Below are 137016 nucleotides of genomic sequence, written 5' to 3'. Positions count from 1 at the left end.
AATGGTCTGAAGTAAATAGGATGAAATTCAATAAGGACAAATTCAAAGTACTCGACTTAGGGAGGAACAATCAGTTCCACTCATACAAAATGGGCAATGACTGCCTAGGAAGGAGTGCTGTGGAAAGGGATATGGGGGTTATAGTGGACCACAAACTAAATATGAGCCAACAGTGTAACACTGCTGCAAAAAACCCAAACATCATTCTGGGATGTATTAGTAGGAGCGTTGTAAGCAAGGCTTTGGCTACACTTGCACGTTATACCACAATAAAGCGTCCCAGAGCGCTCTACCTTCCTCCCCGTCCACACTGGCAAGGCACGTAGAGCGCTCTGACTCCCTGGCTGGAGCGCTCCTGGTACTCCACCTCCCCGAGAGGATTAACAGCTGATGTGCATTGGTGTAGACGCTCCAGCATAAATGGGGAGTAATGTTATTATGCACGGATTGACTTCTGGAAATTCCCCATAACCCTTTTACCCGAAGCGTCCTCTCTTGTTTGGTTGTGGACTCCGGACGGGGCAGTGCCGTGTCAAAGCTCCGTTTTAGGGGCTGCTTATCTGGTCTATGAGAAAAGAAGAAAGAGCTGCCATTTGCTTTCAATGAGTGAGAGAAGGGCGGAGGAGGGAGGGGGGCCTGTACTTACAAGACAGCTCGCTGACACACTCAGCACCCCAAAAACCCGCTCTCCCCCCCCCACGCTCCCTGTCAAGCTCCACCCCCCCACCCCCCACTCGAAAAGCAGGTTGCAGCCACTTGAATGCTGGGATAACTGCCCGTAATGGGCCGCTCCCAACGCAGCTGCAAATGCTGCGAATGTGGCCACGACAGTGCGCTGGCAGCTGACAGTGCGGACAGACTGCAGCGCTTTCCCTACTCAGCTGTATGAAGGCGGGTTTAACTCACGGTGCTGTACATCTGTAAGTGTAGCCAAGGCCCAAGACGCGAGCAGTAATTCTTCTGCTCTACTCCATGCTGATTAGGCCTCAACTGGAGTATGGTGTCCAGTTCTGGGCGCCACATTTCAGGAAAGATGTGGACAAATTGGAGAAAGTCCAGAGAAAAGCAACAAAAATGATTAAAGGTCCAGAAAACATGACCTATGAGGGAAGACTGAAAAAATTGGGTTTGTTTAGTCTGGAGAAGAGAAGACTGAGAGGGGACATGATAGCAGTTTTCAAGTACATAAAATGTTGTTATAAGGAGGAGGGAGAAAAATTGTTCTCCTTAACCTCTGAGGATAGGACAAGAAGCAATGGGCTTAAATTGCAGCCAGGGTGGTTTAGGTTGAACTGTCAGAGTGGTTAAGACCTGGAATAAATTGCCTAGGGAGGTTGTGGAATCTCCATCATTGGGGATTTTTAAGAGCAGGTTGGACAAACACCTGTCAGGGATGGTCTAGATAATCCTTAGTCCTGCCACGAGTGCAGGGGACTGAACTATATGACCTCTCAAAGTCCTTTCCAGTCCTATGAGTCTATGATCATATAGCTTATTTTCCAGCCCCTGGATCGTTTTGTGACCCACCCTCACCCTCCTGAACTCTCTCCATTATTTCCACATCCTGCGCGAAGCAAGGACACCAGACTTGGACACCGTGTTTTAGAAGTGGGGTTTTACAGTGCTGAGCACAGAGCCAGGATCCCTTCCCTGATTCTGCTTGATGTTCCCCTTTTGAGACATCCAAGAATGGCAGCAGCCCTTTTTGACAGAGCATTGCACGGAGGCCTCATGTTGCAGTGGTTATCCAGGATGACCCTTAAGTCCTTCTCTGAGTCACTGCTTGCTAAGAGAGTCTCCCATCCTGTAGATATAGCCCTCATTCCTGGTTCCCAGGTGTATTACCTTGCACTTAGCTATATTAAAATACACTTATAGAATCATAGAATATCAGGGTTGGAAGGGACCTCTGGAGGTCATCTAGTCCAACCCCCTGCTCAAAGCAGGACCAATCCCCAACTAAATCATCCCAGCCAGGGCTTTGTCAAGCCTGACCTTAAAAACTTTTAAGGAAGGAGATTCCACCACCTCCCTAGGTAACGCATTCCAGTGTTTCACCACCCTCCTAGTGAAAAAGTTTTTCCTAATATCCAACCTAAATCTCCCCCACTGCAACTTGAGACCATTACTCCTTGTTCTGTCATCTGCTACCACTGAGAACCGTCTAGATCCAGCCTCTTTGGAACCCCCTTTCAGGTAGTTGAAAGCAGCTATCAAATCCCCCCTCATTCTTCTCTTTCGTAGACTAAACAATCCCAGTTCCCTCAGCCTCTCCTCATAACTCATGTATTCCAGCCTCCTAATCATTTTTGTTGCCTTCCGCTGGACGCTTTCCAATTTTTCCACATCCTTCTTGTAGTGTGGGGCCCAAAACTGGACACAGTACTCCAGATGAGGCCTCACCAATGTCGAGTAGAGGGGAACGATCACATCCCTCGATCTGCTGGCAATGCCCCTACTTATACATCCCAAAATGCCACTGGCCTTCTTGGCAACAAGGGCACACTGTTGACTCATATCCAGCTTCTCGTCCACTGTAACCCCTAGGTCCTTTTCTGCAGAACTGCTGCCGAGCCATTCGGTCCCTAGTCTGTAGCGGTACAAGGGATTCTTCTGTCCTAAGTGCAGGACTCTGCACTTGTCCTTGTTGAACCTCATCAGATTTCTTTTGGCCCAATCCTCTAATTTGTCTAGGGCCCTCTGTATCCTATCCCTACCCTCCAGCGTATCTACCTCTCCCCCAAGCTTAGTGTCATCTGCAAATTTGCTGAGGGTGCAATCCACACCATGTTCCAGATCATTTATGAAGATATTGAACAAAACCGGCCCCAGGACCGACCCCTGGGGCACTCCGCTAGATACCGGCTGCCAACTAGACATGGAGCCATTGATCGCTACCCGTTGAGCCCGACAATCTAGCCAACTTTCTACCCACCTTATAGTGCATTCATCCAGCCCATACTATTTTAACTTGCTGGCAAGAATACTGTGGGAGACCGTGTCAAAAGCTTTGTTAAAGTCAAGGAACAACATGTCCACTGCTTTCCCTTCATTCACAGAGCCAGTTATCTCGTCATCGAAGGCAATTAGATTAGTCAGACATGACTTGCCCTTGGTGAATCCATGCTGACTGTTCCTGATCACTTTCCTCTCCTCTAAGTGCTTCAGAATTGATTCCTTGAGGACCTGCTCCATGATTTTTCCAGGGACTGAGGTGAGGCTGACTGGCCTGTAGTTCCCAGGATCCTCCTTCTTCCCTTTTTTAAAGATTGGCACTACATTAGCCTTTTTCCAGTTGTCCGGGACCTCCCCTGATCACCATGAGTTTTCAAAGATAATGGCCAATGGCTCTGCAATCACATCCGCCAACTCCTTTAGCACTCTCGGATGGAGCGCTATGCTCTTACCAGACTGCAGGCAGGCAAGTACATTTGTGTGTGCAGTCAGAGACAGTCCCATGCTCAGGTGTACAGATATTGTCTCAGGGAGACTGCAGCAAGCTTACCCTGAAAGGCCCATGGAATTTAATGGACAGGACACCAATAAGATTGCAAAGAAATTAAGTAGGATGCTACAGAAGCTATTCCAAGCACCTAGAGAATTCTCTCCTTTCTACAGAATGTTTAAATGAACCCATAGAACTGAACAGAGAACAGCATTGCCCTGCAGAATTAGAGGCTGGTTTAAAAATTTAATAGAAAGACTCATTCCATTAAACCCTACAAAGAGTCAGAAAGGCACAGACATTTCCTTGGAGGAGAGAGTTGGATGTGAGCAGCTCTCACTTTAAAATCAACCAGCCCCATGGCCTTGTGCTCGTCCAGCTTTTCTAAATAGTCTTGAACCACTTCTTTCTCCACAGAGGGCTGGTCGCCTCCTCCCCATTCTGTGCTGCTCAGTGCAGCAGTCTGGGAGCTGACCTTGTTCGTGAAGACAGAGGCAAAAAAAGCACTGAGTACATTAGCTTTTTCCACATCCTCTGTCACTAGGTTGCCTCCCTCATTCAGTAAGTGGCCCACACTTTCCTTGACTTTCTTCTTGTTGCTAACACACCTGAAGAAATCCTTCTTGTTACTCTTAACATCTCTTGCTAGCTGCAACTCCAAGTGTGATTTGGCCTTCCTGGTTTCACTCCTGCATGCCCGAGCAATATTTTTATATTCCTCCCTGGTCATTTGTCCAATCTTCCACTTTTTATAAGCTTTTTTGTGTTTGGTTTGGTGGATTGTGACTATTTAACCAAGTGATTTAGATCACTCAACAACAGTTATCTGTCCAGCTCATCTATTACTTCATCAATCTTTGTGCCATCTGCAAACATTACCCACAAAGATTTTATATCATCTAAATCGTTGGTAAAAATATTTAATCGCATTGAACCAAGAACACTAATTCTTGGGGGACCCAACTCAACACACCCCTGGTCTTTAATATTTCCTCATTAATAAATACAGTTTGAGATCTGCCACTAAGCCATTTGTTAATCCATCTAATGTGTGACCTGTTAGTTCCAATTAGTGCAAGGTTTATTTATGTCCCTTAGTACTAAGACAAATACCTTGGAGAAATTTAAGTATATTATATCAACACAGTTGCCACTATCAACCTGATCTGTCATCTTATCAAAAGACAGGTCTGACAAGGCCTACTTTCCATGTAATTGTGCTATCTCACCTTAATCAGACTTGTAGCCTCTAATTCTTTGTTGACAGTCTCTCAAATTGACCGTTCCATTATTTTCCCTAAGAGCAGCCTCAGGCTGAGTGATCTATAGTTCCATGAGTCATCCCTTTTACCTTTGCTAAACACTGGAACTGCACTGGCACTCCTTCCAAGCCTTTGGAGTTTCCCTAGTTTTTCAAGATTTATTCAATATTAAACAGTGGTTCAAAGAGCTGCTTAGCTAGTCCTCTCAGTGCTCTTGGGTGTAAGTGATCCAGGGCTGTTGATGTGAAAATGTGTAATTTTATCAGATGCTTCTTGCATCCTCCTTTGCTACAGAAGCTAAACTTTCATTTAACCCTCTGCGCTCCTCACCCAAAGCACTTACACACATTGTGCTGATTTGGCTGCCATTTAAGCAGGCATAGTGGTGCAGTGGACACGCCCGTTGTTTCAGAACTGACAAGGCAGCTGGGAACCTTGGGGATTTTCCCCCCTGGAATGTGTCTTTCAATTGCCAGTTGAAGGATGAAGTAAATGACAGACCATAAGCCCCAGACACGCTTCCATTTCAGAACAGGGAGAGGGCAGTGCTATACGCAGAAGGCACATGCTCTTCCCAGACTGCAGGCAGGCAAGTACATTTGTGTGTGCAGTCAGAGACAGTCCCATGCTCAGGTGTACAGATATTGTCTCAGAGAGACTGCAGCAAGCTTACCCTGAAAGGCCCATGGAATTTAATGGACAGGACACCAATAAGATTGCAAAGAAATTAAGTAGGATGCTACAGAAACTATTCCAAGCACCTAGAGAATTCTCTCCTTTCTGCAGAATGTTTAAATGAACCCATAGAACTGAACAGAGAACAGCATTGCCCTGCAGAATTAGAGGCTGGTTTAAAAATTTAATAGAAAGACTCATTCCATTAAACCCTACAAAGAGTCAGAAAGGCACAGACATTTCCTTGGAGGAGAGAGTTGGATGTGAGCAGCTCTCACTTTAAAATCAACCAGCTTCCGTGAGCGAGCATGGGAGAGAAAGGCAATCGAGCCCTCTGGCTCTGGAAGCTTGACATCACAGAACTCCCCTCTAAGTCCAGTACCGCTGTAGGAAAGTCATTGCAAGCCCTCAGAGCCACTGACGCCGACTTGAATGCAAGTCCCTCTTCCTGTGAGCTCTGCCCGCCCAGATTTGGACACAAAACAGAACGACTCTTCATTCTGCTCTGGGTTTACCTCAATCTTCCTGTAATTTTCTTTCGTCTGTCTAAACTTAAAGGCTCATCTCTTTAGCCCACAAAGTCAAACAAAGGAAGGTGTTGGATCATATTAAAGAAGTTCTGTATTAAAATCACAAATGAGTTTGATTCCCCATAGTTTAAATTCCAGGGTATTACTAATTAAGAGGTCTCTTGGGTTTTGGTACTGTTTCTCTCCCTCTATGTGTGAAACTTGCAAGCTGCTAATTGTGTTAGTACATTCTAAGACAGAATCTGTTCTCAAAGCAATTCACAGAGACTCAAAGCAATACTCTAACAACAGAAACAGCACCCAGAGACTCCCCGCCCTTTTGTTGTATTAACAATTGTGATTAAAATAGAGATAGAGGATGTATGTGGACGGATGCTTGGTGTGGATAACAACTGAATGATCAGGGAGGTGCCAGCCTAAGAATCCAGTGTCCATCGGCTGAAGAAGGCGTCAAGTGGAAATAACTAGAGAACCCCCGGAGGGCAGACTGGAATCCACCCAACAGCCTCAAGAATGGGAGAACCAAAGAACAAGATAACTTCTTGGAGCCGTCAGGAATGTGCTATCTGCTGATTGATTCAGCAACAGCATGATGAAGCAATTCCCATAGACTGGCATAGGAAGAAATTCCTATAAAAATAGACTCTTAAAAAGTGAGAACTTTGGGGTCTGATTCTGCAAACCAACTTCCAGGAGCATCAGATGAGCATCTGACAAGGCCCTGCTCCCTCCTCATGTCCAGGCCACCTGGCCAGTGGCTTGGCATGAGCAACTCTAAGGCTGGTAACTATGATGACAACCTTGCAGAACCTGTGTGTGTGTGTGTGTGTGTGAGTGAATGTGTGAATGTGTGAATAAATATGAGATTGAATGGAATGTTATAGCTATAACTAACTGCTTACTATGATAACAACCTTGCAGAACCTGTGTGTGTGTGTGTGTGTGTGTTTGTATGAATGAATGAGTGAATAAAGATGAGATTGAATGGAATGTTACAGCTGTAATTAACTGCTTACTATGATTCTTTCTGTATTCACAATAAATGTGGTATTTTGCCTTTTTCCCTTTAATAAGATCCTGCTGGTTTTTAATTTATTGGTACAACAAAGGGACATTAAATACTTAAAACTCCTGACTGTACTGCAGGGTGAGATTCACAATCTCCACCTGCGTAACAAGTGCAGGCTAAGCAATCTTCGCACACTCCCTGATTTCATTGCCACTGAGCTTAAAGATGACACCCTCCTGCACCGACTGATTTATTCACCTTGCTGAGAAGATACTGTTATCAGTCTTGATTAGTATAAGTAATGAAGTACTAGACAAGGATGGTCTACAGTGGCAGGATGGTCTCTGATTAATGCACTGGGCTGGGACTCAGGAGATCTGGGTCTAGTTCCCTGCTCTGTCACAAGTTCCCTGTATTATCCTGGCTCTCTCTGAATCCCTCTGGGACTCAATTCTCCATCTGTAAAATGGAGATAATGGTTCTGCCTTACCACCACCCTTTGTTGATTTGGAACATAAGCTGTTTGGGGTAGGGACTGTCTCTTAGCACGTGTTTGCATAACCTCCACAACTGGGCCCTGATCGTGGCTGGAGCCGATAGAACTGGGTGAAGAATGAATTTCAGGTCTGCTGGCAATTCAGAAGGGAAACAAATCATTCCAGGCTGTAACAAAAACAAAGTTTTTTTTTAAATTCTCAGCAAATCAAAAAGTTGAAAAATTCATTTTGGATCAAACAAAACAGTTCTTTCCCCCAAAATGAAATGTTTCATTTCTATTTTGACAAATTTTAAATTTGATTTTTTAAAATAATTTTGAAACAAAATCAAAACTTTTTAGAAAAAAATGTGACCCAACATTTTGATTTTTTCTCTAACAAAAACAGTTTGGCAAACTGGCGTGACTTCCCAAAACATGCATTTTTTTCTGAAAAAAATAATTTGGTTGAAAAGCGTTGCCAAGCTTATCGCATAGCTGCTATTACAATGTACATAATCAGTGCTGTGCAGTTCCAGCCATTCAAACCTGCTCCTGCTCCCACTGTGTTCATGGGGGTCTTGCCATTGATCTCACAGGAGTGGGATTAGCAGGAGATCTCGGTGTCTTCTGTCTGCCATGCTGACCCAGCAGTTCCCTTTTATTAACAGCTACCACAGGGAAAATGGCAAATCCAGTTCCATATTGCACAAACCGCCTCATCGCCTGAGCTACAGCCATCCGAGATCAAAGCCAGCCCCTCATCTGACCCCATGTGCTCTTTCTTGGGGCTCAGGTATAAGGTCAAAAAGAACAGCATTTCTAGACACGGGCAAATTCACCATGGCCATGTTCCCAATACTGTGCTTGGCTCTCGGAGGCACAAACTATGGGACAAATCCTGCCACCCTTAATCAGGCAAAAATCCTATTGACCTCAACAGAAGTCAAAGGATTGAAAGATTTGAACAAAACCTATGAAGGTGTTTCAAAGAAAACCTCCTTTGGGGTTGGTGAATAGTAATTCCCTTTGGAAATTCTCAGACCTAATTAATTTGACAGCGTCCTTTTAACGAGACTAACAGTGACACACACAAGTCTGTATTTACGACTGGCAAACCAAAGCTGGATTTAAACAAATCTAGCTAGGCTCTACTAATTGTATTCAAGCAATTATTTAGGTCTCCCTATGCACTGAAAAAGCATCTTCCTATGGTACATTATGAATGTCCACAAAGGCATTTCAGAGTAGTCAGAACTCGTCTTTCAATGGATAAGAGACAACAGTGTGTAAAAGATTTTAGAGGAAAGATAAATAATAATACTCATTCTTTCCTAAACTTCAAACACTGTCACACGCTGAGTGAGGAGGGGTTGTTTTTAGTCATGTGAACACTGCTACCATTAAAAAGAAAAAAGCTTTCAAATGAGTATTGAAATACTGGCACCAGATACACCTGTATAGTTACCTGAACAATTAATCTCAGTATTAAGAATACCAAGCAAAATAAATTGTGAAATAAGAGACAACTTACCTTAACCTCATCCCAGTTTGATATAACATCACACGCCTGCAACAGAGATGGCATAGCTGAACTTGATTTAGTTGGGGATTGGTCCTGCTTTGAGCAGGGGGTTGGACTAGATGGCCTCCTGAGGTCCCTTCCAGCCCTGAGATTCTATGAACTTTGGCACTGACAATATAGTTATGGCTCACCACCAACTCATGTGCCAAGAACTGTGCAGAATGAAAATAATAACGGATTTTTAAAAGAAAAATCAGATGGTAAAAGAAACAAATCACACACGTACTCCCGTTCTAGAGCACAAGGAGGAAGCTGCATTTCAACAGCCTGAATGTACTGGAAAGTGTTCTGAAACCACATTTATACCTTCAAGAAACAAAGGAGAAAGCAAACAAGTACTCATTGTCTAAGAAGCCACAGCTGGCTTGAAGTCTCTCCTAGTTATTTAAGGAGTACACACTAAAAAAACAGCCTCAGCACCACACACTTCCCTCCCACTGTAGAGAAACTCAGCTGATCGTTATAACTGGCCAAGTGCAGTTAATTGAAGTAGGCCTGCTACGCACAAGTGATGCTGATTGGAAACCATGTATTTTTCATCCCATGCAGCCTGCAAGTCAGGACTGAATACCTTTCCTGATGATCTGCTCTATCCCAGAACGTGTTGGGCTTGATGCAGAAATTGCTGGTGGAATTCTCTGGCCTGTGTTACCCAGGTGGTCAGACTAGATGATCACAATGATCCCTTCTGGCCAAAATATATCGCAGGATCTCTGGCTCCCTGACTTATGGAGATGTTATTTATCGGTACGGTGACTTGAGTTCTTGGAAATGTTTTGTCCATCCAGAGAGACACGGGTCTTGTCTACACTTGAAATCCCGCAGTGGCACAGCCGCGCTGCTGCACTGCTTCAGCATAGACACCATCCGTGCCGTTGGCGCAGGTAACCCCCCTCTACCAGCGGCAGTAGCTCGGTCAAAGGAAGAATTCTTCCATCACCTTAGTGCTGTCTACACGGGGACATAGGTCAGCTTAGCTACCCTGCTCAGGGGTGTGGATTTTTCACACCCGAGTGACATAGCTGGGGCAACCTGATGTTTTCGTGTAGGCCAGGCATGTACTGGAAGAGGAACTAAGGGTTTGTCTTCACAAACTTTTTTTGTGCCAAGCTGGGCTGTGAATCTGCCCTATTCTAGCTTGCCTCAGACTAACAGTAAACGTGGAGCCTGCTGATGTGCACGAATAATGTTTTGATGTGCTTTGATCTACCCTGCTTTGCAAGGGGAGCAGATTAAAGTGTCCTAACACACTATTAGCGCACATCAGCTGTGTCCATGCGGACCGTTGATTTATGGCCCGCTAATGGAGGGTACTTGCTGTAAACCGTTCATGTAGACAAGCACTACCCTGGTTTAGAAATGGATTTAGTTCAATCCATGGAACCACAATCATGTTGACATTTTTGCACACATCAGTGCCAGGGCAGAAAGGTGTGTTTGAGGAAAAGCTGTTCCATCCTTTGTTTTCAAGGACATGCTGTAGCCCTTATGCTGTGCAGCACTAGGACTATTCAGGCTTTAAGGTCATTGTTAACCGTGAGGTCCCTGAAGCCGGCACTGGGGAGTTGAACTGCTGCTCTGTTCTCGTGCAAAGGACACTGGCTATTCCACTCACTCACCAGGATGTCAGGGGAAGGCACAAGAAAATTCCCCCTCCGTACTGGAGGCCTCGGACCATTAGTTTCACCTCCCTTTGGGCTAGACAGAAAGGCAGATTTCCCATCTTTAAAACTGTCTTTTGCTACATCAAAAAAGTAGAGTGAAAATGGCCAACTTCGGCTCAGGCTGTTCCATGGATGTCGGGTAACAAAGTTTTGCCTGATTAATTATCAACAGTTTTCAGAGTTCTCTACAAGTGCTTAGTACCTTCTCCAGCCTAGCCCAGTGGTATTTCTGCTCAGTGATCTTCCAGTAGCCTTGGGATAACTCAGGAATTTTCAGCCAGCAACAGCAACAGGCTCAAGTGATGAGTGGGGATGGTGTCCTTATAGACAAAGCCCTGCAAAGCCATGGTGGGGCTTGTCACAGCGCTTGGCCTTGGCCTGCCTGCTCCCCCCGGTGTCAGTTTTCCTTTGATTTCAATGGGTGCACAAGGAGGGTGGTGCTTTGGGAACCGGCTAAGGCAGAACAAGCTATCCCTTGACGGAACAGCAGACTGGGGCCCAGCACAGTCATCCACTGTAGGATGTCTGCTTGGAGCCAAAGTGTAAAATAAAGGCAAAAACCCTTTGCCTAAAACAATTTGCTGCAGATGAAATGAGAATTAATTCAAAGGAAAAAAGGAAGTGCAGAGCCAAATGCCACGGTCATGAATGAGGACTAGTTGCCAAGTGAATGGGAGGATAAACTTAGATTCCATCTGAGAGCAATATAGTAATTCATTTCTTCAGTTCTCTTCCGCTGCACGACTGTGAAGGTCTACTAGCCAAAGAAACACACTCATCTCCACTCAAAAGCCCCTATAATGTCTTGGACTGACCCCGCTCGAGAACCCTCTCCTTGGGCTTGGCTTTTGAGATCAGAGGGTGAAGAAATCAGCCTTCTGTTGTATTTCTGAGGCTGTGACTCTGTAAGTGAAGCAGGCTGTCCTGAAGCACTCTGTTCAGTGGACTGTCCCTTAAATGCCTCCCCCCCGTACTTCTCACTCTGGGTGAGAACTGGGGAAATGGAGCACTGGAAACATGCCAAACCCAGGTATGCTCGAGTGTCCCAAACTGAACTAAAAACCAAATCACAAAACTTGGTCTGACTCTTTTTTGCAATGCTCTGAAGTTCAGGGTTTGCATCCAGGGTTTTGGCTGGGGTTCACCTGCTCTCCAGACGCAGCTAGTTTGCTCTGGAGAGGACTTCATTCTACATTGTGCCCTTTGGGACAAAGCCTGGACACTGGCCTGCTCTGGTGTGTTGCAATGATTAGATGTTAAATCACCATGTCAGTACATGCTGAGCATGTGGCCCAAGTTTGATCTGACAGGGCACGTGAGGGAGGTTGAAGGCTTGTTCCTGGAGGTAGCAGATGCTGCTTTCCTGCACTGGTTTATTGGCTGAGTTAATTCGTTATTTGTATCTAATTAAATGTTCCATCCTGGGCGGGGGGGGGGGGGGGGGAGAGGTGTCAGCATTTGCAATTGTATGTCTGACTAACCATTAGGGCATCGACAGCTTACTGTATGGTCACGTCTAACATTTATTTAAATTTAAAAACCGAATACAAATCATCCATTCAGCGCAGTCCACTCACAAAGCCCTGCGCTCCTGGACCCTAGTTACAATTTGAAATTTTGACAAAAAAAGCATGCCACAGCTCTCTAGCCCATTCTAGTCTGCGCCCTTCACTGTGCTCTCCCATTCCCTTGCAACACAAGGAGCATGAACACTCCATGCATCGTGTAGGCAGAGACCCAGTTTTATGTCCCTCGTCCCCAACCAGAGGCAGCTAGGATTAGTCTTTTCTGCCTTGTTCCCCTTGGAAAGGAACAGACCTGGATATGCAGATGGCTTTGACAGCTCAGTTCTGATGGGGGGAAAAAGTGCCTCTCCTTTCTCTAAATGCGCATCTTCATTGTAAGGCACCTCTCTCAGGATGCCGGCCTGGTCCCTCTCAACTTGGCCCTCCAGTACCTTGAACGGTACATTTCAGATGAATCCCAGCTAGAACTGAAAATAAGCAAACACTCTCCAGTGGAAAGAATTGCATTTATAATTAACTAGCTCTTGGGGATAATGTTCTGTAAACCCATCTGAAAAAAGGACCAGAAAAAAATCCCAATTTAGATTAAGTTTTTTCACTTTTGTCAAAATTTCAAAATCAGTAACAATTAGAAGACACTGCCGCAGCAACAAGAGTAAACTGTTAGAAACATGGTCTTTGAAATAAGCTCTTTCCTAGAATATCTGTGTTATATTATTGGGAGATTTGAGATCCTGGGTGGTTTGTGTCTGACATCTGGTCTGGTAAGCGCTGTATTCAAGCTGCAGCACTTAGATATAGTTTGAGTGAAGTAATGCAAGTAAAGGATTTCAACAGGCTTTTAAATATATATAAACAATTTACAATTTGTCAATGTGGTAATTAAGTGTCCATGGCTGGAGGGATTTTTATAGCTCTCAGCTGGTTTGCGTTATTGTGGCAGTGTCCCTGGGGTGCAACCTGCAGTGTGGAACACTGAGCCCTCTGTCCCTCCGACCTCAGTTGCCTCTCACACTGTGATGCCAATGTCAAGCCACAAACCTCTGGCAGGCACTGCACTTACACACAGACAGACATCCACAGGCAGGGACACATCCAACTTTGTTACATGAATGATCTCCCAGCCACTCATGAATCATCAATAGGGAGGCTCCAGCCAATTATCCCCAGCTCCCCAACCTTGCTCCTCAGAATTCTACCATCTCACACTGGTCGGAAGCCCGGGCAGTGTAAATTTGTTACCCAGTCTTCCCTCCCCCCTCAATGTGGAGAGGAGACACACTAGCCTTTGTAGCCTGAGCTGAGACTTCCCAAGATTTCCCACTATTTTAGGTAAAATATAAAACAGATTTATTAACTACAGAAAGATAAATTTTATGTGATTATAAGTAGCAGGCATAGAGATCAAAGTTGGCTACTTAAGAAATAGAAATAAATTCACAATCTGAGTTCTACAAACTAAACAGGATTTGAATCAAACTGTGTCCCACCCTGATAGATGGTATAAACAGGTTACAGATCTTCAGTACACAGGCTGGAATTCTCCTCCAGCCTGGGACCACGCTCCCCAGTTCAAAGTCTTTGTCCTCTAGATGGGTTTCCAGATGTCCAGACGCAGGGATCGGGCAATCCCCATTGGTCAGGCAGTCTCCATTGTATACATACTCTCTCTGAGATGGCTGTTGGGAGAGTGGATTCCCTTTAATGGGCCATCAGCACATCTGGCTCCTCTATTGTTGTACCTGAAAGGCTGGTTATGGGTGTTCCCAACCTCACAGCGTATTTCAGTAACATACACATGGCAAAACTTCATCACTTTCCATAGAATGAGAGCACACACAATGTTCAACAGATCAAGACTTTTAAAATGATATCTCACAAGGCAGACTTTGTACAAAACATATCATAATTGTATGCCAATGGTGAATAAGGAGGTGCCAGGGTGGCACTCTGAGGTCAGGAGTGTCACAGTTATCTTGCCTTAATTTGGGGGAAGAAAAAAAACTGCTTTTTTAAAACTTGAAAGACTGCCTCCTTTTGCAAATCCACCCCTTTAAAGTTAAAGATGCAGTAACCCAAATTCCTGCACACGTGAGATTTATAACATACTAAGTGCGATGGAAGTTTGGTTGTTCCTTATGCCCTGGTTGGAAGGTGTCTGTAATGTTACACTACTTTTAATATAAACGTAACACATATGAATGCCTCCTCCTTCAGAAACGCCTCCGTCAGTCACAAACTATTTCCTAGCAAGCCTGTGTGTATATGCAGAATGTACACACACGTGTACACACTAAAGCACTTTCTGAATGAGGCTAATTCCCATTAAATTCCTCTAGATGGAAACCTACAGTGTACAGTCTCAGACTACATCTATGTTGCAACATGCTTCATTAGGGGAAAGCTAACTCAGAACCTAATTTTAATGAGTCATGGGATTTTAAGACCAAGCCATTGAGAATTAGACACATGCACACCAAATGCATAGAAGTTCTGCTTACTAATAGCCTCCTGCTACAGAATACTGCCTTCTCTAGTCCCAGAAGATTCAGAGAAATGAAATATCATAAAAAGATTAAATTGATGAAGAGCAACCACGTTTACACTGGAAGATTTTTTCAAAGCTCATGAAACTTGGCTGCCTCGAGCTTGCTTCCAGGAACACTATCAGAGAACACAAGTTAGTCCCAGGGCAAAGGCTACAAGAAAGATAAACAAATATTTTTCCTTCCACGTATGTGGCAGGAGCCTACAACCATTGTTCAAAGTATTTCACAGTGGAAATTGCCACCCATCAGTAGTGATACTGAGGAACTGGATGATGCAAAGGTCCAAGTGCCTGTGGGAAGGTAAAGGAAGGTTACTTCCCATTGTAAGCGGAGTTCTTTGAGAGGCGTAATTGAGATGGGTTCCACCTGGGGTGTGCACTTACCCCTTGCACTGGAGATTGGGCACTTTAGCTAGCAGGGACTGCTGGTTGCACCTGCCCCCCTGCTAGGTATCAAAAAGGTGGAGTGACCAACTGACCCTCAGTTCCTTTCAGCCACTCCTGGCTGTGAGACGGCCCCAGCTGGTAACAAGCCCTCATCGCTCTGAAATCCAAGAATTGTAACAAAACTGTGCATCTAATGTATCAATTTAATGGATTTATTTTACTGCTTTTCTTGGCAGCTGAGTTGGCCAAAATGAAACAGGCAGAGCAGGGACATTCAATCAAACCCCAAACAAACTAGACGACCCTGTGCTTGCTGCCCCATACTGCTACACTCCAGCTCCTCCAGGAAGACGGACCTAATGCCAAATCTCAGCTGAGAAAATCCTGCCTCACATGTTCATCCTCAGAAGGTGCCAGCATGCGCCTTCCATGTGGTCCTCACTGCCATGACACACTACCTCTTTCCTGATCAGACACCCAGCTCCTAGACCGGTCAGGCTGTTAAATATCTTCGCTTGCACCTTGGAGTGAATGGGAAGCCACTGAAGAGACTAGCTGCATTCTGCACTTACCGGAGACAGCCACGAGTTGGATTCATGTAGTTAAATCAAGCATGGAGGAGACAGTGGCGTGGCTCACCCTTCTAAAGTTCACATTAGACGCAAGAGTCTGCGTGCTCCTGGCCATATGCAGGCCATCAGGTAGCTACTGCTGCTACCGTGGGACCCAGGAGCAGCAATAGGTTGCAAACCATTTAGGGATGGAGACAGCACCTCTGCCCGTTTTTGTAACTGCTTCCCCGGGCCACAAGCATCATTTCAGTCTGTCCCAGCTTGAATCTCGACCAGTTGGGTCCCATCCAGGTGGCTCCGGACTTGTCAGACACTGAAAGATGAATGGGACGGCAGGACCTGGGTGTGAGGAAAAGGTTATGGGGAGCCGAGCGGGAGATGCAGAATGGTACTGCACTCAGTCTCACACGCTGCCCACTAACACTGAATAGGAGCTGCGACAGGATGGAAACCTGCAGGGTCCCACAAGGGAGGTGCTTCGAGGGAGACGAGTAATCTCCCACCAACAGCCTTGGATATAGAAATGCAGCAGCAAAGTCACCGAAGGGCCACACTTTGTCCATTCCTACAAGACCCAGTGGGTGAACTACCAATGCCACATAGTTAATGGCACCAAAAGCTGCTGAGAGGTGTAAATGAAACAAGATGGGCACCTTACCTGTGTCCATTGCTAAGCCAGCCACCAAAGATACCAGTGCAGACCCAGGTGCAGACGGATAAAGATAAAAGTGTAAAATCCCAGTTTAGCTGGATATTGTTTTCCACCTTACCAGTTATCCTCCTGTCTGAAAGCTCACCGTCTATTGAAGGCAACTGGAGAGTTTGTTGTCTTCCAGAGATTTTTTGAGGAAGGGCCTAGCCACCCCTTGTTTGTGTGTGATGTCAGCTTGCTTTCCAGAAGACAGCAAAACTGTACATTCAACTTTTCCAAAATACCTGGTCTGAAATTCCGTATTTTGGTTTGGTTAGAACCTGAAATGCAGCTATAAAACGGTAAAAATAATGCTTAAAAAGTAACATCTTGCATTTTTATACACCACCTTTCATTTGAAAAGATCCTTCTCTGCTGTACAGAGAAACACATCTGATAACTATCAGGTGAACCATTTCATTCACTATGGTGTAGACAAAAAAGGATTTAAAAAACTGATACAATTCAGTTTTGCACAACGTCTAATTAACCTGTGGAATTCATTGTCACATGGTATAATTGAGGCCAAAAGCTTGGTCATAAACAACAAAAAGGCAAATGTTATTAATAGGAATGTTTATAGTTACATTAGATAGGATTATTATTTTTGAAGGACAGTATAAACCCTCATTCTTAAGGAGTTAAGGCAAACACTATCTGCTGTTTGGAAGAAAACTGATTCTCGACTGTATGGACAACTGGTCTGCATTATCATCAAAAATCTTGTATTTCCATCTAAATGAAACTGTAGAGAGAACACAGGTCAGCAGAATATTAACAGCAATGGAGTTGGATGGGATCAGCACATGGATATTATAGAAAAAAATATAGTCATGTATTATTTGACAATACAATAACTGTTATTCAAGGGATATTCCTTGGAAATTAAGTGTTTAGATTACGTGACCCAAAGTCATAGACCAAGCAGTTATTGGCAGTGGCACTTCTATTGCATCACTGGACAAATATTTTGCCCGCGGGGAAAAGCACAAAGTTAATCTGCTGTTTCAGTACTGTCACAGGCCCCGGGCCAAATTCTGATGCATCAATTTGCACAACAAAGAGTAGCAAAAAGTCTGGGCACCAGAGCACTGTCTACTGAGACAGAATGTTCTTTATCTTATCAAAGGCTCCCTCACGCTCCCAGACCGCGTTCAGTGCTGATGCCTTTGAGACGTCTGTCAAAGATGCACCCAGGGTTGCAAAGGAAGGTATGAAGCAAGAGTAATAATTTGCTAATCCAAGCAATGCCCACACTTCGCCTTTGGCATTAGGGATCAGAGCTTTTTTAAGGGCTTCTGTCTTGTCCCAAAGGGGCTGGATTTAGCTGTTTCCCAAGAGACAGCAAAGATATCTTGTTTCTTGCATGCCAAACTTGCATTTCTGGGGGTTTACTGTGAGCACAGCCTCCCCCAGCAATTGTAGGATGGAAGCCACATGGACCGAATGTGACCACCAGTCTGGACTCACCACAGCTCTAAAATGGATTTCCATGAGGTCCCTGCCCTTTTCTCTTTCTTGGATAGAGGATCTCATAGTCCATCTGCCCAGCTCACCAGATGACTTCATCTGGACTCTGTCATTTGGCCCAGAGTTTGCTTTGTGTGCTAAGGAGCAGTAGCAGCCCACAATCCTGGGCTGATATGCTGTCTTCCTAACCCCTTTGTGGTAGCTGTGATGTTCCTCTCTGGTGTTATCCAGACCGGTGATCTGTGAGGTCACTCCAATCATTGGCTCTTGGATCCAGCCTTACCCTGCTTTGCTGTGAGACCCCCCCACTCCCGGGCTGTTCACGCACAGCCTCTGGCATGTAAACTGCTCCCAGCTATGTGAGTGAGCACTTTTGGCCAGCCGCTGCTTGGATTGTGCAACCGAATGACACTAGCCAATATCTCCGGTCCCAGACACAACCCTAGGAACCTCCGTCTTGCAGTGTCCAGTAAGCTTGTATGAGTTTGTCAATTTAACAAAGAAATTGATATATACCAGGCTTGTTATCCCAAGGGGAGCCTCTGACATGCTTCAAACCAAACACACTGCTTCAGGTCGAATAAACAAATTTGTTAACTACAAAAGATAGATTTTAAGTGATTATAAGTCAAAGCACAACAAGTCAGATTTGGTCAAATGAAATAAAAGCAAATCACATTCTAAGCTGATCGTAACACTCAGTGCTCTTACAAACTTAGATGCTTCTCACCACAGGCTGGCTGGTTGCCTTTCAGCCAGGCTCTCCCCTTTGATCAGCGCTTCAGTCCCGTGGTGGTGTCTGTAGATGGAGGTGGAAGAGAGAGGAAGAGCATGGCAAACGTTTCTCCCTTTTATCATGTTTTCTTCCCTCTTGGCTTTGCCCCCCCCCTTCAGAGTCAGGTGAGCATTACCTCATCTTAGTCCCAAACCAACCAAGGGAAGGGGGGGGCGGTGACTCACTCGAGAGTCCAACAGATCCTTTGTTGCTGTCTAGGCCAGTGTCTTTTGTTCCTGTGAAGCTGGGCTGGGCTTGTCCCATACTTGCCCTGATGAGGTGTGAACTTCCCCTCTGCTCCTGGAGAGTTTTACCTGAGCTTGTTTTAAGCCATGAGGACACATTTTTAGCCTCATAAGTATATATATGAAATTACAACCTATAACATTACTATAACAATGCTCAGTGCATCACGAGCCTTCCGAAGACACCCGACATGGCAAACTTTTCATTGGATACCACACAATCATATTATAAGGATGAACATGGGGGTGCAGGATATTCCCCCGAGATACAGAGCATCACAGTAGCATCAGGCCTTGGTCTGCTGGGCTTGTAGAACATTTTCTCAGACAAATTGTCCCACAAGTTCCCACATCTGCAGAACGTATGGTAGTACATTGTGGGAGCAGGATTGTTGTTCTTCCCAGGCCTCCTTAAAGAGATCAAGGATTCTCTGGCGTGGTCAGCTATACAATAATTCAAAGGGGGGGACCTTTGTCAATGCTTGTGGCACCTCCTACACTGCAAAGAGAATTAATGATAGAAGCTGGTCCTAAGCTTTGGGATTTGATTTACCAAAAAAACCGAAACCAAACCAAAACAAAATTAATGTGTTCTTTAGGGTCTGGTTAAATCTTTCCACAAACCCATCTATCTGGGGGCAACAGACTGAGATTTGACTCTTAAGGAGTTACCAGATCTCCTGTAGTAAATAGGCAATGAATTGGTTTCCTTGGTCAGTGAAGACCTTGGTGGGCAAACCTACCTGGGAAAAGGCCTGTACTAGTTTCTTTGCAATCGTTTGGGCGGTCATGGGGCATAAAAAAATAGTCTCTGGGTAGCGGGTGGCACAGTCTATCACAACTAGGACATTCTAGTGTTCCCTTGCACTTTTTTCCCAGGGTACCTGGGTGGCCTCTTTGGGTACCACTTGCTTGTATTTGGGGCAGGAAGCACAAGTTATCTGTCTCTTTGTGGATACCTGTCCAGCAATCTCAGGGTTTTGTCCTTTCCCAGGTGGCCGGAGGAGGGTACTGAGTGAGTCAGTCGTAGGACTTCCCTCTGAGCTCCACATGGCACCAAGAACTGGAGGTGCACTTCCCCTGTCTGCCAGTCCTGTTTGACTCCACACAGCAAGCCATGTTGTATCTCAAAGCTGGGGAACTGGGAGGCCTGTGGGTGATGGTACCATTGATTACCACCACCTGGGCATAAGGCTTTCCCAGGGGGTCTCCTTCCCTCTGTCCATGCATTAGATTGGAGACAGCCAACAGTGTCAAGTCCAGGTTGAATGGTGGGTCATCTTGGTCAGGGGGTTTGGAGAACTCCTATGGGGTGAGAGCGCATTCCTCAGATTCAGTCTTTTCTACAAGACCACCTTGTAACCAACCTTCCAGGGTTCCCATCATTGCTTCTGGCTTTTCTAGGTCAAAAGCCCTTCCGAAAAGTACAAAGTTTGCAATTGGAAAGAGGACGCCCAATTGGTCGGGTATGGACTCAGGGCTACACAGAAGGCCTGAGTGAGGAGGCAGTAGAGAGGGGAAATGCTGCCAGTCCGTCTCAGTTATCACTTTCCCGGGTAAAAAACTCTTCACACCTGCTAATCTGGGTCCTCCCCTACTCAGCAGTACCTGGGCGGTGGGACAGAAGCGGACATCCCCATGGATGCCAGTAACATGCACTAGGTCATCACAGTGGAGGACTATGGGGTCCAGTAAGATTGCCATAACTAGCATGTGAAAACACCCTGAATCCAAACACTCCTAGAGTGTTTCCCCCCGAGTTTCACTGAGCTATGTATGCCTGGTAACAGATGTCAGGTCTGGGATGAGAGGTGGCAGAGTTCTATGACCCCTTGCCTCATGTAACTGCATTTAATAAGAGGGCAGCACTAACTAATATGTCCTGGCTTCTCACAATGAGAACGTACTATGTAGCTGCTAGGTGAACCCACATTATCAGCTTTTGGTCATACCTTTGGGTAGTCCTCTTAGTGCCTGGGTAGGTCTCTCCTGTTTATCTATCTGTCTCAGGTCACCTTGTAGGGTCCAGGGGATGGCTGTCCCTTGCTCTTGGGGTTTTGAGAGCTTCATGGGCTCTCACTGGTTGGCCAAGGTGGCTCCTCTGATGTCTGGGCCTGTGGGCTATTTGTCCTGGGCCAATCAACCTTATTAGGCTAACCTACAGCCAGAGAGTTCTTGGCTGTTTGGATGGCAGCCACCAGTGAGCTGGGGTTATGTTGTCAAACCCAATATGAATACCAGCTGAAATATGTCCAACTCTTGTCCTAATACCATAGAATATAACGTCCATCACACTGTGGGATGGAATTTTTCTGACATTGGGTAACAGCCTGTGGTGTGATCTGGGAGCAAAAGGCTCCATCTGGAATTGGTTGCAATAGGCCTCTTGAGATACCTCTGTCACCTCAAGGATAGCAGTCTTCAGATTGTCATAGTCTTTGGCCACCTCATTGTCTAAGGCCCGGTAAGTGGCCTGGACTTCCTTGGCCAGGAAAGGTACAAGCTGTGTGGTCTAAGTTTCCTTAGCCTACTGCGCCGTACAGCTACCCACTCAAACCTCAGCAGGTATGCCTTTGGGTCATCAGCTGGCTCCAGCTTGGAAAGGGCCAGGCCAGAACCTTGTGCTCCACAGACAGATTAAGTGACAATCCACTGGAGCACCACCTCTTGAAATGGAAACTTTTGCTACTGGGTGTGTTGCCACTGTTGAATCAGCTCCAGAGATACAGCCTGCTGCTGCCAGGCAGCCCATTGGGCCTCTCCCTTGCTCCTCCAGGACCAGCCGAAAGGTTTCAGCCAAGGCCTGCTCTTGTGTCAGAAATCCCACTTCCAGAACCTGTTACCACAGGTTTGCTTGAGTCAGTGGAGTGTCTCGTGAAGTGAGCTGCCTTAATTTTACAGCAAACAATATTTAACTCAAGATGGCCACACCTGGGCTTTACATTCCATAGCCTAGAACAGCATTCCTTTGGTGGCCTAATTAAAAAGGTGCAGTCACAGTTTGGCCACTGTCCAGGCTGGGTTTCTTGGATAAAGACAGAAGAAATCCTTCCTCCCCTGCCACAGCTTCACCCAGAAATGGCTTCTGCCCATTTCCAGCCCTTCTAGTTGCTAGAGGAGGATCAATTCTTGTTGGTTCTGCCAGTAGCTGATCCTGGGTGCCCTCCCCTGCAGGTCTGAACTTGCTACTCTCTCTCTTTGTTGGGGTGTGTTGGGCGGGAGGGAGAGCTCAGGGGTTTGAGCATTGGCCTGCTAAACCCAGGGTTGTGAGTTCAATCCTTGAGGGGGCCATTTAGGGATCTGGGGCAAAAATTGGTGATTGGTCCTGCTTTGAGCAGGGGGTGGGACTAGATGACCTCCTGTGGTCCCTTCCAACCCTGATATTCTATGATTCTAAGGTGGCAGGGCTTCCAGTCCGGGGCAGTAACTGCCTGTTACACCCCCACACAACAACTGCCTGTTACACCCCCGCACAAGTACACAACAGCAAATACTAGCAATGTGCATCAGCCATTTAATATTTTATGCTGGGCATAAAAGCTACTTTAAAATGCATTTTTATAACTTTTTGTCACTAACTGGAACTGGTGAATATTACTAAAACTTTCAAAATGTTTTCATCGATAGAATCACGAGGTTTATTTTGTTGTTACTTCTTTAAAAACTGTTCACAAATCAAAGATGTTTATCCAAACGTTTGCCAGAAAGTGTGTTATTTCCTTTTCCTTGGCTTGGCATTACTCTCGGATTATGACAAAAACAGTAATGTGAGACTTAAGTGACCAAGAATACACACCCCAAAGATCAAATATTTGAAGAGAACAGTTTGTCACTAGCCTGTAAACTGACAGTAGTTCATCCACTGACTATTTGGTGAATTCTTACAAAGAACACGCACCTTAATAAAAATCAAGATCAGCTTCAAAATGATTCACATGAACAGAAAAAGGATTCAAGTCACAAAAACATTTATAAAGGATTCATTTGACCAGCTTAATTTCAATATGAAAATTAGAAAACAAAATCCACTTACCTCTGGGAGCCTGGAAACTAGGAAATCCAAACAGCTGTAAACTAAAAGCCAAGCCAACGTGAGGTACAAATGTTATCGTTACACATTAGCATCCATAATTTGGAAGATAAAAGTAGTGTGACCAAGGCCCTAGCAGCATGCAGTTCGGAAAGTTTGGGCAACGGGTAGTACAGAACTGGTAGGTGGCTGCAGAGGCTTTGTTGGTGTGAACCTCCTCCATGCTCATTGGAACGCCCAGCTATGAGGACCCACAGGCGGTCAACCTCTCCGACAAGCTATTTTTTCTAATTGTGTTGGGGAGGAGCATCTCCTATGTGTGCGGCGGGGGGGAGGGAAGGGTGTCTAGCCAGTAGAGTGACCCATTCTCATCTCTCTCACACCACCTCCACAAGAAGCTCCCTCGGGAAGTGGCTGCAGTGATAATGGGCTGCTAAAGTCAGCAACGGCACTCTGCTGAGCTGTTCGGCTGGCTAGCATGGAGCTGGCACGACAAGATGGCAGTGACACCTTGGCTGCTGGAGATGCAAATGAGGAGTCATCTCTGCTCCTGTGGCCAGCTTCTCAGGTCAGCCTGAGCATTCAGCAGGCCCAGACAGGTTATGTGAAGCAGAGGAGAAGACCCATGGAGCCTAGAGTCTCATGCCATATGAGTAGTACAGGCTGGGAGCACTTCTTGTGAATGGATTCAATCCAGAGTTGCAGTCGGCTAATACACGAGGTTACCGTTCACTTTTAAGTCTTACTCCCCTGCAGGACTCTGCTACTTTTCATGACATTATGACAATCTTAGAAGTAACTGGAAATTAAAGGAATATACAAATAGATATATTACAAAAACAGAGCTAAGCAAAACCCGCTTCAGCATCTTGATGCATTCAAACTCCAAGTAATTCCTATGGTTTCCTTGGTGTATTGTTCCGGGCGAAGCAGTGATGTGGGAGCCTCTGCATTATCTCAAGGGAACTTACCTTGATTATGAAATTGGATATTTTCATCTCTTAAATGACTAGTAGAAAAATTATTTCTTTACAGGGCTATATTCTGATTGCTGGAGAGTTAAAAAGGGCCATAAAAAGTTATGTCCACTCCATGAATAACGACAACATCCCAACCTCATGCTGATAAAACCTTTATGGGACACTAACATATATTCCATTTTATGTGTGTACAAATACATGTCATTTTTGTTATACTAAAGAGATAACCATTTTATAATAAACCCAATGTTAAAATCCTGGAAGGACAGATGTTTACTGAGCAGTTGAAAAATACAAATATTCAAATCATTTTATAAATTCATCACATTTTAAAATATCAGTTGAAAAGGTTAAGGAATTACTACATACAGGCTGGTAATTGTAACATTTTCCTATTAAAATACAAATGAGGTTATAATAATACACATTTAAATCTTTAACGTAGTTCTGAAGTTCACAGGTAATTAATGTTTTCTAATTCTTTTTACACTGTACTAGTTATTACCTGCAAGTTATCGTTGTGCTCCCCTACAGAGATGTTTATTGTTCAGTTACAAAGGCAAACGTGTTGAAATGACTTTGTAAATTAGGATATAAATCAATTTTCTCCTTAGCTGTCAGATCAGAACATTTATTACTATGAGATTTCCATCCTGACAGAGCCCTCATTTGGAAATAAAGCAAACAAATTATTACATATGTGTTTTGGGAATAGCTTTGACATGCTGAAATAGCTGAAATAGCAAGCAACCTTTTTTAAAAAAAGAACAGAAATCACTTCAAACTTTTTAATAGCTATCTGAAATGCTAAATGTGTAGCAAATTATAATACCTTGATCGATATTTCAATTTCATATAGTCTCACAAACATGATATGTTGAAGGTTGGTTTTTTGTTTTGTTTTTTACATTTTATGGTGATTCCACAAGCAAAAGGTACTGGAATGTTGCGGTTTAAATAGGGACTGTAGTATGTTCATTATTGCCAACTGTGCACAAAAATCCTCTTTCTGCAGCTTCCACAAACTCTTGCCCCTGCACACAATTAGAGGGGGAAATTTTTCAAATGCCAAGGTCAGAATAAAGAATCTCAATCGAACAATCACAGCACGATGGTTGGAAGCTGAGAGACATCAGCTGCTTGTCATGTGGCCACTGAAAGAAGGTTTAAAAAACCAGACTTTATGTGAATGAGAATGTGTGTTGCATGACTGGTTAAAAGATCACCTTGAGAAGCGCTAGAGACTTCAAAACACAAATGGAGAGTTAAGCTCTTCTTTGCAATAGTCAAGGATGTGTGATGAAGGAATTGTACACAGAATGAGTCATGAATAGTCCACAGGAAAGAAAAACAGACAGGTATTGCACAAGAACCACATGAAAACAAAGATTCCTGTGTCACTGCCCAGGCTAGTGAGATGTGAATAGAAAGGTTGCATAAGTACACAAACGATGTTTGCATAAATGATGGCTGCATTACCAGCTAAGAGGGAAAAGGTATTGTTGCAATATTCTCTAGAAAACACACGCAGTGCTATAAAGTCCTCTTCATCAACAGTATTGCCAAGAGTGTCTGCCTTTTGTACTGCCTTTAACAGAGGTGGTGAATAGAAAAACAGTACGCACTGCCCTGGTCTGAGCTATGTAGCCAGCAGGTGGTACCCTAAAAGCAAGAATAATAGGGTCCCCTTGGCCTAATAAATTAACCCTCTCCTCACACCTCTCTCTTGAGAGCCCCCTGGATGCTCAGTTTCTCTAGAAACACCTCCACCTGGAGATTGCAGATTTTTAGATTATTAAATCTCCTTTATACAGTACTGACCTGTCTCCGTGACTGTGTGGAAACTGAGTATCAGACTTAACCAAAGAACATTTTATGTTTAAACCTTAAAAACCTTGAATTTTTGCTACAAAAGAACTCTTTTAATACCTGCTTACAAGCTTTCCCCAAGGGATTTGATCCACTTTCTTTGTCATGCTTTTTCTCAATTTCTACTTCATAATTTCGCAAATTGGGCTTCATAATAGCAGAACGGAAGACTAGGCTCTGCTGCAAGATACCAAATCTTACATAATGAACTCCCCCCCCCCTCCAAAACAAAAACAAACAAACCAAAAACAAAACAACCCCTATGCAAAAGGGAAGCTTTCATGCTTTTAGTGTTCAGGAAAGCTACGGCCAAGGAAATCTCAGTATAAAAAAAAGAAAAAACTAAAAGCTAAAAACAGGCAACAGAGAAGAGAGTGCCATCAGCATTGAAGTCTTGTATCTTAGATTATGATTTTACTATCAGAGCAACTAACGTTAGAAGGATCCAGAAAACACATAGATGAGCTGGTCCTCAAATATACAACCTACAGGACATTTGTTGGTCTTACGTAATATAAATTAGGAATGATTCCACATCAAAAAGTCCTCACTAGAAGTGAGCATCTCTTTGTCTTCACAGGTTATGCACTGTTGGTCAAACAAGACATCACAAACTCTCCTACCCATAAGAAGGTCTTTCTATACACAAAGTATTGTGGCAGAAAAAAGTATGTTAATTGTTAAGAGAACAAAACCTGTGATGCAAAAAGTCTTCATTGTTGCCTCTTAAACATGAGCACTGGCCTTTAAAAGAGGCTATAACTAAACAATAGGTAAATCAGAATTTGATAAGTTATATACCATAAGATATAAAAGATTAAAATGAATAACTTGACGACATGGAAATTATGAAACAGTCTGTATTTTATACATAGAATATGTACACTGGTTTTGGACATGTGGGTTTTATCCATGCAAATTCAATACAAAACTATTTACAAAAAATAACAGTAGGATTGTTTTTCAAAGAAACATGTACATGTTGGAAGCTCCAGCAATAATGGAAGTCCTGAAAAAAGACGTAAAATCCAGTATTGTACACACAGGTGAACTTAAAACTGAGGAAAAGGGTTTACAGAACATGAAATGCAGAACGAATTAAAAGGCAGTATCAAATAGTTGTATTATAACTCCACAATTTAAGCATTTGCTGCTACTTATATGATCACTTTCCAGATATCTGTCTCAGAATTACTTTGTAAATTTTGCGTACATTACATGTTGCTGATTTGGTTACATTGTGTTTTCTGAGTTTTATAATCACGAAAAAGTTTCAAAAAACAAAATATATGAATACTGACCAAGTGATAATTTAACATGGTTTTTAAGCAATCACATTTTCTTGGTTCTACAGATTACACAATAGTTAAAAGTTAATTCACATTAATCCCACACTATTCACCAAACAATCCCTTTACAATGTTTGTGTAATTACTACACAAACAGGACAAACATATGCATATACTGTAGATGCAACACAGAACAGTGGCAACTTGGAAATTCCCACTCTTGTGGCAATGCCCTATCAATGCTTACTACAGTACATGGGTTCAGTAAACAAAACTGTACTAATACTTACAAATAAAGGCTTGATCCTGCATGTGCTCTACCAACAGAACTCCCATTGCTCAGTGTTAATTCCATGTGCGCAGCAACATGGTCAGGCCCAAAGTAAGCACTGCCATTCTGGGCAGATTTTACTGATTTAAAAGAAAAAAACAAAAAAAACCCACACTTTTGTGGTTACCTCCACATATTTGATCTGTCTGGCTTTATGATGGTACTACACTTCCACTAGGGGGAAAGCCTTAACTTTGCTTTAAGCACCAACAGATTGTTTTAAATGGGTTGCTATGTAGCTCAGTTATAAACACACAGGGGAAAGCCTAGTTTCCCTGAAGTCAAGGAGAGTTTTCTCATTGATTTCAATGGGGCTAGAATTTCACCCATTGGGATTTAATTTGTATTCGAATTAATCAATTCCTCTATTTTAAGACTTGTTAGAAAAGTGAGGGAGATGTTTTGTAAAACTTTTCAAGGACTGGCATTCTGATGCATGGAACAGAAGGAAGTTATACTTAAAGAACCCTTGTTTAAAAAAACATTAATTTACTTTAAAAGCAATTAGAATATCATTCAGAGTGACTGATGCCATCATGGTTGTTACTGTTTTCTCCTACCAGCCTTAAAAATTATCTTTAGGTGGCTTTATAAACTAAAGCACGTTTTAAAAAAATTATAAGAAATAAAGAAAATGAGAGTGAAACACAGCGTAGTATAAAACTACAATTTAAGACTTAACAGAAACGCCCTAGACAGGTTTCAGAGCAACAGCCGTGTTAGTCTGTATTCGCAAAAAGAAAAGGAGTACTTGTGGCGCCTTAGAGACTAACTAATTTATTTGAGCATGAGCTTTCGCCGATGAAGTGAGCTGTAGCTCATGAAAGCTCATGCTCAAATAAATTGGTTAGTCTCTAAGGTGCCACAAGTACTCCTTTTCTTTTTGCCCTATAGACAATATCTTTTAAAATCAGTCAATACAAAGCTCTAGTCTATGAAGTAAAAATTAAAACCATTGTCAGAGATTAAACTGAGAAGGAAGCTTCTCTATTTTAACCACAGGGCCAATGTAGAGAAAACAATTTTCATGTTAGAAATAAAAGTGTAATGTTTTCTTTTCACATTTCTATCACCAAAATAACTGCACATAAAACTTATTGTGCTTTTAAAAAAAAAACAAACCTGTGCATTTTATATACACATTTTGCCCACAGGTTTGTAGAGACCTCTATAAACGCATTGTGTGTATATTATGCTTCACTGTGTGTTGCACATGTAATGGCCAAGAGTGTTAATACTATTTCTTTTCATACGGTTACAACTATTGTATAGTAGCTCACAAACTAGAGTCAAGAAGCAATCTTAACTCCAGGGAAATTTCTTCTAGTTTGAAGCACTGCACACTCCCCTAACAAGCATTCCTTTCAGGAGTCCAATGTACCAGTATTTTTTGAGTGAAAATTATTGGAAAATGCCCACTCATGCCTCACTTTCCCCAAATAATTATTCTGGTCTTTCTTGACTAAGATATTCTGCTCTCTAGGCAGAGAGGGTACTGCCCCTTCAGATGCTCCACAAAAGAGGATTTGGGTTTTCACAGCCACAAAACCCTAGCCCCCTTATCTGTATACAGCAATTGTGTTTGCAGAAATGATCTTAGAGAAGGCACTGGTTCTATCCCCTGCCCAGTGCTCTAGGGAGAGTGGATGTGCACAGAAGGATGGGAAGGGAGCGTTCTTTCCTTGAGGACTGTCAGAAAGGGAATACATTTAAAGGACTTTTTGTGACCTGAATGCCTCCCACCTTGTTTCTGAGCTCTGAAATGGAGCTGTCAGTCAGTGAGATGAAGAGGAGGCCAGCGGATGCTACTCTCCATCATCCCACAAGCACGGGCACACGGGGAGGGGAAGGGGCAACTGGAAGGGACTCTTGACAGACCTAAAGTGAGAGAGCCAGGACCTTCCTGCAGGACTAGGATAGAGGAACAGAGTCCTTAGCCTTAGGGAAACTGAGGAAGCCAATTCTATACCTACTATAGCCTGTACAGAGAGATGTGGGTCCAGAATTAGGAGGTGATCCTTTCCCCCCTAAAACTATACTGTAATTCCAAACCATCTTTCTTCCCCCCATTCGCTTCACCAGGCTAACCTGTCTTCTGAATAATCTGGTCTGGGATACAGCCAGCATACACCCCGCTGGAAATTCTATACCACACAAAAATTGCACATATCCTCTTGTATATGGACCATTAGAATTTTCCTTTACAATTTCAGATCAGAGTGGTGTTCCTTTATTTTCATGTGACTTTTTAAAACATCAGGCATTTCATTTTCAGCTGGAAATTGCTGGACATGACAGACCAGTGTTTCAAAATGCTCATTTAAAGAAAGGATGCACCCCTTGGTCTAAGCTGGTGCACAAAACGGTAAAGGGAGGTTGCTTAACTGTAACTAGAAGTTCTTCGAGATGCGTGGTCCCTATCTGTGTTTCATACATGGGTAAGCATATGCACCATGTACAAGTCCAGAGATTTTTAGTAAGCAATGTCCGTTGGTCCGCATGTGCACAGTTGCTCTCCTCATGCTCTGAACGGAGCGTATGAAGGCAGTGCAGGATGATGCCTCTCCAGTTTGTTCTCTTACCATGAATCCAGTCATCAGCCACCAAAGAGGGGATGGAGAGTGGGTAGTGAAATACAGCTAGGGTCCATACATCTCAAAGAACCTCCAGTAACAGGTAACCTACCTCCATTTCTTCGAGTGATGGTTCCTAGGTGTACTCCACACATGGGAGATTAGTAAGCAGTAGTCAAACAGGAGGTGGGAGCAAGGATGAAGACGGTATGCAAGTCTGTAGTACTGCCATTCCCACAGCTATATCTGCAACACAGGTATGGACCAATGCAGAACGTCTGAAGGCACTGTAGTGCTCCAGGCAGCCGCCCTGCTTGTATCGTGTAGATCACATCTCAGAGATGCTACAGAGGTGGTATTGGCTCCAGTGGAGCAGGCTCTCACCCCTTCAGGACGTGAGAGATAAACATGTTAGCTAGTAGCAAAGATTCAGCTCGAGATCCTTTTAGAGAGTCTGTGCATAGAGAATGCTTGAGTCGTTGATGGCTCTGCTAAGGCGCTAAATAGTCTCGGTGGTTTCCTATTTGCTTTCATTCTCTCCACATAGAACACCAGTGCCTGTCGGACATCTGGAGAGTGAAGCCTACTCTCCTCATCAGAAGCATTGAGGTTTTGGGGAAAAAAATGCCAATAAGTTAATGGTTTGTTTTATGTGAAACTCAAATTATTTTAGGGATGAATTCTAGGTAGAGGCAGAGAGGTCTCTTTATGAAAAGTGGTATACAGAGAATTTGCCTTGAACTTAAGTGTGGCCATACGGGCCATGTAGCTCAACATGCTGTCTGAGAGTGGCCAGTGCCAGATACTTTAGAGAAAATAAACAGAACAGGGGAATTTTGAGTAATCCATCCCATCCCAGCTTCTGGCAGCTGGAGCTTTAAGAACACCCAGAGCATGGGGCTGCATCCCTGATCATCCTGGCTAATAGCCATCGATGGACCTATCCTCCATGAACGTGGGCTCAAAAAAGAACTAGATACTCTTGACCTTCACAACATTCTCTGGCAACAAGTTCCACAGGTTTACTGTGCATTGTGTGAAGTACTTCCTTTTGTTTTAAACCTGCTGCCTATTAATTTCATCATGTGACCCCTGGTTCTTGTGTTATGTGAACGGGTAAATAACACTTCCCTATTCACTTTCTCCACACCCGTCCTGATTTTACAGACCTCCATCACACCCTCATTTAGTTATCTCTTTTTTTAAGCTGATCAGTCCCAGTCTTTTAAAATCTCTCCTCAGATGGATGCTGTTCCATACCCCTAATTATTTTTGTTGTCCTTCTCTGCACCTTTTCCAATGCTAATGTATCTTTTTTTTAGACGGAGTGACAAAATGGCATCAGTATTCCAGGAGTAGGCATATAATGGATTTATAAAGTAACATGATATTTTCTGTCTTATCTGTCCCTTTCCTAATGGTTTCAAACTTTGTTAGCTTTTTGGCTGGCACTGCACATTGAACAGATGTTTTCAGAGAACTATCCACATGTACTCCAAGAGCTCTTTCACACACACTTAATCATTTTATATCCTGTCATTTTTGTATCCCATTGATTATCCTCATCTCACCAAGTTTCTTGGACACCTGCTACATCAATATCCTCATTTAATGCCAGGCAATTTAGTTCACCCATGCTGCTATTCAGACTCCTAGCATTTTTATATCAGCACTTACAACATTTGTCAACATTCAGTTGTTTGCCTTCATGTATTATATTTAAATGGGATTCTAATGTTTTACTGTTCCTCACTAGCTCCAATCTGTACTTTACGTAACTTCCTTCCTAACCTCCTATCCTATCTGGGCCACCATTACCCTGTATCTAATGTGAACAGAAGGACTCTGACTTGATAAAGATCTTGCCCAAGAAAGAACCTGAGAAACTTTATGAGGTACGGGTGAATGCCTAAGTGAAAAGCAAGCATCTTTCATGTCAAGATCTGTGAACCATTTTGCCCTCTTCCTGACAGGGGATTATTGATACCAACGTGACCATGCTGAATTTTAATTTTCAGATGAAGACATTTAGTTGGTGTAGGTCAAGAATTAGTCTCTATTCTCTGTCCTTTTTGGGAACTAAGAAAACTGGGCAATAGAATCCCTTCCCTTGATGATGAGGTGGCACTCATTCTATGGCTCCTTGCTGGAGAAGATTTGCATCATGTACGATTGCCTCATGAGCTCAGGGGCTGAGAAGCAGGTTTGTGGGTAGGACGTAAACTCAATTGTATAGCCTGAGTGAATAATTTCCAGCACCCACTTGTCTGTTATTGCCCTCCAATTGGGGATGCAATGAATAAAGTGGCCATCAAATACTTGGGGGCAGGGTCAGAATAATGAGGCATCAACACAGCAATGCAGATGTTGCATGTCTTGTCAAAAGAAACTCTTGGGTAGGAGGTTGGAATCAGCTGTGGTAGATCCTCAGGAAGCTGTGTACCTTGGTCTCTATACCCTTGGTCGCTCTTGTGGTGGTTCGTGAGGGGGATATCTTGGCCTGTACGCTTGTTTGTGGTGCTTCCTGTGGGACAAGGGTATTGATGTCCAGAGAGCAGTGTTGTTCTCAAGTCCTCAACACAGGGAAGAGACTCAGTCTTTTAATTAAATAAGTTAACTTCATCAAAGTGCAGATCTTCAATGGTACTTTGCACTTCCCAAAGAAAACGTGAGGACCGTAACCAGGATTCTCTCCTCATAACTAAAGTAGCCATTTTTTGGAAGCAATATCAGCAGCATCTACTGCATCCTGAAGAAATGTTTTGGCCACAAAGTTCACCCTCACCAATTAGGTTCTGGAATTGGGCTCTATTCTGCTGAGGGAGTTTGTCCTTGAAGTCAAAATACTCGCCTTAATTGGTGAAATCATATTTTGCTAAGAGGACCAGGTTGTCAGCAATTTGAAATTGAAGGCTTGTTGAAGAGAAAACTTCTCCCTCTCCCTAGGAGATTGAGGCATTTTGCACCCTCGTCCAAAGGTGTCATCTTGGGGTGTTGCAGCCCGGATCTCAGTGGCTGCTGAAGTTGGGTGCTGAATGTGAGAACAAAACCTGCTTCTTTAAGTGGAATGAAGTAGTGCTTTTCAGCCTTTTTTGGGGGTGGGAGTGCATGAGGCAGGAGCATACCACACTACCCTGGCTGGATCCATAATGACTGTTGACTGGGAGGCCTCTTGACTTGGACCTGAGGGTTGCAAGATATTCAACAGCTGTGCTGAGACTCCTGAACCTGCTTGAGCTGCACCTGGCATTAAGACAACACTTTTTGTGAGAGCTCCTGATATTGTCTATGATCATCAGCAATTGGGGCGACTGCTTAATCTAGGTAGGATGATGTGAGATGCCACCAGAACCACTGGAAGAGTCAGATCTGGCTCAACTTTCTCCCCCTCACACTCCAATGGAGCTGTTTGGTGTTGGGTAGGAGAGCATAGATAAGGTTCATTTGTGGATCAGGGTGCCAAGAGTAAGAGAGTCTCTTAGGGCCCCAGTAATGCCATTGAGAGAGGACAACTGGTTGGGGGGGTGGGGTGGACACCATGGCATTAGGAACCATCAGTCCCTTGGAAAGTCATACTTTGACAGAGGACTGAACCCTGATTTCCTGGAAATTCTGTCCATACTTGCCTCCCTTTGTAGATGTAGATGTTCAAATGTAGCCCCTGACCAATCTGATGTCTAGTTTGGTTCCTGATTAACCATTGGAACTGTTGATACCGATGGATGGGTACTCAGGTTCGTATATGAGAAAGGAGATTAACTCTATGCCCTCAAGATGGTTTCCTCCTCCAGTACGACGCTCTCTCTAAATAAGTTTGGACGTAAGAGGGGAGGGGACTGAGGACACAAGAGTGAAAATATCCCCTGGGGAGACATAGGTCTCAGACCGCCACATAGTGTAGGGTGTTTTGGTGGTCAGGGCCACTGGATCAGACACTTCCCTGGTTACAGTGGACATCGGATTTTTCTGAAACTGTGTTGGTGCAGAGTATGATCTGGATGCTGAAGGTAGTGGATGCCTGTCTTTTGGTTTCTATGTCAGCACCAAGATCAGTATCAACAGATCTGTACTCCTGCATGCCACATTCTCCTGTAGAAGAGGTTTACTTGGGCCTAAATCCTTAGGATCTGTATGCAAGGACTCACCCAACGTGGATGGAGTTGGGGAGGGATCTCTTCAGGTCAGATTCTGAAGAGGATCTTCGCCCCTGTGCTTGTGAGAGTGCCCCATACTCTCACGAGAGCCCTTTGATTCTTTAGCCTCGCAGGTTGTAGCCTCAGCGCCTGACCTTGTGCTCAGAGGGGGATGCTGCCTGTTGATTGAGACCAGTGTACAGAAGGGGTGTCCCCAGCCCGCATGCAACTGGGGTCTCATGTTTTTTCCCCATGAGGTTCTCTCTCAGTCTGAGTGCTCAACCCTCATGAATTTGGGGAAGGAGTAGCAGATACTGCACATAGCAGGGATATGAGCCTTGCCAAGACAGTAAAGTCAGCATTGATGTTGGTCACTCACTGAGAAGGAGCGGGGGGCAGGAAACAGTTCTTAAACCCTGAGGCTGTGGGCAGAGTCCTCACCCTCGGAGGAGAACTTCTCCAAAGTGGGGAAAAAACTAACTAAACTACACTATACTAAATACTACAACTCGAAAATAGTAAATAGATAGTGCAAATACTAAAAACTATCGGGGGAGGGACACACACAGATTGAAAAAAACAATGGAAGCAGCTGTGGATGCAGAAGATTCCACCTCAGGCCATGTGGAAGGAATTGGAGAGGCGTCAGTCCGCTCTGCCTCATACGTCCTCGGTGCAGACTCGAGAAGAGAAACTGTGTATGTGGACAAACATACACTGCTCACTAAAAATCTCCAGACTCTGATGCATGGTGCACACATGTACTATCACTCGAAGAAGTAGTATGTCTAACCAGTGCAAAATAATTTTTAACAGGAAGAAGTGCTAAAAATCTTGTACAAATTACCAGTGAAAATATAAACTAGAACCTACTAAACTGAGAGAAAAGTTAATTAGATTGTACTGTGGTAAAAGTAGACCTTTTAATGAAAGCGAAGCCTTGACATTTTGTCATTTACCAAACTATGGAAAACATGTTGGGAAAGTTGGAATTTGGTAAAGATGCATTTCATTTCAATAAGTGTTTTATTGTCTCTGTGTTGGAATCCAGACTTATTTTGAAAAAGCCAGACAAAATGCAGCCCTATGTTTGGCATTTAAGCCCTTTGGCATTTAAGAAAATATCAAAAGGAAACAACGTCAGAGCTTAAGTGATCCTTTACTTCATTTTCACATGCTCTGCCTGTGAAAATGAACACCAGTAGTTTTGAAAATATATTTAAAACGATCATTTCCTGAAATACTAGTGAGAAACGTGGAACTTCTGAGGTGTAGTGAAGACAATCACTATCTTGTCAAAAATGATCAAAACTGAAAATATTTATGGAATACATCTTCACATGGCTTGAATCTGGCAATAGATTTTAATGCCAATTTTTTTTTTTTTTGGAAGAGAATTGCCTCCAAGTCACCAAACACTTAAAAAAGAAAAATGCAGTTTTCACTATAGTGAAACAACTGCTGATAGTCCCCACCTCCACAATTGAGGCTATTTAGCTTCTTGTGGTATAAAAGTTGTGCTCCTGAGGAATTCTCTCAGTACTGCACATGACAAAATACAGTACTTTACTATATAAATGTATTAAATCTATATATTTTAGAGCTTTCTGTGGCTTACCACAGAACTGAAAAGAGGTGAATCGTTGACTGCTTTTAAAAGTACCCTAAAATTTACAGTGGCATTATCTAAAAAACCGCTGCTAGAGACCTCCACACCCAAACCTCTGCTCAGGCTCATTAACTCTTATAAAACCTTCTCCTGATCTTTATTTTGTTTTCAAAATACTGTAGGCTTTCAGTTTCCATAAGATCAGAGGGCGAAATCTTGGTCCCATTGAAGTCACTAGCAAAACTCCCAATGACTTCAATGGACCCAGGATTTTACTTGGAATCCTTACTATTCATGTCACAGTTAAAAAATTATTACTATTTCCTTTCTTAATTTGTTCCTTTATACAGTACATTATTTAGGACCCTGCTTATGTTATGGAAGGGCTTTAGAAATGTGGACACAGCTGAGGCTTTTTGATTGTCTGTCAATGACTTGCACTCCTGTGTGCCATGACAATCAAAGTCACAGATCTAATCAGTCCAGCCTTTAATTATTTATATGTAAACTATTGGGACACTTTAGTAAGTGTATTTCTGAGACAGTTCGAAGTCATTCAGCCACCCTGAACTAAGCACTTTAATGCCACTACTTTAAACATGCTATAATCACTTAGAAATGCCTTAGCTGAGATATCTTATTCCTTAAAAGGACAAACATTCTTACATGACACATTGGAGCCATCCAAATATCCTGCCAATCTTTGGGGGAACAGAAGAAACATATGGGGCCAAAGAAAACATTTTGATATGTTCAGACAAATAATAAAAATGAATATTATAGTTTTATATTATCTTGGGGTAACTTGAAATTGAATGCTCAATAAGCAGCACGTGAATAACTCCTATGACAGTTTACTCGTCAAAAGGTAATGAGTGAGATTTCCTAAAGCTCTTACTGTTGGCATAACTCTATTCCTATTCAAGTCAAGCCAATGCTGAGTGCTCTGAAGCCCCCACCAAATAGGGCCCAATCTGAGTAGCCAGAGAAGGTCCTACACAAAGTGGAAACACAGTGTTTCAAATGTGCAGGATGTTGGGATCTCTTCACTCCATTTGATGCCCCAGTGCAGAGCAGAGGCAGTTTCCCACATGGAAAAGTCAGGAGGAGACAGGCTACTGGGGGCATGAGAGGGTGAAGTTAGTGGATCTGTAAGCAGATGTGGCTAGAAATAGATAATAAATAAAAGGATTGATGATGGCTTCTTATGATTAAAGACATTTAGAAGCAATCTAAACATGCAATATTACAGTTAATTCCATCAGCTAGGAGCATCCTTCTACAGGCTGCTCTCCCCTTGTTATATGTGGAAGGAGGGTAGGGACTGCTACTTCCACCAAGTGGGCTGGGCTAACCCAAGGGAATGGCCAGGCCCAGCCACACTGCATCCTGATCAGAACCCTGATTTCTGCATGGAAATCTAGAATTCATTCAATATCAACCTAAGGAACCTTGCCCTCCAAAGCTGCAGTTGTGGGGTTTATTTTGAATTCTGAGGTGAGGGGAAAAGATGCGCTGTAGACACCAATGCCTCCCCCATTTTCAGATTGGAGGTATTGTTTTTTCATTCCTTAAAACATGGAGCTGTATTAACTCCTTTTGCAGTCTCTTCTGCAGCTGCTACTACTCCTGGGGGAATTCTGCACCATTGCGCAACGCAGAATTTGTGCAGAATTAATGTTCTGGGCAGAATTTCCTTTCTCCCTGCAGAATTGGCGCTGCAGAGCTGCTGGCTGCCAGTAGGGACCAGCAAAGTCCGTCTCTCCAATACACTGCTGGAGAGAGAGGGAGGGTTCGGGCAGCTGCGGTTCCCAGCACGCCCTGAAGAAAGGAGGTGGCAGCACGCAGAAAACGCCGTACAAGCCTGGGACCCAGCATCAGGCTGTTTTTCCTTTCTGGATCCCTGCGCAGGAGGAGATGCTTCCGTGGGTAAAAAAACCCACTTCTTCAGATGCATGGAGTCATGCATCTGAAGAAGTGGGGTTTTTACCCACGAAAGCTTATGCCCAAATAAATCTGTCAAATTATTTTAAGCTACTTAGGGACAACTGTGCTAACTTTTATTTATTTATTTATTTTTAAGTGAAACTAGTGTACTACACTGACAGCTAGACTTCTTAATGTTAAAATTTTAAGTCAGAATGTAATCTTCTCTTGACATACTGCAATACTCCACAAGGGATCAACAAAAACTAAGCGACTAGAAGTGGTCTTAAGTGAGGCTTGCACTGTATTCAGAAAACTTTACAGAGGAAACTTAATTCCATCAGGAAAACTGAAGTTTCATTCAGGATTGGTGAATGTATTTAAACAGTCCAACAAACACCTGCATTATCCAATTTAGATGATCGTTAGACAAGCCTGAAACTTAACTTAATGTCTTTGTCACCAGCAAGTCTGTGGTTAACACTACTGAAACAGGGATTGCTATTTTTGTAGTCAAGAGGGTATGTATAAAAAACTGCAAGATAGTACAGTTCTTAATATGGAACATTTTTTCCTCTCTTTGAATGATCAGGTAATTCTTCAGCTATTAAAATACAGCAAAAGTAACCAACACCAATCTGCTTGCTGAACTAAATTTCCTCGTTCACTGTCATCTCAGCTACATTTATTTTTCCCCCGATATTGTATTTATGTGAAATGAGAATACATTGACCCATTCTTTTTTAAAATGGACCTCTCCTATGAATATGAATTAAGATAAACAATAAAAAAGGATAATTCAGAAGAAAGATAAATGAAACTACTTATTTTAATGGCCGAACATTATATTGAGCCAATTACAGTTTCTGCATGAGTACCTGTTTAAATGATATTTTAATTTACACGATTTTGTAAAGGAGGGTATGGCTTTTTTTAAATGAGCTGTACTTGAGAATGCACTCTATAAACAATAGCATATGTTAACAAGAGCCCATGAATTACTTTTATTTCAATGACAGGTTTCAGAGTAGCAGCCGTGTTAGTCTGTATTCGCAAAAAGAAAAGGAGTACTTGTGGCACCTTAGAGACGAACAAATTTATTTGAGCATAAGCTTTCGTGAGCTACATGCTCAAATAAATTTGTTAATCTCTAAGGTGCCACAAGTCCTCCTGTTCTTTTTATTTCAATGGAGTTTAGTTAAAGAACATTAAAATAATTTTATCTTCTAAATCTTTCAGCCATCGGGATTTTTATTTTCTTCTCAACTGGGCTTTGATGCTTCAATTAAAGCGAGTAAGGAAGAAATAAAGCAATATTTTCTTCCTCATTCCTTAGCAAAATGAAATGAAATAGGTTAGGTCAATTGGCACAAGAGTACAACTTCGTTTTTTTACACCATCTGGCACACAAGGTTTTACCCCTTGGTCTAAAGCAACAGTGTAAAAATACAACAGTGACATACCCAGAGCCCAACATTTTTGAGCGAGTCACATATTTACTAAGAAGGTAAACTTGTTTGTTTGGGAGGAAGGGGAAGAGACAGAAAGAAAGGGAGTCAACTGTCCATCGTTCTGAAAGTTCTCAGAACACCATGGGAAAAATCAGTCAGAAAAGGTGTAGAATCAAACAAGTACTTAAACCCAGAAGTTCAAGAAAGCTTCTGTTGTGTGGATTTAATTTTTTTTTTTTTTAAACATTTGTTCCCAAGAGTTTGATACTCTCAGCACAGAATTAACTGTTGATAATTGGTGACACTAGTGAAAATGAGAAGCATTGGTGCAAAAGTGTGATGATGCAAGTGGTTATTTCCAAAATTAGTCCCTCTCAACAAACCTGTAAACACTGAAAAATATAAAGATTCCCAGCTTGAATTTTTTTAAAATCTAACTTGTGGTGATTTCTGTTATTGTAAAAAACTAAAGCAAAATCAGGAACAACATGATGCAAAATCCTGAAAGTCACAGCATAAACCTGAGATTTTGGAGGCTTTATCAAAACATCCTTAATGATTATTATGTATGCGTCACTAGTCCATATATTTCTTATTTAACTATGGACGTCATGGTTTGTCCCAAACAAGGAAAATAACTCTCAGTGACAATTTTTGTTAATACATTAAAACAGAAGTGATTGGGTATTATCAAATTAAATAGCATAAATAAAATGTATTTACATTATTTTCCAATCATTAGACAACATAATCAATTGTGCAACTTAAAACACCTAACACCAAAAACGTGAAGCATCATTTAAATCTTCACATATTACTGACCTTACAAAAAACTATTAAAATATTTTAAAATTCCCATTGTATCTATGTCAGACAAAGAAACTGCAAAAACGTTTAAGACTATGAAGAGTCATCAATTACACAGGCACTTCACATGTAAACAATCTACCATACAACTGAAAAAATAGTTTGGCACAAACTTAGAAGATTGGAAAATACACCTTTCCCCTCTATAATGTTTTGTGTAATTACCATACATCCAACTAAATACTGGAGATGTTAGAAGGATAAAATTACAGTCAGAAATGCAAGAAATAAAGAACTCAAATATAGAGCTATATGAAACAAAAATGGATTAAATGTGACCTGTCACTCAGATTTTCACGATCATATTGTAGCTGGTTTTTGTTTTATCTTTACATTTAATCCAAATGATTGACACACTTTTTATAGTAGGGCTTTGTTTGGTGTGTGCATGTGTGTGTTACCCTGTATAAAACAAAACTAAACAACATTTTCAATGTAGTAAAAAAAAAAATCTAGCTTTTAAAAATAATGTCATGAAACATTAATGGGAAACTTGGAACTTATATTACCTGGACAGAGAATCTGATGTTGTTAAAATCTCTCGTGCATCCAAGTTTTAAAACATCAGTATAACTGTATATTTAGGTAACAGTCAGTTTGAAATCAAAGTTTTGTGTGTCCCTTCAAAGTAAGGCTCTGTCTAAAGTGTCTGGGCAGAAACTACTTCTGATGGCTTGGATGTTCCCATTCAGGAAGCTGAACTGCTTGGCAGCAATCTAAATCAATAGATCAATGATAAGTTGTCTGGTTTCCAAAAGTCAGGTTACACAGAGGAAAGCTGGGATGCTTTAGATGAAGGTAGTTCAAGCAGAGCCTGAACTGTAAGACCAACTTTCACTAGACCCCTTTCCTCCAAAATGTGATGAGGCAGGCAAAGCCTTTCCTGAAAAATAAAATGGTACATGCATCATATGTCAATCATTCTGCACAGCTTGGGTAAAAAGTGTACTTTTAAAAGACTTCAACACTCAAATACCTCACTATGACTAATTAGAGATCCATGTAGAAATCTTCTCTGGTCAATAAGTTTGCATATGCATCTATCGCTACAGCAAGATTTTAAGTGTGACAAGGTGCTCAGAAGTTAATTATATCTCACATAAGATCTGATAATTGCAGTGTGAAAAAATCACACACAAATTAGTAAATTAGAGCAAAACAAAAACTAAAGACTGTTTCATTAAAATGTTAAACTAAGAAGAAATAAACACTATTTCTTAGAAGGTTCTGACAGTTTTAGTTTATTGACTATTTAGGGCCAGAGACTCCCATCTGCTTTCATAAACAGAGGGAGCAAAACGGAGTGAGGGTGGGGTAGTGCTGGTCAGTGTCAGACTTCCTCCTTCCTGGTCCTTGCAGAAGCTCCACTACAACTTGGCTGTAAGGAGGGTTACAATCTGCCAGAACTCAAGAATGAATCAGCTCCCACCTAAACCCATAGGAATTCTCTTATAAGCATTACATTCAACATGAACCCTTTTTCTCTACAGCCAGTAGGAGAGTCATTGGGAACACGACTTCTGCAGGAGTTGTGCTGATATGAAGAGTGGGAGCAGAAGCACAGGGCTATAGCTAAGGAACTGTGGTTTTCAGGGTTAAACCACTTTCCTGGCCTATTGAGGTGGAGTTAAACAGCCACTGGCAGACCAGTCATGTGGCTACTGCAAATACAGACTCATGGAGTTTCCTCTCCCCTAATGCACAGAAGAAAATGTGGCCCTTAATTTTTCCCTTCATGGAGGAGGTGGAAGAAGGAGCGTGGGTAAAATGAAAGTGAGGGACTAGTAACAAGGATTAGAGATGAGCTAGTACAGTTAAGAGCCATGCAAGCTTCTTCTATGTAGCTCTGCCAATGCACCTTGTGATCTGCAAAATTCCTTTCATTCTAGTCCAAGATCTTTTCTAGGCAGATATTGCTATTTATGTCACAATGTGCCACTAAACTAAGGGTTTCTCATAAACACACACACAGCTCTTCTATAGCACTTTTCATCAGTAGATCTCAAAGCACTTCATAAAGAAGGTCACTATCGTTATCCCCTGAAACTGAGGCACAGGGAAGTGACCTGGCCAAGGTCACCCAGCAAGCCAGTTGCAGAGCCAGGAATGGAACACAGGTCTCCCAACTCCTATTTCACTGCTCTAACTACTAGGCTTTCTAGATAACCCAAAAAGTAAATGCTGACATATCTTGTCTGTGATTATTAATAAGTATATTAATCAATAAAGTGATTAGTATACCTGTGGCACGCCCAATTTTTTACAAGCATCTAGAAAGTTTTCAACATTTCTTCTGCACTTTGCCATACTGAGTTTAGGCTGTAAAGATAGGATGTTAGATCTTTGTTACGCATTTATAAAAGGACTTTATAATTATGATGCAAATTCAGTAACAGTTGTATTAGAAACAAGCAAAGTTAGAAAACTAATTTAAGGACATAGTACATAACAGACTGCTAAACCCTTGAGCCTTAATGTAGCACCAAATACTTGTTTATTGCATCCTGAAATAAAATGAAAATTGATACTATAACCATTTAAAACAGCGAAGATAATTCACAGTTTTCTAGTGCTGAATTCCAACAGTTTGCTTTCACTTCGGATAGAATAAAAAGGATGTAGAGCTGACTCACCACTGCTGGTGATGGTACATGAATACTTGCAACAGAGCGTGGCCTTATGTGATTGGCTAAATGGCAAAGAACAACCCCATCCATCAATGCTGCTCCAATGTCATCTGGCAAAATGACTTTTAACCTCGATTCAAGATTCTGTAAAACAGAAGAAGAGCCCATAGTACATGCTATTCTTCTTCTACTCTGGGGGTCATACCCACACAGACACACCCAGAGATGGTTGGAGTGAAAACATATTTTGCAGAGGTGGGGTGTCAGCCATCCGACAAGTGATAATTGAGTGGTGAGGGATGGAAGTACCTACGCTTGTGTAGCAAGAGAGTTGGAGGAAGGAAGAAGTGCTGTTCACCACACAAATTACAAGCCTTCATGGAAAAAGGGGCAGGAAGCACACTAGATTAATCATCTTAGGAGCTGTGCTTCTCCTAAACAGCTTAACTGGACATGAGCAAATTGCTACTACAGCAGGAGATGGAGCTGCTATCATGGTATTATATAGGATATGGATTCAGTGTTTAAGTGACATCTCTGTACATTATGTGCCCTTTACATGTGTGCAGCCTCTGATGACGTGCAGCTGGGAATCTGAGGATGAATTAAAAAATATAACTAACACATCATCAAGAAGAACTGACTGTTCTAAGTTTGTTATTTAACCATTATTTAGTAGCTGCATAAAAAAAGTTAACCTTTTTTAAATAATTAAGAATGTAACTTACAAAATGATTTTCAGAATAGAGGCATATAGGAAAACATTTCTTCAAAACACTGAAATTTAAATCCAACATGGCATTATTCACACTCTTTTCAGCTAAGGTCCTTCCCCCAAAGCATGTCTGATGATTCAGGGATGATGATTCAAAACCCAGGGCCAACTCTTCAGGTACATGCCAGAATGCACAGCTCACTAGTCAAGAGGTGGGCACCATTCTCTTTGTGCCATGTTACAGTAGCATTTGGCTCTCAAGGGTCAAACGTATGGCCCAGATTGACATGGTGTAGGGGTATTCCAGCTGCACCCCCTTTCCTACCCTGGTAGGAGAGATGTGTTACATACAACCTTCTAAAGTGGAGTTACAATACTGCAGTTATCACCCTTGCACTGCCCGGGCCACGTAGACAGGTTTTATAACAAGTACATGCTGTTGGTGCAAAGAAAAGCAAGCACACAAGGGTGTGGCCCCACCAGTTTGAGCCTAAACAGCAAGTCATGGGCACGTACATTGCGAAGATGTCTTATTTGTTCCCTTTCTTCCCTTAAATGCTCCATTTTCCTCCTCATTGTAAATCCAGGGTCCACTACCCCATAGTCCTGGCGAGAGGAACGGCTGAAAGCTGTGATAAAACAGACAGCTGTCAATATTTGGAACACCCCCACTATGGGAAAAAAAATCCATCAGTAAAGATAAAAGAAGAAGATCATAGTTATTGAAATGTTAAGCAGAACAAGTATGTTTCAATGCTATAAAGTGACTACAATAGCATGAGGCTCAATGGGCTAGCAGCAACATGTAGTCTCTAGGTGTTAAAGGGAAGCACATTGGCTCTTCCTTCAAATGTCTGCATTTGTGCCTGGAAATTAGGTAAGTAGCAAATCTGTCTGGGTACACAACTATGCTTTCGTTTTTGACAGGTTATACCATACTGGTTTTAGAAAATATCTATTCTTACAGCTTTTTACTGTAGCCCAGCATAAAACTGTTGTGGAAGGAACTCCCCTGAATTTTTTAAAAACCATAAATTATTAAAATAAATATTTAAAAGTAGGTCATGGGAGAAAGTTTATGAACCCACAAGTTACGAGTATGAATTTTCTTATTGACCAAACCTTCATAATGCTGCACTGCTGCAATGGAAAGGACAACGTTAAGCATTCTAGTTTGCATTTGGTTTATCACTCTCCACTATCAAAAACCTTTGCAGGTGACTATTTTATTATTTGATTATCCTCATACTTGCAAATACCAATATCTTTGCAGTGTTTAACTTGGAAGAATTTTCATAATATTTAGAAATATTGTAACTTATTACACTTTTAAGTTTAATTCTTGTGAAAACACATTGAAAGAGGAAAGAATCTAGACATCCCCAATAGTGAGTATTTTATGTAACTTGTTCCTAATGCCAACACTGCATGCTACACATAAAAAATGTGTATTCTCGTCTTAATCACTGAGTCTATGGAAATACCCAAAGCATAAACTTCTTAAAAGGTGGAACTCTTTTTATAACACACTGTACATGAGAGTGAACTGTCCACAGAGATACAATAAATGACCAACTGCAGAATGCATTTTGATACTGAGTGCTTACAAGCTAGTCTAAACAAGAACAAATTTGTTAAGATAGCAAAAGATTGACCTGATGCATACTGTACAGAGGTACAGCAAGTTTTTCCTAATGAGCTCAGAAACTCCCACATGTTCAAGTGAAATTCCTCATTGTTTGGCCAAGGCGGTATTTCTTAACTATACTTTAAATAGTTAATATAGAACATGCATATGACTGATGCAAATCTCAGAAAATAACACTAACTAAAAATGTGTAGCCTTGCTTCCTAGTCTTCAGAAAATTAAGGTCTGCTTTAAATAACAATCTTTTACGAGGAGTTAGCAGCTCTCTGGAAGTGGCAAGGGTATGGCAGCCTCAGTGTGCTGAGCTTAATGATGTTTGGCAAACTCTGAAACCCCACATATTATTTCAATGGACAAGAGCCTGCCCCTCTGTGAAACTCCCAACCATTGATTGCCAAAGGCAGTTCTGCATTGTTCCCCCCCCCCAACCCAGAGGATGGCCAAAGACACAAAAGAGAAATAAACAGAGCCCTGCAAATCCGCAGATATTTGCTTTATATCCCCGGATATCTGCATCTGCGGATATTCGGACCATTTTTGCTGATCTGCGCAGGGCTCTAGAAATCAATGTAGCAAATAACTGCAATTTCAGGACAGTGCAGTTATGAGCTTGTCAGAGCATCTAGCCACGCCTCTTCCAACTGTGCATTTGCCAGAAGTCAATCATGGGCACTGTACTATGCAGTGGCCCCTCCCCTTCTATTTGTTCCAAAGAGTCCCAGTATCACATCTCTGCTGTCCTAATCTTCAGCTCCAATGTGGGAAGCAAGATGTGCTGTGGCATACTGTATTAGAAAGCACCACCTTACCTGATCTCGGTTTGAGACCAAACGGACCGTGAGAGTTACTGTCTGTCCTTTCATAGTCCTGTTAAAGAGAGAGAATGTATCAAGTTTTCTGCAATTTTCTCCAATTCTTGATGAAAAATTAAAAAAAAAAAGTTTTCACGCCCTAAACTTTTCTTTCCATGATGACAATGTTTATTTTGATCATATTTACAGAACATGAGAACCTGCTTTAACTTAGTTGAAAAGCTATAACGATGGGGAAGACATTAAAATAAGAAAGCAGCGAATGAAGACTCACCATCCGCAGATGAGAGAAAGACATAAGCCTCTTCTAGGCACAAAAGTGGCACAAGTTTAACTCAAATCTGTTTTTAAATCAACTTAAACTAGTGCAAGCCTCTGCGTGGACACATTTATAAGCTAGCTGTGAACACTAAGTGTGATCCCAGCCTTTGTGTGGATAATGTAACTAAATCTCTGTAAAAGCCAATGCTAGTTAACTTGGTGCTACTTGTGTGTGCAAGCAAGGCCAGAACCACTTACAGAACAATGGGAAATGACAGCATGGGTAGGTTATTGTACAATGAGCAGCTTGCAGGTAGACAGCCACTAATCCAAGGCTGTCTCTCCTCTGCTGGGACAGTACAAACCAAGATCTGGTATGGACACCCTTTGCAGCTCAAATGGGGCGGGGGGTAGGGGGAAATAGACCCAGGAGGGATTATCTTTCTGTTTTCAAGAAGAAATTACTTTCAGCAGCTGGGACAGTGGCCTTTCCCATCCCAAAAGGTGGCGAACGGAAACTAACTCCTCAGTCTCCTGATGTGCTTCAGATCCCTGATGTGCTTGGAATCCTCTCCCAGCCCCCTCCGCTGTATACAGGAGACTTTTCCTCATGCCACACCCTTGTGATCCCCATCTGACAGTGGGTGGAAACCTTCAGCTTCATTGGGTGTCTTTTTTCTTGGGTCAGTACTGTAATGCAGCTGACAGCCAGGGAAACAACATGGGCAGGCCACAAAGCGTTTTCCTTCCTAACCTTCAAACAGCCAGAGAACCACACTGCCCAGGTAAAAGATGCATAAGGGAGTCACGACTGTGGGGATGAAACCCCTTAAACTAGAGGGGGGCCCTTCACAATTCTGGCTCCTCTAGGTCCTAAACCATAACTTGTTTTTAAAACTCTCTGAAATGTTACACATGGAGGTAGCTAACACTCTGTCTCTGTTCAATATGATAGCTATGATTTCTCTCTTCCAAAGTAGCTATTTTCACCAGCTACAATAAGAGAGGCAGAAAACAAATGCTGCTTTCTTATACACCAACCTTTAAAAAAAAAAAAAAAATCAGAGGGAGTGAGAGATTTGATGGTAGTGGAGGCAGGACAAGTTAAGGAAGTTAACAAGGAATCTGTCCTTGATTCCTACTTATTTCTGCTTTTAAATGATTTCACAACTGCACAATATTTCAATTCCTCTTTCAAAGCAAAGCCTATTGATGAACATTTTCTGATTTGTCCAAGAGTTACATGTTTTTGCACAGTGAACCACAATGAAAACAAATTAGCACACACAGAAAATGTTCACTGAAAGAAAAAAAAACCACAAACTTGTACCTCAGATGATACAGGAGACTGTGGGGACACATTAGTATTATCACTGTCTTGCTAAAAAGAAATCAAAGAGATGAAATTATAAAATGAAAATTATGATTTTGAATAGGTATAATATGAAATTATGAAAATGCATACGAAAGACATGACACATGCAACATTTCTTCCTCAAGTGTCAGGCAAAGTGGTAGTGACTACATCAAAAAAATTGCAAATCAACTAAATACACATGTACAACAGCCATAATTTGACAAAGGGTATTTCCTGTTGTAAAACATCTTTATCTTGAACACCTCAATACACGGTAAAATGTTTTAAGTCTATTATTCATTAAATACATTTCAATTTGATATATTTCATTTTCAAGCTAATGTTATTTTAAAATATAGTCCTTTCATTTAGTTGTAAAATGTTTAAATCACAGAGCAGACCTTTATCTATAAACATTATTTCGGAAAAGACTGGAACTAGTTACTGCAGTTTTCCTTTAAAGACGGTCACAAAAATAGAATGCAAGTTGTCACTGGATCTTTCTTTGAGATCCAGCTTTTTCTACACTATAGAACAAATTTTCTCCAGATTTTAACTTTAGATGCATCTACTAATTCACACTTGAGTAACTATAGCAGTTGAACTGGTAACTGCGAATAATCCAAAGGATTGCTTTTGGTGTTTCCACATTGTTAAAGGACAAAAAAAGGTAAAGAAAGAATATTTCAGCCACCCTGACCTTGCAAATGGACAGGTAACGGACAACATTATGGTTTGCCAGTGGTTTCGCTTTAAATATTTCCAACAAGGAACGAAAAACAAGACAAAAAAAATGAGGGTAAAAAAAATGAATTTCAAAAATAACATTAACTCTACCGTTACAATATTCCAGACTTTCAAATGCTAAGCATGAATGAATATGGTATTAGCTAGAGCCGTCAATTAAATCACAGTTAACTCACATGATTAAGTAAAAAAAATTAATGGCGATTAATCGCAATTTTAATCGCACTGTTAAACAATAGAATACCAATTTATTAAATATTTTGGATGTTTTTCTACATATTCAAATATATTGATTTCTATTACAACTCAATACAAAGTGCACAGTGCTCACTTCATATTATTTTTATTATAAATATTTGCACTGTAAAAATGATAAAAACAGTATTTTTCAATTCACCTCATACAAGTACTCTCTATATCGTGAAAGTGCAACTTACAAATGTAGATTTTTTTTTTTTTTGGTTACATAAAACTCCACTCGAAAACAAAACCGTGTAAAACTTTAGAGCCCACAAGTCCACTCAGTCCTACTTCTTGTTCAAGCAATCACTAAGAAAAACAAGTTTGTTTACATTTACAGGAGATAATGCTGCCCACTTCTTATTTACAATGCCACCTGAAAGTGAGAACAGGCATTTGCATGGCACTTTTGTAGCCGGCATTGCAAGGTATCTATGTGCCAGATATGCTAAACATTCATATGCCCCTTCATGCTTTGGCCACCATTTCAGAGGACTTGCTTCCATGCTGATGACACTCGTTAAAAAAATGCGTTAATTAAATTTGTGACTGAACTCCATGGGGGAGAATTGTACATCTCCTGCCCTGTTTTACATGCATTCTGCCATATATTTCATGTTCTAGCAGTCTTGGATGATGACCCAGTACATTGTTTTAAGAACACTTTCACGGCAGATTTGACAAAATGCAAAGAAGGTACCAATGTGAGATTTCTAAAGATAGCTATAGCACTCGACCGAAGGTTTAAAAATCTGAAGTGCCTTTCAAATCTAAGAGGGATGAGATGTGGAGCATACTTTCAGAAGTCTTAAAAGAGCAACACTCTGATGTGGAAACTGCACAACCCGAACAACCAAAAAAGAAAATCAACCTTCTCCTGGTGGCATCTGACTCAGATAATGAAAATGGACATGCGTTGGTCTGCACTGCTTTGGATCATTACTGAGCAGAACCTGTCATCAGCATGGACGCATGTCTTCTGGAAGGGTAGTTGAAGCATCAAGGGACATATGAATCTTTAGTGCATCTGGCACGTAAATATCTTGCAACGCCGGCTACAACAGCGCCATGCGAACGCCTGTTCTCACTTTCAGGTGACACTGTAAACAAGAAGTAGGCAGCATTATCTCCTGCAAATGTAAACAAACTTGTCTGTGCGATTGGCTGAACAAGAAATAGGGCTGAGTGGACTTGCAGGCTCTAAAGTTTTACATTGTTTTGTTTTTGAATGCAGTTTTTTTGTACATAATTCTACATTTGTAAGTTCAAAGTTTCATGATAAAGAGATTGCACTACAGTACTTGTAGTAGGTGAATTGAAAAATACTATTTTTTGTTTTTTATGGTGCAAATATTTGTAATAAAAAATATAAAGTGAGCACTGCACACTTTATAATTGAAATCAATACTTGAAAATGTAGAAAACATCCAAAAATATTTAAATAAATGGCATTTATTATTAACAGCGTGATTAATCGTGTGATTAATCACGATTAATTTTTTTAATCTCGACAGCCCTAGTATTAGCATTTCATGCTGATGGATGCTATGGAAATAATATGGTGCAAAAAGCATAAGGAAATATTAACAGGCTTTTTGTGGAAGAGTCACTTCATCTGAAGTACCTAAGATTGTGTACAGTATATATATAGCAGTGTATATATTGCCTTTGTTCAATTTAATATCTGAACTATTACTAGTTCGGTACTATACTGGTACTAAAGTGTAAAAATCCCCCACAGGCTTCATTGTCTCATTGTTTCCTTGTGTTCCCATCTGTCTGTATGCAACTGTTGTCTCTTGCTTTATACTTAGATTGTAAGGTCTTTGGGGGCATGGACAGTCTCCTTGTTATGTTTCTACAGCACCTAGCACAGCATGATCCTGGTCCCTGACTAGGTTCCTAGGTGCTACAGTAATACAAACAAAACGAATTTTCTGAAGTATTTTTTACCACTATCATGTCTCACCTCATCATTTTCATTTCCACTTGAACTCTTTCTGGAAGACTTATACTGCAAAACAGAAACAAGTTTTGTTTTTTAAACAGGAAACATGGGTTTCATTTGTAACAAATGGAATCTCTATCAGTCAAATTGCCAGATAGGCATCATTCAGTAAACGTTTTTAAATAGTGAAGGGCTCGGGGCTGGGAGTTAGCACTTTCTAGTCCTGACTGTCACTGACTCCTGACGTGATCCCAAGCAGGTCACGTTACTTACCTTTGTCCATCCACATTACTTACCTATGTAACAGGGCTGCTGCCAAGCTCGCAGTGCTGCAGAAGTAAAAACAAAAGATTACTCACCTTGTGAAATAACAGTTGTTCTTTGAGAGGCATGTCCCTATGGGTGCTTCACATCAGGTGCACATGCACCTCTCCAGCCCTTGATCAGAGATTTTCCATTAGCAGTGTCCATTTGGCCCGCTCATGCCCTCTATACAACCTCGTGCCACACTCTGAGGACCTATAGGGCTATACGGGCAAACTGCCCTCAATTCTTCTGTATCTGAATGACTAACAAGAACAGTTTGAAGCAGAGAGGAAGGAAGGCAGTAGTGAAGCACCCATAGGGACACGCATCTTGAACTACAGTTACTGCATAATTACTTCTTTGAGTAGTGTCCTTATGGGTGCTCCACTTCAGGTGACACCCAAGCAGTATGCTTACTAGGAGGGAGCGAGCTTCGGAATCAAGTCCAAGACTGAAGACAGGACAGCAGAACCAAGTGCTGCATCAGATCTGATGGCGTGGACTAATGCATAGAGTTGAGAAAGGTATGCACTGAAGCCCATGCAGCAGCTCTGCAGATCTCAGATGCTGGAATATTTTTGAGTAATACTGTGGAAGTTGCTTGTGATCTTGTAGAGTGTGCTACAGTCCTTTGGGGAGGCAAAGCACCAGCTGCATCATACCAAGCACTAATACAGCCAGAAATCCATCTCAGTAGTCTCCATGAAGAGATTATGTACTTCTTTGACCTTTCAGCAATGGAGATAGAGAGTCTAGGTGATTTCCGAAATTGTTTAGTCTTATCCATATAAAAGGCCAATGTACATCATACAAACAACATTTGAAGGGAAAGCTCCTGCTGAGATTTATGTGGTTTAGGAAAAAACACTGGTTAAGACGGAAATTCGACAGCATCTCAGGTAAGAACTTTGGGTGCAGTCACAGAGACCTTGTCCTGGAAAAATATTGTGTGGGGGTCTACCATCAAGGCTCCAATTTCTCCAACCCTGAGAGCTGACGTGATATCTACTAGAAAGGCCATCTTCATAGATAAGTGAAGCAAGGAGCAGGTCGCCATAGATTAAAACGGAGGTCCCATAAGGTATCTGAGTACCCAGTTGAGATTTGAAGTCTGAGCAGGATCCTTAACCTGTGGGTGAAGATTACCCAGACCTTAATAAATCTCGATGACATTGGGTGCACAAAAACAGAAAATCCCTCGAGAGGGAAATGAACAGCTGATACTGCAGTGAGATGAACTTTAATAGAGCTAAGTGATAGGCCTGATTTGTTAAATCCAGCAGATAATCGAACATGGCTGATGGAGGAGACGTTTCAGGCAGCGATGGTGACACCAGCTGTTGAACCTCTTCCATTTCTGAAGGTAAATAATTAGACTTAACTCCCTTTTACTGTTTAATAATATTTGTACTCCTGTCAAGAAGGTGGATTCTAATCCCATGAACCAACTAGGAGCCATGCCTGGAGATGGAGGACCTGTAGGTGGAGGTGAAGCACATGATCTGCATCCTGGGAGAGGAGTTGAGGGACCATTGGAAGCTTGCGCACCAGTTGGATACACAGGTGAAGCAGGTAAAGATACCAAACTTGTGTCGGTCAGGTCGGTACTACAAGGATAACCCTGGTCTTGTTTTGCCTGATCTTGTTCATCACTCTTAGCATTAGTAGTGTTGGAGTGAATGTGTAGAACAGGTCCTCTGTCCAAGGAAGCAGAAAGGTGTCTCCCAAAGAGAGGCGACTTAGACCTCCTCTTCAGCAGAATAAGGGAAACTTCCTGTTGGTGGATGTGGTGAACAGATCCATCTGTGGAAGTCCCCATCTCTGAAATATTCCATGAAGGATTTGAGAGTCCAACTCCCATTCGTAGTCCTGGGAGGAGCGCCTGCTGAGCAACAGGCTTTGACATTTTGGACTCCAGGAAAGCAGCTGATATCTGAATCCGATTGGCTATACAGCAGTTCCATAATTTTATAGCTTCGGGGTACTGGGAAGGGGATATTGCTCCTTCCTGTTTGCTGATATAGAACCACATTATCTGTAAGTGATTCTGATGGATTTACCCTTGATAAGGCATCAGAACTCTAGAGGAATATCTTGGACTTCTTTACATTTAGCTGGAGACCCAATTCTGGAAGAGGGAGAGAGCTGTCTGGGTGGAAATTAGCACTCCTTTGTAAGAAAGACTAAAACTGCTTCTTACTGAAGATAAGCAACCACCACCACTTGTAGTAGAAAGAAAGCCTGAGACAAGAGGCCTTGTATCAGAAGCCCAATATGAGGCCTAAGACTTCAACAAAAATAGTGGTCAAGCCTTGCTAATATAAAGCAAAGTTAGCGGAAGTCAGGCTCTGCCTGTGTGCAGCCTCACAGAACCTGGCAAGAACAGGGCTGGTATTGCAGAAACATGTACACTCCTAAGTGCTAAGCACAGGACACTCATGCAAGCACATCCCAGAAGGGTGGTACCAGAACACCCCAACACCATGTATGGTAGGAACACACTCCCCGAAGATGTTGCAAGGATACACTGACCTCCTCTTAGAGATAAGGTCAGGATGACAGTGTGATGAACAGAGATGTTTTGATCAAACCAACCTGTACAAGGTAATGGGTGGTAAACCACATCAGGGAGCAGTAACTAACGACGTCTGAGGGGCATCACGCAACTTGTCTGTACTGGTGTATAAAGATTGATCTTTAGAGGGAGCGTCTTTCTCTGGCTTAGGGGGCAGTGGAAAGTCCCACCACTGATTGAGCTGGTCCATTGTCATGGGCATCCAGGTGCTAGTGTAACTGCAGACATTGATCCGGGGACCTAGGACCATGATTCGTTGGCAATAAACCTGGCCATGTGCCTTCGCTACTAAACCAAGTCTTGTGGTCTTATTGAGCAGTTCTATCTAGGTCTGCTGTGTCCACTATCTGCGCAGAGCTGGGACAGCACCCTGAAAGAACACACACATGCAGCCAAGATCTGACAACACCACTAAAAGCTTTAAGAACACCTTTGGGGCTGAAGAGAGGTCAAAAGGAAGTACTCGATATTGAAAATGATCCTGGCCCATGACACCGGAGTGCAGGTATTTCCTGTGTATGGGATGTATCACTGTTTGAACCAGTGCTTGCCAATACTAACAATGTCTCCACAGGTGAACAGGAAGAAGGACTGAAGGGTAACAGTGAGGGAATTCCTGCTGCCCCTGTGGTGCATGATGAAGGATGCAAGTAGTGTGCCATGTGAAAGGGAGGATTAAATACTAATAGGGCCAGTCGACTAATCCTAGATAGCTTAAAGGATCTGCCACACTCTGTATCCACGGCATTGGATATAACAAAATACCTGGGTTAACAATTCACCAGCCTGTTAAGGGTACCAAAAATAAAGGAACTGAAGAAAAGTTGTTGGAGAGCAGGGCCAGCACTGGCCATTACCACATAGGGAACTGTCTCCTAGATGGCCGGATCCACCCAGCCCTTATGGAAGTCGTGGGACCCCATCTCACCATTACTCCTTCATAAGAATGGGGAAACAAAGAATCAATGAGAGTCCAAAGACTGGCTCGGACAGGTCATAGCATAATGTTCAGTTTCCTTGTGCCTCTGGGAATCCCTCACTCACAACGAGCTAGAATGGTGACCTCCCTGCCAGTATGGAGGAGAGGTCATGTTACTAAAATAAAAGGTATTGCATATTCCGAGGTCGCTGGGAAAGCGTTGTACCCTAGTGAATGTTGCACCCACTCTAATAAGGAAAGTCTACGTATATGCTCTTATAATGTTCTGACAAATCTGTCTAGGTTCAAAGTGGCCGTCACAGAGCAACTAGGCATCCTGCAGGTCAAACGCCAAAAACCATTAAATTATTAAGGGCAGAATTCAATTGCCTTAATTATGAAACCATTCTTTCTGCAATCTTCTGCCTCACTCACTACACACCTCTAAACTTCTGGAACAAATGAAGCCTGGGACTACAGACAATAGCTTCCTTTACTAGACAATCCTGGTTCATCCCCATGGGGACCATCCTATGCACTGAATGAGGAACGGGTCATATGAGGAAACAGAAGACTGCATCCCTGTTCTTAGCTCAGGCACTCAGACCTAGACCCAGCACAGTCTGCAGCAACCCATAACTGCAATTGCAGGGAAACTCCTGCTCAGCCCTGGGCTGGAGCATGCCCAGTGCAGAGATCACCTTTGGAGCTTCTCGCTGCTAAAACTTAAGATGTCTCTACTGAGCATGTGTGAACTGCAATTTTTCAAAGGCTTATAATTTGGCCAAATTTGGGTAGATTTTCATGGGAACAGCAAAAGGCACATCCTGGACACAAAGGCCACCATCCTGTCAAATGTCAAGTCTCTATTCCAAAGCAGGAGCACTAGAGATTTTTTAAAGAAAGGGTCACCAGAATTTTATAACATGGGCAAAGCAACGTTCTTTGAAATGATAAACATTTTAGTTACAATTAAAAAAAACAAACAAACACCACTCCCCCCCCAAACCACACCAGTTTACGGAAGACACCCGGCATGGAAAATTACAGCCTGACCGTTAAAAATTTGGCCCAAGTTATAAGCTACTGAAAACAGGGTCTTATAATAGCAATGGTAGAGCAACCTTAATAACAGCTTTTCCAGCCCCACCCAAGAGCTATAGCAATTTGAGCTGAAGTTTTTCCATGTTAGGTGTCTACCTCAGTCTGATATATACTAATATTAAATTTCAGCTATAAATGGTTCTAATTTGCAGAAGTGTTCAGCACGCACAGCTGCAACTGAAGTCAACTGGAACTATGCTTTGAACATATATAGTCCCATCAAAGTACAAAGTATGCTGAAAAATCAGAACCTCGGTGTTTTAAGTTGGGCGTCCAAAATTAGAGGAGATGACAATTTTGGCTTTAATCTCTCTATGCTTAAATCCCCCAACCGTAAAATTAGAATAATAATATCACCTAATCTCTCAGGCATATTGTGAAGCTAAATTCATTAAAGTTTGAGAAGCACTCAGATACTATGACGACAGAATCACAGGAAACACCCAATAGAAAATTAATTTTGTATTGGACCTGGGTTTGAATGGTGTACATTAAATGAGATCTGAGGCCACACTGAATGCACAAAACAAAAAGAAATATTGACTAACTATTCACTGTATGTTTTATTCTATTAAAAATTTTTCTCAGTACAATTTTTGCAATTTTGCTGGTCATTTCAGCTAAGGGCCATACAAACGGTTAAACCTGCCAAAAAGCAAATGTGAATGGAAAGCAAAAAAGAAAAAGAAATAATCCTACAATTACAAAATACCAAAACTAGGAAGTACTGTGTGCAACTAGTGCCTTGAGAAAGCCAGACTCCATTCACATAGGTAGCCGACCACACAGAAAGAAGATGAGTAAGATCAATGAGGTATCTCCACAACACCATCTACTCAGAGAGATGGTGTTCAGTAGCCATATACTACTACAGTCATCGTAGTTTTCACAGCCGCAATCACTTTACAGATGACACCACACTGGCTGAGCAAATAAAAATCTTTTCTGAGGAAGCCACTGATTTAACCATGCAAAGAATTCTATCCAGAATGACAATGTGATGGTTAGTTACGAAATGCAGAAATGTATAGCCAGGATGTGTTGCAGTGAGAAAGAAAAGCCCTTTTCACTCGACAGTAATGCCAACATGAGATCTCATATGAGACATATGACGGAAAGCACATCCGTATGTGCAGTGATGTAAACCAAAGCACTACGAGGCTCTACTCAGGTAACATATTGCACAGCAGCCCACCAGTACAAAACAATTCAGAACGCTGAACTCCAAAGTTCAATAAGTATCGACAAGCATATAGACATAGAATCATAGAATATCAGGGCTGGAAGGGACCTCAGGAGGTCATCTAGTCCAACCCCCTGCTCAAAGCAGGACCAATCCCCAATTAAATCATCCCAGCCAGGGCTTTGTCAAGCCTGACCTTAAAACCTTCTAAGGAAGGAGATTCTACCACCTCCCTAGGTAACACATTCCAGTGTTTCACCACCCTCTTGGTGAAAAAGTTTTTCCTAATATCCAACCTAAACCTCCCCCACATAGCTGTCACCTACCATACTCTCATTCTTTAGAGCACACACACACTGAAATAATGTAAAAAGACATCAGGAAATCAAGCATACAGAACGGAATCAACTACATGTGCACAGAAGAACAGGACAAAATGGGCACAGACCACTGTATGAAAGTATGATGCTATATAAGTTAAGCACAAATTCAAAGGTGACACACACATACATGGCTGTCCTAGCTTTTTCTGGTACAACGGGATAAGACAGGGTGGATTAACAGACTACATATCACTGGAACTAGGGTAGACACCGTTACAGCATTAAAAAAGTGCTTTTGCTGGTATAGTTTACTTTGTTCACCAAACTGATATAAGCTATACTGGCAAAAGCCCTTTTTGGCCAGTATAACTGCGTCTGCACTGGGAAGGTTTTGCTGATATAGCTATATTGACAAGGCTTTTAGGTGTAGACAAGGCTTTAGTCTAAACACCACAAGGAGATGAGTTCTGATTCTCAGACAGTTCCCTACCCTTATTGTTCTCAATGTATTATGTGAGGGTAATGGGGGGTGTGTGTGTGCGCGCGCGCGCGTGCACACTGCCGTTAGTTTGGGTACATTTTTCATACTCTGTGATGTGTCCTACTGCAAACTGATATGCCCTTCCAGCTTGACTGTGAATAACTAGTCTCTGGAAATGATTTTCCAACCAGTTATGAACCTTATAATAGCTCCATCAAGACTGTATTTCCCTAGTTTATGTATATTATTTTTTTAAATTTTTTTTATATTTCCCTAGTTTGTGTGCATTTCCCTAGCATGGCTTCATTTACTGGGAGAGCAACCCAACCAGAGCCTGCCGACTGGGGGATACTCAGGAACATATGCTGAAAATCCTGGACTTCTTCTAAGGAGATTCTGAGCTGTTCTACCTCTCTCCTTAACAGCTCCTGGAACAGTCTATGATTGTCCAATGGAGAGGGAGAGGCTGGGGCATCCACCTCATCAAGAGCAAAGGACAATATCCCTGTCAGAACCAGTGGTATCGATGGATCCTGCTTATCTTCCCCTTCTTCCACGGACAGGGGTGGGGAGGGATCTCCCCTCCTAGAAGGTCTAGGAGAGGATCTACTTTTATGTTTGAGTGCACCCCTTACTCTCATCAGGGGGCCCAGCCAAAGAGTCCTTACCTGTCCCCCTCTCTGCTCCAGAGTCACATATAGTACTAGGGGACACACTCCTTGCCAATTCTGGATGATGTACCGAGAGGTCTCCCCAGCCTGGGCCTGACTGGAGCCCTGCTGTACTCCATAAGGTGCTTCCGAAGCCAAAGATATCGCAGAAAAGCACAGCAGATATTGCATTTAATGGAGATATGAGCTTCTCCGAGGCAGTAGAGGCAGTAATGGTTATCGTCGCTGGCCAAAAAAGGAGCAAGGGGAGGAGACATGGTTTTTGAAACCTGGTATCCTAGACATAATCTAAGTCCCATGCTGGGAGATTGGAAAGATTATAACGAAGTATCAGCTCTGGACATTGGAGGATTCTGCCTCAGGCCATGCGGTGCTAAGAAAGAGGCAGTCTGTCAGCCTCACCCCTTATATCCTCAGTGTGGAGCACAGGGGCACAGGTGTGGACTGACGGACACGATTTGCAATAATTCTCCGGTTTCAGGAGGATGGAGCATATATGTATTCACAGTTGACTATACAGAGGCACCGGCACTCAAAGAAGAAATGTGCTATTGGATTCAGTTTATTTAGACCTGCTGTCACACTGGTAAAGCGGTCACACCTTTACAGCTAGTAGGGCTAATCTGAAACTTCTCAAAAAACACCACAACTATCTCCAGAAGTTGGGGGGAAAAACTGACGCCTGCTCTGTTGCCTGTGATCTTGTGCCTGTTTTGCATCATGCAGAGACTGACATCTTGTGACCGTTCGTGCACATTGCAAACAAAGGGAAACAATTTCAGAGTATTTCCTCTCTCTCACCCTCACGTTAGAGCAGTAAGACAGTTACTAAATCAACCAGGTAAGGGTGATATTAGCATACTGTACTAGGATATGGCAACTGATTTAAGATGTACTATACATCTTTCTCAGACTCTGCAAAAATACCAAATTGAGCATAAACATTTGTTTAAAATAGTTTTGAATATTTTTTTGTGGTTTTAAGCCTGAGGCGTGGGGAAGAGGAGAAGAAATGATGGATGTTTGGAAGGATTCTAGGTTAGGTTTTATTCTCTGCCTTCAGAACACAGCTTTAAGTTTACATTTTCTATTGAAGATAAGAGGAATAATAAGCATTTCCTCACTCAGCCAAATGTTTCCAGTTTTCCTGCACTCTCAAATTGTCCTGGAAGCATATGTATTAATCTAACAGGATTGAACCAAACACAGAATATAGCTCACATGCAAGTTAGAAGAGAAAGCCCCTTCATTTAGTTACCCAAGAAACCCACCTGTGTATCTTGCAAACGAGAAATAAAGTCCATAGTATTTTAATATTTCATGCTAAAACACAGTATTTCAAAATAGTGTTTGTTAATATGTATTTAATTAGATGATACACACACATTTACTTCTATAAATTGCAGCAGACCGTGAACCAGAAGATAAATTTATCAGTTTGTATCACACCAGTCTGGTGACAATTAAGCTAAATACATTGTCTTTGAAGAACTAATGTTTCTAGGAAGAGCAAAAAGAGCAGCAAATGAAAAAATAAGTATATAATACCTTGAAATATTCCTTTCTAACTTGTTTGCTCCTTCTCCTCTCTTCATTCTGCCAGATAACAGGCTGTGTTTCTGGCCAGTGCTGCTCATCTGTCGGATCCTTTTGATTTTCTAGTGGCTGCAAATTTCAACAACGGTTTTAGACAGCAAGGATTTAAACATTAAACATTAGCATGGATTATGAGGACACTGAAATTATATTACAGAGGTAAATTTGAACAGAAAAGTTGGTTTAACTAAAAATACTATTTATCTTGGGCCTTGTTTGCCTCTGTTACACTTCAGTTTTGCAGCACTGTAATTTCACCAATCTCTGGTACAGGTCACTTCTACAAACAGCACTTCTTACATTTCAAGATTCTAAAATAAGTTATATATGGGAGAGGGTATAAGTTTAACGATGGCCTTACATTGTTACTTAACCATTTTTTAAATCACAGCTTTCTTCATTATCCATGCTGGGCCTGATTTTCACAAATTAGACGTGCTGAAATTGTATACACTTATCACTAATAGGCATGCAAACAGAAAGGTAGATTTGTGACCAGCTATTCATGTGTGATTACCGTATTTGAGCACGCAGTGAGTCACTGTGCATGCAAATGGATGTGTGCGTAATTTTACACATCAGGTCAGTTATCCACTGATATTCTTTTTTTAAAAAGCATTTTCTTGGGACTTTGACCTACAGTGAAATTTATGCAATAGATGGCACTATACAAATATCCATCTTTACAACAAGTAAATTAATATAATAATTTGATGGAGACAATAAAAGGCTTATTCATAAAAGATCAGTGAATTTAAATAATTAAATGTTTTCATATCCACTAAATATACAGGAAGATGATTCAAAAGGAAATATTTACCTACAAGGACAATGTATATAAATCAATCTACATTTCTAAAGCTGTTTTCGTATTACCACCTAAGGGCACCATAAAATGAACGTAAAACAAACACTGAATTAAAATCTACAACCAAACATTTTGAGTTTGATCACAAACATTTCACAGCACTTTGATGTGTTTCCTACTTAGGCATAAAAACAACAAGAGATCTATAACAGGGGTGGCCAACCTGAGCCTGAGAAGGAGCCAGAATTTACCAGTGTACATTGCCAAAGAGCCACAGTAATATGTCAGCAGCCCCCCTCAGCCCCTCCCCCCCCCAGCGCCACCCACCCACCGGCAGCCCTCCCCACACCTCCCAATCAGCTGTTTCATGGCATGCAGGAGGCTGGGGGGGGGAGGTGGGGAGGAGCAAGGGCATGGCAGGCTCAGGGAAGGGGTGGAGTGGGGGCAGGGTCTGTGGCAGAGCCAGATTTTGAGCAGTGAGCACCCCCTGGCACATTGGAAAGTTGGCATCTGTAGCTCCAGCCCCGGAGTCAGTGCCTATACAAGGAGCCGCATTTTAACTTCTGAAGAGCCGCATGTGGCTCCAGAGCCAGAGGTTAGCCACCCCTGATCTGCAACATAAGGACTATTTAAAAACTGAGAAAACAGAAAATCTGATACACACAACACAAAGAAATTATAGAAGAATAAAGTAGGGCAAAATTAAGACCCATAATGCCTTAGAAGCAGTACAAAGATCTTAAATTAATATAAGTGTTATTTGGAGAAAAAAAATGAAGTCTGAATTAAGAGGGACATTTTTAGATTACCTTTACATTTGCAACCACAATTATGTACATACATTTACTGGTATCTGCAAACAAATACATATGTGAACACAAACACGATGCAAGTTATGCTACACCAGTGGTACATCCGTGGATAAAGTGATTATCAAGGGCTAATAAGGGTTCTACAGTTTTACATGCACATATTTACCTGCCATCTGTAAGGAGACACTGGAGAATTTATTTCATCTGTTGAGACACTTAAAAAAACACCACTATTTGAATATGTATTTTCTTGGTTTTACTATGTTACTACTTTTTACACATTAATAGCAAGACTTCCAAAATATTTTATACTAATATAGAAATTTGATATTTTAAGAGGATTTGTTGAGGTCAGAATGCAGTGTTAAAAATACACATTGTTATCAACACTGTTTTGATGTTTTGTGTGTTGCCTAACAATTTTATAACCAATACTGTCAAAAGTAATTTTATGAGCATTTGATTAAAATATAATGAAATCTGAGATTTTTGCTTCCAGATCCATTTCAAGCTCCTTTATAGTTTTAGCATGCTATGCTTACCATTTTCAAAGTTTATTTCCAATACATACGATAACTGAATAACATTTATCTTTAAAATATTACTTGTGGAATTCCGTTACTTCCTTTCTTCAAGAACCAGACACACACTTTATTGAAAATTAACAGTAAAAATAAAGTCTGTTCTAATGCCATTTTAAAAGGGCACTTTCAGTTTAAGCACACACGTGTTTTTTGTTTGGTTTTTTACATTGAATATTAAGTACATCTAAGATTACTACAACTGAAAGTTCAGAGTAACAATTTCTCTATCGTTTCCAGAGTTTTTACTTTGTGACTGCACCAGCCCTGTATATAGCCAGTTTCACTGTTTGCCCTGTATGGTCAGTTTTCGTGTGTGTGTGTGTGTGGGTCCTTCACACAGCAACAGGGCAGAGAAACATTTTAGAAGAGAGGAAAATTAAATTGTAGAACCTCAAAAGTTCACAGGGGCACTAACGGGTGGATATAGTACTTGAAACGACTTGTATTATTCAATTTCAAAAAATGAGCTTAAAGTTGGTATCTTTTTAAATTCTTTGAACAAAATCCTCCTTCCAAGTTGCTACTTAAAACTCACTGTTTCAGTAATGCTTATCAGAACCATTTTGGCTGACACTGGAGACTGAACCAGGGACCTCCAGAGCTGAACGCATGAGTCCCATCTTGAGCTGAAGAACCAGACACAGTAGCTGTGGGCTGTAAGAGATCCTCTCTTTTGAGGACTGTGCACAGGGTGGGATACATAGCACTCACCGAACAGTGGGCTACACTTACAGTCATCTACAACCTGGTAACAGCTAGATGGGTAGCAACTTGTGATTTCTGCTCCTACTACGTAAGAGCTGTGCATAGCCTGTTATTTTGTTTCTGTCTTCCTCAAGCTATTGTAGTACTGCCCTCCTGAACCTGGCATCTTACATAAGACGTGGTGTTTGACAAAGGTCAGTAGACTACTCAAAGTTGTTACCTTACAGATGTAGCCAAGAATAAAAGATATCAAGTAGAATTCCCCTCTGTACCCTAAATATAAGTATTAATTTATGTAGTGACTCAGGCCTGTAAGATGTTCAGCACACTCACACAAGGCCTTAGGCCTGAACAGGCTGGTATATAAATTCCCAGGGGCTGTAGTGTGGCTCAGAAGTGGACAACTGGATTATGATGTTGCGTCATACAATACGACATCACTGAATACAACACAATAGAAAGTGAAGGATAAAAGAGCAGCAAATCATTTCTGATGACAAGGGGCTGTTTCTGAAATAACTGCAGTAGCTACAAAGTTGCTATATGCTCTGCCAAGACTTTTAGCAGGTAGATTTAAAAATAGACATGAGATATATGATCTTTCTACAGTACTGTTCCGGGGAGCAAAACTATAAATGTCGCAGGGAAATGCAAGTTGCAATTTGGGAAACAGGCTGCAAAATTTCTGCTGTGGGCCATTATAGGTTCAGTTAAAATCCTAATTTTTAGGATAATTGCATTAGAAAATCTGAGTAAAAACAGTAATGCACACAAACAATGAACCAGAAACAACCCTGTGATGGAGTGTTCACCCAATGAAAGGCCTGGGAGGGTTAAGATGGCTAAGTGAGCCAATTAAGTGCCCAGGCTGCACCTGGAGGAGACAGGGAGCTCAGCTGGGCAGGAACAGGTGGGGCCTATATAATCCAGGAAGCTGGCAACAGAGGGGACTGCATGGAAGTAGTCTGTAGTGACTCCCTGCATGAAGGGAGGTGTGGTTTGGACTATAGAGGATAGTCCAAAGTCACTCCCTGGGAAGAGGGAATTGGGAGGCTGACAAACCTGGGGGGGGGGGGGGGGGGGCAGGGGGAGGATCTTGGAAGGTAGGACAAGGCTCGGGAGAAAGCAGCAAGGTATGGGATAGGTCAAACCTCGGCTGCCGATGACAGGGCCCCTGAGCCAGGACCCGGAGTAAAGAGCACACCCAGGTCCCCCTACCAGCCACTGATGAAGTGGCACCAGCAGGGCATTGAGCAAGAAAACTGCCTGAACCCATTTGTCAAGAGGGACTTTGATAACCCAGAAGCGGGGGAAAATCAAGTATGGTCAGCTGGCCGGAGGGGCCGAGTCATGAAGAGGCAGCTGCGGTTCCTGGAGTGAGAGGGGTCCACAGGGTGAGAGGACAAAGGAAGAGACACCACCAGGGGAGGGAACAAGGCCTGGCTGGACCTAATTCCCAGGATGGCAAGCCGGTGACTGAACCCTGTAAGAACTCATTTTTGGTTTATACAAGGATAATGTACCTTTTTCAAAAGGTACAATATACGTTAAGATGCTTGGAACCAGTCCTGTGTGAGATATATCATACACAGTTTTTAAATCACTTAGATATGTATTTATCATTTATAGACCTATTCACCAAGGAAATCCAATCTGAATAGAAAGCACTGAAAAACAATTATATTTAGAGAAAATTTTACTGGTATAGCTATTTCCTTTCTGCCTTTCCATTTATCACTGCAAACATTTAATAGGAAACAAAGATCCTGTTTTTAAGTTCCATCTACTTGCATTGATTATTCCTTCCTTGAAGTAAACCCTGTTAGTTACAGACTAGGTTACTGAGGAGAGGGTTATGTTTTCACAGACTCTGGGGCTCCAATTTTCCTGTTAAAAACTGTTCCCTCTGACATTACAAGGGAAGTTTGTCTCTGACAAATTTGTTTGTTAGAAATAGCATATCTATTGGTCCTCTGCCTAGGACTGGTTCAAACACAGACAAAAAGATGCTAGTTAAAATCTACCTTATGAAGAGGGCCTTCCCCCCATGATTGCTCCTGAATATACCACGTAATTGTGCTCTATCCTGCCCAGTAACTGGGTTTAGGATTTGGCATTATTCACTGATATGATCTGCAGAGTAGCTTTTCCACTCCTGATGCTTCTGACTATTTACAGTTGGGAAATGTATATTAGCAACTGCAAACAGCAAAAACCTCCATTAAAGAACACTAGCAAACCAACAGTATCCCTAGAAAAAACAAACAAAATTTAGGATTAAAAAAAGGCTTGCTTTCAGTTTACTGCTCAACGTTAATTCCTAAATAACTTGGAAATGCACTGTTTACACCATCTAGAAATGTTTTTAACTTAAACTGTTAGTAATTTTAAACACCAAAACTAATTTTTCAAGTTCTACTTAAATGTTCAAAGTGAGAAATTCCACACCTACCCCCAAGTTATTCCCACTGTAGATAAGAAACTAACCTGACTATATTTCAAAGAATAAAAATGGTAAATTAAACTCAATGGCTGTGAGAGCTTTCCATTAGGGACATGCCAAAATTAAACAAAACTGACATCCAAGGGACACGGTCAACTTGCATTCTTTTAAAATTGGCAAATTAAAATGAATTCTTTTGATAGGGCACCCTTTCAAAGAGAGCATTCTGAGTTTTTTCTTTAAAATGCCTTATAAACATTTTACCTATTATCTGTTCCTCTCAACCTGAAAGAAACTGATGAACTGACTAAAAAGGGCAGTGAAACTGACTACACACACAGCCTGACAAATGTGCCAAGAAAACAAAGCGTTAAAGCTATTTTCACTGACTTCTGTCAGAATAATCTTGGATGTTACTACAAAATATAGGAGGCACATACCATTCACAGGAAGAAAAAGTGAAAAATAAATATGCAGTTCATTCCCCAGTATTTCAAACATGCATTATCTGAGGAACTGGTGTAAGCTTTTAGTTATATAGAACAAAATTCTTCAGTTTATAACTGAACTTCAGCCACGGAATCTGAGCAACCCAAACCATATGAATGTTAGATACTTCGGTAAGATACTAGAATTCAATTCAGCTCCAATGGTGCAGGGAAGTGCAAACCAAGGGACCAAGAGGAGAGAAAAATCAAGCCTGGGAACAGCAGGCCTCTCTGCTAGCTGCTGAACCCCCAAGTTTTCCATTGGATCAGCTCCTCAACCAGACTCTCAGCTGTGAGAACCTTACTCTGCACAATCCCTCACCCCCCTTGTATTGGTTTTCTGCTGCTGGGGACTGAGAGTCAGATGGTGGTATTAGCAGACACCAAGAAAATCTGGCCTTTGTTTCCTAAAAAAAACACACCCCTTTATCAACACTGGTATAAGTAAAGTTTGGGTCTCTCATCACAAAAGGCAGATAAGGTCACCCAGTAGAGTAGTGATACAGCAAAGGGCACACAGCCATCCAGAGTACTTATCATTTTATGAACTCATGGCTGAAAGAATAAGAACTTTCTGATAATCATGTTCAACAGTGTGAAAAAAACAGACCTACAGCAAAATACATTGCTGTAAAATGTCTTAATGATCACGTTATACCAGAATTAAACAAAAAATAATTTCTTGAAGGAGAACAACAAAACCCCAGCACAGCTAAAAAGTACTCTGGTATTATTCCAACAGTTTTCTTTCACATCCAAATTCTGTCACTGGAAGGAGTGTGAGGCTCCCACAAAAGTCAACAAGAGTTATTCACAAACATTCAAGGGCAGAATTCAGTCCTCATTGTTCACTGATCCTTCATCCCTACCCTGTATAAAATGACCACCACAAAAAAACATCTTATTTCAGTACTATGAAAGAAAGCAATAAAAATTTCTTAATACCTTTTTTCAGATTCCACGGTCTGCTTTGGCCTGTTTCTTGTGTTTACTGAGGTCGAATGATTAAGAAGCCTACAAAGAAAACACACACTTATCTGACAGCTCTCTTGTTAGCAACCTCTTTAAAGCATACAGCACCTTCTCCATTAAACGCTTCCCTACAAAATAAACACTCTGAATATTTAAGTGGCATATTTTACATAGAAACTGAATGTGCTTATATAAAGAAAACCCAGAGCCCAGTCATACTTCCACTGAAGTCAACAGCAGAGTTTCCAACTTCTATGCTCTCTCAAGTCTTGCAATAGTAGGTATTTCTTTAAAAAACAAAACCAAACCAAAACCCAACTCTTTACGATCTCAGAAAAAGCTAGGTCTCCTTCCTCATTTTTTACACAAGAGGCCACCACATCAACTGTTCTCATTGGGTTTAAAGCCAGCCAGCCTTCAGCTTCGAGGCCCAGTCACTATTCACCCAAAGTGGCAAAGACAGGAGACAGTGGGACATGGAAATGAAGAGTGGGAGCGGTCAGGAAGAACGTACAGATGGCTAGTGAGGCACAGCATGGAGAGCAGGGGAAATGTAAAAACAAACGGGAGACTGGCAGTGGGGTTTTGAGCAGGAGACTGCGGGAAAGGCTGAGAGAATTGTGGGGAGGGCAGGAGAGTCAGAACAATGATGGGGAGAATGGTGATGAATAAAATGGCGATTACCCTCCTCAATCCTGGAATGGGCAACTGGAGTCACCCTCAAAACAGCTGGTGGTCTATGCCTGCGTGTGCATTTAGGGGCGGATTATTACCCTGAAACAATCACACACAGGGTAGAAGGAGATGGGGCTGCCCCCCTTAAAGGATTAAAAAGACAGAAAGCAAGCCAATAAACAGAGCAATTTTTTTTAACTCAACGATTTTCAAGCAAGTCTCATGCTATTTTGGGGTTGGACTCGGGATTTTTGAATTCTTAGAACAGAAAATATTGCACTGTAATACTCCATCGATTTCATGGTGAGCAGGATTGAGAACAAAGCGTACTCTTAAATTACACAATAACCTAGAACTCAGTCATAATGATGATTATGATAATAATAATAAAAACAACTATGTACAAGAAGGATAAACAGTAAAATTGGAAAAGTGAAACAGACACCTACATTTTAAGTCACAGATCAATCATTCTCTTACAACTGTCTTTAGTAGCAGTGAATTAATTTTAACTGACTTGTATCACAGGCTTTCATTCACCCTCATCATAGGTGGCTCAGCTTAATGGTACTACAAATACTTTTCAATGACAGGGTAAGTGTTGCATTGTGTTGTGACTATGCAAATCTCATTTAACTCGATAAAGTCATGCAGACTGAACTCAAACTGGAAAATTTACTCCCTCCAGTCCACATTCCCGATATTCAATCTTTAAGGACTGAATATTTTGGGGTGTTTTGAGATAGGAAAAAGAAATTCTAATTCTCCAGAACAAATACTTACATAAGGATGCAATGTTTGTGCTATGTGATATAGCAAATACTGTAAAATAATGAAACCATTTTAGGATCATTAGTTTTCAGGAAATTATTCCACTGAAGTCAGTGGACAATTTAGAGGATACTGATGGCAAGATAAGACCCTTGGAATAAAATGAAAGATTAAAAAAAAGGAATAATTTGAATCACTTAATAACTTTGATGCCACGACTGAAACTGTCACTGTAGATAAAATGATTTCATGTAAGACAGACATGCAGTTTTAGAAATAAGCCATTTGACATATTAAATACTAACGATGTGCGCATTTTTGCTGGTTGAAGCTATTTCCATTAATGATATAAGTCACTGATGCTTCCAATTATTAAAAACCAAGACATTTATATGGATGTTCAAATATATTTTGAATACTCTACTTCCTAAAAATAAATTCAGATCTCTTTTTCTAGTATTGAAAATAGTCTGGAACAGTATACTCAAAAATGAACTCTTAGAGTAAATGTACTGGTAAGTAATAGCAAGTTCAGTATCTCTCAGATTAGTGGTTGGATGTTTGACTAGTCAGGGCCTTTTGAATTTCCTGTGAGACTGAATGACAGAGCTAAATGGATTTTTGCAGGTTCACTGGGAAAATGTTGTCTACAGCCCGTTTATAAAACTGCATGGAAGTTAATCAATCTATATTTACTAAGTTTCCAAACCCAACAGTTCAAGGTAAAATTCTCTGAACTGGAGAAAGTCATTCATTCATTCATTCCAAACATTGCTGCCCTGCCCCCCCGAGATCATTATATTTTTCTCAAAAAACAAACCAGCCACCAGACAATAGAAAGCTTTGTAACTCCAAAACTAAGATTCCAGTTTATAAAAAAAAGCCAACAAACTGCAGGGCGTATGCAAAATGAATGCGTCAAGTCACTCACAAATTCTTAACTCATGTTATTCTCAGAGTGATGCTACCAGGACAGATTCCACCATTTCCATCCACATCACATCTCTTCACACTAAACCCTCGCTCTTTATAATACATAACAATCAGTAGTTGAAGGGAATCTGGCCTTATTTATCACTAGAAGAGTACTTCAGTATTTCTTTGCAAGACATATAGCACGAGTACCATCGTTTTCTCCTGTTTAAAAAGATCTCATGTCCTGAGAATTACACAAATTTTGCTGTACACCGAATTAGTGTATACAATGTCCACCTGACCAACATCGTGAACTTTAGTTATTGCATGGTAAATGAAAATCACTCAGATTTTCAGTCTCCCATTGACAGACATTACAAGTACAGCATCTTCTCCAAACTTCAGATTGGAAGGGATGATGGGGGCCTGACGTTACCTGTGCTCACTTCCCAAAGTTTAATAGGTTTTGTTTTTAAATAATGTGGAATCTTCACTTGGAATTAGTAGGCTCTCTAATACATTACATTCTTAAGAGTTCAAGAGTTTTCCAAGTCAAATGAAACCTTAACTGGATGTTAAAAGATTATTGCCTGGAAGTCCCCTTAGATTAAAATACTCAAAAATTGCTCAGTGACAGGAGTCACTGCAGAATATGCCAGGTGTACAGGAACTTGGTGGGCCTTGCAAGTGGGGTAAGGAATTCAGATGGACTCAAAAATCAATAGGCAGAAGGACCCCATTCCTCTGAAGGCAGTATCTCATCTTTACATATGGCTCTTCCTTTCATATCCAAATACTGAAATTCTTGTACCCCACGTGGCTTTTACTGGTTGCCCACTCCCTCCATCTTGAACTTTGTAGAAAATTGTTATCTAGGGCAAGATATAATACTTGATATTTCAGGTTGCTTGATTAGGTCTGGTGAAGTCAGTTGTGGTGACTGGAAAAAAAAAAGTCAAACTTATAATTGGAAGTTACCTCTGCATAGCTAATGTTAAACTACCTAATGTTCTGAAATACAAACACACTTCCTCTTGAAGAAAGAAAAGGAGTACTTGTGGCACCTTAGAGACTAACAAATTTATTTGAGCATAAGCTTTTGTGAGCTACAGCTCACTTCATCGGATGCATTCCTCTTGGACAATATTGAATGTGTTCATAATTTAGTTTGTGATCAATTTTTTGGCCATTAAATATCCTATACTAATTCACTCAGTTACTTTGTTCTATTTTCCATAAGCCAAGTCTTGATAATGTTGCTCTTGTCTAACATGTGATCTTCAGAGTTTTAAGCTCCACAAACACTAGATACCTGGATGCACGTCCTGCAGCCCTCGTCCTCTGGAAGAGTTTTTCACTGAATGAAGTTCTATAGCTTAATGGTCTCCGTCTGTATTCACATTTCATGTACACCAAACCCAGAGATGGAAGAAGGAAACAGGAGAAGTTGATGGGAGAGGACAGGGAAGTCATTAGTATAGCAAGCAGAAAAGAAAAAAAGAGGATAGATTTCACAGGATTAAAAGAAAACATGCTAAATGATCAGAGTTAAGGTTAATAAGAAATTATTAGGATGCACAAATTTTAGAGGAGTCCTTGTGATCAGGTCAAAATTGCACAATGTAAACATTTACAAAGTTGTAGATTCAAAAGCAGAAATATTTCAACTGTTAATCTCTAATTCTAATTCTTATTGCTGTCACTACAAGGAATTATACATTCACAAAAAATTATGGGCCAAAATCAGGGCTGACTTACATCTTGCTATATTTTGCTGATAGCATATAGTTTAAATCAGTACTGAGTTTGTCTCCACATTTTAAAAAATTTACACAAATATTAAATACAAGTGCCACAGATATAGCAGTAAAGCTTAGCAAATCAATAGGTTCATACAAGTAGAAACATTGCACTGCCAACCAAAGCAGAATTTAGAGTTCTCAGCTAAATTACTAAATGCAACACAGTAATGGCTATGCTTAACAAAAGTAATTTAAAGCAGCACTAGGTTAGAAGTCTGGTCTTCAGAGGAAACGTTTTGGTGTAACAAATGATGACACAAGGAGATTTACAACATTTTTCCAATATAATTATCCCCGTTAAAAACCAAACAAACATGACAGTGTTTTTAAACCACTGTTTACTATAATTTTTAAATATTGTTTATATTTTATAGTACAGTAAAAATTCAAAATATTTTCTTATATTTTCTTATTATAGTTTTTGCCAGTTGCCAGCTAACCAGGACTAAACATTACTGTTTCCTACTTATCTCCCTTTCTTAATTGTATATCCCTTCCCTATGGACACCTCCCCATTCCTGAATACTTGAAATAGAATTACAAGTAATTAAAGCTATAGAAACACTCATTTTATCTGCTCATACTGTTAATATTAAATTCAGCTAACACCAATTCATGAGTTGCAATATAATAATTACACAAGGGGGATACACTCTGGCCAATTTCTAAAGCTTGACAATATGCAGCTGCAATATCAGGATATTTTAGGGTTTGATATCTTTCACAATGTTTTAAGAAAAACAGATGCGTAGCATCTCATTGCAAGGCTGAAATTTAAGACACTAATGAAAACTGTATTCATCTGATTATGGAATGTGTCATCTTGCTACATTGCTGCCACACTCTCTCTGCTTCCTTCAGTCTTGCTCCTGCACAGCTGAGCACATTTTTGGGAAATCCTATGACCATGCAGACTCCCCTCCTATGAATACTCTTTAACCCCTCTTAATTCTGCCATGTTCCTTATAAAACACCACTTCTTCACCATCGCTGAATGCCACATCCAGAAACCATCTGCCAATGTGCCATTGATTCTCCCAAGTAATGCTCTCAGAGCCCCCATTCAGGGTTGCACTGATTCCATTCCATTCCCCCCAACATCAAATACAAGCTTCTGGTCCTTATCGTTAACTTAGCCCTTCCCTACTTGCCCTCTCTTGTAACTTCTCATATTGCCTTCTTTCCCCTTCTCACTCCACAGCAGCCAGCCTCCATCACCTGTTTTTCCACTTCCACAAGCACCTTTTCATTTTTTAACTTGTCACGCCTATACGTAGAATACCCTGCCTAAATGAGTCCATAAAGCCACTCTCCTGTCTCACTCCAAATCCCTTCTCAAGAGCCCCCTTCTCTGCAATGCCCATTGGAAACTGCTAGCTGATAACTGCTAACTAGATGGCCAGGATGGACTACTGATATTCAGCTTGTTTGTGTGTTTTATTGTTTGAAAGACGCATGCTTGAACAAGGGTCCTCTCTCCTCATCCTTTAGCAAAATGTTACAACTTGGCAGTCTGAATGGAGGAGTTACCCTCTAAAATCTGGTAACCTACATTCCCTGAAATCTTCATATTCTGTAAAAATAACCAGCCACATAGAAGCAGCACATGGTGCTGAATAGTCATTTATAATCTACGCTTAGAGCATTTTAGTGCATCAGCAATAATGCCCAGAATTTGCCATTACTAATTTCCATCATTTTTACATAGGAGTGTTTCACTTTGAAAAGTGCCAGTGTTAAACACCTGATCAGATAATCAAGGACTAGCTTAACATTATGAAACATAAAATATTCACATCAAATGGATTTCCTGCTCTCCTTTCCACTGGATGAGCAATGACAAAAATAATCATTAATTGCTATCTATCACAATATACAGGTTACATCTGGACATTGTTGCTTCTCTGTCTAGCAATTTTATGAAAACAGACATGAGACACACACCTAAAAAGTCTGTATGAATTTGTTTGACTGTTTAATGTCTTCAGTTGCACAAATCTATTCTCAAAGCTGTAAAATAGAAAAGAGTTTTAAGCAGACAACTTAAACGGGAAAACAAATTAGATTCGGCACACACCTCGCCTAAACTATTACTGTATTTGGATTTTGTATTACCGGTTTTTCTGCTCTTGTTGCAGTAGCTGAGCTGCTATTTTTCTCAAGTCAGTCACTTCTTTCAGCTCGTCGTCTTCCTCTGCCAACAGCTGTTCTTTCTGAAGCCTGAAAGATTAACTTAGCTGAAATGTTTGGTTTCCAGTAGGTTATGGAAAGGCATGCATGTTTGGGGGCTTGTTTTTTTAAGCAAATGATTGTGTTCCTTGATAGCAATTGGAAAAAAAACCTTCCTAAAAGTTGATCTGCCCAGCCACAGGTGCTTGTACCCACTATCGCAGAACTATGCTCTGGAAATACTGACTTCCAAAGGGATGTTTATGAAGGCCTACCTTTTTTCATCTCCCCACTCATCATTCCCTTCTATTTTCTGCGATTTCTCAGGGCGTTTTCCTCGTTCCTTATACAGAAAGAAAAAAATGAAGAGTTTAGACATTAATGACCAAGATGTGTCATCTAATTTTTTCTACTTATGAAGTTACCTTACCTTAACATAAGAGACAAATGGTTCCATTTGTACATCTCCTTGCTCAGGAATAGCTGCATCTTCTGTGTTAGGATCAATGTAATCATACACCTCCTGGTCTAGGGATGATTGATCAAGTTTGAAAAAAAGAAAATATTAAACAGTTCTCTCAACCTAACGTTATTCCTAAAAGGTACTTGTGACAGCCAAATATAACTAATACAGTGAGCTCTTGCTATATCTAGACAAAATTTTCATGAGACGGTTTTTTCATTATTGCATATTTGTTGATCTTGTATTTATAATTTTATTACAATGTTGTCTGAAGTGTAAATGCACAGATCTAATACACCATCATATAATCTTGTGCGATGCTTAACGGAAATTATCTGCACCTGAAACAGTGTGTTTCTGTGTACTAAAAAGACTAGGCATTACCTTTATGTGAGTCAAATTTACTTCCTATTAAATGATTGTCATTCCTTAAAGTCTGTTCCCTCGTCGATTCTGATACCTGAGAGTGAAGGCTAATTGTGTCGTCATCAGATGGCTGCAAAGAATAATCAGAATTAAAACATGACTGGCATATTAATTATTCAGTTTACTGATAAGCCACAGTGTCGTTAAAGAGCCTACTATGAGGGAAGATTTAGGTGAAACACTTATATGAATGCAAAGTGTGGTCAAGACATGTTTTGTTTCATCTGAAAGACAGTACTTTTTATTTACAGTGCCCTGCAGCAAAATTTTGGGGCCACTCGTCTCTTAACTGAGTAAAGCGTGCCACCTACAGAATCAACACTTTCTGAAGCACATAAATATTTCTCCACTCAACCAATTACCAAGCACAACCCCACTTAATTAAAGGAACTGTGATTCTGTCCATTAAGTTTGTGTGGCCACTTTACTTCTGATCAGTCTGACCTTTGACATAATCCTGAAATACTCCTCCACTTTACAATTTCTTACGAACAACCTTCAGATGAATTTGCAAGTACATTTTTTAACCTAGACTTAAATCTTCCCTTAGTCCCAGTTTTATAATTTTACCATATTCAGTTTTAGTACTACTGTTACTCAAACTGTAGTTGATTACACATAGATTCATACAACTACATAAGCAAGCTATTGGAAAAATAGGATAAATTCCCTTATAGTTTTTAAATGTTGCTGATAATATGTCTAACATGTCAACCAATAGTCCCCATTAATAAACAGCCAATGCAAAGAAAAATACATTACACCTCAGCTTATATTAATTAAAACAGAAATTATTAGAAAAACAAAAGCAACTCTCAAATTAATTAATTAAGATCAAAAAATGATCTTGTATTTTATATCTGAAAATGGCCAAACAAGCCACAACTGATTTGGTTCAATTTTAAAAAAGCTTGGAGTGGGGTGACAGAACACCATGCAACTAATTTGGGCTAAATATTCAGAGGGACGTATAAATAATTTAAATATTTAGTATCATCATTCTATGCTTTACAGCAAGTTTCACCAACAGAATTTGGTCCAATAAAAGATGACACCTCACCCACCTCGTCTCTCTCATATCCTGGGACCAACACAGCTACAACTACGCTGTTTACAGTAAGTTTGTCACACATTTTACTGAGTTCATTTAACTGCAGTATGTATCACATTAAAGCTTTCCCTAGTTATACAAAGCATATCTGAATGACAAAGAAATAAGCAATTTAGTGCAGCAAAATTATGCACAAGCTGAATGATAAACTGCTTCTGTAAATGAAGAAAAATACTGTCCTTTCAGCCCTCTTTTATCAACACAAAAATAAAAATATACAGTGAATAATAAAAACCCACTCACTTCAGTTGCAGACAGTCTTTTATCCCCATTATCACTGCCAATGCCAGAGTCAGGACCATGATTTTTATTGGGATAAAAGTCTTCCATACTATAACAAAGAGAAGGCATTGAACATAATATAAGACAAAATATCACTTTTCTAAATGGTAAGTGAAAGGAAGACACCATTTTCAAGATGTTTCCCACCCCTCTATGGTTGTTGGGACAAAGGGTTTCTTGGTTTTATTTTACACCCATCTGTGACACAAGACCCACTATAGAAATGTTTAGTGTGCTGAGAGGCTATTTTAAAGAAGGATATCAGATAGAAATTTTAAGACTGAGAAGATCAATTAGGTTATCTCGTCCAACTTCCCAAAAAATTCAGGAGTGTTTCCCTAAGTCCATTCAAGTGCTGTGTGAATTTCAAGTGCAATATTCTGCACTAACTCCCCTCCACGGACACTCATTCTACACTAAGAGTTCCTTCTCGCAGTTTGGCTTAATCCACTCTAAGTGCAGAATAAGAGTCCACATGGGAAGCTAGTTTAAAACAGCTATTCCAGGCTATTTCCCAGTGTAGACAAGCCCTTAGGTGTGGTATTCTGACTGGTATCCAGCCTACATTCACATTTGTACATTTTCATCCCATTATACTTTGTTAAGCCTCCCTGGATAACTAACTAGTTCTTCTCTTACAGAAGTTGTATGTTTCAGAGATCCCTGCCACAGCAAACAGCTCTTCTGTTTTATTCAGCACCAAAAGTCAACAAATACTGACACAGGTTGTGGATGAAATTTTAAGTATGTTGGCAAGGATAAAATCTTGTTCTGTAGGTAATACAGTTTTCTAAAACAAGACAGGTTAAAGACTGTTGATATCAGACAGTTCTGAAACAGTTAATAGAAGTATCTTAATTGAGAAAGTCCAGCTGTATACATTGCACTGTTTAGTTCATTTGGACTTTTCAGTTTGATTTCTCTTGTTTTTCTGAGACTTTATAAGGTATTGCTCAATTTAGAATTCCTTATAAATGTATACAGCTGGATCAATATTGGAAGGCAGGCTTTCCATCTAGCAATACAGTTCTATTTTGAGCAAGCTCAGAGGAATATAACTTCAATGCTCTACTGTACTATAGCAGTATGAAAAAGAAAAGCTGCTCATTTCAAAAAACAAATTCAAACCCATCTTTAGTCTAATTTCTGGTGTACCCTACTGCCGAAAATTTGACAAAGTACAATTACTATTTGCTTTGTAGCAAGAGATTAAAAGAATGAAGAGATATAATGTAATTGATATAATTCTTCTTTAAATCAGTTAATCAATTAACTTGTAATAATGATGCCTTAAAAGTAAATACAACTATTAACATTACATGACCTCACTGTGAGAGTAGTTCTCCATTATCCTAAACACTTATTTCATAGCAAACATTAAGTAGTTCTAAAGAAGAAAAGTAATACCTGTCTGTGAGTGGCTGGGATGGGATTCTTTTACACAGTGATGGAAGATCTAAGGAATCTGGTTTTTTATCTATTCGGAGGCATTCTTGAATACTGAGGAATTTAAATATGTGAACTTTACCCTTTAAACATATCTGTTAAACACATGAAAAAATTAATTTAGATGCATGATATATTTATATCATACACTTTCTGCATTTAAGAGTTATTTTTATTAACTTTCTACTATACAAGAATTTAGTCTTCCCACTCTCAAATGAAAAAAAAATAGAGAGTTTCAGTACTTTAGCAGTCAGGGCTGGAAAAAAAAAAAAATCAGATTGTCCAGAAGCCCAAGACAAGCAGACCTGCTCTTTAGGCACATAAAAGTGCCAGGTCTGCCTGCCTGCAGAGTAAGGACAGCAGAGAAGGCTGCCCACGGTCTGAATGACATCAGGCACAGAGACAAGGTGGGTGCTATGACGTGTCATATTGGACCAACTTCTCTTGGTGAGACACAAACTTTTGAGGTGTGTAAGCTCGAAAGCTTGTGTCTCTCACCAACAGAAGCTGGTCCAATAAGAGACATTACCTCAACCACTTTGTCACTCTAATATTCTAGGAGCAACATGGCTACAACAACACTGCATACATCAAACACAGAAGCATTTGAATACCAATCAGAGGGAAAGGTATCAGGGTGCCTGAAGCCGCAACAAAGGTAAATAAGACATCTCCGGGATCAGGGAGGAAAGGAGCTGAGTTTGGACATTTCTGATACATGCTGTATGAAACTTATAATACATATTATCAAACTAAGCCAGTATAAAGGTTATAAACAAACAAGATTAAACTCCAACATTAATTTTCTTATGTCAAAGATGTTTCTAATAAGTACAACTGTATTAAAGTAAATTTAATGATTACTTTCAAATTTCAATAAGGAGGAAAAAAGTACGATATAATACCCAGGTAAAGGTTGTGTACGTATCAGTAATTTAAGGTTTAAAAAAAAGTTACAGGAACGTAGTAATTATCTCCAAAACAAGCATCACAAGCCCAGGAATATCAGAATTAAACTTAAGAAATCCAAAAATGTTAAGGTATGGAAATGCAAAGGTATGGTTGTTTGGGTGCCTTTAATCTACCCTGTAATGATGTTATTCAATAACTAATACAGTTACCATGCAATTATGACTACTACATATTGTTTGTAGTTTCAGATTAGATTAAACTGATTTTTAAGACCATTTTTGGGGGTGGGCCTTGCTCATTATGTCTCTATAGGGCTGGGTTGAGGAAAAGATCAGCAACAGAAAGCAGATGGAAAGAACAAGCAGAAACATGGATGCAGAGAAAGAAAGATGGCTGTGTGTGGGAGAAAGGAGACTAACCCTAATAGTCACACCTACAATTTTTCTCCTGGGTTAAATCTTTGGATGTTCACGACAATTTATCAGACTACCACATAGTATAATCAACATCAGCCTGATTTTCGGGGGTATATTCATAGGTTTGTGGGTTTGTTTGTTTGTTTTTTAAAGGACAGAATGGACTACTACAATTATCTATTCTGGCCTCCACATTAACTAAGGTAAAGGGTGGGATGAATGATTAAACTATAAAATAATGTTTTGAGCAAAGGATTATGGGTCAAGAAATGCCCTTATATTTCCTTGTGCCACTGGCAGTTGGTTGGTAATTAACCTAACACATCTCACCCTTTCTTAAAATGCTGGGAAAGTTGAGAAAATGCAAGTTTTTTATACTAACCTGTGCCGGTGGCATCTGCATTGGATTGTTATCCAAAATTATTACTTGTAAATGACGTAATTTCCTGTAACAAATTGGGATCTCTGTAATTTTATTACAAGAAAAATCCAGCTTTACCAAGGGAAGGTCTCCCAATTCTGTTAAGGGGGAAAGAAAACAAAATCAGACATCCTAATATTTTGTGTAATTTACCTATTTCAACACGAGGATGGTGAGCAGCTTACCATCTGGCAACACATGGAGATTATTTCTTCTAATGTTCAATTCTCTAAGTGACTGAAGTTTTCCTATTTGCTGGGGAAGGACCTGAATCTCATTGCAGCTGATATCCTAAGTAAAAGATAATGAGTCAATGAGCTGAATAGCTTGACTGAAATTAAACAAAGGAAAAAATTTCAGTGAAAGCTATTACAAAAACACGTTTTAAAGAACAATATCCTCATTCCTTCCCCCTCCCCCTTTCTTACCAAATTGAGAGCTGCTATAACTCAGCTCTAAGGAGAGCCTTTCCAATCTGCAGCAATATTTGGTAGTGTGGGAGCCCAATCAAGGAGTCTAATCCAATGGACAAGGAAAGACCACCTTGAGATTTGCACTGGACCCAATCAAGAGATCTGGATTTGATTCCCAACTCTGTCTTTTGTGTGATTGCAGACAGCTCACCTACATTCTGTACCTCTGCAAAATGGTGATAACAACTTTTCTTCTTCCCTATGTTACACAATCACCTGAGACCACTGGATCTAAAATGATGAGCCTCTACTGTAACGGTTCCAAAACTGTGGGTTGAAACACCAAATGGGGTCACACCATCAGCAGAGGGGATGACGACAATCCCTAGTGTGTGGCAAATTCCATGTTGTGCCACACAGCGTAACCTTGCATATACAGTGTGCGCAAAGTCATGATGCATAGAGGACACCATTTCACTCTACAAAATGGCATCCTCTGCATAGCGTGACCTCATACACACCATACATACAAGGTCACACTTTGCAGACGGTGTCATTTTGTAGAGCAAAATGGCATCCTCCATGTGGCATGACTTCACACATACGGAGCATGCAAGGTCATGCGTGCAGAGGACACCATTTTGCTCTATAAAATGGCATCCTCCATGCTGTCTGTGGTCGCAGCAGGAAATACTTCATTAAGAAAGGGTTGTGCGAGCAAAAAGTTTGGGAACCTGATGCTCTACTGCCTCAGAAAAAATATATCAGCCTAGTCTCACAAAGACTACTGCAGACTCATTACACCTCAAAGTGGTTCAGCCACAGGGAATAAGCATGGTTTACACCTACTTCACACAGGTGTTGCAAGACTAAATTAATTAACGTTTGTTTAGGCATTCATGTAAGCGTGGGAAGGTACCTCTCAACAAGGTGGACAACACCATAAGGCATGTGGTGAAGAAGTGGATGTACCTTCCCCAGCTGGCCAGTAATGAACTGGTGGTCATTTTGCATAGGCAGGATGGTGCCAACATCCCTTGAATAGGTGATCTATGCCACACTGCGGTGATCACTCACGCATTCCGTCTTTTGACATACCAGGACGCTATGGTGAGGAGCATTGCAGCAAGTGCTGTGTGTGATGTCAGCAGGAAGCGAATAGCGAGGACCCCTTCCAGCCAAGATGTCGCCATGTACTTGAGTGGCTCCCTGGAAGGCCAATTTGGAACAGACTGGGGAGACTTTGCTTCACTTTAGACTTGTGCCCACAATGCTACACGACGGCTGCAGCAGCTTACTGGCTGCCTCTGGACATGGTATGAGGAACGTCAGGAGCTGGGAGTCCTGGTGCCACAGGACAAGAACATTGCGTACGCAGTCATTACTCTGACAGCAAGGACCATACTCAAGGAGGATACTGAAGGATGCCATCCATTGGCAGTAAGTAGAAAACCTGAGACGGAAGTCACATCAGGGCAAGGCTTTTGAGGTGACATGCAAGTGGGATGCCAGCAATCACTTCCTCCCCAGGGACAGCTTCACCTGATTTGACAACTGGAAATTCAGCAACAGGGCTTGGCTCAATTGCATCCCGCTGAACGGAGCCATTGGGACAATCGATGCAGAAAGTTTGGCTATTCTAACGAGACGTTATCCCACATCTTGTGCAGCTGCAAACCCAACTCTAAAACCTGCCAGCTATGCCACACCACTATCCAAGACCGCCTAGAGTCAAGGCCATCCTGCCAACCATGGGAAAGGTTGCCATGAACTCTGTTCCTGAAATGGAGAATCAACTGTGACTGAACATAGTCATTACTAATGAGGAACAGAAGGTGGTCGTCATGGTGGATGTCATAGTTCCTTTTGAGAACAGAACCCTGGCCTTTTGCGGTGCCAGAGCTCAAAAGCCGGAGAAATACACCCCCGTGGCTGATGCTTTGAGTGCCAGGGGTTACAAGGTTCAAGCACATTACTGACTGTGGGAGCCTGGGGCACCTGGGATCCTGGTAACAAGCGAGTGCTACTGGAATGTGGAATCGGTCAGCGCAGTGCCCGGCTAAAGTAGTGACTCATGGTGTCAGACACCATCAGGTGGTCAAGGGGCATTTATTTAGACTAGAATATATCACCAGACATTGGCAATACCAGGAGAAATGAGCTACAGTGCCAATGAGAAGCAAAGACAGGTAAGTAGCTGAAATTCTTCTCTGGTGGACTATATTTATTCATGGACAACCTACTTTAAAATTTCAATTATTGAGGGACAATCTACACTCATTACTATATTTTCCACAAGCTACTCTTAGTATAACTTTCCATGAGTGATGTATTTGAGTATTTGGATACGGATATTTAACATGTACTGTTAAATTTATTAACCCTAATTTGAGATATTGCAGATTATGTATTATATCCATTTTATGACTTTTTAAACCAAACTTGCTACTTTTGGATAATTTAACATTATACTTGGATGAACAGCAACTTCTTTATTAACCAGTGTTTTAGATAATTTCAGCATATGCTTTAATAAAATATGGAGAAGACCTAAAAACTTATTTCCAACCTGGCTGAACACTGGTTCAACAAGAGAGACCTATAGTTCCAGTTTTCCAGGTGGGATTCATGTGTGCAATGATAACACTTAGATGTCACACCCAATGCTACAGATGAAAAACTGGAGGTTGATTTTAAAGGGTAGGTCTTTAGAAATAAATCCAGCTTTTTTCTCCGTGCAGCTCCCCTGCTCAGGCGGTGGGACAGGTGAATCCACTCCTGCATACATGTGCCCATTCTTTCTCTTCTGCCTGCTTACTTTAGGACAGAATTCCTTCCCAACATCTCTCTCCAGCATCCATTTGGCTACTTGGGTTGCCTACCAGTTTTAAAAAGTTCATCGTGGATTGTTAAACTATTTTTAAGTGTACTGAAAACTGGTTAACAGTCTTCTATTTCAAGTCCATGGGGTAATTTAGGAAGGGTGATAAAAACATTCAAAAGTTACACTTCAGTTTTATTTGTAGCGACAAACGCTTTTTAATTTTCTAGATAATTATAACACAGAGTGGTGAAGTACATAAAATGAAAGGTTTTTGGTTTTTTTTAAAGGGACAAAAATAGAGCTAGGACGGTTTTTATAAATACTCCATCTCAATATTCGTGGTTGGCAACTGTTGCTTTGAGTCTTTAGAATAGAGAGCATGCCTACTTGACGGGCTAGAGAGCTCTAATGCAGATATCAAACAATAGTGGAAATGATTTAATTGGGGATCAGCACTGCTTTGAGCAGGGGGTTGGACTAGATGACCTCCTGAGGTCCCTTCTAACCCTGATATTCTATGATTCTACAGACATAAAGAGTATTTAAGCACCAGGATTAAAAATACCTTCATGTTGTGTACAGCTGGCAGTGTGCTTGAAAACCACTATAATAAAGGCAGCAGAGCAAAAACCCACATACGGGAGCTATATTTAATATTCAAGATTGCATTATACACCTTGTGGTGGATTTTTTATTTCTGGCAATATTTTACATGCGCATATACAGAGCACTGCAGGTCTAGATTTCTGTCAGGAAGTGATCCCATGGATCTGTAATTTTAAAAAGCCAGAATTTTCAAGTTCTACATATATACAGTATAAGAAAGAACATTTTAAACGTTGCAGAAGTGCCTAAAACAGTGTACACAATTATATTACTGAAGGCATTGAGTCTGAATTGCTACAGAAATGGGGGGCAGGCTGTTTGCAATGTGCAGTGAGATAAAAGTGCACCTCAACACTGACAAGTCACCACACATAGCCCAGGTCCTCATTGTTCTATCAAGTTATTATACAGCCATTAGTACACTCAGACTCCATTCTGGGTGAAACTGTAGACAGACTGCAAAAAACTAATCTTTACTTCATATAAGATTGCCTCCTCACATGCAATTAATTCTCACTTGGCTTTTGAAGATTAACTGTATGAAACCCCTGTAAAATCCCCAATAGTAAAAACATTTATCCCGTTTTCAACTGGTAAAGATGTCAGGGCTTTAAACAGTGAGTAAACACATTTTAAAAATATGAAAGAAACCTTGAAAATGTACTTTCAAATACACTAACTAGTTAATCGAAATGTAGTATTCTCAATTCCCCCCCCAATAAAAATGTTTCTTTACCCCCACAGAAGGTATAGTACATGAGAAAGAATAGGATAAATAATGGGCATTCATTTCACTAATATATTTCACAAAGGAAACTGAGTTAAATCTTTATTTCTGACTTTTCAAATGAAAAAGCTGGGACCTGGAATATGCTCATGTTTCATTACAGGTGTGAGTGTAATGTTCTAGACTTATCACAAAACTAAGCATACCTGTTACAGGTGAATACAGCAACAATTAAGTTAAAAGACCCAATTTCATTTTAAAGTAAGTGAGGCTACATTCCTTCATAATTTACTTGTTACTACATATTAAACTGAGAAACCATAGTCAATAAATAGAGGTTTCTCAGATTTGTCTTTCATGTCAATGTATTAAGAGAAAGTTTGATTACTTATATATGTCAGTGTTTAGTTATTCTAAATTGTTAATAACTTTGTAACTGTATTTTGAATGCTGCAATATACGGTCGAACACGGACCATGCAATAACTAAGTTGGCATTCTGCATCAATGATTCACATCCCCCTGGACCTAGAACTGTATAGGAGAGACTCCCACAACCTGGAGGGATTAGGCTCCAGGAGGTTCCTTCCCTTGTTCCCGCCACGTGGCCGTTGGGAAAAACTACAGTGGGGAATCAGTCAGACTCCAGCCAGTAGGAGCCAAAGTAGGGAGCTCTGGACATTTCTGGTAGGTCTACACTGAGTTTTGGAGCCCAAAAAACCAAGCCTCCCAGGCCAAATCAACAGATTACCCCTCTCCCCGAGGCTTCAGACCCCAAGCTCCAACCCAAGCCACAACTTCAAAGAGCTGTTTACACAGCTATTTTTGGAATGCTAGCATGAGCCCTGCTAGCTCAAGTCTGCCAAGAGAACTGCTCCCCTGGGCTTCCGAGCACTGTGTAAACATACAGTCAGAGAACTTCTCACAGTTTTGACTTGTCTTTCTTTGCCCTGTGCCAATCAGAACGGTTAGTGCCAATCCTCTCCATCCCATCCGCCCCTTACAGTCTATTCACCTCAGTTTAACTTCAGACTTTTCCCTCTTAAACTCTTCTCCCCTGCCCTGTCCCCCTCACTTCCCCTCCCCGTTAGCTTATCTTGTAAGTAATTCCCTCCCTCCACACCCACCAAAACAAATACAGGCAACATGACATTTGCTGCCCTCACATTGTTCACTCTGCTTTTGTCTCATATCCCCTTTCTCAACCAGATGGGTGTCTTTAAGCTCTTTACAGCAGGGACTGTCTTCTACTCTGTACAGTGCTTAGCACAATGGGGCCCCACTCTTAGTCAGCCCTTTGCACAACCAGAATAAACTACTAATAGTAGTAATATCAAATTATACTTTTCTTACAGCATTAATAAGTTATCTATACCACAATACACATAACAGTGGTGTACACAATTATACTCACCAACTCCATCAGGTCTCTTAACTTTCCAATTTCTTCTGGAATGGATACCAGCTTATTATTACTGACAACCAAAACTTTAAGTGGTAGGTCAAACAGGTATTTTGGCAATGTTGCTAAAAGATTTCGACTAAAAAGGGGAAAAAAAGATTAAATTAAAATAGTCTCTTGAAGCTTAATAGGAATTCTGAGAAAACATTCTCTCTGTTCCAATAGGTATTAAAGTACACAGCAATACCCCTCATTCAAATTTTAGCTGTGTTCCCCAGTATGAATCACTTACATGAAAAATTTCAGAGTAACAGCCGTGTTAGTCTGTATTCGTAAAAAGAAAAAGGAAAAGGAGTACTTGTGGCACCTTAGAGACTAACCAGTTTATTTGAGCATGAGCTTTCGTGAGCTACAGCTCACTTCATCGGATGCATAGCATATCGTGGAAACTGCAGAAGACATTATATACACACAGAGACCATGAAACAAAACTTCCTCCCACCCCACTGTCCTGCTGCTAACAGCTTATCTAAAGTGATCATCAAGTGATCATCAAGGAAGGCCATTTCCAGCACAAATCAAGGTTTTCTCACTCTTCCCCCCCCCCCACACACACACACACACACAGACACACATACAAACTCACTCTCCTGCTGGTAAGAGTGAGAAAACCTTGATTTGTGCTGGAAATGGCCTTCCTTGATGATCACTTTAGATAAGCTGTTAGCAGCAGGACAGTGGGGTGGGAGGAAGTTTTGTTTCATGGTCTCTGTGTGTATATAATGTCTTCTGCAGTTTCCACGATATGCTATGCATCCGATGAAGTGAGCTGTAGCTCACGAAAGCTCATGCTCAAATAAACTGGTTAGTCTCTAAGGTGCCACAAGTACTCCTTTTCCTTTTTCTTTTTACATGAAAAAGTCTGCCTTAACTAAATAAATTCCATGTCCCCATTCAATTTAAATAAAATAGCATTCAAGTGTAATAATTTAGTCTTCCCATAATATGATGTAAATCTAGGGAATAAGATGCAATTATAAAAACATTTCAACATCTTGCCATGTAGAAGTAATGTCAAGTGAAATGGACTCAAGATAGACAAGACAAAATAAGCAAACCCACTGAGTTGTAAATTGAATCTCTGGGCTTGTCTGCACTTGAAATGCTACAGCAGAACAGCTGCGCTTTAGTGTGTAGACTCTACCTAGGCTGATAGCAGGAGTTCTCCTGTCAGTATAGGTAACTCATCTCCTCGAGAGGCAGTATCGAGATTGATGGAAGACTGCCTACAAGTGAACTTAGGTTGCCTTAAACTATGTCGCTCTGGGGGTGTGAATTTTTCTCAGCCCTGAGCAACGTAACTGGATTGATCTAATTTTCTAGTGTAGACCAGACCTCTCTTAGGGCTCGTTTTCATTCCACCAGTACAGTCTAGTTACTCCACTCCAGCTAGCCTGGCTCAAGAGAATGACCGATCACACTGTGAAACATTCAAGCTATATAGTGATTTTGACAAGCAACACAGAGCGGGAATTGAGGGAACAGTTTTGGATAACCACAGGGAGACAGGTCCTGCAGGAGTGTCTGAAAGCAGCTGAGTCCTTCCTCCTCTTCACCAAGCAAGGATACTCCCCCAGAGAAGTAGAGCACATCATGAAATGGGCCACCCAAATACCCTGAGAACCTGCTTCAATACAGAATAAAACTCCTACTTCAATGAGCATTTGTTCTAGTCTTGTTTGAGGAGGTTTTTTCTGCATCTTTTATCCCCAGAAGCAGAAGAGAATTGTGCTTTCCAGCCCTTTGCACAGGAAAAGAAAAACAAACAGTGTAGGTCTCTCAGATGTCACTAGTGCTCTTAAAAACCTCCACAAAGCAGACCATTCTTACCCTGCAAATTTGCCAATGCATAACTTCCTAAATATTCCTTCCTGTTTCAAATTTGTTCCTGTATACTACACCTCCAAAAGCTTCTGACTAAACTTCACTTGAAGTCTGAGTAAAAAAAAAAAAAAAAAGACAGGACATGGGGGGGAAAAAGCATTGGAGCTTTCAAGACATGATTAACAATTATTTTTCCCGAGTCCTCTCTCTCTTTCTCTCAATCAAGTCACCTCAAACTTGACAAGAAAAAAAAATGACGGATGGTCACAAATCCCGTTGCAAAATGTATAGTGGAAGAGATTATTCCAGAATATCTTAGGTGATCAGGGACCAAAATTTGGGCATATTGTACAAAACATGTCTCAACTGCGCATGGGAAAGTTACAGTTTTCCATAATGCCCCATTCAATATATATGTATACCCATTACACTTTATAAGTCTTCCTGTAAAGCTGGTGTTTATTTCTTTTCCTTCGTCTCACAAGATCCCACTGTTTGCAGTAATGCAGTCACCTCTCTCACTACTCATTTGAGTGCTAAGTCTGTAGAGCCTTCTGAACAGAATAATCCAGCTTCTATAGCCTATTTCCAACCTTCATCGACACTTATCTGTATAGCACCAGAAACAAAGGAAACTTCCATTAGCTTCCCACATAGTTAGCTTCTACAATTTACTGTATGGAATACGGTAATACAGTCAACTCCTTCCCATGAAGGAAGAAGCAGGAGCTACTTGACCTACAACCAAAAGACAAAAACTATAGAACAACGTTTAACAAGCTGAGGAAAAGCGGGGAACAAATGTAATGAAGGTCCTGAGGATGATGAATGCCATCTTTCCTGATGGTCTATATATAATCCCTAGACATCAACAGGAAAAAACAGTTACTCACCTAATATTAAGATATGTTAACATCTGCAGATTTTTGATGGCTTCAGGAATGGATTTGATGCAGTTGTGATAGAAATTTAAAGTCTCAAGTGGTGCAAACAGCCAGACATCTGAAGGAATTTCAGTAAATCTGTTCTTTGAAAGATCTGAAACAAAAAAAAAGAAAAAGATTGTTTTCTAAAAAGTCAAAAATTTAAACCAAAATTGAAGAGATACACAAGGTAACTACTGTCCTTGCCATGTTCCTGCAAGATTAGGTGTTTGATGTTTATAAGTATTTTGGTTTTACTAGATGCTGCTGAGAAAAATCATAATGTAGATTTTGATAATTAAAACAAACAACAGACTAAAGCCTTCCAAAAATAAAAAATAGTGAAAGATACCATTAACATTGCATTTGATTATAAACTTATGCTATAAAAAGTACAAGAATCTAAAGTTATGCTATACCCTACTCCTATAAAGAAGTTAGAAATATTCATCACGATTTTAAATTGTAAATTTTTTCCTCAGTTCCATACATCTGTTTATTCCTCTAAATTTTTCACTTGCTAGGTGCAACAAGACAACTGGATAGACTGTTTCCCACTGGTACCACAGGTACATTAGAACCTAACGTTCTAAAGTTGTTTCAGGATATCTGCAAGAATAAAGCTAGGTGTGCAGAACTTATCCATTCACCCAGTTAAACAACATTATTTTAGCAGATTTCTCATGCCTTTCATCTCAAGAAAACACAACTGTCATGTCTTCCATCTAAGAAGTACTAATCAAACAGTTCAAAACAGAATAAAATCCACACACACACACACACAAGGATTATTTTAGTGGGCAGAAGAGGGGTGTAGTTTCCACCACATTCAAGTCGCCACGGTGATGTGTTCCAAATGATCGCTTGTATTTTGAAACTAAATGGTTGGAACAAATTTGAATACTACAGACTATACAAAAAAAGCTTCCATACCATAAAAAAGTTGCAACAATGACTTCATCAAGTCTACGTTCTCAAACCAAGTGACAGAATCAGTGCATGTCATCTTTGACAGGTGAGTTCACTGAGTAGTTTTAATACACATCCATTTAAAAGCGTGACATGAACCCTGAATTCCAGAGGTGATCAGTAAGCCTGCGATTTAGTCACAGAGGGCAGGGCAGTCACAAAATCCGTGACTTCCAAAGACCTCCGTGACTTCAGCCAGTGCCAGCTGGTAGCTGCAGAGTCCCCTGTTGCCTGTGGAAGCATGGAACTGCGGGGTACGCCCGCTGCTCCCAGGCGGGAATGGGGGGGGAAGACAACCCCTGCTGCTCCTGGCCACCCCAGGCAGCAAGGGGGGGACCCCCGCTGCCGGAGCTGCCAGAGGAGGGGCCCCTGAAGCTTCCAGCCCACGCCAGATGCCCAGGCTCCCCATTTTGTTATGTTTCAGAGTAACAGCCATGTTAGTCTGTATTCGTAAAAAGAAAAAAGAAAAGGAGTACTTGTGGCACCTTAGAGACTAACCAGTTTATTTGAGCATGAGCTTTCGTGAGCTACAGCTCACTTCATCGGATGCATAGCATATCGTGGAAACTGCAGAAGACATTATATACACACAGAGACCATGAAACAAAACTTCCTCCCACCCCACTGTCCTGCTGCTAACAGCTTATCTAAAGTGATCATCAAGGAGGGCCATTTCCAGCACAAATCCAGGTTTTCTCACCCTTCCCCCCCCCCCCCCCCCCACAGACACACATACAAACTCACTCTCCTGCTGGTAATAGCCCATCCCTCTTTGAAACCTCTCTTTATAATGCGCATGATAATCAAGGTGGGTCATTTCCAGCACTAATCCAGGTTTTCTCCCCCCCCCACCCCCACACACACCCCCCTCCAAAAACCACACACACAAACTCACTCTCCTGCTGGCAATAGCTCATCTTACAATGTGCACAGCAATAATCCAAGTTTAACCAGAACGTCTTGGGGGGGGGGGGGTTTGTAGGAAAAAAACAAGGGGAGATAGGCTACCTTGCATAATGACTTAGCCACTCCCAGTCTCTATTCAAGCCCAAATTAATAGTATCCAATTTGCAAATGAATTCCAATTCAGCAGTTTCTCGCTGGAGTCTGGATTTGAAGTTTTTTTGCTTTAAGATAGCGACCCTCATGTCTGTGATTGCGTGACCAGAGAGATTGAAGTGTTCTCCGACTGGGAGAAAGGCCAGTCCTTGCCTACAGACAGCCCCCCAGCCTGAGGCGAATGCTCACCAGCAACCACGTGCCGCACGGCAGGGCCACTGGCCCAGGGACCTATCCTTGCAGCGGAGCCCGTTGCCAACTGTGCCCACATATCTATTCAGGGGACACCATCACAGGGCCTAACAACATCAGCCACACTATCAGAGGCTCGTTCACCTGCACATCCACCAATGTGATATATGCCATCATGTGCCAGCAATGCCCCTCTGCCATGTACATTGGTCAAACTGGACAGTCTCTACGTAAAAGAATAAATGGACACAAATCAGATGTTAAGAATTATAACATTCATAAACCAGTCGGAGAACACTTCAATCTCTCTGGTCACGCAATCACAGACATGAGGGTCGCTATCTTAAAGCAAAAAAACTTCAAATCCAGACTCCAGCGAGAAACTGCTGAATTGGAATTCATTTGCAAATTGGATACTATTAATTTGGGCTTGAATAGAGACTGGGAGTGGCTAAGTCATTATGCAAGGTAGCCTATCTCCCCTTGTTTTTTTCCTACAAACCCCCCCCCCCCCAAGACGTTCTGGTTAAACTTGGATTATTGCTGTGCACATTGTAAGATGAGCTATTGCCAGCAGGAGAGTGAGTTTGTGTGTGTGGTTTTTGGAGGGGGGTGTGTGTGGGGGTGGGGGGGGAGAAAACCTGGATTAGTGCTGGAAATGACCCACCTTGATTATCATGCGCATTATAAAGAGAGGTTTCAAAGAGGGATGGGCTATTACCAGCAGGAGAGTGAGTTTGTATGTGTGTCTGTGGGGGGGGGGGGGGGGGGAGAAGGGTGAGAAAACCTGGATTTGTGCTGGAAATGGCCCTCATTGATGATCACTTTAGATAAGCTGTTACCAGCAGGAGAGTGGGGTGGGAGGAAGTTTTGTTTCATGGTCTCTGTGTGTATATAATGTCTTCTGCAGTTTCCACGATATGCTATGCATCCGATGAAGTGAGCTGTAGCTCACGAAAGCTCATGCTCAAATAAACTGGTTAGTCTCTAAGGTGCCATTTTGTTATGGATATTTTTAGTAAAGGTGAGGGACAGGTCACGGTTTCTGTGAATTTTTCATTATTGCCCGTGACCTGTCCGTGACCGTTACTAAAAATATCTGTGACAAAATCTTACCCGTACTGATCAGTTAACCACCAAAAGTTTTTAAAAAAAGGTGTTAAGATCCTTAGCACAATAGTATATATCACAAAGACAAGTGACTTCGCTTGGATAGATCAGTAACGCCCTTTGAGTCCTTTCTCACTATCATCTCAGTGATTTAATATCAAGCAAAACCATTCAGCTAATTAAGTTATGACAGGACAGTGGGTGGGCAAATGTCCACACAGAAGCACAGAAATGTCAGACTGGAATGGACCTCAACAGGTTGCTTAGTCCAGTCCCTGGCACTGAGGCAAGTCTAGGTATTATTCTAAGCTATTCCTGACAGGTATTTGTCTAACCTGTTCTTCATAACTTCCAACAACAGAGATTCCACATCCCTCCTAGGAAATTTGTTTCAGTGCTACACTTTCAATTACAAAGGTTTTCCTAAAGTCTAACCTAAATCTCCTTTGCTGCAATTTAAGACCATTACTTCTTGCCCTGTTCTCAGTGGAGGAGGAGAACAATTTAACACTCTTCTTTATAACAATCTTTTATGTACATGAAAACTGTATCACATCCCCCCCTCAGTCTTCTCTTTCCCAGACTAAACAAACTTAACTGCATGCATAAATGCATGATTTGCGTACAAAACTGCAGTAATGTCAAATTAGAAGTAGACAATGTAAGGATCTTGTTGCTCTCTATGAACATTTGGCTTTTTGTGCCAATTTTCAGTAAAGATCAAAGTAAAATCCTGGCCCCACTGACTTCAATGGCCAAGATCTCAGCCCAAGTTTTTAGAACAAAATAAGATCCCCTAACATTAGGGTTTAAATGAGGTGTGACAACCTTTATATAAAATTTTAAGTGTTAAAAAAGTAACTACCTATACAGTATCTTTTCGTTCATGAATAATTTTTTTCTTCAAGAAAACGGGAAGACTGGGGAAGAGTCAGGCCTATCTATTTCTTTATACATTTGCGTAAGGCTTTTTCTTCAGGGAGTGTGGCTGAACACTGTTCTTTACCTAAACTGACAAAATGAGGTTAACAGCTTCTTCTTCCAAAATAATCCATAACAATGAAAAGTAAAGTTACGTATGGGATTAATTCATTTGTCAATTATATTTAGACTTGGAAAAATTAGATTTTTAAATTGGTAAACATCATTTCACCAAACACAATGGACAAAAAAAATATTTCCACTGATGATGAAGTAAGGCAAAAGAAAGAAAAATGCTGCTTGAGAACACAGTAAAGTTTAAGGATATTTATTTTTATATTTTGACATGTGATGTTGACAATTTGTGTTTTAACTTTTTAAATCTCAATGTCTACGATCATTGAATAATTATATGTAGTATTACAGCACTATCATTCTTTAGCGTTATTACCACATAGGCATGATTTTTCCTCTTGCTGTTGAATAGGTCCATGAAAGATTTTCCATCGGTTATGCACCCCTTTCATCGTGTGGATAAAACATAAAAAATGCTTAAGAACAAACACTGATATCAGTCAAAATTATAAAAAAAATTATTAAAATCTAGTTCTGCCAATCCTACTTATATTGAATATAGATTAAGGGCACACAATCTAGATAGAATACAGAGATGCAAATGTTAACCAGTACCTTTCAATACTATCATTTGTGTGTTATGTACTGCAAACCAAGTTTTGAGAAAATTTGAGAATCTAAATTCAAATGTTTTGAAGTTACATAGTTTCCATAAAAATATGTACATTTGGGATTATATCTAAATTAATTTCTATATAGAGTTCTGAACTAAACTACAAAAAACCCTAATGTGCTAGCCTGACTGGTAATAGGTAAGCGTTTACTTTTTTCAGTCTTTGTGGTAATACTTGAGAAGGTTCTGAACCTACAACCAATCTACTAGAATTCTTTGAGGGGGTAAACAAGCATGTGGACCAAGGGGATCCAGTGGATATAGTGTACTTAGGTTTTCAGAAAGCCTTTGACAAGGTCTCTCACCAAAGGCTCTTACACAAAGTAAGCTGCCACGAGAGAAAAGGGAAGGTGCTCTCATGGATTGGTAACTGGTTGAAAGACAGGAAACAAGAAGGGGTATAAATGGTCAGTTTTCAGAATGGAGAGAGGTAAACAGTGGTGTCCCCCAGGGGTCTGTTCTGGGACCAGTCCTTTCAACATGTTCATAAATGATTTGGAAAAAGGGTTAAAACACTGAGGCGGCAAAATTTGCAGATGATACAAAATTACTAAAGATAGTTAAAACCCAGGCAGACTGCAAAGAGCTACAAAAGGATCTCTCAAAATTGGGTGACTGGACAACACAATGGCAGATAAAATTCAATGTTGATAAACGAAAAATAACGCACATTGGAAAGCATAATCCCAACTATACATATAAAATGATGGGATCTAAATTAGCTGTTACCATTCAAGAAAGATCTTGGAGTCGTTGTGGATAGTTCTCTGAAAACATCCACTCAATGTGCAGCGACAGTCAAAAAAGCGAACAGAATGCTGGTAATAATTAAGAAAGGGATAGATAACAGGACAGAAAATATCATATTGCCTCTATACAAATCCATGGTATGCCCACATCTTGAATACTGTGTGTGGATGTGGTCGCCCCATCGCAAAAAAGATATACTGGAACTGGAAAAGGTTCAGAAAAGGGCAACAAAAATGATGGAGGGGTATGGAACAGCTTCCATATGAGGAGAGATTAATAAGATTGGGACTTTTCATCTTGGAAAAGAGACGGCTAAGGGGAGATGTGATTGAGTCTATAAAATCATGATTTGTGTAGAGAAAGTAGATAAGGAAGTGTTTTTACTACTTCTCATAACACAAGAACTAGGGGTCATATAATGAAATTAATAGGCAGCAGGTTTAAAACAAATAAAAGGAAGTATTTCTTCACACAACACATAGTCAACCTGTGGAACTCCTTGCCAGAGGATGTTGTGAAGGCCAAGACCATAACAGGGTTCAAAAAAGAACTAGATAAATTCCTGGAGGATAGGTCCATCAATGGCTATTAGCCAGGATGGACAGGAATGGTGTCCCTAGCCTCTGGGGCACCGGGAACTGGCCACTGTCGGAAGACAAGATCCTGGGCTAGATGGACCCTTGGTCTGACCCAGTAGGGCCCTTCTTATGTTCTTATGTACAACACTTATGCATGTAAGCAACTTAACTTACACAGTTAGTACTACTGAAATCAATGGGGAAATTCAGGTAAGTAAAGTTACAAGTATTTATGCACCTAAGTAGGTGCAGGCCTTAAAGGCCTCGTCTACACTACAAAATTTTGTTGGCAAAAGTTATGCCACTTTAATTAAAACCAATGCTGCATGTCCACACTAGTTTCTTGTGTCGGCAGAGTGCATCCACACTAACAGCTCTTGCATCGACACAGAGCAATGCACTGTGGTAGCTATCCTACTGTGCAACTGGCCACAAGGTGCTTTGGGAAGGGTTAGGGTTTGCAATGCCTCATGGGACAGGTACAGCATCATATTATGCAGGTTTTTCAATCCCATCGTTCCAGGGCATCCTAGTAGATTGCCCACTGCTTTTTCAACTGAAGTGTGTTGTGGGGAGGGAGAGGAGATGGTGTGTCTCGGTGGGGAAGACAGCAGGCTGACCAACCTATCCTGAAGCATGGTGAGTGGGACACCCCACACATACTTAACCCCCGGCTCTGCTTGGCACAGCAGTCTCTCTCCAAGCTGCCCGCTCTGCCTGCGGTTCTGTGATTCCCTCCGAGTTCTCCCACAGTCTCCTCATTTGCCTGGAGCAGCATCCTCAGCATCTCTGTAGCTCTCGTGCAGAGGAATGTCAAAGCAGCACAGCAGTCGTCCCCCGTGCCCAACTCCCTGCCCTTGCAGCCGCAGTCTGCCCGCCTGCCGCTGTGTTCCTAGTGTAGGGCTGAACAGGAGCATTCCAAAGATTTGCTCTTTGTTCCCCAAACACAGCAGCACACTCAGCTGTCAGATACTTCCAGGAGCTTTGAAAGTGGAGGGGCGCAGTCTGCAGAGCAGCAGAGATCAAAACAGTGAGCAGAGCAGTCACAGCAGGCATTGTGGGATACTGGCGGAAGCCAGTTCTGGAGACAAAACAAACAGCAGTGTCTACGCTGACGGTCTGTCACTTTAACTTTGCTGCAAAAGGTTTTATGCCTCTCACTGAGGTGGTTTTATTTTGTCACCAAACCCGCATAATATGACAGCAATTTTGCCATCAAAAGTAGATTTGCAGTGCATACGCCTCCCCTATTTTGTTGGTAAAAGGCAACTTTTGCCGACAAATCTTTGTAGTGTAGGCAAGCCCTAAGGCTACATCTACATTTCACAACTTTTAGCAACACAGCTGTGCCGCTACAGCCGTGCGGCTAAAAGGCACGCAGCGTAGCCGCTGTTTGTCGGCAGGAGAAAGCTCTCCTGCCGACAAAGCACTGTTTACACCGGCTCTTTTCCTCGACAAAACTTGTGCCTTGTGGGGTATGTGGTTTTTTTTGTTGTTGTTTTTTTTTTTTTTTTTTTTTTTAACACTTCTGAATGACAAAAGTTGTGTCATTCACTTGCCAGTCGTAGACAAAGCCTAAGACTGTATTTCAGAGGGATAAGAGGAACGCTTATTTTTCTGCCTCACAGTGAATTGCTGTGATTTTTTGCTAGGTACTGTTACTATGTGGCTGCATGATAGGTAGTTCAATCACTTGCACCAATAATTCTAATAATTAAATGCTGTTGATATGCTGTAAATCTATCTTGCAATAATGAGCACCCACAGCTTATTACATATTATATGTCTTATATTCATGATTGTTTCTGAAAGTATTACCCGAAGTATTCAAATTAATCTACAAAAACTCTTAGCTCTGAGTGACTTCAAGGGACATTTTATGTGCGTGTATTAGAGACCTGGATTTGTCCCTTTATTCAAAACAAGTGTAGAAAGGTCTCAAAGATAATAGTTAAAACTGCTTTTCAAACTTATCCTAGATAAAGAGACTTGCTTTTGCAAGCAAAATGTTTTAGATAAAAAAAATTGCAAATTAAAGTGGTTTTATTACTGTAATTTAAAGGAATTAAAGCTAAACCTATATAATTAAGAAAGAATGCAGGTTGTCACCAAAACCCTAATTACCAAAATTTTCTGCTTCCAAGATGCTTTGATTTTTAAAAACAGTAGAAAATGGAAGATTTTCCCGATTTAAAAATGGGTTTCTGTAGCAAAGCTATTGAAAGTCTAGTAGAAAGAAAATCACTGATCTATTCAAATGTACAAGATAGTGACCCAGTCACTGGATTACAAAATTTTTTATTCCCCAGCCAACTATAATCCCTGTACATGCTGCATACTTTGCTTCAAATTGCATTCTTCCTTAGTTTTTTCACATGCAGGAGAACCTCAGAGTTACAAACACCAGAGTTACAAACTGACCAGTCAACCACACACCTCATTTGGAACTGGAAGTACGCAATCAGGCAGCAGCAGAGACCAAAAAAAGCTAAACAGTACAGTACTGTGTTAAATGTAAATTACTAAAAAAAGATTAGGGAAAGTTTAAAAAATATTTGAAAAGATAAGGAAACTGTTTCTGTGCTTATTTCATTTAAATTAAGATGGCTAAAAGCAGCATTCTTCTTCTGCATAGTACAGTTTCAAAGCTGTATTACCTCAATGTTTAGTTGCAAACTTTTGAATGAACAACCATAACATTTTGTTCAGAGTTACAAACAACATCTATTCCCAAGGTGTTCATAACTCTGAGGTTCTACTGTATACTTATGAAATAAACTTCAACCTTGAATTATCTCATAGTATCTCGGTGGGGAAATAATGCAGGAGTGGACAGGGCCCAGGAATCCTGATGAGAATCCAGAGTAAATCTTCTCCAGAAAGCGTTCATTACTGCCTGAAACCTGCATCCTTTGGTGACTGAGAGCCTGTTTTAAAAAGCCTACAAAGGAAGAACTTTTCCTACTTCTGGAGCTGATTCCACGGAGGTGTTGAGCACTCAATTCCCACTGAAGTCGGTGAGGGGTTTACAAAAGTTTAATATCTTTCAGCATCAGGGCCATGGAGAGATATGAGGAAAATGGAGTGCTGAGAACTGTGGCAACCCATCCCCACACAGGCATCTAGCATAGGATGGCTCATGGGAGTTTCCCTATGTTGGAAAGGGAAAGTGTTTTGGCCCTCCAAAACCCCAGTACATGAGGAACTTCAGAGCACCCCTCCGTTATTGAGGGAGAGGAGGGGCTAGAAAACAGAAACCTGCAGGGCCATTCAGAAGAAAAAGTGAGAGTGAGTGAGAGAATATATAAATAATAATAAAAGTGAGATGGATTATTTACATTCTCCATTTCCTGATGCTGTCACATTCCCCTGCCCTCCGGAATATAATTACCTTCCAAACCAATTCCCCCATCCACACACTGAACTTCCTTCCAAATCCCTGCTGTCTCATTTGTCCTTCTCTTTCACACCCATTCATCTCCCCTCCATCCCCCCCAGTTTCTAGATATTTAAGGCTTCTTTCCCCTTCTTCAAGTCCAGCTTCTCGAACATCTCCCCCTGCTCTTCCGTGCCCCACCCCCATGAACTGTTGCAGACAAACCAAGGGAAATAAAATATTGTTTGAAACAAGGTTTAGGTTTAATCCACACCAACTGACTAATCAGAGGCGTTTTAAATGAATTAAATGCAGAAAACTGCAGTATAAAATTACAGTGTAACTGTTACAGGCATGCAGGAATATAAAAACACATTTTGCCCCCACTGATGTTCAGACACGTACACCTGTGATAACTGTCAAAAGGAGGTTACGTGTATGTACTCCAAAATGCAGTATTGCATGTGGAGATACGCATTCCGAGAACTGCGCATAGTTGAGCTTTTCATACACTTTATAGACCATTATTGCCATATATAATATATCTTGCAGTTTAAGAAATTTCATGTCTCAAAGAATCTGAAAACAAATTTATATGCTCAAACAAGTACTGAGAGGGGCACCTTATACGTGGAATAATAATTATATGTTAAGATACCACAATCTAATCACCATTCACACAGTGCATATGCGATCACTAGACAGAGCATTGGTGTTGAATCAACTACATGCAAATACTGGGCTCATTAAATATAACATTCCAAATACATAATGTAATTACATGCTCTACCTATTATTCCTCTCTCATATAAAGGCAAATTTCCAGTCACTCCCTTTTCCTCTTTTCAAACACTAGGGCAAGTGTCACAAGGAAAATCACAAAGGTGGTGGGAGGAGGGGGAAACCTCAACAAACTCAAGATCTGCATCTTCCTTGACGGAGCTTCAATAGCGGAAGCAATGGTGGAATCAATAAAGTAGACATGGCTAAGGCACTTTGACAGCTGTCTCATTCAGCCCTACAGATAACCACGCCTTAGCTACGCTGCAGCTTTCACCTTTACAGCCAACAGTGGATGTGTCCCATTCTAGCCTGTGTAGACAAAGCACGGAAAAATGTCTAGTGTTTCAGAGCAACATTTCCCCCCATATACACACACACACACACACACACACCCTCCCTCAGGAACCACAAAGGCTGAAACACTTCAACATCCGCTATCACCATGACAGACATTTAACCAGACAGCATATTGTTGGAAACCAAGTGCATATGAGCCATCAACAAGAGAGCTGCTTTTGTCAAAGGAGAGCATCCTCAAAACTAACAGACAAAGCTCTAGAATGAAGGCCTTGTATTCAGAGGATGCTAATGTGGACCCAGTAACTTGAAAAACCTCTACTGCTATTAAGTGTCAGTGTCACCTATAGGCCATATGCTAATGCAAACAAAATCATCTTTTTGTTACATGGACTGATGAAGCAGCTGCTCTGCGTGTGTGTCAACACCCACTAAATTCAAAGGGATTCCCATTCATGGAAGGGCTGCAGTATTGCCTCCCGTCCACGAATGCAGAAGTGAACACAGACAAAAGATTGCTGCTACCTCCACCAATTAATTACTGTACAATTCTTGTGAGTAAAGTATTTGTATTTTGTTTTTCGTGCAGTGTGGCAAGTGAGTGTATTTAAGACTGATTTTATTAGCAAGCTTAGTCCTACAGTACAATGTTCTATAGCTAAAATGGTGGAATAATTATAGCATGTCAATGAGATGAGCCGTTATATTTTAAAGAGATTTTTGGTTTCCTGACATATGCAAAATAGGAGTTATCTCACAGAAGCTCTCCTATTTCTTAAGCTCTAGAGAATCCTCACTCCAACTAGGAGAATTCAAGCTTTTCATGGTTCCCTTCTTGGTTCCAAAACTACAAGACACAAGGGATAGTTTTTGAAAACCATGTAAATGAAAGCTGAATATGTAGGGGTTGAAGGAAATCAAGATTGGAATAGCTAGATTTAAGTGCTAAATATTCTTGTACAAAAACCATTACTGGATTTCCTTACGAAGAATCTCAGTTTAAGTTTCTTTAATTATATTACTTTAACTGGAAAGGATTCCTTTCAGATTTGTCATGTACTTTAATATACACAATCATCTGGAACAAGTCATATGACTAAGTGAGGTGCTACTTAAACACCATCTCACAGTGTGCTAGTTACACACTGTTGATTAATTTTCCATCCAAGGATCAACAATAGCATGAAATATGTATTACTCCCATTTTACAGACATCCCACTCTCACTGCAGAAGCACCACACCTCAACCACAGTTTCATCTTCCCGTTTTACGGAAACAGCGTATCTTGCCTTGAGGTAAACATGAGAACAATGGTCTGGTCCTGTACTCTGAGAAGGGCCCCCACTGTGCAGGTTACAGTTAACTTGCACATCGGATATCCACCATAGGTCTTTTCTGCTGGTCCCCAGTAATCAGCCATTCAAAAAAAATCATCATCATCTAACAATATGATCAATCCCACTGTTCCTAGAATTCATCAAATTTTAACAAATAAATGTATAAAGCAGAAAATAGAGTGGGATTTCATACATGAAATACTTCTTCCTATGAGCAGGTTATTAAATAGCTTCCCAATATAAGGATTCTTCCACCATACTCTGAATCATATGGTGGCGTCAGAAACTGGATGCAATGCTAGATGGACAACTTGTCTGCTCCAGTACAGCAAGCTGTAGGTCAGGAAATCTAGGCTTTATTTCCACTTCTGCCACTGACTCCCTTGAACAAGCCACTTCACAGGCAGGGAAACGGACACACTAAGTGGAGTAATAATATTTACTTAACTTACATGGGTGTTAAGGCTTTCAAGCAACTTGCACATGTTCAGGGGGAACATGCTTCATAGTGTTTTTTATGTTTTGCTAACATAAAAATGTAGAGTCATCCTCTAAAAGTCACCTTCTCCCTCATAAGTGCTGGCACACTTGAAACCAACCTGAAGTAAATGGAAATCCTTGGCAAGCATCTGGATTCAATTATTAGTCTTCCACTTTCACAATGGTGCCCAATGTTTGTGTCACTCCTGATGACACCAATCTGTCAGCTTTGATGAGGATAGCGCCACGAATAGGGGAGGTTGAGGGTGAAGAAAAAAATTCTACTTATCTTGAATACTTAAAATAGACAATGCTGCAAAAATATATACTGTATTTTAACCCTAAATTCTAGTAGTGTCATAATTTCAGTTTCCCACTTCCATCTTTCCAGTAAACCCAGGGTAGAATTATGGGTTACAAAACTGTTTTAATATTAACATTGTTTTATAAAGACTAATGTAAACTTAAAGTTTAAAGCCCCATACTTTATTTTAATGAAATGTTACTACAGTTCTATGGGTGGTGGCAAGGGGGTTGAATAATTTAGGAAGTGGGATTGCCCGTACAGTTTGGGCTCCACCCATTTAGCGTTGGGAACCTCATTTGAAGATATCTTTGTTTTTCTCTGACAAGTGTGAATAGAGCCAAACCATAAGGCATATGATCCCCTATATGGTAAGCCCACACTGGGACTAAGCAGCTCTATGATTTCACCTACACTGTAGTTTTTCTGAACTTCTCACACCGATGACACTCTGCCAGAACTAGTAATTGTGGGAGCACTAGCGTAAACCAGCTGTTGGAGTTTTTATTACAATTGGCTAACCCTTAGTCAGCATGAACCAGGACTGTGCAATATACCACTAAAAGTAAAAAGAGGCAGGGCTATTTCAAAGAAACCCTCTGTGTAGACAAGACCAAAAAAGTTCATTCTAGTTTTCTCCAGATCATTCCACTGGATGGGTAATTAAATATTGTCCCTAGCCTATTACCGATACATCATAAAAACAAGCCACACTTACCATTTAGAGACAGCAGGATCCTTTCCTCATGAACAGGTTTACATGGCGATGATTAATCTGTGCAGGACTAGAAAATATGGGACCCACAAAGGATGCTTTGTTTTACAAGTCATTCACCAGTATCTGAGTTACACAGCTGAATATATTGAAATTGAATAATTAATAATCAAATTAAGTTAGCCATTAGCCAGAGAAGGAAGGAAAAGTTACCACTCAGATTTCATATCTAGCACCTGCTCCTTTTTGCTCCCAATTTTGATACTCAATGGACTGGACAATTGTATTTAAATTTCGTCTTAGAACAGTTTTTCATAAGTTTATCCAACACAAACATAGCCCCTTTCCCAGATAGAAGGGGAAAAGCGGAAGAATGAAATCACAAATGAAAATAGGTTTTTTTGTTTGTTTTTGAGAAAAGTAAACCTCAGCACTAAGACATCTTGTCAGAGCAAGGAAAATTATGATCCCTGACTATGTCTCAAGATGAACGGTAAGCCACAGAAGGCAAAGGGGGAAAAAGCCCCAAGGCTCCGATATCTATCACCACTGGAATGTGCACTAATTTACTCTTGGATACAAAAAAGATTTGATGCCATTTAAACATCTATTAATACTAAATTTTAGACATTCTAATATAAAACAGGCACTTTTTATATCAGGGTAAAGATCCTTGGATTTCTATGACCACATCAGTGGCCAAAGACAAAGTTAAAATGAAATTTAAATTTGCTGTCTAAGTAATTGTTGTACCAGTGATGTGATTACAGACACCTACAGAAGTAATTCCAGGTCCCTGGCCTGAAAGTCAAAATACCAGGGATTTTATATAAACTTGGGTATATTTGTGATATTGGATACAATTAACTTAGGTTTGAATAGAGACTGGGAGTGGCTAAGTCATTATGCAAGGTAACCTAAGTTAATTGTATCCAATTTGCAAATGAATTCCAATTCAACAGTCTCTCGCTGGAGTCTGGTTTTGAAGTTTTTTTGTTGTAATATCGCAAGTTTGATGTCTGGATTTGTGCTGGAAATGGTCCACCTTGATTATCATACACATTGTAAGGAGAGTGATCACTTTAGATAAGCTATTACCAGCAGCAGAGCGGGGTGGGGGGAGGTATTTTTTCATGCTTTGTGTGTATAAAAAGATCTTCTACACTTTCCACAGTATGCATCCGATGAAGTGAGCTGTAGCTCACGAAAGCTTATGCTCAAATAAATTGGTTAGTCTCTAAGGTGCCACAAGTACTCCTTTTCTTTTTAACTTAAAACTGTAAACCCTTGTTTTCTGGTAGGTTGCTTCCAAGAGGCCAGGAGGCCTTAAAAAGACTTGCTCAAATGCACAATGCCTACAGAGCTCTAACCTCCCTGAAGCCAGGCTGTCAAATAACTTCATCTCACAGTAAATTTTCCTTTCAATTAGATATTTAGGGATGCTAAATTATTTCCACTACCTTCATCGGCTGTTTTCAAAAATTTAAATTTAAGTGCTAATTTTGAAACTGGAAACCATGTAACAAATGTGAACAGGACTGCATTCTTAGTGTCTCAAAAAACAGCTTTGCAGCTCTTTAGATGAATACATTTAAACAGAACATTATCCAAATTTAAATTGAAAAAAATAAAAAGGTAATTTGACAGGTACTGTCTGGAAAAACTAGTTATACGTGAAAGGCCTTTAAAATTCATTGTTTACAGGCTTCCTAAATAAATCATTTGTTCTAAAAGAACAAAAGATACTGTCAGTTCATAAAATACCCTGTGGTATGTAAATTACTAACTGGCACATTTGTGCGGAATTAAAATATACAGGGTATGATTACTACACTAATACATGTAAAACAGAATCTGAAAAGTATCAACTGGTGGGGTTTTGGTAGTATTTTTTAAAAAATGTTTCAGTGATATCCCTTCGAATTGCCCTGATAATCTCAAGTATTTGAAAAAAAATATTGAATAAGGCTTGAATATTGAATTGAGATTTGTTGAAATAGGCCACTGACAAAAAATCCTAAGGAATCAGTGCAACTAGCAGGTGAGAAGAAGCAACTTTTACTCCTACCTGTGCAATCTGGAGGCTATTCAAACACTTCTAGAATCTGTTCACGTTGAGTTATTTATCAGGCATTGTAATAAAGGAAGATTTTGAAGAATACATTTTATTTCCAGCCTTTTACAGAAGACAGTTAATGAAAGACTGACATTGCATTTTGACCATTACCCAACCAAACTGGCTTTTTTTCAGGAAATGTCTATCTTCAATGATAAAACAGGGAAGGAAAAAATAAGAACTGTTCAACCTGCCAATTCATAGAAACTTTACTACTGAGACAAATGTCTAATGCTCTGCCCCATTAAATTTACAAATTCCAGAGAATAAAACAGATTTCACTGGTGAAATTTTAACTTTACTAATGAAGAGACAGCATTATAGGAAGAAAGGTCTCCCAGCTACAGTAATATTGCACCACTAGGTGAGATAACTTACATGAGATGTCAACTTAGGTTAGACTTTCTACTGGAACTAAATGCTTTTGAGTTTGTTAACGGAGCCTTCTTCAGTTATATCTTAAATAAAAACAACCTATTATAAGTTCTGTTGATACTAACAAACATATTAAAGTTAGTCAATGTACATTTAATATGAGGTTTTAAAATTTTAATCAATCACTCATTTTGCACAGATCTGAACCTACTAGTCTGGAGACTGATTCCAAAAATAAGTGACTCCAACTGCGATCTCATTGGACGATGCTTTTAGAGGAAGACCAAGCCCCAGATGCCAGGAAGAGTAGGTGCTATACTTTGGAAAAGCATCTGCTAATGTCTCAAATTTGAACCCCTTTTTTCCCCCAAATGAGTCATCTGGCTGCTGGAAGGGCCCCTTTCTCTCACCAGCCTCAGGGATGCTGTAAGTGAGGTGGTGGCCTATCCTATTCTATCCCCTCTAGCTGTCTTGGGGCAAGTGTTGGAATTACTCCACTCACCTCTGTCCCAAACAGCAACAGAAAAACACTAGCATGATTCTGGTCAGTTTCATCAATGGTCACAGTTCCAAACAGGACTGGAAAAACTGGACAAAACTGTTAAATTTCATTCTATTGCTGCTTAGAAAAAAACAGCCTGCAGAGACAGGGGAGCTTTTCAGAAGCGGGGGGAGATACTGTTGCATTTGTTCATATTTGGAAGGTTTCTTCCACAACATTACGGACAAAGAATACTTTGGTAAGGAAAGAGCTTACACTGGACAGAATTTGTTGTAGGTCTTCATATTTTCCACTGCAAGCTGCTGCCTAGTCACTAGTAGTAAGTGGATTTTTCAAGCTCTGATTCAATGTATTGGTAATATACAGAGAAAAAACACCCAACTTTTCTAATAGCTTTCAGAAGTAGATTCCCTTCCACTTTTAGTTATCTGTCGGGAAGAGCAAGAGCGCTTTTCAGATTATTTTCCTTTGCTCAGTTTTAATGAGGGGTATTGGGTACATCTGGTTTCTCAGACATTAGGCCCATCTTTTATTCAGTTTCAGTTTCTACAGTACCCCAGTTACTATAGCCAAGGATGTGTGTCTTATGATAAATATTTAAGTCAAGAATTTATCAAAACAGGTTCATAATAATCATTTTACTTTCACGTTCCAATCTTTCATAAATTTAATTTAGTTCATCTTTGTTTTGACTTAATTCAAAATTGCTTAAAAAAAATTAAAAATAATTTACTCTCTCATTTTGCCAGATTTCAAATTTTGTACTAGCAGGCTGTTCCTGATGCTGCTTGGAATGGTGGGCTTCAGAAAACAGACTAATTTGTCTGTTGTATTTCCAGGATGCACATGCATCACAAGACCCAGTTCTGGCGTTTTATTTCTATAATTTATTATTTTTATATTAACATGAATCATGCTAATCTGATTTTAAGCACATTCAGAACCACAGAGTCATCTCGGACTGCCCATGCTTTAAGAAGATTTGATAGAGTATAGATGAAAATTTTGGATTTTCATCTATCTTTTTATGATTCATAGCCTGAAAAACTTTTGTTTGATCAGAAGGCTTCACTGATCTGAAGCTTAGATCTGATGAGCACGTGTTATGCTGGACTCCAAGATGCTCACTGCTTTTATAAAATAACTGAAATGAAAAGATATATCTTTCTGAAATCCATAGTGCTTACATTCGGCAGATCTTCAATAGTCAGGCCAGACTGTAAAATCATGGGGGAAGGAATCAGATCTTTGTATCTGTTTGTACAGCATCCAGGACAATGGGCGTTCTGAATTACTAGCTACGAAAAAGGCTAGTACATCTGTTAAATCATCCTTGGGTGTATTTTATAAAGTACAGTATCTGCCCAAATTGAGAGCCAGCTATGAAAGTTGGCTGAATTAAAATACAAAAAGACAAGTAAACCACAGAAAGCTCAAAAAGTAGACTATTATGACATTTCTTCAGAGAACACCCGAGCAGACTGAAATTTCAGAATACGTTTTTCCTTAACTCAGAAATCCATACTAGCATACCAGACTCACTCCCAAAGGGATGGTGGGGAGGGAAGGATCCCTTCAAGATTTAAAAACTTGTTTTTCGTTATCCTCTGCCTCCAAACAACTATATAAATATTTTTTCATACAGTAGCATATTATTGAGAATGACACTGCATTGATCCTTTTGTCTGAGCCCAACTACACAGAATACAGTCACTGCAAAGCTGTTTTCCATTGTACTTGGATGTGTTTTTCTGAATCCCACTGCTTAGATACCTCTAGTGATGGGCACTATGGAAAAGTCTGAGATTCTTTGGTCTCAGTTTTGATGTTCTATGAGAAAAAACTGATGCAAGGCAACACCTATTGGCCACTCAGTGCAGGCACATATCTGCTGAAGGGGGAGCTTTGTTTGCCAGTACACAATCTTCGGGATCAGAGTTCAGAACCAATAATACTGTGATTTGTCTTCTGTTAAGTGTTCTATTTTGAAGTATTTGAAATGCTTTTTATCTAAGGGTACACAACTTTTATGAAATAGAACTGAATGTAACTGAAGTACAGTTTGCTTTCTCTACCCTCTTTCAGTATTCAGTTTATGTTAGTTCAATATTTCTTTTAAAATGGAATAAAATGACCTGGAACAGAAACAAACATGCTTGGGAAGAAAAAAATGTAAGTTTCTAAAGCTTCTGAGAATCTATTATATTCATTCTCTATAACAGTAGGTAGGAGAGCAGGACTGAGAAATTCCATGTTACTGTCCACAAATAGGAAGAAGTTGTATAATGAGAACACTGTGTTCATAAAGTAGATGGTTGTTGTAGGGCTGTGCATAAGCACTTCATATAAAGGGTTTTTGCTTTGTTTTTAAAAGAAAGGTCTGTCCATCAGCACTGATTCAGATATGAATATAAAGAGGTATTTAGAATGAACTAAAAGCACATTAGACTCCAAATTTGTCATTGTAATGCAATCTACCGTAGTTACCCATAGTATTTCTGCTGTTAGCCTACACAAAATAGCTCCCAAACAAAGAAAAATGTTCAAACTTACAGAAAAATTTTTCATAACACCTTAGTAAATCAGTTTGATCCGTCCAATTAAAAAGAACACAGGAGACAGTTTTACAAGTGCCTAAGCGACAAAGGAGTAGAAGTCCAGACACAGTCAACCAAAATTACATTATCTTAACTTTTTCTTCATTCCATGTACTACTATAAGAGTGACACTCCTGATTAATAAAATTTAAAGCTTATCAAAGAAAAATAGTTTTTTCTATTCAATTTGCACATGTGACAGCAGTTCATGTAGAGCCATTTTCACTTGTGTTACTGATCAGTTTAGTTCCTTGTCTCAATTACCATACCGATGTTACTCCTAAGCTTCCTCTATGCGAAGTTAAGTTGCACTTACTTCCCCCAGGCCCTGTAAGCGTGTGTTTAACTAATATTTCGGCAGAAGTGAACTGCTGAAATGTCAGCTTTTATCTGGATGCTAATATGTAACTTTGTTTGTGGGGGAGGGAGGGAAATCTTTAATTCACAAATCTCTACATTTAAAATAAGATTGTCATGGAGTTTCTGTACGCCCTACAAGAATCAGAGAAAACTGACGCATGTCTCTCCCAAACGCCTGCGAACGAGCAAGGGAAGAAAGAAGAGTGACCAGGAGAATAGGTCTCTTCCCTCCCCCACTATACAACTCCTGCATGGACCCAGAGGCAGAGCAGAGAAATGGGACAGTAAAGTACCTCCTCCCCAGAATGCCTGCCTGCAGTGAGGGAAGTGGAAAGAAAAAACTAAAATGAATTGGAGAAAGGGGGAATTCTTAAGTTTACCTTCAGTCAGGCTGTGGTGACATGCACAACGGAGGGACACTCTGCTCCTGTGTATATTCACCAGTAGCCACTGAGAGGCATGTATGTTTCCCTGTCATATGTGCTGGTAACAAAGCAGCAGGAGAGAAAGACAAATGAAATCTCCAAAAACAAATTAGAAAACAGAACTTGGAGATGGAGGGGGAGGGGGAAGAGAATGAGGCAGTATAGTATCTAACATTGCTTTTGTTAGGTTTTGAGCTCTGACCGTATCATTTTAAGGTTAAAACTAAATAAACACTTAATAGTTGAATAATATTGGGGATGGGGGGGCAAGAAAGAAGAGCGCTCAACATCCTTCCTAAGTTTTGCCCGAGTTAAGAAAACCATTAAAATTTAACCTATTTTAGTGTTATGACAAATAAAGTTGAGACTTTGCCTCACATAGTTAACACAGTACTAATCAAATTTATATAAGACTTTTCAGGTAGGCACATAAGTAAAACAACACTTAACATAGTCAAGAACGAAGTATGAGATTTTCAAAGGCACAGATGAGCAGTAAGTTCCCAACGCCTAATGATGGTCCGTGGAGGTTGGATGTCTAATTTCTCTGAATATCCAAAGGTCCCTGGCTTTGGCTGCCACTTCAGCTGCTTCCACCAGCTGAAGTCTCTGCCTGGTTCCTCCTGCTGTTTCCCCCTCCCCACCAAGGCCACATGGCAGGGCCAGACGGGAGGCACCACTTAGGGCTTGTCTACACTACGAAGTTGTCGACAAAACATTTGTCTTTCATGGGTACTTAAAAAAGCCACCCTGCGAAAGAAAAGTTTTGCCAACGCAAGTGGCAGTGTGAACATGGCTTTGTTGGCAGGAGCGCTCTCCCGCCAACAAAGCTAATGCCGCTTGTGGTGCTGGAAGTATTCTGTTGGCAAAAGTGCCAACAAAGTACCAAAAAAGAGCATTTACACACACTGACTTTCAGCTACAAGCCTGTGTTGACACAGCCTCGTTGCTAAAAGCTGCATGGTGTGTAGACAATCCCTTCGGTTCTATTTTCCCCAAAGCACTGGGGGGAAAATCTCCCCTGAACCGGTCTGGGTTCGAGGGGGTAATCCAGTCATTGTAAAACTGCCACAGCCAGGCGATTTGGAGGCCTGCGCACACTTTGTTGTGCTAAATATTAGAACGCTGACAAGAACATTTCACTTAACAGTATTTTCTTATAGTGTTCACTGAAATTTCTTCCTGCTTTGAACCTCCACCTAATATTGGTCCTATTAAATTTTTTGCTGAACGTCTGTTTAAATATGTTAATGCATTAGGGCAGGCTTTGTAGCAGAAGTATTTAGGTGTTATAATACTCAAAATTATTTTTCTTCCATCGTCCACTGCCATTATTTCCCCACCCACCCACCCACCCACACCAGTATTTCTGAACCAGTTATTCACGTTTCATCCTCCAATTCTCTTCAGTCATTTACACCTGTTTCTCTGATGTGTGCCTTCAATGAGAGTGAAGCATATGCAGCAGAACATGGTCTTTCCTCCTTCTAAAAGTCCATGTGCACTAAGCTGTATCAATAAAGGTGTATGGAGTGTTGGGTTCCAGCTATTTTAGTATGCAACTTCGTTTTAAGCAACTGCACTGGGCTGGTGATGAGATATCAACACTGACTTTGTTCGAATAAAGATCTGATTCTGAACTGGGATCTGCTAGTGTGGACCTCTCCTCCCAAAGTCCCATTACAAACTCCAACATGGCAGGTACTGTCCAAAACCAACAAGTTTTCTACATCAAATAGAGATAAATAATAATAATAATTTAAAAAAATAGAGATTTGGAATTATCAGCATCATACTGGGTGGTCAGCTGGATCACCCTGGGTTAAAGGGAGCAATTAAGGGAGGTAAGGACATTGCTGAGAAGCTACATGACTTCTTTGCAACAGTCTTCAAAGGATGTTGGGGAGATACAAGAAAATTACAGGTCTGGGGTAGGTAATAGAGGTGAGGTACTATCAAAGACTGCAGTGCCAGAAGATGATGTACTGAAGTAATCTGATATTTAAAAAGCAACAAGTCACCAGGCCCAGCATGAATCCAAAAGTATGAAGTAGCTGAAAGGCTAAGAAAAATATGTAACCTCTAACTGAGGGCAGCTACTGTTTCAAAGGACTGGAGAGTAGCAGATGATATACCTATATTTTAAAAAAGGATAGAGGTGAACCATGGAATTACAGACCAGTAAGCCTTACATCTATATATGGAACAAACCGAAAAAATAAACTTAAAACACCTGGAAGATCATGACATGATATGGTCTAACCAGCACAGCTTCTGCCAAGGGAAATAGTATCTCACTAATCTCTTGGAATTCTTTGAACGTGTCAATACATTTGCGGATAAAAAGAACTGGTTGACAATTTACTCAGACTTTCAAAAGGCACTTGACAAAGTTGTTCACAAGCAGCTAAGTCCTCATGGATCAAAGAGACAAAGTAAAGACAACAGAATGGTCAGTTTTCATCAAGGCAAAAGATTAGCATCAGGGGCCTCAAGGTTCTCACCTAGGTCTTATGATGTTTTATATATTAATTAACTATCTGAAATAGGAGTGAGTAATGAGGTAGCAAAATTTATATTTGACAGTGTTATTTAAGCTTAGTCAGAACCAGAAAGGATTGCGAAGAATTTGGAGAGATCTAAACAAGCTAGGTGTATGGGCAACAGGATGGCAAATTAAATTCAATGCTGATAAAGGCAAAGTCATGCACACTGTAGGCAAAAATTTAAACTACACCACCACACTGGGTTCTACATTGGTTGTATCCATTCAGTAAAGAGACCTAGGCATCACTGTGGACAGCTCAATGAAGACCGCTACTCATTATGCAGGTGCAGTTAAAACAGCTAGCAGGATGTTAGGCTGCATACGCAACAGAAAGCTGAATAATACAGAAAATATTAAATCAAGGTTGCGGCGTCATTTGGAACACTCTGAGCAGTACCAGTCAGCTCATCTCAAGAAGGATAGTGCAGAAAGATAACAAGAATGATCAAAGACATGGACAAATTCTTCAATGAAGAGAGGTTGTTTACTTTAGAAACAATTTGTTTACTTTAGAAAAAATACATAAAGGACATGATAAAAGTATATAAAATAATCAGTGCTACAGAAGGTAGACACTTCTCTTCTCTCTATCTAGTAACATAAGAACAAGGGGCGCACTTTCAATGAAATTATAGGTGTGGAAAATTCAAAACCAAGAAAAGGCAATACTTTTTCACATGTGCAATAAGACTGTGGAACTCACTGCCACATGAAGTAATTGAAGCCATGAACTTAGCAAGATTCAAAGAGGGACTGGAAATGTATATGGACAACAAGAATATCCAGAGTTGTCATAATTATAACAAAAGATTTGGAAAGGATATTAAACCTTATTTTTTAGGACTTAAGACAATTTCCAACTATTAGAAAGCAAGGCAATATCTAATATGGGCGCCAGATTAACCCAGATTTGCAGGGTTCTACACCTTCCTGTGAAGCAGCTGTTGATCGCCACTGACAGGATACTGGACTATCTCTAGAGTCTGAATCAGGATAGCAATTCCTTTATTCCTATCTGCAAGTTACTGCTAAAGAAGTTTTTAGTATAGATTTTAAGTTATCTACACATGCATTAATTCTGAAAATATGACTTAAAGAGATTCTTGTTCTAGGATAATAGGAAATGAATACATACAAAAACACTGAAATTTGTTTCACGTTTCCAATAGGGTACATTTATAACATTTAACTGAGGAAATTTGGAGAATTCTGTAAAATGAGCTTTTTAAAGCCTACTAATAAAATGCCATCTTGGAATGCTGTTCTAAACAACTGATAGTCCATTTGGCAGGGTGAGTCAAGGAAATATAAATTTTAAATTAGGTAAAAGGAATAGATCAGAACTCAATCTTTTGTCTGTAGGTCACTGGTATAAACAGACTACATCTGAGAGAAGGCTAGTTGAAGGTTTCAGTCCAATTCCTAAAGGACGGAGGTCCGTATCACTCCAAGAAGCATTGCAGTTGGCAACCTCAGTGGCCATCTTTTAGATGATAAACCCAGGACTGACTGGATAGAATGAATGAGTAACTAATTACCTCAGAGTAGTCCCCAAAATAGGGGTAGGACACACACTGACAGTCAGGCATTGCAGAGAAGCTTCCATTCCTGTTTATTCTGTAACTATTCTACTTTTTTCAGAACTTTTAGTCCAGCACCTTTCATGAGCAAGAAATGTACCAACATAATATGCTTCAGCTTCTGTAAGGTTAATTTACATGTATTATGATCTGCAAATTCTTACTGAAGATACGGATGTTCTTCAGTTTGCAATCACATATTCTCTACTTCAGATGCACCTCACTCAATTTCTACAATAAAATCTAGACTCAACAAATTACAGAATAGTTTCTGGTTCTAAAATAACAGACTCTTTGAGTTCTTAGTATCTGACAGCCAGTCAGTTACTTGCCAGCATTCTTATCAATGTCAGTACCATTAAAAAAAACCAAAAAAACCACCACACTTCCATTTCATTCAAGAAGGTACAACTTGGTTAAATGACTATGACATAAGTCATCAAACTAACATCCCCACAACAACTCTCTTTGGGTGTAAACCTATCTGTATTATGAGAGAGAATGTCAATTGATCCATCTAAAAGGGGCCAGATAAACATGAAAAAAACTGGGTCAAATAATGTCAGGAGCACCAGACAATGATACACCCTTCAAAATTGGTATGCTTGTTGACAGTCTCAGGAGACATATCAAGGAATCACAAGATAGGATGTTTCAGCCTCCCCAGTATATCTTATGACAACCCTCCATATCAGACACACTTTTCAGGCAGGCACACTACAAAGCCCATCATTTACCTTTCTCTTTGTTAAGGCTGTGGAGGAGGGTAGCAGTTGAGGTGAATAAACTTGTGGATAGTCCTTGGTCTACAGGATGGGCATCCATAGCACTGGACAGGTGCTTATAGGCATATTTTTAATATTTGAAGAAAAAATAAATTAGGGCTGAAGTTTGGTGGGGCAATGTCAGGATGCTTGCATATCTGCTTACCACGTGGTTCCTGTTCTCTGTAAAGAGAGTGTTCGTTTCAAGGGCTGTCAACATAGCACCTTCCACAGACGTTAAATTCACATGATTTTTTTAAATGACTAAGATCACAAAAGTAAAAAACCATAAGACACACTGCCTGTGTCTCAGTCTGATAGTAGATTAAAAAAAAAACTCATTTCTTGGCCAAATCAAGACTTCAGTGATGTAATAGATCTATATGCTTAATTCCCATCAGACTTAACAGTGCCCACACAATGAGAGGATGTGGGCCTCAAGACTGTAGTTAGTTTGGTCTCAGAGCATTTCCTATTGGATATTCTCCAATTTACACAGATTCTCTAGTTTAAAGGATTTGACAGCTGCATAATCAGAGTTAAAGGGCCAGATTACTGTTGCTGCAAGATTATTGCAGGAAATAAGTTTTGCCACATAATATAATGAGATGTGATAAGATGCCACAGGCCTTTGCTACAACACTTGCAACTCATGGTTTAGTAAAGCATTTAAAACTTCAGCATATGCAGGAGACCACACAAATAAACTGGAGGAAGGGAAGTGTTAAAACTGGGAAACACTCCCACACCCACATCCCCTTTCTGGATAGGACAATTCACCTCAAGTTTAAATGAGCAACTGTGTGTCACGATTGATTTACACTTAATTCAATAGACATTTTATGAAATGTGAACCAGAAGTACTTCCAACTCAGTGGACAGACTTTGGTCTCTAGGGAGGAAGGATGTTGTTGTGGTTAAGTCACAGAATGCTGAAGCTATAGTAGTAGTTCTAGGGTCCTGTTTTCAGCTCCACCACAAACGTTGTGCAAGTCGGTCACTTACAGCCAAATTTTCAAAAACAGCATTTATTTTGCTTGCCTATCTTGAAACACTTTGGGCCTGATTTTCAAAGTGCTGAGCACAGGCAACTATCATTGACTTTGACAGGACCTCTGGGTGCCCAGCACTTCTGGAAGAATGTCTCAGGATGAATAACTAAGAACTGAGGCAACAAAACAGCGACCAATCTTAACCAGAACCATTCTGCCTCAAATTACATACGTACAAGACGGGGATCAATGCTTCCCTGCTTCATAGGCATGTTGTGATGTGAAGCTAATTTATTAATAGTGTTAAGTGCCATAGAAGTGCCTGTAAATAAATACAAATAGTGTAACAATAATGCAAATCTGATCCAAGAATCCAATGCTTCTTTAGAGAAAATCTGTAGGTAACAACTTTTGATGCACTCGCAGAATACTAAAAATTCACTCATCAGTCAAAAGAAACAGATTAGACAACTCCACAAACCAAAACAAATCAAAACAAAACTACAAAGTTCTTGTTTACAAACAAAACATTTCTGTTTTAGAAATATCTGTATAGGAGTAGAAGTACAACCTATATGGTTTGGGGATTAATTCTTTAGTAGGTCCTACATTAAACCAGTTCCACTGTATACAAACAGCAGAAGAATCAAGGTGCCATTTGCGAATATTACAAATTATTTGAATAAATTTCTTGATGACATAAAAGCACATACAGCTCTTTGTGGCAGGGACCTCTTTGTATGCGTTTGCACAATATCTTACATGATGAAGCCTCAATTCCGATTAGGGACTCTAGGCACCACACTAATATAAATCACTCAGGTCAGACTGGCATTCTGACAAAAGAGTCAGATAGCTATTAATTTACACAAAATTGTGTTGACTTTGTATTTTAATTACTGTGTACATTCAAAACAGTTTCAGTGGTATCTTATGATCAATGTACACCCATTAAATGTACGGACCCGTGATTAACAGAATGCAAGACAGAAGAAAGCTTTTATTAAGATTCACTATATCCATTTCCTCATTTATATTTTCATTGTTGAGTATTCACACATAGAGCTGCTTAGTGTTGACGAGCACATTTTATACTCTATTTTACAGAAAAATGTAGAGCTACCACTCCATAACCCATTCTTAAATTAATCTTGTGCATCCACTGTAAGATAATTAAAGCACTCTTGCCTATCCACATTCTTCTAGCACATGCAAATATACCACATGTGCCAGAGAATAAAACCATTAACAGACATACTGCTGGATACGCCAAATAACCAGTTTCTTATCGGGCCTTCACAAACCATAAAAAAAAAAAAAAAGTGATCTTATTGAACAAGATTGCCTATAACCCAACACACAAAATGCAGTCCCCAACAAAGACTAATGAAGAATAAGTATTTGATGAACCATGGGAGCACAGAATTGTCACAGATGGATGAAAGCACTACAATGGGCAGACTCTCTCTTTCAAAATGATAAGCCAATTACCCACAACCCCATGAAAAAACAAATATCACTTTCAGTTTCCTACTAATATATGTTGAAAACCCTTACTATATTTGAACAAAACACATCAGACCTCAGTTCATATATTTCATTTTCCCCTCTTACTCATGATCAGTGACCAGTCCAGTAGCAAATAAATTCAAAATTAGCAATGTAAAAATACACAGTACAACCCCTATATCTTATAAATATAAACCAGGTTTTCTAGAGACTATACAGAAGCAAATACCTCCAATTCACCTCACTTTGTAGAGAGTCTAGATAAATACAGAGGTGGAAAACTAGACCACTGAATTTAGTAACATGGTGAATACGTTCAGTCCTGATCTGCACACTGTGTTTGTACTTACAGGCAGGCTGCGAGGTGTGCACACCATGCCCCCTCCTTACCCCTTACTTGTAAGGGGAAAGGGGCACATTGGAAAATCCCAAGCAACAATGCTGCATCATGAGGGACGCGACACCCTGATGGGGCCAGAGCCCCCAAAACGGGACAAATGAGCCACAACACTCAGAGCTGATTGAGATAGCAAAATAAGCAACTGCCTTCTCCCCCCTATACACCCAATCCCCCTCCCCCCCCACGGACATACCCTTCCTGTGCCCCCCCAGCCCATCTCCCTCCTCCTCCTCCTCCTCCCCCCCCACGGACATACCCTCCCTGTGGCCCCCCCCCGCCCATCTCCCCCCCCCACGGACATACCCTCCCTGTGGCCCCCTCCGCCCATCTCCCCCCCTCCTCCTCCTCCTTCTCCTCCCCCCCCCACAGACATACCCTCCCTGTGCCCCCCCGCCCATCTCCCCCCCTCCTCCTCCTCCTCCTCCCCCCCCCCACGGACATACCCTCCCTCTACCCCCCCCCGCCCATCTCCCCCCCTCCTCCTCCTCCTCCTCCCCCCCCCCCCACGGACATACCCTCCCTGTACCCCCCCCGCCCATCTCCCCCCCTCCTCCTCCTCCTCCTCCCCCCCCCCCACGGACATACCCTCCCTGTACCCCCCCCCGCCCATCTCCCCCCCTCCTCCCCCCCCCACGGACATACCCTCCCTGTACCCCCCCCGCCCATCTCCTCCCCCCTCCTCCACGGACATACCCTCCCTGTACCCCCCCCGCCCATCTCCTCCCCCCTCCTCCACGGACATACCCTCCCTGTACCCCCCCCGCCCATCTCCTCCCCCCCCCACGGACATACCCTCCCTGTACCCCCCCCCGCCCATCTCCTCCCCCCCCCACGGACATACCCTCCCTGTACCCCCCCCGCCCATCTCCTCCCCCCCCCACGGACATACCCTCCCTGTACCCCCCCCGCCCATCTCCTCCCCCCCCCACGGACATACCCTCCCTGTACCCCCCCCATCTCCTCCCCCCCCCACAGACATACCCTCCCTGTGCCCCCCCCGCCCATCTCCTCCCCCCCCCACAGACATACCCTCCCTGTGCCCCCCCCGCACGCCCCCCCCGGGCGCCCGCCCGGCCCGCACCTGCTTGCGTGGTGTCGCTCAGGTCGTAGCCGCCGCCGGGGAAGTCGCGGAGCTTCCTGCCGCTGAGGCAGAGGATGCCGGAGCCCGCCGCCTCCTCCAGGGCCCGGTCCAGGCTGCGCCCCGTGTGGGGCGGGGGCAGCGGGGCGGCGCCCCAGGCCGGCCCGGCGGGGTAGGACAGGGTGAGGTGAGCGGGGAGCCCGAGCCCGAGCCCGCCGCCGCCTCCCTGCCCGGCCGCCATGTTCGCGCCGGAGACAGGCCGGCCCACAACAAACAGCGGCGCGGCGCGCAGGCGCCGGCGGCCGGGGGGCGGGGGGCCCGCCAGTCAGTCCGTCCGTCCGTCCCCTCAGCGCCCTGCCCGCGGGGCCCTGAGGGGGGCGCTGGCCCCGAGCCCCCGCCCCCTCGCGGCCAGGCCGGCGCTGTATGGCCGCGGGGGGGTGAACAGGACCCCCCCCCGCAGCGGGCAGGGCGGTGGGGCCCGTTGTCCCCGCTCTGTGGCCGCTTGTCTGTCTGCCGCCCTGCCCCCCCCCCCGGTGCAGCGGGGCCGAGTCCCTGCCCCCGGGAGGCAGCGCGGCGAGCAGGTGGAGAGACGCCCCCCTACTCACCTGCAGCCGGCGCCCAGCAAAGCTCACGCTCCAGCACGGCTGCTGGCCTGTAAGGGGCCACGGGCTCCTTGCCGCTTCCCCAGATCCAGACTGACACGGCCACCCCCGCGGGTGCCCGCACGGACTGAGCTCTGAACTCCAGCCCTCCTGAGCTCGCCCGCTGAGCGCGCCGTGTCTTTGCCGCGGCCCCTTGCCAGTCTCCTCCGAGGTGCAAACTGCAAAGGGGACGATCAAGATTAAACACACACCAAGCCAGAAGCTCAAGAGTTTCTCTTCTCAGTGTGTAAGCATGTTACTTGCTCCTTGTGAGTGTGGAGGCAAGTTTATGAGACTGACTGAGCAATATCCAAATTGTAGGACAAGAATTTTACACTGTATAAAAGCCAGAGTCAAAAGATGAACACCTGGAAAGTGATAAAGAATCGAATGAAGATAAATCAGTCATTGAATACACACATTGATGGGAACTAATGCAAGCAATAAGTCTGGGTTCAGCTGCTCTGCTGTAGCGGACATCCTAATGCCCTTAAAGGGCACACAGTATGAGAAGTCTTGGAAAGCATGATGATGTGAAATGAAGTGGGAAACAATCTGATTGGAGAACTGCATTTTTACTGCTGTAGGGCAGCCTCAGAATATATTTGCCAGCTGTCCACCCATTTCCCCAAGGTATCTGTTCCCTGAAAAGGATGCAATAAATAATAGTCCTCTAAATGCATCTGAAATCCTGGGCAAGTGACCTAGATATGGATAAGCAATTGGATCATGTTAAATGTGATGGAGCTTTCTATTGTATTTAGTGGTATAGTCCTTGAAGAGGGAATTAGAGAATACTGTGACAGCTTTTACTACCTATAGTCATCTTCCATATCACAGTGTGTTATGGGCACAAAGAGTCTTTGTAAACAGTATACAATGCTAATATAACTAGTCATGAAAAGGTGAGAATTCCTGTTTGATCATAACCAATCAATAGCCAATTTAAGACTAGAACTCACTCCTGCAACCTTAATCTCATGAGTAAGTGCATTGACTTCACTGGCTGGGACAACTTGGATGAACAACGATGCAGGATGGGGCCCATAGATTAATTTGTAAATTGCTCCAAAGCCATTTAGCAAAATTTATAAAATGGAAGGTTTCACCGTGTACTCTGTTATACTGTCCAACATACGAATGCTCCTACAAACAAAGGAGGAGTGGCAGTCTAAGGTAATCATAAAAATCTGTTCATAATTTATCCAGAGTAATCCAGTATTAATGTATTCATTCTTAGACCAAATCATCTGCTGGGATAAATGGGTGAACCTTCAGTGGTGTTTCGCAGTTTGCACCAGCAGAGAATGTAGTCTTCTGTAAAGTTTTATATTGGTGGAATGGACATAAAGAAGAAATATTGAGTGGGTGTGGAATATAAGGAACTTTAGAAAGAACAGTAGGAGCATGTTGGTTTATGTTGTTGCAAGCTATCATCTTATAATAACATGGAGGAGGAAATTTACACTGTGTATTGAAAAGAAGGAGATTCGGTAAAGCTTGAAGGGTCACAGAATTTCTCTGAAAAAGCAAAGGATAGTCTCTTTTCAACCGTCAATGTGCCATTTATGAAAGTCTAGGATACCTGCAGGGTAGACCCGAAAGATCCATTTTCATCCTGTTTGATTAACAATTTGGCACAATCCTAGCCTACCAGAGTGTCCATGGCAACTCTTAAATGACTATTATAAAAATAATATTTAAAGGAGTATACATTAAGCCATAATACCAGTTTAGCTCTCTCTGTGTGTGTGTTAGAGAGAGAGAGAAATGTTTTACAAGAGGCTAGGCCAAACAATCAGAAATTCCTGTATTTAGGAACATAAATGCTATGGTGAAAACAAATCAGTAATAGCATCTGTTCAATAACTACAGAGCATGATTAGTATTTGTGATGTAGGAGAGAAAAAAATCAATAAGGAATCTCATCGGACAATACAAAAGAGCAGACATAAAGGATGCAGGTAAGGTTCTCACATGAAAGATAAACTAAGGAATGTTGATGTGAATGTGGGAAAAAATGTTGATAGATGCCAATCTTGGATGCAAAGTAGAGGAATATAGAAAATCAGAAGCCACTGTTGCAATATCCTAGGCTCTGTAGTAATATTATTAGTACTTGTAAAATTGTTTAACATTTTGTGATTAGCAAGTGTCCTGGAATGTTACCTCTTCTGCACGAAGAATTATCTAAATTGGTGCTCTGTAAATATGAGATACTGTATACATGTCAGTCAGAAAGAATCACATGGTTAGGCGTGCTCCCAAGCAGAATAAGGCTAAAGTAAGATCCACAATCAGTAGATTGCACAGGGTGCGACAGAGAGCAGAATTTGTTTTCATACTTAGATCTTTCTATGGTTCCCTAAAGTGGAAATTTTATATATGCAATGTGTCTAATTTTGAGGCTCTGAGGGAAATTCCTTCCATGAGCTCTATAAAGGAGACTAGCCTTCAGTCAGCAAGTTAGTCCATATGTCATTGTGAGGCAGCTGAGACACTATTAGTCAAAAGAGGAGCAGCCTTTGCATATAGTGTGGGCGATATCTGTCTGAAATTCAGTAGTACAGAATTAGCCAGGATAAGGAAGGAAACTACCAAGGACTGAAAAAAGATTTAGTTCTTTAGTGCTTTGACCGTTTAGCATGTTTAATGAGATGTATAGATTCCAAGGGCAGAAGAGACTATTATGATCATCCAGTCTGATCTCCTGTATAACACAGGCCACAGGAGTCCCCCAATGTAATTCCTAGAGCATATCTTTTAGAAAAACTTAATGAGGAAGCAGTCACAGGTGTACAGACAATATGATCACATCACTGCAAATAGACTGATTTCCTCCTAGAAGAAATCCCAAGCCTGTTGTGAAGGAAGTAGCATGAAAAGTGAAATAGGCAATTGTCATAAGTAGTATCACTGGGCCAGAACATCTGCTCTGCTCCAGCCTAAGGCAGAAAGGTCTTCTAATGCTATCTTAAACAGTCAGCTGAAAATTTCCCAACATGAGAGAAAATAGAGGCAGTCCAATGCCAACCATCCTCACAGTTCTCAGCATGAGTAGTATGTTGGGGTCGGGCCAGAGGACTGTATAGTTACAAATAGCTGGCCTTGCCTCTTTGCCACAACTGCCTGTTGAAAGTTATTGCAGCTGGCCGCAATTTAGAGCAGCCTCCAAGCTGTTCTAAGTTGCACTGGGGGTAGAACTAGCACCTGGCTGGCACAAGGATCAGAGGAGCACAAAAGTTGCCTAAAGCTACCTTTGCCCCCTACTCTGAGTCCTGGCTGATCACATTCAGCCATATGTGAAGATCAGGGCCAATATATCTATATAATATCTAGTTGTCACAATTTTTTGTTACTCACTCCAGATCTGACTTTAAAGTCATATACCAATTTGTATCCTTACTGTTCAGTCAGCTCTTGGTTGGCTGAGTCTCAAACACACTTGTGTTTACAAATGTTATTCTGCATTGTGAGACTGCTCTGATCCTGATCTCAGCATTCTTATGAGATTTACCTTTTTTTTTAGTTCTGTTTTGGTGTTTCTTGCACTAAAGCAGCATGGGAGCAGCACAACTCACATGGAACTAACTGGTGGTGGTGCTGGTATTTTAGATTGACATAGTGTTTGCATCTGGATTTCCAAGTTAAAAACCCCCACAGCTTTGAAATATTCTTGATTAGAAATGGAGTCAAGCGAGTATATTCAGAACAGAACCTACAGTTTTGGAGAATATGTGCATCAGAGGTTTCGTTTTGACTCATTACCAAAAAGACTGAGCCACAAAGCCCAGATCTCTGAGCTCTCCCAAAGATTAGGGGGTTCAGTTCTAGTGCTTCAGCTTAGGCCCACCTTTTTTAAAAATATCATGTCAACCAAATAGCAGTGGGAATAATCTGTCTTGTTTTAGAAGTTGAGTGAGCTGTAGGTGAGTAGAGGCAGCTTCTGGGTAACACTAAACTCAGTTTTCAGAGTAACAGCCGTGTTAGTCTGTATTCGCAAAAAGAAAAGGAGTACTTGTGGCACCTTAAAGACTAACCAATTTATTTGAGCATAAGCTTTTGTGCGCTACAGCTCACTTCATCGGATGCATACTGTGGAAAGTGTAGAAGATCTTTTTATACACACAAAGCATGAAAAAATACCTCCCCCCACCCCACTCTCCTGCTGGTAAGCAGCATCACTTGCCCCATAACCTCAGCCGTGCGGAACACAATGCCATCCACAGCCTCAGAAACAACTCTGACATCATAATCAAAAAGGCTGACAAAGGAGGTGCTGTTGTCATCATGAATAGGTCGGAATATGAACAAGAGGCTGCTCGGCAGCTCTCCAACACCACTTTCTACAAGCCATTACCCTCTGATCCCACTGAGAGTTACCAAAAGAAACTACAGCATTTGCTCAAGAAACTCCCTGAAAAAGCACAAGATCAAATCCACACAGACACACCCCTGGAACCCCGACCTGGGATATTCTGTCTACTACCCAAGATCCATAAACCTGGAAATCCTGGGCGCCTTATCATCTCAGGCATTGGCACCCTGACAGCAGGATTGTCTGGCTATGTAGACTCCCTCCTCAGGCCCTACGCTACCAGCACCCCCAGCTACTTTCGAGACACCACTGACTTCCTGAGGAAACTACAATCCATCGGTGATCTTCCTGATAACACCATCCTGGCCACTATGGATGTAGAAGCCCTCTACACCAACATTCCACACAAAGATGGACTACAAGCTGTCAAGAACAGTATCCCCGATAATGTCACGGCTAACCTGGTGGCTGAACTTTGTGACTTTGTCCTTACCCATAACTATTTTACATTTGAGGACAATGTATACCTTCAGATCAGCGGCACTGCTATAGGTACCCGCATGGCCCCACAGTATGCCAACATTTTTATGGCTGATTTAGAGCAACGCTTCCTCAGCTCTCGTCCCCTAACGCCCCTACTCTACTTGCGCTATATTGATGACATCTTCATCATCTGGACCCATGGAAAAGAAGCCCTTGAGGAATTCCACCATGATTTCAACAATTTCCATCCCACAATCAACCTCAGCCTGGTCCAGTCCACACAAGAGATCCACTTCCTGGACACTACAGTGCTCATAAACGATGGTCACATAAACACCACCCTACACCGGAAACCTACTGACCGCTATTCCTACCTACATGCCTCCAGCTTTCACCCTGACCACACCACACGATCCATTGTCTACAGCCAAGCTCTGCGATACAACCGCATTTGCTCCAACCCCTCAGACAGAGACAAACACCTACAAGATCTCTATCAAGCATTCTTACAACTACAGTACCCACCTGCAGAAGTGAAGAAACAGATTGACAGAGCCAGAAGAGTTCCCAGAGTTCCCAGAAGTCACCTACTACAGGACAGGCCTAACAAAGAAAATAACAGAACGCCACTAGCCGTCACCTTCAGCCCCCAACTAAAACCCCTCCAACGCATTATTAAGGATCTACAACCTATCCTGAAGGATGACCCAACACTCTCACAAATCTTGGGAGACAGGCCAGTCCTTGCCTACAGATAGCCCCCCAACCTGAAGCAAATACTCACCAGCAACCACACACCACACAACAGAACCATTAACCCAGGAACCTATCCTTGCAACAAAGCCCGTTGCCAACTGTGCCCACATATCTATTCAGGGAACACAATCACAGGGCCTAATAACATCAGCCACACTATCAGAGGCTCGTTCACCTGCACATCCACCAATGTGATATATGCCATCATGTGCCAGCAATGCCCCTCTGCCATGAACATTGGTCAAACTGGACAGTCTCTACGTAAAAGAATAAATGGACACAAATCAGATATCAAGAATTATAACATTCATAAACCAGTCGGAGAACACTTCAATCTCTCTGGTCACGCGATTACAGACATGAAAGTTGCGATATTACAACAAAAAAACTTCAAATCCAGACTCCAGCGAGAGACTGCTGAACTGGAATTCATTTGCAAATTGGATACAATTAACTTAGGCTTGAATAGAGACTGGAAGTGGCTAAGTCATTATGCAAGGTAACCTATTTCCCCTTGTTTTTTCCTACCCCCCCCCCGACGTTCTTGTTAAACCCTGGATTTGTGCTGGAAATGGCCCAACTTGATTATCATACACATTGTAAGGAGAGTGATCACTTTAGATAAGCTATTACCAGCAGGAGAGTGGGGTGGGAGGAAGTATTGTTTCATGGTCTCTGTGTATATAATGTCTTCTGCAGTTTCCACAGTATGCATCCGATGAAGTGAGCTATAGCTCATGAAAGCTTATGCTCAAATAAATTGGTTAGTCTCTAAGGTGCCACAAGTACTCCTTTTCTTTTTACTAAACTCAGTGAAAGTGACTGTTTCTTACAGATTTAGTGGAATTCTCTTTTCTGTCTTTAATCTGTCAGACGTATCCATAAATTGTGGTCTCCAATAGCAACAATTTAGTGTATGCAATCAAGGGCTCAGATCCTGGTGTGTTGCAGGCGCAGCCACTTTATAGAAGCTACCTGGCCACGAAAGAATAACCCTAGTGGAGGGGAATCTTTTGGTGGTACAGAGTTGATGTAGTGTCACCTATGTCAGTTTCCTTCCTGCTGCTGATGTAGGAGTGAGGCTTGAGAAGAGGGGTATGGCCAGGGCATCGCTACACAAGTTGGCTGCTTTATTGAACTTTAGGGATTCTTGGCAGGTGGAAAATATACAGCAGCCTGAAGATTGCTCTAAATTGCACTAGAGGATTGGCCCAGCACTTGGAGAGTCCAGTTGGGGAAGCATTAAGGCCAACTTTGCAAACCCCCATCTGAGCTATGCTCCTTGGCTGTAGCCATGGATGTGGGTAAAAATGCAGAATTGCAGTTAGTTGAATTCCTATCTAGTTTCAGTAACCTTAGAGATGAATAGGTGCTGCTCACACATCTCATCGAGCAATTATTTCAGGCAGGTTGTCTGAACTCTGTTTTACAGCACCATATTGAGCCATATTCAGAAAGTTCTCTTAGAAACCATAAGAGCTATTACTTCAGTGAAAGATTAATTCAGACAAAAAAGTGCTTGGAGGCCACCAGAAAAGTACTGATACAACCTATATTGAGTACTGGCTCAATCCCGCCTATGGACAAAAGCTACCTTTAGCTCACTCACACAACAGGAAGTGTAAATAGCAAACAGGATAGGCTAAATGGGATAGCTGAGGCATCATTACTCAAGAGAATAGTTATTTGAAATGATGGCGTGGTCACCATATCTACAGTTCAAAAATTGACTATTATGAGAGGGTGCCTATGATTTCCAGGTTTCTAAGTGAGGAACAGGTAGGAAAACCTGTGGTTATTTGAGAGTTTCTGGTAAATGAATCCAACCTTTTGTTTGATGTCTGGGATTCTGAAGTCTAATTTTACCCACTTATTATTCCACTTGCTCTGTCATATCTTTCACCATTTTTTCTCACTATCCTTCCAGTTTGTCTTCATTAACAAGTGCTCCATTTCCTCCTTATCTTTATTGCTTCTTCCCCACAGTGCTAAAAAACAAACAAAAAACACACCTCTCATTTTCAGGATGCTGAAAACCACTACAAAGTCTCCAGCTCTTGTGGGTAACTTCCACTTTGAGAATCTTTGTGGTTATCCACATCCGTTGTACATGAACTTCGCCTTGTCTAGGCTAGGATTTAAGGTACGGTGTTATGTGCTAACACACATATTTTAGAATTTTAATATATACAAGCCACTCTGCCTTTAACACGTTTGAGTTAGAGCCTGAGGAAGCCGTGTCTAGATAAGGCCTTTGTGCATGTGCGTCTGTCCCGGTCTAAACCCTGGCTTTTGACATTAGTGGTTCCATTGTAACCCTCTAGCATGCCTGCAATACATCATATTGCAACACACAGGTCTTCTCTCCTCCTATGTTAATAAAAGCACTGTCCTTTTACAAGTAACATTTCACTAGATTCTTCCTTTGTTTTTTCAACAAGTTTAGTACATTATAAGATATTAGAACTTTGTTTTACTTTTTACCTTTACTTTTTGAACCAACACACACTTGTTCATACATTAGACAGCATGCAGAGACAGGAATCCATGAGTGTGCTTGCCCTATTGTGCGCATCAGAGCAAGACGGCTGAATCTCCAGACCCCTGAAGCCAGAAAAAGAAAAAAATGACATTAATAACATACAGATACATGAGACACAACCAAAGCAAAGCCCAGCTGTCTAAAAACATCATAGAATGATAGAATATCAGGGTTGGAAGGGACCTGAGGAGGTCATTTAGTCCAACCCCCTGCTCAAAGCAGGACCAATCCCCAACTAAATCATCCCAGCCAGGGCTTTGTCAAGCCTGACCTTAAAAACTTCTAAGGAAGGAGATTCCACCACCTCCGTAGGTAACGCATTCCAGTGTTTCACCACCCTCCTAGTGAAAAAGTTTTTCCTAATATCCAACCTAAACCTCACCCACTGCAACTTGAGACCATTACTCCTTGTTCTGTCATCTGCTACCACTGAGAACAGTCTAGATCCATCCTCTTTGGAACCCCCTTTCAGGTAGTTGAAAGCAGCTATCAAATCCCCCCTCATTCTTCTCTTCTGCAGATTAAACAATCCCAGTTCCCTCAGCCTCTCCTCGTAAGTCATGTGTTCCAGTCCCCTAATCATTTTTGTTGCCCTCCGCTGGACTCTTTCCAATTTTTCCACATCCTTCTTGTAGTGTGGGGCCCAAAACTGGACACAGTACTCCAGATGAGGCCTCACCAATGTCGAGTAGAGGGGAATGATCACATCCCTCGATCTGCTGGCAATGCCCCTACTTATACCTCCCAAAATGCCACTGGCCTTCTTGGCAACAAGGGCACACTGTTGACTCATGTCCAGCTTCTCGTCCACTGTAACCCCTAGGTCCTTTTCTGCAGAACTGCTGCCTAGCTGTTCGGTCCCTGGTCTGTAGCAGTAAGTGGGATTCTTCCTTGCTAAGTGCAGGACTCTGCATTTGTCCTTGTTGAACCTCATCAGATTTCTTTTGGCCCAATCCTCTAATTTGTCTAGGGCCCTCTGTATCCTATCCCTACCCTCCAGCATATTTACCTCTCCTCCCAGTTTAGTGTCATCTGCAAACTTGCTGAGGGTGCAATCCACACCATCCTCCAGATCATTAATGAAGATATTGAACAAAATCGGCTCCAGGACCGACCCTTGGGGCACTCCACTTGATACCGGCTGCCAACTAGACATGAAGCCATTGATCACTACCCGTTGAGCCCAACAATCTAGCCAACTTTCTATCCACTTTATAGTCCATTCATCCAGCCCATACTTCTTTAACCTGCTGGCAAGAATACTGTGGGAGACCGTATCAAAAGCTTTGCTAAAGTCAAGAAACAACATGTCCACGGCTTTCCCCTCATCCACGGAGCCAGTTATCTCGTCACAGAAGGCAATTAGATTAGTCAGGCATGACTTGCCCTTGGTGAATCCATGCTGACTGTTCCTGATCACTTTCCTTTCCTCGAAATGCTTCAGAATTGATTCCTTGAGGACCTACTCCATGACTTTTCCAGGGACGGAGGTGAGGCTGACTGGCCTGTAGTTCCCAGGATCCTCCTTCTTCCCTTTTTTAAAAATGGGCACTACATTAGCCTTTTTCCAGTCGTCCATCATGCTTTTTCAGCATCCCCATGCTTTTCCATGACAAAATGGTCCCTTCTGACCCTACCCTAGTCTGTGAGCCTCTAGAACAAAGATAGGCAAACTACAGCCCGCAGGCCACATCCGGCCCGCGGGACTGTCCTGCCCAGCCCTTGAGCTCCTGGCCAGGGAGGCAAGCCCCTGGCCCCTCCCCTGTAGTTACGCCGCTGCACGGGCAATGCGGCTGGCTCCGTCTGGGTAACAGGGCTGCGAGCTCCTGCCACTCTGAGTGGCATGGTAAGGGGGTGGTGGCGGCGGGGAGGGTCCCAGGGGGCACACAGGGGACAGGGAGCGGGGGTGGTTGGATGGGGCAGAGTTTCTAGGGGGGGCGGTCATGGGTCAGGGAACTGGGGGTGTTGGATAGGGGGTGGGGTCCCGGGGGGCCTGTCAGGGAGCGGGGGTGTGGATAGGGGGGTGGGGCAGTCAGGGGACAGGGAGCAGGGGGGGTTAGATGGGGGTGGGGTCCTGGGGGGGGGCGGTTAGGGACGGGGGTGCCAGGAGGGAGTGGTCAGGGGACAAGGAGCAGGGGGGGTTGGATGGGTCAGAGGTTCTGAGGGGGGCAGTCAGGGGGCGGGAAGTGGGTGGCAGTGGATAGGGGGCAGGGACCAGGCTGTTTGGGGGGCACAGCTTTCCCTACCCGGCCCTCCATGCAATTTTGCACCCCGATGTGGCCCTCAGGCCAAAAAGTTTGCCCACTCCTGCTCTAGAACCAGACAAGATCATTCCCACCCAAGTATCTTCACAGAAGACGAGAAGGAAACTTGTAGTTCAAATTTCAAACATAGAAACCAAACTAATTATGGAAGTGATATAGAGAAAGACAATAGTAATAAAGCTCCTTATCTCTTCAAGCACGTTGGTGAATGTTGTTCTTAGTACACCCCAAGCTGCTAGGCCCACAGTTGATTCAGCAGTGGTTTGATATGTGTGGGGGTTGATGAATCTCCAAGGCATTTGCAACATGAGCGAGTGTCAGGTCATAGAAAGTAGCCCCTGCCCTTCATGAAGTATGCACAGACACTGTGGCAAGACAGAACGATTTGCAGCAGGCTGCCAAATGTGCTTTATACATCACTGGTACTACGCACCTGCTCCAGAGAGGCTCTTTGGAGCTCTGCCAGGCATCATGAGATAGGTGCAACTATCCAAGATCAAGCAGTGGTTGCAGAGAATACTGTGTGTGGAGGCACCGCACTTTTGCCACTTGCAGCAACGTGATTGCATTAGTGAAAGTTGAAGCCATACAGTTTCCAAGTACAGACAAGGGTTTGGAAGCTTTGCATAGGAAAGAGAAAGCGGAGGCTTGAGCAACAGTTGAAAACACACCACGGAAGCTGAAGGCCTGCTCTTTAAAGAAAGGCCATTACTGATATGTCTTTAAACACATTAATCCAAGAGGGCTTTTAACAGTGCAGGAACTATTCAACATTCAGACTTTACTGATGTTCCTGTGAGGCTTTTTTATGCATAACATCACTTTTCACATGCATATTGAATAACACTAACAGGTATGCCTTCAGTATTTAGCTACCAGTTTCACCACACTACAAGAAGGATGTGGAAAAATTGGAAAGCGTCCAGCGGAGGTGTCAAGGTTCCTCCCCCACTCTGAACTCTAGGGTACAGATGTGGGGACCTGCATGAAAAACCTCCTAAGCTTATCTTTACCAGCTTAGGTCAAAACTTCCCCAAGGTACAAAATATTCCACCCTTTTGTCCTTGGATTGGCCGCTACCGCCACCAAACAAATACTGGTTACTGGGGAAGGGCTGTTTGGACACGTCTTTCCCCCAAAAATACTTCCCAAAACCTTGCACCCCACTTCCTGGACAAGGTTTGGTAAAAAGCCTCACCAATTTGCCTAGGTGACTACAGACCCAGACCCTTGGATCTTAAGAACGATGAACAATCCTCCCAACACTTGCACCCCCCCTTTCCAGGGAAATGTTGGATAAAAAGCCTCACCAATTTGCATAGGTGACCACAGACCCAAACCCTTGGATCTGAGAACAATGAAAAAGCATTCAGTTTTCTTACAAAAAGACTTTTAATAGAAATAGAAGCAAATAGAAATAAAAAAAAATCCCCCCTGTAAAGTCAGGATGGTAGATACCTTACAGGGTAATTAGATTCAAAACATAGAGAACCCCTCTAGGCAAAAACCTTAAGTTACAAAAAAGATACACAGACAGAAATAGTTATTCTATTCAGCACAATTCTTTTCTCAGCCATTTAAAGAAATCATAATCTAACACGGATCTAGCTAGATTACTTACTAAAAGTTCTAAGGCTTCATTCCTGGTCTATCCCCGGCAAAGACAGAATATAGACAGACACACATACCCTTTGTTTCTCTCCCTCCTCCCAGCTTTTGAAAGTATCTTGTCTCCTCATTGGTCATTTTGGTCAGGTGCCAGCGAGGTTACCTTTAGCTTCTTAACCCTTTACAGGTGAGAGGAGATTTCCTCTGGCCAGGAGGGATTTTAAAGGGGTTTACCCTTCCCTTTATATTTATGACAGGAGGGCAACAAAAATTATTAGGAGGCTGGAACACATGACTTATGAGGAGAGGCTGAGAGAACTGGGATTGTTTAGTCTGCGGAAGAGAAGAGTGAGGGGGGATTTGATAGCTGCTTTCAACTACCTGAAAGGGGGTTCCAAAGAGTTCTCAGTGGTAGCAGATGACAGAACAAGGAGCAATGGTCTCAAGTTGCAGTGGGGGAGGTTTAGGTTGGATATTAGGAAAAGCTTTTTCACTGGGAGGGTGGTGAAGCACTGGAATCCTTTCTTAGAAGTTTTTAAGGTCAGGCTTGACAAAGCACTGGCTGAGATGATTTAGTTGGGGATTGGTCCTGCTTTGAGTAGGGAGTTGGACTAGATGACCTCCTGAGGTCCGTTCCAACCCTGATATTCTATGATTCTCTGTGTCAGGTTCCCATTTGTTAGCTGGTTGACTGTCTTTCTATTCATCCTCTCTAGTCTGAAGAACCAGCTGAGGGTCTGCCACTACTTGATGTTGCCTGATTTCATCTGGACACACATGTAAATGTGTGCAGAGATAGAGAGGCCAACAGAAACAGATTTTAGGTGGTTCTTTTGTCAGTTAACCCCACTTTCTTCCTATGCACACACAAATAATCAAATTCAAACTTGGTATAAATAAGGACAGATCCTATTAAAGTCTCAACACATTGGCCCATTCTGGCAGTGAAGCAAGCCACATTTTTCTAGACAGAACAAAAGACAATCGCACCCCTGTCAGTACTAAAGAATATTTTGAAAGACATGGACAAAGCTTATTCTGTGACATCTGATTTATTAATAGAAAAGAAACAAAAATAATTTCCTTCTGGCTGCTTCAGTGAACATCTTTTCATAAGTAAATAAATAAATGCTATTTTATTATTGTACAGAATACAATAAAATAAAAGAGCCGTTAAAGAGAAAATTCCCTGATATATCCTCCATTTGGAGCATCTGTTTAATTGTACAACTGGCAATGCTTCAGCGAACTACAGAAAGTACATTTTGCTGAAGATGAAAGTTCATGAAAAAGATGAAGTTCATGAGCTTAATGTATTTTATTGGCAAGCGTGCATGCTAGAAATACGTAAAAAGCTAGAAATTCTTTACAGATGGCAAAGCTGGTATGAAGGTGTGCACTGCATTCAGTCTTCCTAAAATGCTGTCTTAAGGGAGTTTGCTCTTCTGACTTTAAATAACTTGCGTGCTATTTTGTGTCAAAGTGCATTCCCCCATCCTGTTTCTTGATAGAATTAAGAATGTGGTCTTCCATTAAAACCTTACTTTAGTCCCAGGGAAGCCACTTCTGAAAGTGCAGTCACGTTAAAGGTTATGTCTATATTACAAGCAGAGGTGTAATTGTAGTGTGGGTTGGCATACCTCTACTAGCTTTAATCTAGCTAGCACAGACAACGATCGTAGTGTCGACAAGGTGCACGGGCTAGCCTCCGACCTGAAGTACGAGATGGCCGGGGAGTCAGGGTACATAGCTGAGTTGCTAGCCTGTGCCTCCCTGTCTACACTACTGTTGTCACCAGTGCTAAGTAGATTACAGCTAGAATGGATATGCCTACTCATGCTTCAATCACACCTTCACTTCCAGTCTAGCCATATGCTAGGACAGGCCAAGTTAATGAAAACTACTTCCTAAACAACTGCCTATCATAGTATTAACCCGCTACCTTGGTGTTGACTTATTCCATGGACGCCTCTATCCAGGTATATTCAGCATATGGAATGCTATGTGGTTCAGAAATGCCAAATTTGGTTTATGCCAGAGACAGCAAAATCCAAGAGCAATCTTTCACTTCCACAGATAGCAGGCAATAAATAAATCAATCTTGTACTACTCAGACAGAAAAAAGAACATATTATATATTTGTATTACTGTAACGCTTAGGATCCTAGTCATGGACCAAGACCCCATTGTGCTGGGTGCTGTACAAACGCAGAACAAAGACAGTCCTTACCCCAAAGAGTGATAGGTTACAAACCACAGTTAGTAGTTCTGCAATTTCACATTTGAGTTCCTTCAGAACTCTTGGGAGAATACCTTCTGGTCCTGGTGACCAGATGTTTTACAATTACACTTTACAAACATTCAGTAACTTGGCTAACTGTTATTTTAAAATGATAGAGACAAATTTGTCTGTTACACTCATGCAACCCAATTTAGTTCTTTGGGGTTGCAATCTTATTACAGAGTAGATCTTGGCCCTCTTATCAACCTTCAGCATGTGAAACTCCCTCTTAAATTGTTAACCTCTGAAATTATGTGGAATGGAATTAACTGTGGTGCTTAGACAGTCTTAAATAAAGCAGGGAAAATGGAATATTTGCGAAGTTATTTTGAGGTCACAGACTTGGCTTGGAAGGGTTATAACCCTAATATCTGGGCTTATTTATCTCAGTCACCCATCTATGAAGCACATAAGAACGGCCATCCATCTCCACCCTCTGACAAACAGAGGGTAGGGACGGTGATATCACTGCCCTAAGATCTAGGCATATTAAATTTTGTTTCTTCCTAAATCCCAATATCATATGGATATGTAAAATTTAAAAAATATATAAAAACCTTATTTGCACTGTAGTTCCATACAACTAGTTTTGCCATTTCAAATCAGCAAATATTGCTATACATGCTGTCTTTTAAATTAATCTCTGTGATTCAAAGTATTTCTAACTCTCACCTTTAAACCTTTGAGATAAAGTGGCACTGTTTCACTGTTAATGTGATGAAAGGAAACGCCATTGGAAATCTCACATGTCTATTACTTTTTCAAATGTTTTAAAAAGGCAATTGTTATGATTTCACAGAAAATCACAAATGCATTATTAAACCCTCTTGATACACTGTAAAAACTTCCAAGGCTTTGTTAGAAGAAGAACGAAAATGCCTTTGGATAAAAATTCATTATGTCTAGATTTCATTCATTCATTTATTTAACTTATGCTTTCAAGGTTTAAAAAGAACAAAAATCTTCTTAGGGCAACCATTTAAATGCCTAATGCCAAAAGGGATCAATAATTTATCTTGTCAGTGGAGTTGGAATGATACAAGCTATCACATCTGCCAATTGATTTCATGGCCATACTAACCCTAAAATAGTTAACCTAGATTTTGTTTAGTATCTTTAGCACTAGAAAAATTAAGCAAAATAAAATACAGTTCCCCCACCACCATCTCATCCCAGGTGGCTCTCTGTTAAGATCACAGGTTTTTAAGTCTGTATTGATGCCTTTTCTATGCAAATTGAACAGAATCCTGTAAGATCTCCAGGATCTCCCTGGAGAGTTCTTCACAAGTTATTCTCCTTCAATCAGCATCTTAATGATCTCCCCCCAACCTGGATTTCAGATGACTGAAGCAAACAGTTACCTTCAGAAATAGCATTAATGTGGTAAAAATTAGATCTGATCTGTATCATTAATGATCACTATGGAGAGCAGGGCCAATTTTCTCCTCTCACACTAGAGTAAATTTGGAGTTAACTCAATTGTCAATGGAGTTACAATGAGGTAAGAGTGGTGTAACAAAGTAATTGGGGGGGGGGAGGGATAGGAGCGCAGGACAGTTATGTTTATTTCATTGATGTTTCTAATAATCCAATAAAGTCGGTAAATTTAAAATTCCACTGTGTGCCCCATAGGTTGGGTTTTTTAGGGACAGCACTTACGAGCATTATGATGTAAAAAAACCAGAATTGAGACATGGTTAAAAAACTAGTATGATTTGATTTTTATGGAATTTTTAAATAATTTACATCTATAAATTGTATTCAGATTGAATTTTGGGGAAAGCTTGATGGTGTTGCTTAAGTGCAGAATCATTGAAAAGCCATGTGGCAGGATTTAGGGGGGTGGTTAGCCATGAGTTACTACCATCTATGTACTATGTCTTTAACACAAAATTCTCTGGAGGGCCTGCTCCTGCAGCTCTTTTTCATATGGAACTCACACAGACTTATGATCCTAAAAGGTTAATGGGATATATAGAATTCCTATAGAGGAGTGGGAGTGCCATAAAACAATATCACACTAATTTATAGGTTAGGGAAGTTATTGGGGCCAAAATCATTTAATCTGTGCAACCCCCGTTGTGGTCTTCTCACCCAAGAGATTGGGGTAAAACAGAAATAATGTAGTGGAAATATGGTGAACCCCAATCATTCATGATTCATGAACCCCTCCCAAAAATCATGAGATGATTTAAAAAAATCTCATGATTGTTAAGACAATACATTTTGGATTAATTTTATTTGCCTTCTGGTTCTTGAGACTTTCGGATGTGTGTTTTCAGGCTTTTCTCCAAAATTATGAAGGCCAGGAACTTTCATTTAATAAAAATTGGGGGGGGGGGTGTTGAGATTTTCTTGTAAGACATGGCTCCAGGAGCTGGAGCTTTAAGAAAAACACCAAATATCAGAGTTGGCCCAGAGATCCCCTAACTTCCCAGAAGGCACCCTGTTCTTATGCTGGGTTCCTCTAGGGATCTACAGAGGAAAACCGAAGACAGAAGAATCTATCCCAGTGCAAGCCGCTGAGGAGCCAGCTATAGAGAACCTGACGAGACAGATGACAGACACAAGTGTGCACATGAGGGGCGTGCATCCCTCCTAACTGGATGAGCACTAGTATAGCTTTTCCAACGGTTGCGATTTTACAGTATGTCTTACCATATTTGATGTTCTTAAAGCCTCAGCTCCGCAGGCTACTAACTCATTCATCCGTAAGTGCAGGCCTCCGTAGTCCTTTGCGGGCTACAGTGCTTTCCCACTGGGTCCACCCTAGTCTGGCCTACTAGATGCAGGGAAGAAGAGCAGCTTCCTCCCACCCTTGTTGGGAGCCCTAAATAAGGGCAGGTGCAGGAGGGACGGACCTTAGCTGTTTTGTGGGCCAAGGCAGAAAACTTTTTTGGCAGCCACCACCACCAGCCAACCTCCCCTCCCTAAAAAATGCCAGCCAAGAAAGAAGGCCAGCCAATCATCAGCGTAGCCAGAATGGCTGGCTGAGCACAGTAGAAAAAGCTGAGTGGCACAGCAGCCCAGTGCCCCCTGGAAGTTGGTACCTAGGGCGACTGCCCTGCTTCACTCACCCCTAGAACTAGCCCCGGGCAGATGCCCGCTCCAGGCCTCCAGTTCCAATCAACCCTTTGTTTCCCTGGGGATTTTCCTTCACGTGTGTTCCCCTGGTCCAGAAACAATGACCACTCTGCACAGACCTCACCTGCCCCTCCCCAGTGCAAGGCCCACAAAAGTCTCATCAAGCACCTTCCTCCCCACCTCGTGTTCCTTGTTTTACTGGCAGCTCTTAGTCTCCTCCCATGCCACTATTCTGAGTACAGCCTGTCTTAGGTTTCTTCCCCAGCTCCAACACTCTGGCCATGGCAGGCATGACTGCCAGCCCTTCCCTCTCTGCAGAGTCTGCCCAGCAAGCTGCTGCTGCTTCCAGCTGTCCTTCACTGGAGAGAGACACACCAAATCTTTCCTCATCCACGCTCCCCATGAAACTCCTCCTTCCCTCGACTGGCTTCTTTCCTACTGCAAAAGGCTTGATTTACATAGCCCCCTCCCTCTTCCCAGCAGGCCCTGCTTCCATTCTGCCATAACTAGCTCCCTGAGGAATTACAAATCCCACAATGGCTGTCTTCAAAGGGATGGCACTTGGAACAGGGATGTGCAGACCCAGGCTTGCCCTTAAAAGGACAACCTGGGACTCCTCACAAACCAGTAAAATTTAACACTATAGTAAAAGGCAAATAGAGTTCAGTATTACAAACCCCAAGCATTCAAAAATGAGTCAGGCCTCAAACAATTATCAAGAGATTGGTTTAAAAATGTGCATTCCATTCACGTTTTGTTGCAGAAAAAAGCTCAAAAACATGAACTGAGTGCACCCCAAAGATTCAGTAACCCTCAAGGCAAATTTTAAAAAAAGCAACTTTGGCTTAAACACAGGGAAATATGGGGTGCAGAATGGAGGAGGGATTTGGAAGAGGTGTGCAGAGGAATGCAGAGAGATTCAGGTGGCTGGGGGAATTTGGAGCATACAGTACAGCTGCTCAGTGCTACTTTGGTGATACAAAGCAACTGTAAATCTAGTTTATTTGGCCAGTAAGCTCAGGCTGCTTTGTGCTGCTCCAGAGTGGGGAAAGGACACTGTGTGTACAGGTTAACATGGCTATAAAAGTTAAATTTAAAAATATGGAAGGTTGACACGTCATCTCTCCTTAGAAACGTCACATGGTAACTAAAATGTGCATGCCACTGCCATGCACCCTCTTGCAGCCAGGTCACATGCTGCAGATGCACCCTGCCTTAATCTTCCCAACTGGGTCAGTAACATTCTCTTTGGGATTCTTGTTTACCGTTCATGTACGACATTTTCAATTAAAAATCGAAACAAGCCATAGAAATTCCTAGACAAAAGATGTTCAAATGGAGTTAAGACTCACAGTACATATCAGCAATTTAAGGTTAACTACACTACAGGCATGTTGCAGTTATCTCAAAAGCATTATATTATAAACCCAGGAGATTCAAAGTTACACTTAAAAGAAATCCAAGCCCGTTACAGTATGAAAATACAGGTAAGGAAGTCAACCACCCTTCACTTTCCCCTGTCATGACACAAGGGGGGAAAATAAGAAAAAGTCTAATGGGTCTTTAAAAATCAGATTAATCTAATGTGGGAACAGAAACAGTAAAATGCCTTAATCATAATCACATAGTTATTGCATGGTGTCACTACAAGACAGTGCAATGGTTGTTCAGATGTTCCTACCGGAACACCATTCTATTCTTTCAGTATTATAAATGTAAAATTCCCTAAATTATTGCTCTCACATTTCCAGTTTGAATGTGAGCCCAGCAATTCAGTCTGCTTTCCCATGTCTTGAAAAGGTTATTTCTATTATGGTAGTGCTAGGGGCTGTACACAGAGTAAGAGACACTCTTTGCCCTGAATAGTTTATAATCTAAGCTCCTGATTCCATCAACACTTGCCTGCATGCTTAACTTCAGTGCCATTGACTTAAATGGCACTATAAAGGTAGGCATGCTCCTCAGTGTTTGCAGGATCAGGTCCTAACTATTTAAGACAACATGTGGGAAGAGAAAGAACCACAGAGAGGTGAAGGGACTTGCCCAAGGTCACGGGGCAGGTTAGCAGGGCCAGCTTGTCCGAGTATCAGTTCAGTGCCCTATCCCCTGGACCACATTCTGACTGAGTCTTCTCCGCTTCCATCACCTTTAAGCTTCAGCATTCTAGCATTTCAATGTACTCCTGTTTTTAAGGCCCCTCCACATATATATATTAGGACCTGTGACTCATAGCTATCTCTTGTTACTGGTACTTTGGCTCCCTCACGTTCCTTCCATATCACCAAGAATTTCATATCTATTTCCAGGGATGTCAGATAGTGCATTGTATGTGGAAAATGCCCCCACTTGAACTGTGTACTGTACATTGGGGACAATGAGACACTGTCTCAGGAGCTTGTAACACTTTGCAGTTGTGCAAACTTTGTTTAATGATTTACGTGACCTTTATTATGTACCCTATGGCAGAGATGATTTCAGAACAATTGTTATATAAAATTGCAGAAACAAACGTACTATTCATCTAGTATCACATTAGCCTGATTTAAAAGGGTAGATTGTTCTTTCAGCAGATTTTCTATCCCTTTCTGGTTTGGTTCTCCATAAGGCATTGAAAGCAGAGGAAGATAGTTTGGCAGGACATTCTGCATTCAGAGAGTGGGCGATGGACATTCCCATGATTGACCTGTTCTCTTGTATAGCGAGAGAAACATCCACTGAAGAATCTGACTTGCACTAGCAATCACTTCGGGATGCTAAGATTTGGATCTGGATCTTATTCACTGGGGCCAGAGATTGTGCTTTAAAGGGAGACCTAGCAAGGGATAGAGAGGAAACTCAGCAACAAACAAGTCCATAGTAATTATGCTCTGCAGTTTACTGCTAATTTTTTGGGGGGGGGGGGGAGTGGGAACACGGTGGTATTTGGGATTTATAAGGAAGCATCCATCTGTTTTTAATTTATCTTTCATCAGACCATCAAGGTCCCTAACAGATGAACTAGGGAAGAAGGAGTCTGTGACACAGGTTTTGTCTAGGTGATGAAAAGAGGTGCTTGTGGAAACTGAGTCAGTAAACTCAAATTAGCTAAAGAGATTTGAAACACCCCTTGGCGTCAGATGCATCACAAAACAGCACGTTAAAATGGTATTATCTGGTCCCATAGTACTAGCTGGCCACAAGGAAACAATTTTAATTTTGTTAAACTATTGTCTACACTGGATGTTAAAGGAGGTAACATGATCTGAAACAACTCAATTTTAAAGCATCTTTGTTCCCTGCCAGCAAGATCCAAAGGGTGCTGAATGCTTTGTACTTCCTTAATAGTTTGTCTACACTTGAAA

The 137016-nt window shown here is 41.4% G+C and overlaps 1 protein-coding gene across 2 annotated transcripts; it reads right to left on the bottom strand.

Moving 5' to 3' along the window:
* Nucleotides 1-26626: 26626 nt before the first annotated feature.
* LRCH2 (leucine rich repeats and calponin homology domain containing 2) lies at nucleotides 26627-115824 on the bottom strand. 2 transcript variants are annotated; one of them, XM_074962784.1, is made up of 22 exons: nucleotides 115702-115824; nucleotides 86803-86947; nucleotides 84038-84164; nucleotides 78240-78345; nucleotides 78016-78152; nucleotides 76264-76397; nucleotides 74818-74905; nucleotides 73422-73533; nucleotides 73005-73102; nucleotides 72850-72917; nucleotides 72521-72625; nucleotides 69916-69993; nucleotides 66216-66284; nucleotides 61217-61265; nucleotides 59383-59499; nucleotides 50294-50338; nucleotides 47311-47361; nucleotides 45717-45774; nucleotides 43776-43888; nucleotides 42551-42688; nucleotides 42159-42236; nucleotides 26627-40800 (listed from the first exon to the last, which is right to left on the bottom strand). In XM_074962784.1, exons 2-22 carry the CDS (start codon nucleotides 86823-86825, stop codon nucleotides 40681-40683), a joined length of 1914 nt encoding a protein of 637 aa, XP_074818885.1. In that variant the 5' UTR covers nucleotides 86826-86947; nucleotides 115702-115824; the 3' UTR covers nucleotides 26627-40680. The 2 variants fall into 2 exon arrangements, with proteins under 2 accessions (XP_074818885.1, XP_074818884.1); XM_074962783.1 differs by lacking the exon at nucleotides 69916-69993 and having other exon boundaries at nucleotides 115702-115802.
* Between the last annotated feature and the right edge of the window lie 21192 nt (nucleotides 115825-137016).

This window comes from Natator depressus, chromosome 9 (genome assembly GCF_965152275.1).
Source record: "Natator depressus isolate rNatDep1 chromosome 9, rNatDep2.hap1, whole genome shotgun sequence".
Lineage (NCBI taxonomy): Eukaryota > Metazoa > Chordata > Testudines > Cheloniidae > Natator > Natator depressus.
Note: the sequence above shows the minus strand (reverse complement) of the source record. Positions and strands in the feature narration are given on the sequence as shown.

What these genes read in the sequence shown, in the direction of transcription:
- LRCH2 (XM_074962784.1), bottom strand. Translation starts at nt 86,825, where the DNA reads ATGTTAACATATCTTAATATTAG. An exon ending in TTAACATATCTTAATATTAG is followed by an intron (nt 84,165 to 86,802) that starts GTGAGTAACTGT and finishes TCCCCTTTTTAG; the next exon opens with TCGAAATCTTTTAGCAACAT. An exon ending in ACCGTGGAATCTGAAAAAAG is followed by an intron (nt 61,266 to 66,215) that starts GTATTAAGAAAT and finishes TGTTTTTTTAAG; the next exon opens with TGTCTCAACAGATGAAATAA.